Source organism: Electrophorus electricus, chromosome 14 (genome assembly GCF_013358815.1).
Source record: "Electrophorus electricus isolate fEleEle1 chromosome 14, fEleEle1.pri, whole genome shotgun sequence".
In the NCBI taxonomy this organism is placed as follows: domain Eukaryota; kingdom Metazoa; phylum Chordata; class Actinopteri; order Gymnotiformes; family Gymnotidae; genus Electrophorus; species Electrophorus electricus.
In genome coordinates, this window is record NC_049548.1 from 10,520,978 (window position 1) to 10,665,156 (window position 144,179).

At 40.0% G+C, this 144,179-nt stretch overlaps 3 protein-coding genes across 6 annotated transcripts in view; 1 reads left to right on the forward strand and 2 right to left on the reverse strand.

The window, feature by feature from the left end:
- Positions 1-16,670: 16,670 nt before the first annotated feature.
- On the reverse strand, positions 16,671-74,422 carry LOC113581575 (carbohydrate sulfotransferase 15). Of its 3 annotated transcripts, XM_027016803.2 has the most exons (9): positions 73,834-74,422; positions 34,101-34,358; positions 30,847-31,206; positions 29,589-29,928; positions 25,282-25,425; positions 21,689-21,845; positions 20,365-20,521; positions 19,200-19,347; positions 16,671-18,381 (listed from the first exon to the last, which is right to left on the reverse strand). In XM_027016803.2, exons 2-9 carry the CDS (start codon positions 34,167-34,169, stop codon positions 18,179-18,181), a joined length of 1,578 nt encoding a protein of 525 aa, XP_026872604.2. In that variant the 5' UTR covers positions 34,170-34,358; positions 73,834-74,422; the 3' UTR covers positions 16,671-18,178. The 3 variants fall into 3 exon arrangements, with proteins under 3 accessions (XP_026872604.2, XP_026872606.2, XP_026872607.2); XM_027016805.2 differs by lacking the exon at positions 34,101-34,358; XM_027016806.2 differs by lacking the exons at positions 34,101-34,358; positions 73,834-74,422 and adding an exon at positions 32,195-32,289.
- A 44,600-nt stretch (positions 74,423-119,022) lies between these two features.
- Positions 119,023-133,280, reverse strand: oat (ornithine aminotransferase). Its single transcript, XM_027016794.2, has 10 exons — positions 133,209-133,280; positions 128,606-128,830; positions 124,927-125,151; positions 124,671-124,766; positions 124,308-124,435; positions 123,845-123,967; positions 123,443-123,571; positions 121,556-121,669; positions 121,129-121,273; positions 119,023-120,666 (listed from the first exon to the last, which is right to left on the reverse strand). Exons 2-10 carry the CDS (start codon positions 128,820-128,822, stop codon positions 120,506-120,508), a joined length of 1,338 nt encoding a protein of 445 aa, XP_026872595.1. The 5' UTR covers positions 128,823-128,830; positions 133,209-133,280; the 3' UTR covers positions 119,023-120,505.
- Positions 133,281-134,341: 1,061 nt separating this feature from the next.
- Positions 134,342-144,179, forward strand: part of lhpp (phospholysine phosphohistidine inorganic pyrophosphate phosphatase) — a 25,638-nt gene continuing 15,800 nt past the window's right edge. For both annotated transcript variants that reach the window (XM_027016789.2, XM_027016790.2), the window contains exons 1-6: positions 134,342-134,484; positions 135,435-135,622; positions 136,337-136,490; positions 136,782-136,845; positions 137,049-137,141; positions 137,341-137,432. In XM_027016789.2, the coding sequence (XP_026872590.2) occupies positions 134,354-134,484; positions 135,435-135,622; positions 136,337-136,490; positions 136,782-136,845; positions 137,049-137,141; positions 137,341-137,432 (722 nt within the window). In that variant the 5' untranslated portion in view covers positions 134,342-134,353. The remainder of the gene's footprint in view (positions 134,485-135,434; positions 135,623-136,336; positions 136,491-136,781; positions 136,846-137,048; positions 137,142-137,340; positions 137,433-144,179) is intronic.

Here is a 144,179-nt window from a genome sequence, read left to right on the forward strand (position 1 = left end):
AATTCTTCTCATAGTCCTTTGCATTCATACATTTACATTTATAAATAGGTCCTCCACATAAAACTTTAAAAACTGTTTAATGGTGTAAAAATCTTTGTATTTATTAGAGTATCACAAACTAAATTCTAGTAAATATTCTGCAAGCAGAACCATAGTTCACTTTGTTGGCAAATATTTGCTGTTGGAAGTCCTGTGTGTTCCATGCTGATCTCAGGTCTGCCAAAGCACACTGAGCATGGCTGCACCTGTGTTTCCCTGAACACATTCTCGGCTAGAGGATCGGACTAGGGCTGTTCCCATGCCCAGACCAGCCTAGAAAAGGACACAATTTACACATTAGAAGAGTACCAAGTTGTTGTTGTTGGAAGTGGTGGTGGTGGTGGGGTGTGTGTGTGTGTGTGTGTGTGTGTGTGTGTGTGTGTGTGTGTGTGTGTGTGTGTGTGTGTGTGTGTGTGTGTGTGTGTGTGTGTCTTTTTATGTTGTGTTATGCCCAGGCATGCTTACACCCACTTTAGCCCAGTTTCAGAACTCATCACCTAAGCAACTACTGGGGACTCCAATTCCTATGTTACGCATACAGACAGACACACACACACACACACACACACACACACACACACACACACACACACACACACACCACAAACAATCTCAACAACCCCAGTTTACAGTAACTTCAGATTAAATCCATAGGGCTTTCCTGACTTCACCTTGTTGCTGGTGTTGCCTGATGTCCCTGGGGCCATTCCATGGAGACAAATAAGTTTAATTATGGTGCAAAGAAGAGGGAAAAAAGATCCACCAGAGAAACCAAGGTTCAGTCTTCCAATCTTCCCACTGCTGCCATTTACGATGCACAGCAAATGAGAGAGAGAAAGCGAGAGCAAGAGAGAGAGAGAGAGAGAGAGAGAGAGAGAGAGAGAGAGACAAGGAGACAGATAGAGAAAAAGAGATAGCAAGAGAGAGGGAGATGCTGTTCACACAGCCAAAGAGTGCGTCTGATTCTAGCCAGAACAGCATGTTCCATACTCGTATTGAACAATTGAGATTGTGCTTTACTGCGTCTCATTCTAAGAATGTGTGGGCAGAGTACCAGCTCAGTCTTAGTGTATGAGCAGAGCATGTAATACACACATATTCACACATGCATATACACACTTGTGAGTTAGGAAGAAATTGATTTTCCACCCACATCCAGGCAGAGTTCAAAGATGGACAACCACCTACAGAAATGGACAAGGACAAATCAGAGTGAGCAAAAGTCAGGAGAGAGGAGACAAGAAAGAGGAACAAACGGTGAATGCTGGAGGAATTGTATTAGAACTGTATTTCTGCTGATATTATTAATTCAAATGATAGATTCAATCTGGCATAATTACAGAAAAAAATATAAGTACTGATGAGTAGCATATTTGAGAAGTCCTGGATTTGATTGATTTATAAACTGAATTTTTCTATGAGAAACTGTTCATTATTGTGCAGTTATGGGTATGGCCAGGTCAATTAAAATTTGGAGGAGCAATCTTAATTCAATACATCCAAGCATTTTATGACAAATGTTCACAACATAGTGTCAGAATAGGTTTTGACAAAGACAAAGGAAAAGGTTCTGACTCCCACTAGACAAGACATGCTGCAACACAACCAGTGTCCTCTCATATCAGTTGAGCTGAAACACAATGAAGCCACCTTAACTGTTGATACTTACTTCCAGCTTAAATAAAATTGGCAGAGGTGGGAGGGAAATTTTCAGTTGTATATGATAGCCACAGGAGCAGAAGAGGAAGATGTCAAAGTAAAAAATAACCATCTTGCTACACTGAGGAAGCACTAGAGGGGTACAATATACACTTGCCATTTATTTTGCCAATAAGGAGAAGGACAACCCCCCAGGCTAGTTGGTCTCTGACCTAGCCGATGACTGGGGGACTGGCTGGGGTTCCTTCCCCCTTTTCCAGACTGTTAGCCAATCCTTTGTTTGTTGTTCATGTGCCTGTCCCCATCACCATGTCTGTCCCGATTACATTGAATGTACCAATTATTTTGCTCCCCTTTGTGTCTATGCCCATCCCTGTTAGTGTGTACGTCACTGTGTCTGTCATCATTCTGGTCCCTGTCCTTCCCCCCACTGTCCTGCTCATGCTGGCCCGAGGCAGGTTGTCCGGTCCTCTTGCCGTTTGGTGTTGGTCTCGGGGCCAAAGCCCGTTAGGGCTGGGGGGGGCTCTGTCATGGTATGGCCCCTGCCCCACTCAATCATCTCTGTGTGTGTGTGTGTGTGTGTGTGTTTGTCTGTATTGCCTCGCCCTCTCGTGTTTCACACCTTATCCTTGTTGTGTGTCATTGTCGCACGTGTATAAAAGTCTATTGTCTTATTGTGGATGTTGTTGGTGTTTGAAAATATAGCCTGAGTGCTACGTATTGTTGTTAGGTGTGTCAATAAATGTCTGTTTCAATGTGTCTCATCTCCACATCCTGCTTAAACCTCCGACCATCACAGGAGCAGGTTGAGATGTTTCAATCAGTCTTCACTGCGCTGGGTCTCACTCACTCATGGCCAATTTAGAAGAATTAGCTAAAAGTGAAGCCATAGCTGTCAGTGTTCCAATAGAGTGGGTAAACAGTCTGGTCATCACAGAAAAGTGAACTGAATCCCTAGGTGTGTGCTTGAATCCTTGCATGCTTCAAGCCGGGAGGTAAATCCATTTTCAACACTTATCACAGTTGTTCCTCTCTGGCATCACTGTTCCCATCGCGTCCATGACTGTTGTTTTAGTTTTATTTCTGTCTCTGATCCATCTCATGATCTGTTCTCTCCAAAGTTTACTGTCTTCACCTGGTTTTAGTTATCCCTCATTCAACTTTTTGCTAAATCTTGTTAGCTGAAGTGTTGTGTTTTGTCTTTGTGTTTTGTCTTTGTGCTTGTGTTTTGTCTTTTAATCTCTTGAAGGAATGGACCGTGAAGACATGCCACCACTTGATGATAAGAAGGGCTATGTATACTGTTGGCATGACAAGATATTTAGCTCATTACATTCTCAAAAAAGTGAACATAACAACTTCACCCAGCATCTCAGAACCATTAGCACAGTGCCACCTTGGAAAGTCTGAAGACCATACTCACTCACACTCCTGTTTTCAAACTCTATGAGTGTGATAAGCCTCCTCAAGAAAGTAGATGCATCCTTCAGCTGTAGTGCTATGGCTTGACAATTGCATACACACCTGGCAGACACATGAACTGTCACTGTCCCAGACAACAGTGAAGGAGCAGGCCAATGATGTCACCCATAATTTGTCTGAAGAGAAAATAGTGTACGTGCTGGTCCAAAAACACTGAGCAACAGATGCTCTAAGCTCAAACATGTTTAGAGGCTACTGGGTACATCAGAAAATGTAAGCCCAGACAATACCTTGACAGCAACATACACCAATACAGACCAATACGTCATACTGTTAGTGCCAGGAGGCATATTCATAATGGGAGACAGGATAATTATCCATCAAAGACTCATTCTGGAGAACATACAACTGATTCAATAGGTGGGCCAATGTATGAAGGGCCAGGACTAAAAAGTCTTATGCTAGTCAGGAATGGCATGTGTCATAGAGCAGATAGAGGAAAAGAGTGTGACATGTCAGCAGTTCCAACCACAAAACCAAAAGGAATCTCTTAGGTCACAGTGTTACAGAATATCCATACATGGACATTCCTGCTGTCTACTGGTAAAGTACCTTACAAAATATTCAGAGATCCTTGATAAAACAAATCACCCTTACTCAGAAAATCAAATCTGTGCTTGGAGCCATCGTGTGCTGCTTAAAGAAAATTAAACTCACACCTACCAGCTCATATTATCCACAGTCCTTGCTGAACAAACCATAAAGACTAGAATCAGGCTCTTAAGAGGTAACTTGAAACAGGGATAGGCCCATACTTTACTCCTGTGTCATTGAGAAACACACCAGTGACAAGTTTAGATATTTCTCCAGCAGAGATCTTAATGGGATATTACCTGAGGCCATGATCTATTGCAGCATTACAACCGCACACTGCACAGCAAAACTAAGCAATACTACAATGTGAAGACCACACCACCGACTGAGGTTGCACATCCAGACAAGGCAAGGATGTAACCACCCCCTTACCACATTGCTACATTGTGCAAACACCATCTGGACAATTCTTCAGAATGAGAAGGTGCCAGATGAGAGTCACCCAACATGTTCAAGAACACAGTGCCTGAGTCTTGTCAATAGTCTTGATTTTCCATCATATCAGAAACGAAGTGTACTTGTAGCTGCCATGGCAATCCATTCTGACATAGACCTTCATACCACCTGCCTGACCTTTCACAGCCATCGAAGCTGTCATGCCACATCACCAGGGTGGCATGGGGCTGACACCTCTGCTTGACGTGATTAAGCAAATTAGGTTCCTCATGTTTGAATGCATGGAACATCAGCACAGCAAAGAAAGGAAGAATAAAAGTCACCAGCTTGCTGCCATCACTGTGACCTTTCCAGTGCTGCATTTCACCAGTAGAGAGGAATTTACTTCTAACACATTTACTCTTCTCGTTGGCTTATTCTGAACCTTCCAGAGATTCCAATAAAATTGTCACCAGGCGGCCAGTTGCACCACTCCCTTTTCTGTAGACCAGATGTCACCGTGAACTTGAATGGAAGAGAGAGAGGGGGAAAAAAGTATGTAAAGTACTCAAGTCTTGCATCTTCTTTTTTAAAAGGCATAACACATTTGTGTTTTTTGTTTGTTTTCTGGACTTTTGGACTATTTCACCTGTCTCTGGAGTCTGGAGTGCAAAACACAAACCATGACTGATGCAGCCACACACACAGGTGCCTTTTTGAGTATTAGAGCAGACCACTACAGAGAATAGCCCAGTGGAAACATGTACTGCTGCTACACTCTCCACTGATGCTGCAGCCTTTAGATGGCAGCATGGTTGCACAACATACTTTTTCTTTGACATTCCAAATCTTTCACCAAGTTCTAAACACCACGTAGAAGCATACAAAGTGTGCTGTCTCACTGTTCCTGGAAGATTTTATTATAATCTGTATTTGTTCTTAATATACTCTAAAATCACTCTATACACAATCACATTAGTGTTGTTTTTAAAATCCAAGTCATTATTCAAGCTTCTTCAAAGGCCATATTGAAAACTCATACAGTATACTGATAAAAACAAGATACATTTCAAGAAATGTAACACATTTTGAGAAATATTCATATTATGTAGTCACCACAATAGACAAACATTTTTGGGCTGCCATTATAGGCAAGCTCTGCAGTACAAGAATGAATACAGTATGCTGAAAATGGAGGATCAACTCCTGATTTCCTGATGTTTTGACTGAGCTCACAGAAACTATCAAATTAATGTCACGTTACAACACATTGTGGCGTCAAAAATCTTCTGAGGAGACATGCATAGCAAAACTAGAAAGAAGTCAAATATTGTGCATGGCAGCCAAGTCCAATACCTGGTTTTAAACTAAAATACTCAAAAGCAATGCTGAAGGCTTGAGGCCCTGGAGAGTTACCATGGGAATTCCTCCAGTCATAGCCAGCCTTAGTAGATTGCATCATGCCTAATCTTATACCAGGAGTGATGCATGGTGCATAATTTTTTTTTCCCCAAGAACCCTTCATTTAAAATTAACACAGACTTGTTTCCTCAGTCTAGAAGTCTCAGGGCAAGACATTTTAAAAATATAAATGAACTACCACAGAAGATTGGCTCCGAACCTCTCTGCTTTCTGCGTGACAAACCTCAATATGTTCTTGGTTAAGCAAATAAAAATGTAATTGATGGTTACTTGGCTAACAGATTGAAGAAACCCATGAGCTCCAAAGCCTAACTGTTTTACAGTGGAGGAATGTGCTTCATCATGTGCAACTCATTAAATGGATATCCATGTTTGGAGACAAAAGCATGTGTATGAGTTACGTAGCTCTGGTGGGTGAGACAGATCAGCTTTGTCATTCATTTCTATATTATTATTGCCTTCAAGGAACAAGCATTAGAAAACAAGCTCAAGAACATGGAGAGATATTTTCTGTTTTAAGAGAGGCACTAGAACATCCTCATAAAACGTTTTCACCAATGTGTGCAAAAATCAACATTTTTTTTAATTAATAAAATGATAAATATTACTGTCATGTTAATAAAAATTAATAAATTAATTGGGTTATTTGTATTAGACTCTCTGGCTCTAAACTATACTTAAAGGAGAGGTTCAATGTTTGTGTGCCACAGTAGCAGATCTTTTAACTAATCCACAATGTGTATAGGTTTAGACCATTCCCAAAGCTGTGAAATATTCACCTTATTGTTATATTTCTTACTTTTATCTCTTTATAAGCATGTCAGAATCAGAAAGACTTCTTTCACTGTGAAAAAAAACCATCCATAACGCCTCTCGTGCTACATCACCTATTAAAGTTAAGCATGAGTGAACTTGACAAAGAGATGCTTGCAAACACACAGACTGTGTAAAACACTGGCCAGAGCAGTGGCCTGGCCTCACGTGTTCTGCTGGGTGAGAGGCACAGGCAGCCTGTCCTAACCCTCCACCTAGTGTGCATTGCCAAAGAGCTCTGTGCAGTTTCTACCTTTGTGCTCACACAAAGGAAGTTCTGCAACGGCACCTTTCAAAATCAGGCAAGTCAAATGAGCAAAATCAGGACAGTTTCACACAGCCATTTTATATATAGATGTATATTACTGTATTGTAGAAAACATTTAAGGACCATAAGATGATAATAAGATTTTAAAAAAAAACAAGGTGACCATTCTCTTTTACAGCACAGGGACAACAGGTTAACAGTACTTCCTACCCTGATTATGACAAGTCACATAACTTGTCAGAAATATACTATTTCAGAATTAAACAGTGTGAGCAAGGCCAAGAAGAAGATAAAGGTATTATTATACAGAGCTAAGAAATAAACTGTGCTTACTTGTGACAGGGAAAGAACTAGGTATGATTTGAAGCAACTGAAAAAAATCAACTCTAAACTTATGTACTGCAACCCTGCTAGCATTTTCAAATCAGTCCTGCTCCAGTTGCTGTAAAATCTTTATATACGGCAACACTGATGTAACAGAAGAACGTAACAAGAAGACTGATTGTAGTAATTAGATTTTGTGAGAAGAAAAGAAGCAATACAAAGACTTCCTTAAGCTAGGTAAAGCACCATATAAATCTATTCATCAAGACCAGTAGTGGAGGTTATTAGTGACTGTTTTCACCATTATTTTTAATGTACCACACAGGTGGGCCATAAATTATAGCAAATCTGAATCTTTTTTTTTTTTTTTTTTGGCCACGTATGCTGAACACACAAGGAGCATGTTTCTATGTTACAGTTTTTGGCAACATATGCTGAACACATAAGGAGTATGTTTCCATGTTACAATACTCCTTATAGTGCACAAAATATTGTTAAATTGATAATCGACACTGTGTTTACATAAAACAATAGGACAACAGCCATAATTTATACAATTTCCAATCAAAAGAAAGAATTTAAAGCTAAAATATATTTACTAATACCAGTATATAACAACAAAAGCGGGTGCAGCAATACCTGAGAGGAGTGATCAAGGTGCTGAATTTACTACAAGTGTTGAGGTCCAAAAACACTGAGTTAAAGTATTGCCCAAAGTCCCAAAATACAGTCTTGCGCAGGACAGAGTAAGTGGTGTTAGTGATAATCAGTGCACCCAACTACAGTGAGTGTTCATTATCTTAATTGATAATAGAAAGAAACTGTTCTTGTATCTGGATGTTTTGGTGCCAGGTATTCTGGAGGGAGAGCAGGCTGGTGCCAATGATCAGCTCATCTGCAGTGTGGACTTGTCATGCTGAGTGGAAAAGCCAAACCAGACAGAGATGGATGTGCAAATAGATTCAATGATGTCTCTGTAGATCTGACACAGCAGTTCCTTGGGTAGGTTATACTTCCTCAGCTTGTGTAGGAAGTATATCCTCTGCTATGCCTTCTTTGTGATGGAAGTTACATTTGACACCCATCTCAAGTCTTTACATGATAGTGGCTAGGAACTTGAATGATTTTGTGTTTTCTACAGTGCAGTTGTGGCCGCTGTGAGGAGACAGTAGAGGAGGGTTCTTTCTGAAGTCCACCACCATTTCTACTGTCTTGAGGGTGTTTAGCACTAGACTGTTGTTATTACACTAAAGTGTAAGGCTGTCAGCCTCCTGTCCGTATGTAAGATTCATCATTGTCCTGGATGAGGCCAAAGACTGTGATACCATCTGCAAGTTTCAGAAGCTTGACAGAGTACATGGAGGTGAGGTCATTGGTGGAAATGTAGAAGTGGGGAGAGAGTGCACACCCTTGGGGAGTAAAAGTACTAAGAGTACTGGATGTGATTTTACCCAGCCTCACCTGCTTCTTTCTGTCAGTCAGGAAGTTGGTGACCCAATGGCAGGTGGACCTGGGCACAGACAACTGGCTCAATTTATGATGAACAATACTTGGAATGTCAATGTTGAAAACTGAGTAGAAATTCACAAAAATAAACCCTGGCTTAGGGATCTGGGCTGTCAAGGTATGTATGTAGTGCAGACCCATGCTGACAACACAATCCACCGAACTGTTTCCCTTAAACGCAAACTTGTGAGGGTCCAACAGCTGGTCTGTAATGTCCTTCAGGTGGAACAGCACTATTTGTCAAAGGTTTTAATCATCACAGATGTGCTTTTTAAAGTAAGATTGAACAATAGACAACTCAAATGACTTACTGAAAATCTGTGTGAAGATGGGTGCTAACTGGTCAGATGTGATGGATATACCATGTCAAGTCTTGGATCCTTCCTGATCTTTTTTGAATAAGCATTACACTTTCTCGTCACAGATCATTACGGCTGGCTGAAGAACAGGAAAGGTGAATGGGTCTATGGTGGGAGATGATGGCTGGTTATTTGACTTTTCAAACCTGTACTTGTATATGCTAAGGTCCTCAACCATTTTTGATTCTGGTCTGGGAATTGGATGATTTCTTGTAGTTGGTAAGATCTTTATAAATTGTTCACACTGTCTCCAGGTCATTAGCTAGGAATGTGCGCTGGTAATATACAGCTTTTTAGAATAATTCTTTTTAGCTGTCAGTATATTTATGACTCTATTGTACTGGACCCTGTATCCCCCTTATCCTGTCCAAGATGTCAGAATTTTGTTCTGAACCAGTTTGTCATTGTTGAATTTCCTGTGAGTTCTGCTAGGTCTTCTCAGAAGCTAATGTACAACACGACAGCATCTGTGAGCTTGTCCAGATCCACAGCCGCACTCCAGTCAGTCTGCTCAAAGCAGTCCTGTAGCTCTAGCTTGGCGTCCACAGCTTTTCCTAGTGATGACTACTGGCTTAGCAGTCAAGGTTGGACTGGGAAATAAATTCAGCCTAGATCAGCCCACTTCTACCCCAGGTCACCCCCACCCAACCCACACACACACACACACACACACACACACACACACACACACACACACTTTTGCATGTCATGACTCCATTCTTGAATAAGGAGAACAATCTTTAATAAGTTCATAAGGGATTTAATAAGCACTATTCCTAAAGTTTAATCTTATGAATGGAACTCTGTGTTTTTAATTCTATTTTAGAAACAGTTGGGCAATTGACTTTTTCTGAGGAGCAGACTAATGATACGGTGAAGGAACTCATTTGAGAAGGTATGTAGTGCACTATATTGGACAGGAATTGGCAGAAATTCCACCCAAATAGTGCATAATATGTCTAATCTAAAGACATTTATATTCAGGAATAGTTTAGATAACTCCTTATATAACATTCAATAACTGTTAATTGAAATGTTTGGCGATATTGCAGTGGTAGAGAATAGGCTGATAGTCTTTACTCAACCACCAGACTGGACGAACTGGATAACTTATACCATGGATACAGTACTTGACTTTCAAAGCAGTACTGGTCATATGACACAACTTGCTGTCTTGTAATCAGAAATTACCAAGATAGATAACAAAATAAAGGCTCTGAACACTGAATGTACCTTTTCTGTAATGTAACCAATCTTTTCCTTACTCTCACAGCAAAACAAGTGCAGTTTCATGCAATTATCTGCATCTTGTTGAAGTATCTTATTTTATCACGTGCCTTTTCAGCACTTCCTTTGTGCTTTTTTGATGCTTTCTCCATTTTGTATTCATTACTAATGTTTTACCTGTTGTTGTGATTACGGTTTATCTTGGGGGAGGCGGCATTTCCATGAATGGCTGATGGACATACACGAAGGATAATGTGAGCCATTATACACTTCAATATTATACTTAAATCGGGTTCTATTTTCAGCTTTCTCAATGGCCCTGACAAATAGCTGCCCACTGGGAATAGTCCCAGTACTTTGGCTGCTAAGAAGCTTGAAGTGCATCTCACATGCAGGCATGTGGTGGATTGTAAACAATGACCAGGATGAATAAGGTGTTAGAAATTCAACAATGAAGAGACATGATAATTTGAAAATCAATAAAGTATTTATTTATTTTGCACATGTGGAGTATCTTCAGATCAGTTATTCAGCATGAGGGTGCTAGTCTAACATCAGGCAGTCAGTCTAACAACACAGAAGTGAGGTCAGGCTTAAACAGAAGGCGAAATAGAGGAGGAGAGAAGATAGATGGGGGAAGGAGTGGATGGGGTCTCAGAGGCTCAGTTCAGAGCACATTATGACCTTGTAGCCTGCTTTCACAGAGGCACAACTCACAGAAAAGGTCACAGCCAAAGACATTCAAAAGAATCATAAACCTTAACCTTAAAGAATCATAAATCACATAAACCTTAGCTGTAAATCTATCAAATATAATATAAAACTGAATCAGAAACTATCTAGACACAAATCTAGATGGTCAAACCTTCATTCAACATATTATGCTAGGATAGATTACACAAATTTCAGATAATCTTGCTACGAAGACTCGAATCAACAGGATATCATTAGGTGAATAGAGCAGTCTACAGTTAAGAGTCTCCAGGCTGACATATGTAGAAACAAAGGGTTCATTACATACTAATTATCATCTTTAGAAGGATTACATCAGGTGTATTAGACTGGCAAGAACAGTAAACTGTGTACTGCTGTGGCCCCTATTGGACTGGGAAATGCCTATCATAGCAGGATTGCATAATGAACTGTCACTGCATCCTCCCTTAAGCAAAGAGTGAGATCACATTAAAATGAAGGATGAGATTAGAGGTGCTCCTGGTCCTGGTGGAAAATTAAAAACTGAAGGTGTATTGTGCCAAAACTCAGACTTAGCGAGAAACATATGAAAATGTCATTTTTGGAGCCTAAAAAGTCCCCTCCCCACACACGCACACAACAGTGATATCTCTTGTGTGCATGTGTGGGGAGGGGACTTTTTAGGCTCCAAACATTAAATATAAATAAAAGCTTGACTGAATTAGATTTTTTTATTTCCTTGGACCAAGAGCAGTTGAATCCTGTAGCTGTAACTAATTTGCCGTTTCTCCCCCAATTGTCCACTGCAATTGCCAATACAGACCAGCCCTAGACCCTAAGACTACTAGCTAAAATCATCATGTATTATGCGTGCCACTAAATGGTCTTTTGACAGCTGTCGTATTAGGAAGCTGTTGTGGAGCTGCACCAAAACTTTCCTGTAGGCATCCAATGAAAATGGAACCAGAGCCAGAGGTAATTCCAGTAAAGGATGACAAAGTCAATGAAGGGGAACAGTGCTGAATAGCAAAGACACTTCTGTATTTCTAATCAGAAAGAAGGGCTTCCTCTGCTGCTTTCACTATTTACTGTTCACTTCTCTGATCCATTACAGCAGCTAAAGCCATCACAGCTGACAAAATAACACAGATCCCTGTATACAATAGGGTCAGGAGGGGGCACGGATAAATCAGCATAAACAGATAGATCTGTTTGACTACCAACAAATTGTGTTACTGTACCAGCAGAGAACCTGATGAACGGTAAACCCAGGAAAATATAGGTTCTTTACCCAGTCCTCACACTTTGGATATTATTCTTTCCCAGGAACAAGCTCATCTGAGTCATGCTACCATGGGGTGACTGATGTTATCTGCCTACGATGTGCAGCCAGTAGAGCTGTGTAAATACTATGATATATCATTGTATTTATACTTTGAACCCATGTATCAATATTTCTGTATTTATATATTTATTTGTTGTTTATATGTGCATTTAACCACTGCTATAATTCAGTTTATGTGGATAACAAAAATTATGTAAAGTCTACAGTAGCTAGTCTCTACTAGAGCAGTATCATACAAGAACCTATAGAAAAATAATGATCAAACTGCGATGTCGGAATGATATTTAGAAAAGTGACCTAAGTATCATGATGAACATCATATTTTGAGATAGCTGGCAATACCCAGCCATAGCTGAGCTGTAACAGATCAAGCATACAAACTGGCTGGAGATCCTGCCCACACAGACTTTCCACTCAGTCGTATTTTCCGCCTAGACAGGGGAGAGGACACACCAGTCTGCTGGCTGCACAAACTGTTTAATTAATTGCATGTGATTAGAAAAGGGGGGAGGGCAGATTTGGCTCTGGGGATTATTTGAGTCCCTCAGTAATTTTTCTACTTCACACTCCACACTGGACTTAATTCATCAACAAACTTTGAAACCATTCATCCGTTCTATGTGGTATTATAAATGCATGGTCCTCCAGGCCTAACATGACATGGCAGTGCATAGTACAGTCTTGTTGATTCCTGACTGCAGATGTAATGTGCTCCCCTTTCAGACATACCACCTCAGTTCGGCATGAGCATTAGCTTGAATTTTACCTAATACATTAAGGTTTTATTGAAATGGTCTTTTCCACTAAGTATCAATTTGTTCACAGTTATAAAGTATTTATGAGATGACATCTTAATGACATTTTGCAAATCCAGCTGAATTTCATCCAAAGTTCAATAACCTTGTTTTACTTTGTGTCAAAACAAATTGATAAACATGTGATCCAGACATGTGGATCAGACAAAATGCATCACCATCCTTTCTCACCTGAAATGATGCCTAAAAAACGTACATTGATATCATGACCACAGTGTTCCCTGAAGTGTGCTGCAGACATTTGGGCAGCACATTTTCAGCTGTTTTAAGGCCAAATCTGGGAAGCCTGGGATTCCCATTTCCCCACCAGGTTTACAACACAGGAAATCAGTTCAAAGTGGGAGACAGCAAGAGAGAGAGAGAGAGAGAGAGAGAGAGAGAGAGAGAGAGTTCATTTTAAACATCACTAAAAATTTTCCAATTCAATTTCACCATATTTCACTGTAACTATAAAAGAGCGCAAGAGTGGACCTGGTACTATATGCTTTCAAAGAAGTATCATACACACATCTTAACACTATAACCCATGGCTTGCACGTCAAAAGTCCAGGTTTTAGACCAGCAGTGGTCAAATCTAGACCTCACATCCAAATCCATGCCTGGAATTTGTAATCAACTGTAGTTGATGTAACTGGATGGCCACTTTGTAATCACACCTGACTCCTAGATAAAGGGAGGATGGAAAAAGGACTGGGATTTGAATACCGTTTAGACTATAGAAGCCAAGTTTCTGTGCAACACTGGCAACCCAACATACCTGTGCTACCTTTGCACTGCCAAAACTGCTTCCTACCATCTGGCTGTCATTTCTTTAGCAGGCTTTTTCCTTCATTATAACACCTGTGAACAGCAGCTTTGGCCATAATGTTAGCAGAGGCCACACTACCAAAATATATTTTAAAAGGCTCCAGACACACACACACATACCCGACACCCTGCTAATGTGCAACGGAAATCAGGAACAGGTGAACACAATTAATAGATAGGTGAGTGGGAGCGGGGCAGGTGTGTGGTGTGATCCCAAGCAGGAGTGGGTGTGTCCCTCCTGCTGGATGACTGCCCAACCGTGACAAGTATTTATTCTTAAAGTACTTGATTTTATTTGGTCTAAAAAGTCATTTGATTGACTCAATTAATAAAATTAAAATTAAATGTCTAAAATATTACATTTTTATTGATGTGGTCATGATAAAAGTAAGTGGTAAATGCAATTTTATAAATAAATGCATTTTAGAAATGAGGAAGTTCATAATAAACAGTCTAAAACCTACCTTTTTCCTGAACTGAAAGGGCTTACAATAAGTAGCATCACTAGGGCTTTTCATTTGAGGCTTGAGCCCTGATTAATATGAGCTTAGCCCCAAATGTTTTGTTTGGTGAAGTTATTACATTTTTATCTATGCTCACTGTTTAAAAAACTGTTTTATAAAAAAAAAAACAGTAATCAGAAAGTATGGGGTGATCAAACACATCTAGTCAACAACAGTCCAACTTAATTTTATACAGATTTGAAGATTTAACAAGGTGGGCCATTTTCTTAAAGAAAACTAAAACCTGACTATGGAGGGTTTTTATTTCTTCATACCACAGATTAACTTTTTAGAGCTATCTTACTACCCATTATATTATTATGTCACTGAATATGGCTATTCAAACAAATATGACAAATAGTTGAGCTTATGATTATTCTTTAAACCATAATATAAACATTCCAATAATGCAGTGTACCTCTTTAACACAAATGATCTACTATTTATGTTCTGTGCTGCTGTTCTGTGCAAAAAGCTTCTGATTGCCTAACCTATAGTTAGTAATGTATTTAAATGTAGATTATATTAATATAAAGGATTCAATGCCCAAAATGCACATTTTCATAAGATATTATTGTGCAAGATGCTGTTACAAGGAATGATTGTGTTTGTTTGTGGAATGTGAGAATAGTTTTGCCTCAACTGTTTGCCACCCATCCCTGAAAGTAGTGGTTATAAAACACTAAACTGATATCACAATTGAAGTACCTCACACAATGTTTACATAATGGCAACTTACATTTCACTACATGTCAAATTGAATACACTTTGCACATAGAAACGTTTTTACTGTAAATTGACCCCTTACCCTGTAAACTGTACATTTATCCCTAACGTTACTATGTACATACTGAAAATTGTGTTGTTCTTGCATCAAACCTTGTGCACTTATTCCATAGCTGTCAGTAATGTTAGTGCACCCCTGTCCCGTCATGTAAGAGCAGCTTTATCATGTAAATTATTGTATCGGACAAGTACTGGCGAATAAAATTTATTCTAATTAGTATAATTTGTATAATTTGTACAGTACTTGATCTATGCTGCGAAAGGTCTTAAACTTTGATCTTCAAATAGCCTGAAAATTTTTCCAATAAATATCAAAAGATACTTTTTAGAAAACAATTATTTGGGGGGAAGATATCTTTGGACGTCCTTAGTAGAAACAGATGTCCTGTGCTGAGCTCCATATGTTTTCAGATCCTAGAAACGCCCCGGAATTTGATCAGGTTTTCACTTGAAAGCTCGTATAAACTCCCAGACGTAGCCACGTTAGCTGAATGTACAAAAAAGTAAGAAAAATGTTATAAAGTTTCCTCTACAATAACGGCAATTCTTTTGAGTCTCTAAAAAAATTCGAGGTCTGAACGATAATAGCGTCCCCCATTTACAAATAGCCCTGTTTCGAGGGAGGATGCTAATAAAGGACGCTAATGAGGGATGGGAAGATGGCTAATGAATTCACTAAAGGGCATTGTGACGAAAAGTCCGTGAACCGAGTTTTCCCAAAAGAAAATGTTAACGGAAGATTGCATGGAGCCGTCCACGGGCTCGCGGATGATGGCTTTATTTAGCGAGGCTTTGCACATCTTTCATTTCACCTTCGTTGAAAGTTAAATAACCGTGCAAAAAGATGGCAGTGGATTAATCTCTGACTGTACCAAATCGTAGCAAGCAGGGCTACATTGCACAGCGCTTTAAAAAATCATTTCCTGATCCGAGAGCCATCAGGATCAGATCGACGCGAGCCTTCAGGGGCTGTGCGGATTAATGGTGCATTTACTTCGTAACTGTAACCGATACAAAATTTTCAGTTTTAACTATTAGCAATAGGATCGATCATCGCTGTTACGTTGCTAATTAAGTTAGCATGGTTATTGTGTTTTAATCATTAACAACTCTACCAGTTGTTGGTAGATCTTTCTTTTAACTCACCACGATGCAGGGTACTAGTACCATAAGTGTGATCTACCCCCAATTAACCATTTATTACGACTTAGATCTTACTGAGAAAAGATCTACTTGAAACCTAGAGACATGGGTTGTTAGGGAGCTTCTAATTCAGTATAAAGTTGCATAATGCCTTTAGCCCCAGCTAGTAAAGCAAGACACTCAAGCATATGCCTTACAGAATGAAGCGACCTCAGTTGTTAAATCTCTGTCGTCGTCTTTGACTGCAGAGGATTAGTTTTGAAATAATCATAGTGCAAGCCTGTCTCCTAGTGGAAAAATACTAAAATCACACCTGGCTAAATTAAGAAATAATCAATTCGTTACACTTTCCAAAGCCGAAAGTTGCATAATAGTCTACACATGGTATTTATAGCATCCTTAAGGACAGCAAATTACATTCTATGGCAACGCTGTATACGCTTCTTAGTTCTACGTAACACTGAACCTTGTGACTAACACACACCCAAAACAAGAATCTTACCTTCCGTCTGATAGAAAAAGTACATACAATTTAATGGAGATATATAATTCTTAATTTCACAAATCAACTTTAACAATTTGAATTTGTTTCATAACATTTGAATTGATTTTGATTGCTTTGTTTGCGCTAATACAAAATTAACATTTGTATTTGATTATGATTTATCCTCAGTTAAACCCAAGTATCACAGTTATTTTTTTTTCTCTAAAAATTGATTGCATAAATAAATATTTTTTCCATCACCTTTTGCATATGTGAAACATTAGTGAATTTACTGTATAAATGTACTCTATTACAAGCTGATGAGTTTGTCATTACTATAAGTTGGAGCAGACCACATGTGCATACAATGAAAATGCCAGAGAAAGCACCACAAACTTTCTTATTTCATTGTATTATAGGCCATGATTCAACAGGAATTTTGGATAGTTATAAACAATACTGAGTGTTTTTACATGTAAAATTAGCCCATCAATGTCATTTTACATGTAAAATTAGTCCATCAACATTTTTAACAGGACAAAATGTAAAAAATATTTAGATAATAAAATGTATGTTCTAAATGCTGACGATAGTATTGCTGAGTAAATGACTTGGCTGATTTTTACAGGAATGATATTTTTACTGGATATCTAAGTGAATTTTCAGCTTTGAGCATACATGAAATGCACTCAGTAATGTGTCAAGGTCTTCTGTGTGGATAAAACATAGTTCTAGCCTATGAAGAACACAGAGGAATAACTATCCTCAACACAGACAAAAGACAATTCTGTGGTTCTCAGTTCAGAGATGCACTGCTCATTTTGGTGTTCTTTCCCATTCACACCTGATTCAGCTCATCACCTAATTATCAAGTCCTTCAAGAGCTGGGTCCACTGTCCTAGAATGGAGAAAGCACAAAATAGTTCAGGGCATGTCTGAGTGCTAGACTGCAAAGAAACTACATTACTGATCTGATGCAGTGTTTTCTAATCCAGATCTCAGGGGCCTGAGTCAGTTCATGTTTTTGCACTAATCCAGCTCCCATCACACTTGGAGCAAGACAACAAGAACATTGCTTACAGGCAACTGGGAAGTGTATTTTTTATGGGTCCCTGAGAACTGAGTTGCAAAAACACTGTTGATTGTTACCCATTGCCTGTGTCTGGAAGACTAGTACATGCAATACAAGTGGTGAGAAGTGAGCAATCTTCTCACTACCCTTGTGTTTCCCTTTTTTTGTCTCAAATATCATCCAGTAAAAAGGATGTCAAAAAGTGTTTCTTTCACTTATATTCCTTAAATATGCAGGTGTCAAGTGGATATAAAAATCAACCCCATCAAAAAATCTCATAGCAAACACTGAACCTTTGTCTCGGTCAAACCTGCCCCATAACATAAAAAAATAATAATTTTATTTACATTATAAGTTTCCCCTAGGGAATTGACTGTTTCTCAGAGAGGCAGATTTGATTACACTGAAGAGACTTTGTTTGATATTGGAGGCAGTGGTTTTTATGAGGTTATGTCATGTCTATTAAGTGTGTGAAGAATTTTTGTTCCAGAGAAAAGAGTCATCGTGGAGCACAGTTGCGAGTTTCCTGTTGAAAGGGGCATAAAAGTTGGTAAGGATCTCTCGCGTGAGTGGAAGCATTGGGCCCAGATTCTTATCTGCTAGCTTCCGTGTGTTAGATGCTGGACGCTTAGTGATTTCAGCCTCTTTCTGCTCTGATAGAGGCCCTGTGAGAGAGAAACACACACACACACACACACACACTTATGGTGAACACTATGGTAAGGCTGTGCTGTCCCCTATTGGTTGAAGTGTGTAAATACACAAAAATTAAGGGGGAAATATACAGTACCTCTAGTACGATCAATAACAAAAAGGCTTTGTGTGTGAGTAAGTGATGGGAATTCCAGCTCTTTTTAGTAAGACAATTTGGCTTACCTCAGCAAAAATAGCCAGCTCTTTTGACTCCCAAACAGCTATTAATTTAATACTACTTCTGCTATTCATTTAATACTACTATTTTGTATTTCAGCCACAATTAGCAGTGGTTTGACCAATTTGCTGTGATTAGTATAATTACATTGAATAAATATATGCAAACACTATAATTTCCATTATTCCATAATTTCCAACATAATATCATAACTTTGTTTGCTAGAAAAACATTAATGTAAAAACACAAATACACATGTATAATGGACATTTTGCGACTATCATTCATCTTGTTTTCTGCTGTTTGTGTGCTCCTCATTTCTGGAGATAGTCAACCCCCCATTAACCTGATGGTATGATCCCTGTTTGTCATCACCTGTGATTGGTTGCCCAACACACATTAACACAACATTCAGTCATTGCACAAAGTGCCTGTAGCTAAGAAAACAAATCTCAGGATCTGCCTCCCATTGTTCACATAAAGGAGCTGGCTCATGAACCCAATTGTTCTCCATCAACACATCTCGTGTGTGTGTGTGTGTGTGTGTGTGTGTGTGTGTGTGTGTGTGTGTGTGTGCACATGTATGCCAGTGCATGTAATTGAGCTCCATACCCAAATGAAGGAACTGAAAGACTTTGTGCATGGAGACTTTCCTGTCTGCAGCATGGTCTTCTAGTCTGAGAACAAGGAGCTGATCCCTACCAAACACGGACAACCAATCCAGGATGTACATGATATACAGCCCCACCTGCAGCCGTACCTATGAGAGAGAGAGGATGAGCAAGCCATCATACACTTAGCATTGGTATGTCACACACAAAGTGTGATGCACACCCTTACGCAAGTTTTTAGGCTATTTGCTTTCTTAAATCCATAACCCACAGATGAGTATTATTGGATGTACACCCATCAGGTTCTTCCCAACACCTCTATATTGCACAATAACATTTTAATACCTGCAATCTACAGTCTGTAGATTTCCAAGTAATACACCCATTTCTGTACAATAATTACCCATTGATTTCCAGCCACTTTGACACTGCAACCCGGCTGGCAGACTCCGCCTCTCTGACCAGGACTCTGAAGTCCCCTGGCTGTTCAGTTACATGCACAACCGTGCAAAAACAAGTCAGCCTTAAGTAACACTTCACCCATCCAGACTAGTCAGTTTTTCCAGTTTTCCAATTACTTGAAAGCTCTCCACTAATGCATTTCACTGATCGATGCTTTAGCTCCCCAAGATCAATAACAAACTACACTATATTAGCCATCATTATGTGAGCTGTTGTGTTAAATGTGGAGAAAAATATGGTTGTCAGCTCAAAGGAGTTTCTTTTTTATAACTATAACAAGTCTATTATTTATTTTTGGACTGTGCATTTTATGAGTCATTTTTAGGCAGAGTGAACAGAGATTTCCTTAAGAGAATGTGATTCATATTAAGACCAAAGCCCAGGGCAGAGCTTCTCAAGGAGGCCACAAGGACCCAATAGTCCTTCCAGCTCAGGAGCTGAGCGATTCACCAGGGTGTTTATTGTGAGCTCAACGGCTGGATCCTGGGCATATTCCATTCTTTTTTTCTTTCTCTTTTCCTAACACACACACAAGATTCATTCTCTGTCATTCTCTGTCTCATCATTGAGGTTGCATTTATGACGCTAATTACTGAATCCTTTTGACCTGTCAAAACATTTCTCCTTGATGTTTCCCCTTGTCTGTCACTGCAGATCTGTGTGTGTGTCAGTGTGTGTGGCTGTGTGTGTCATGTGCTACTCACAGGCATAGCGTTGTTGAATGTGCTGTTATAGACACATGCCCGAATGCTGAAATCCTGCAGACATGCATCAAACAGCTGCAGTGATTCCCACACCTTCTCATGGAAATCCTCTGAAGACTTGTTGGACATCCCAAAGTAGAGATAATCAGAGTACAATCTGTAAAAAAAAAAAAAAAAAAAAAAAAAAAGTTAAAAAGACTACATTTTTCTTTTTACATATATTCTTATTCTACTTTACATACATAACACTTTTTATTGGAAACATCTTTGCACATAGACTCTTTTGTCACTTTATGCACTGGCCACTGGCTGGTGTGTGATCCAGACTCAGTCTTGGATTAAACCACACTGTTAGGGGTTCACGACTAATGCATCCACTCCAAGTACTGAACAGCAGAACGCCAAATAAAGTACCAACTCTCTAAGAAGAATCTGACATGCTTGATTGTGCCCTTTTTACAAACTGCTATACACTATTATGACTTGCAAGAATAATTTGTACATTAAAAAACTATAAGTAAACTAAGGTGGTACCAGATGTTTTAATAGTTAGCTATAGCAGGGTATTCCACTCGAGTTTGTCATCACACAAGATTATCTTCAGGTCAGTTTTCTAACATAAGGATACTAGACTAACACTGGTGAGTCTAACTACACTGGAGAGAGGTCAGACTTGAAGAGAGAGGAGGAGAAGGAGAGAAGGAGAGAAGGGAGATGGATAGGGAATGAGTGGATGAGATCTCAGAGGCTTCAGCTCAGGGAATGTTATTATCTCTTAACCTTAGCGTGTTCTTCAATAGAGACACATGGCACCATGGCACAGATCATTTAAGAAATAATTAAGGAATAATAATAAATGAACATAAGAATATTGTGTACTTAGAATGCGCATATGAATTCCTTCACTGGAATCCCACTGCCCTGCACAGTTTAAAGTTTTGCCTGCTTTAGTACACCTATTCCAGGACACCATTTCATCATCAAGCCTATCATGAGCTGGACCAAATGTACTCATGCAGGGAAAACCTGAAACTGTGCAGGGCACAGGGACCTCAGAATTGGAGGTAAAAATCCTGATCTATACAAACATTATTTATAGAACTGCTTTGCTGCTAATTAGCAGCTCAGTTTCTCAAAGGGTCATTTTAGCTCACACTCACTTGAGTGTGTTTCCTCCAAAGCACAGCAGCATGACAGCTGAAGGTCCTGAGTCTGCCTGGGACCATACCATCGCACTCCTGCCACTACCTGCATTACAATGGTTTTGTCCTGCCAAATTTTTCTACACTGAATTAGGAGCTTCATTTAACATTTGACCTCTGACCTTTCAACAGGGTCTCTCAGAATGGCGATGAACTGTGCTTCTGGCTGGAGCGCGTGAATGAAATCCTGGATCAGAAAGGGAGGCTCTGCCTCTGTGGAGTTGTCATAGAAATAGGCCCATGCGTTGTTGTCCCACATAGTGGATGCACTAGCCTCACCTGCCAATTATAGAAAGTCATTAAAAGGAGAACTAAAGTGATTCAGTCTAATAACACAGATCTCATACATATCTACATGTACATATTTGATCTGTAAACATGTACAAATGATTTAATACATAATATATACTTTTAGGGATTCAATGCTAGAAAATCTTGTTTCAATATATTTTTTAGTGACTTGAAGTGACTTGTGATAAAGTTTCTATCTTCACACAAAAATGCATGACTGTGACACATGCACAATTTCAGACTGTTAACCACTTATCACTGGGTTCATCTCTATCTTGCACACAACTCAGCAGTTAGATATTATCATGTCAAAACAAGGTTGTTTGTGAACGGCTCTGAGCCAGAAGCTAAATAACACATTCTTTTTTTCAGAAGGTGAATCATACTAGAGATGTTTCCAGCTCTACACAGCACAGTATCATATAATAAATGTTATACATCCAAATTCATTATTAATAAGGCATCCTCTATTTTCCTAAACATTCTTTCTACGTTAATTGCTTAATTTACATCAAATGAAAACAATTCGGCATTTGTAATATATGTAATCCTAATCAGTAGTCACATAGGGAGATGCTGACACATCCAGGACCATCATAATATTGTGAGATAAAATAAAGCTGATCTAGGATCAGGTTCCCAAAAGACTGAAAATTAAAAAAATTAAAGCTCTTCCCCAGGATTTTATTCCAGCAACTGGCTTTGTCCATTAGTTCAGCATTAGCTAGTATTAGAATGAATGAATGAAAGTGAAAAAAGTGAAGTACCTCTCACTACTTTTTTACTTTTATGTTTAAAACCAAAACTTTTAAACCTGAGAATCTTACTGATAATATTTGCACAACACAAGTGCTAGCACTTCAGTGCCACAAGCTCTGTGGTTTCTGTGATGACTAGGTTCAAAAGTCAGGAAGTTTGGTGTGTGCATGTGCTACATCATGATCAATAAGAGAGAGGAACTACAGTAGGTTATCCACAGACCACTACAGGCCAGGGGTGACCAACTCTGGTTTTGGAAGACCAGAATCAATCTTAGTTTGGAAATTCCCCTCCTCAAACTTACTGAATTTGATACGGCTAAGTTAAACTGCTACAGAAAGGATATTGCTGTGAAAACACTGAGAACAAGCAATCTCATCACACACTTGTTCTCACAAGAGTGCCTTTAGTTCTCTCCCAGGCTGCCCCACATCCCCAGTGATGCATGTTTCTTGTTTCCTCAGTCATTACTACCCATAACCACTTCCTGTTTTGTGTTTCCTAAAAAATAAAATTAAAAAAAAAAGAACACATGCTGCATATTAATACACCCTAACGTTCCTCTTCCTGACAGCTGTCTTTCAGGAGGAGGATACACAGGTATGATATGGAGAGTCACTGCAGAGTCACAAGGAGGTGCAGGAGGGTAAACAGGAACAGGAAATTGGGATTTTTAACTCAACCCAAACAGATACTCTCTGTCAGTGTAACATAGAAACCCTGCCATGAGATATATATATATATATATATATATATATATATATATATATATATATATATATATATATATATATATATATATATGGGATATTATGTTCCCTGACTGAAAATACAATTTTTAGCAGAAGCTCTTTAACTATTCAGTAACTTTTGAGTCTTTCTCCATTATTAGTTACATCTCTATGTTAATTCTACTATAGTCTCTAAAAGTGTAAATGTGGAATAATTATTAAATTACTATATTGTTCCATTGCTATTCACAAGTACCATATATAATTCACATCCTTTATGTAACATTACCTTATACAGCAAGTTGTTTTCAGCTGAATTGTAACATTCTGTTTGTAACAAGTAATTCTCACTGTAACACGGTCATGAGACAATGACACTAATACAAAACATACTGCCCACAGGAGTCTCCACCCTGCTCTTGTCTAAACTTAGCTCCGCCCACACTCTGCCACTCCGCTCACACCAGGCTCAACTGCTCCTGCCCCATTGACCTGGCCACATGCTCTATGTCTATCCCTGGCTCGCTCCTGTTGTGAAGGCTGGGACTGTGGTTGTGCACATTTCTTAGCCTCTTTCCATAGTTCTCAGAGTCATCTCCTTTTCTGGCTTCATGTTTACCTTAGAGCTGCTGTAATCCTTCTAGTCCCCTGGGCTCCCCTAGCATAACTGGCCTTCCTGTCTCTCCACTCTGTGCTTCAATTTTCTCCCACTTTTGTGCAGAACCTTTAGCACCTACAGACACTAATGTCTTTATTGGGTAGATCCATTTTTATTTTACAATCCTATAGTTACATGCTGTATCTTATAGTAATACTGTATACCCAGTTTAATAGCAGCTACCCCATTGATCAGAGTTCAGTTTTTGACCATCAGACTATAGGACCACCACACGCCTGCCTTTCTCAGCCAAGCATTAGCACTGATATAGTGGCATTGCTGTGATGTCAGACACAGCATGGCTAACATGAATTATTCATGGGAACAGATGAACTACTCATAACTTTACTCATACAAGTGGTATCTACAGAATTAGAATCTATAGAAAGGTTTCTAAAAAAGTGTCTAGTATGCACAAAATACTATCAATAGAGATAAAAAGCAAGGAGTGTTACTAGTTTTACAGTCTGTTCATATTTGAATATCATTCTACTTTGACAAAGCATAGCAAACATTAAAAAGGAAAGTCAGTCATCACTACACCGGTTCTGAAACTCTATTAATGGTTTTAGTAGTTGAAAACAGAAATTGATTTATAACTGAAATACATAACGCAAACAACTCAAACTCAGAAGTGTAACAAACAGTATGTGAATTTCTGTTAGTGGTGTGCCTATCCTAATAGTTTTCTATTCTATTTAATAGTCACTGCTGTTTCAGGTATGTTAGGGAAAATGGTGCAGAATGTTGCAAGAGAAACCATGCTAAGAAAAGAAGAAAGGCATTACCCTGTACTCATGATGACACCCATGGAGCATAGAGGTCAGATTATATCAGTAATCATACAAGATACAATCAAATTCACAGGATGCTGTTGAGAAACAGTTCACTCAAAACACACTGGCTGACAACCAAATTCTAATTTAATATCTGATTAGAAGATAAAGCTTTGCAATTTGCATTAAAGTACAATTCAGACAGCGCAATTCAAAATCATTCTAGTGAACACATCATGATTAGAAAAATCTTGTGTAGAAGAGTCAGAAGATTGTAAGATTTTACTGCACATCAACACACTTTCTTTGAGATAAAAAATACTCTTCTGTAGTAGTTATATCTAACCTGGCCTAAAATATAAGGAAATAAAGGCCAGGTGTTCAGCAGAGGTGCTTTTTCACAATTAAAGTGCCTTTTACATGAGCTGTTGACCAGACTGAGTCGGCTGTCTGCTAGATGTAGTGATGGGAGATGGTCTAACAGAGCAGAGATGTGTTACCAATAATGATAGTAGACTGAGCAGAGCCTCCAGTGATGTTTGCCAACAGCTGGTCCTGAATCTGATGGGCAGGTAGGTCAAAAAGGTCCAGGTAGTCTTCCACTGGATAGCGGGCATGAAGACCCTCACTGGGGCGAATTATACCTGGGGTGGAGAGAGCAGAGAGAGCAGTGTGTGAGAGGTGAAGATCTTAGAACCCTGCACACATTATCATTGCATGTATGTAAAATAACAGAAGAGGTTATTTTGTCATTTAGAAAATGTTCAGTCCTTAGTTTTTTTTCTCAAATCACATTTATAAGTATTTCCTTTGCTCTTGTGGGAGAGTTTCTCCTGAGAGGATGAGAACTTTCCATTAAAACTATTCCATTGGACATTCAGTAAACTAAACAAGCGAAAGAACAAAAAACTAAAAATACAGAAAAGTCAGGAAATCAGAAAAAAAATGTTTTCAGATAGGTAAGAGGTTTGCCAGTATTTTGGGATTATAGGATTTATTCATTTAAATTCCTTCCATCTGAAATTTTTCCCTTAAATTCTCATTCTGTTCCTTCTTTTTCCAACTAATTTTTCTTTCTGACTCTTTCATATCTAATATCTTGCCTCTCTGTCTGACTCAACTTTCGATGCATACACTTCTGGACAAAGTGTTGATTTTAGAAAAGAAGAAACCAGGAGGAACAAGGCTCTCCCACAATGTTTGTCTTATACCTAAATGTGTGTGTGTGTGTGTGTGTGTGTGTGTGTGTGTGTGTGTGGTTTACAGACTTAGCTAATCTCTCACATTTGATATCAGACATCTGATCAAAGACTTACTGAGACTACGCAGTAGACATTTATGCTTTATAAACTGACTGGCAAACAACCATTGTCATTAACACCAGTTCAGAAAATATAGTACCAAATACCTAACCTTATCCATTACAAGAAATGTACCCTGTGTCACACTGAGGAAGACACTGGTCTATCTGGGACACTCTCTCCTAGATTGATTAGTGCCTACATCCACCCACATATTCCAGCATAACTACTTCCATACACACACCTTCACAAATACGCAAATAAGCAGCAACTGTTCACACACACATAGAATAGAAAAAAACAAACATAAAAGACAAGAAGTCAAAGACTTCAAAAATAGAAAAAAGAAAATCCACCAAAAGGGACTGAGGGAATGGAATGTGTACTACATTCTACATTCCACATAATAAGACTGTGTGTACACAATGTGTGTGTGTTATGTCTGCTCACTGTGTGTGTTATGGGTGCTCAGATAAAGCATTTGTGTGTGTATGTCTTTACATATGTGTGTGTTTGCACGTGTGTGCACTCACAGTGTGTATGCTTCTCTGCCTACACTATCTCAAAAAGGCACAGTGGTCTCTTTCCAGACTTTGGCTAGCTGCATACACTCAGTGTAGTAGAACATAAACAGACAACTCCAGCGGTGGTGGCAGCTTGGCAGTGGCACAGGTGGGTGGGTGCTGCAGGTGGTGCGGGATAGTCTCTTGTGTGCAGTAGCTGCTCCTCCACACTGCTAGGTTAGTAAGCTGCGGTGTGCATGAGCACTGCAGGGGGCTGGCAACCTAGTGCTGATGACTCAAGCGCTGCATGGCCAGATGGCAAATTGCTGTGAATTTGGACACAGGTGCGTAATTTCCTCACACACCCAGACACAAACACACACCCCCCCTTTCTTTTCCACTCTTTGTCACTTACTGTCTCACTCACTCAATCATTCTCTCCTTTGCTACAATGAATAAATATGAATGAAGCTATTTAGAACTGATTTTGTGGGATAGTGGATGGGAAAAGGAAAGCAGTGAGTAGTATCTTCTGCCAGAAGAGGCGTGCTGGAGCAGGAAGCGCTGTCAGCAGGGTGCAGGGCTAAAGCCAGGGACTCGATCTGTCCATTATGACTGGGGATCTGTAATCACTTTTAACAACACATAAAAGAGATGCAGAGAGTGCAAGAGAGAGAGACAGAGAGAAAGGCAGACAGAAAAGAGGGAGGGGTGTGTATGTAATATAGAGAAGGACAAGAGAGGTAGACAAGAGAGTGATATAAATGCAACATCAGACAGTGAGGGATGAAAAGGTAGAAATAACAAGAAATCGAAAAAATTTAAAGTTCAATATGATGGAGTGATGAGAACATTGGAGAATGAGAAATTGGAAAGAAAGAGTAGGAAGAGAGATAGAAGACTGGATGTTAGGAGATAGAGAGACAGAAATAGACAGAGACAGAAAGAGAAAAGACTGGATGTTATTGGAAATGGACAGAGACAAAATATTGGATGCTGCAAGACAGAGACAGAGAGATTGAAAAGACTGGGTGTTTAGGGAGAGAAATTGAGAAACTGGACGTTTTGGGAGAGAGAAACAGAGAAATATAGAAAAACCTGGATGTTTGGGGTGGGAGACAGACAAGGAAAAACAAAAAGAGACAGAAAATATTTTATGTTGTTGGGAGACAGCCAGAGAGAGAGAGAAAAGACTGGATGTTATTTGGAAGACAGACGGAGGGAGATATAAAACAATGGATTTTGTTTGGAGACAGAGAGAGACAGAAAAGAGTAAACGTTTTTGGGAGGCAGCCAGACACCAAAGGACCTGTTGGCGCCTTCATGTCACTTTGTCAGATATGAACGCTGCTAGCAAAATCCCTCACAAAGTCCAGCATCATTCCATCCATTACATCACTCCACATCTGAACATCCATCCAAATAAATCACTGTATTACGCCATCAATTATAAGTTTTGTTTATTTGTTTTATAAATAATGTTCAGAAGTTTTGTTTCTCAGCTTTTTCCATGGTTTTAAATACATTTATGCAATGGAATATGAACTCATTAAAGTTGAAAGTTTTAAAAATTGAACAAATTAAAGTTGCATTTTTCTTTTTGGCCTTCATTTCCTCTTTATGTAATTGTTTGGTTCATTCGTGTCTTTAAAGAAAAACAGAATACATTGACTAGTTTAGTCCAAGTTTTTGAATCCTATATTTATTCTTGGAAATACAATAGAGGAACTTGTGACAATTGTGGGCTTCCAAAGATACATGCTTTGAATCCAAGAAATTAAAATTAGACGCAATCAGGACGTTTTCCTAAGATGTAACAGTTTCCAATTAAGTTAAATTATACTGTTAAAGAGCACTTTGAAAGAGTTTGTGAGCCAATAAATATCAGTTTTACAGTGCATGGCATGTTACCATAAATCAGTGGTCCCACATTTCGCTGTGACCGCATGCACTCTCACACTCTTGCTCTCTTTGCTTAACTTCAGAAAGATCAAACTCTTTACTAGGAATTTAAGAAAGCCTTGAGGAAAGGAGAAATGATCAGAGAGAGAAAGGGAAAGGAAGACAGAGAGAGGTGATGCTCAGGACATAGCAGATGGATTCTGATCAGAACCAATCTGAATGATCGGGCTAAGGGATCCTGCGGAGCAGAGGTGAACTCACCGACTGTGACATCAGATGCGAATCAGATGTGAAAAGCCTAAAAAACAGTGGCATGGCTTAATCCCATGAGCAGCCCCAACGAGCACACCCATTTAATCCCATGAGCAGCCCCACTGAGCACACCCATTTAATTCCATGAGCAGCCCCACTGAGCACACCCATTTAATCCCATGAGCAGCCCCACTGAGCACACCCATTTAATCCCATGAGCAGCCCCACTGAGCACACCCATTTAATCCCATGAGCAGCCCCACTGAGCACACCCATTTAATCCCATGAGCAGCCCCACTGAGCACACCCATTTAATCCCATGAGCAGCCCCACTGAGCACACCCATTTAATCCCATGAGCAGCCCCACTGAGCACACCCATTTAATCCCATGAGCAGCCCCACTGAGCACACCCATTTAATCCCATGAACAGCCCCAATAAGCACACCCAACTCTACATGACAACTTTTAATGATCCAAAAGCAAAAGCCTAGCCTTTCACAAGCAGTCCATCTATCATTCTGTAAAGTATACATCCCACACAGTAAATTGCATGACTGAAGTCTGCTAATAAATGTTTAAATATTTTATATTATATATAGACAAAATGAATAGGTAGACAAAGCAGACAAAAAATAAGAAAATTTAAAGCAAAAAGGAGGCATACGATAAGAGAAAACGAGTTGTGTATCGGGTTTTTGCTTGTATTATTTTTCTTCTCTTTCACCTTCAGTTAATCCATCTGCCTTTTCATTCTGTCTGTATATGATGCAAAATAATCTATTCTGTAATATTCTGAAAGAGTGCTCTATGATATAATACAAAGTTAAGACAAGTTATCCTCCCTCACCAAATCTCTTACGGGTCCACCAGTGTGGCTCCTTAAGTGTTGTGACCCGCACATCTGGGTGCAGCCGAAGCCGGTCGTACAGGTCAGTAGTGCCACATTTTGGCTGCCCGATGATATAGAAGTATGGCAGGCAGCGGATCCGGTAGAACTTCCCCTTGTGCAACTGCAGGTGTTTCCGGAATGACCGCCTCAGGAAATCAAAGACAGCGTGTGACTGTCGTGAATAGCGGGCGTATAGGTTCTTCTGGTACGGATTGGCACTAACATTCCCCTGCAGCTGCTCATACCAGCAGGGGTTCTTAAGACCTGGTAGGAAGTGTCGCGGGATCACAGAGAACAACTGTGATGGGGAGAGAACAGCAAGAGAGTGGTAGTAATGTTATCATGATGAGCTAATAATGATAAGCCATGTTTTGTTATACATATTCGTCATATTTTACAAATATTATATTTATGCATAAAATATCTTAAATTATCTAATCATTCAAAATACTGTAAAATACTAAAAATCTAAAGACAATATGGTGAGAACTCCATTGTGACATCATTAAAATAAGATGGAAAGTCTAAAAGTAATATGATCATATTTGTAAAACAATTTTCCAAAATTTGAAATCAAAGAAATGCCTGTAGGCAATTTATTTCCCACTCTGCATGTGTGTGTTGTGTGAGATTCTTAGGTAGGAAGGTGTAAAGTGCCAACTTTCACTACAGCATTTCCTCTCCCCTTTGTCTGACATAAAATCCCGTGTGATTGTGTTGTGTGAGTGTGCCAGAGGACATGCATCACCACCCCACTCTGATTAAACCAGACCCAATTAATCCGAGTCTTATGCTCCACTGACATATTGATTACATTGGAAGCCATTTCCTCCTTCATCAGCCAATCAGGAGGGATGAGAACAGTCACTGCAAGTCTGTTTTTTTAACAGGCTAACTGAAATGGGCTTCAACATGAGGAGAGGAGAAAAGAAATTAGGTAAGGTGTCAAGATGAGGTGAGACGGGAACAAAGGAGAAAATGACAGATTTAGTCCCGGCTTCAAATCATGTTCAGAAAGCCATTAGAAAGGGGTTTTATAATTAGCCTGTATCTCAATGACACGACCCTGAAAAGTCTGGTGCAAATAGATCCCCAGCCATGGCTTGCTGCTTTAACAACCAGCACTCAATCATTCACTACATGCCACAACAGATAGAACTAGATGCACAAAACCATATCAAGAAATAAAACAGCCCTTGTAAAATTGTGTACTCACATGTGGTTCGTTATGCACCAGGTTATCCAGTTCTGGTAATTTTCTGTGACTAAATTCCACCTTGGACACGATTTGGTGCACCACCTGTCTGATGTGGGCGTAATCTCTAATAGAAGAGAGATTGAATGGGAGGGTGGCAGGGATCACGAACGGATCGTCACGGTATGGAGACGGTGTGAGGAGCAGCCCCTTCCTCTCACTGCTTAGGAAGTAGGAGGCCATTATGAGGAAGACGACAGTGAAGCCAAAGAGAAAGCTGTACAGTTTGGGACGTCGGGGGCAGGAGAGGAAGGCCCAGGGCTGCTGAGCATCCCTCTGCACCTCCAAAACAGCAGACACACCCATGGGAGCATAGACCATCTGAAAGAGAGGGGACAGGATATGAGTGTCACAGCAATAGCATGTTTACACACACCTTTAGTTACTGCAGAGTCTTATGTAGCATGTAGTAAAATATGCTTGGATTTCTGTGTGTTTGTGTGTGTCTGCATGCATATACAGTCATTTGCAAAACAAAGTATACCCTCTTTGAGTTCTATGGTTTTATGTATCAGGACATGAAGAATCTGATCCTGAGCAAGTCTTAAAATTAGGTAAATATAACCTCAGATGATCAACAACACATGACAATTTATACTGTGTTATTATTTATTTTAAAAAAAACCTGCATTCAAAAAAATGCAGAAGCAGTGTGTGAAAAATTACGCTTACTAAAAAGTATAAGTACACCCCTGCTGTTTCCATAGGAATGAAGAGGGTAAATAGCAGCCATGTCCTGGTAATCAAATGATTACCTGATCATCAGAAAGTGTGTCCATCTCTAAAAAGTTTTGGTAGTTTGCTGGAGCATTCAGATGTGTTAACACAATGCCAAGGAGAAAAGACATCAGCAATGGGCTAAAAGAAGCGAATGTTGCTGCCTGCCAATCTGGAAAGGGTTATTAGGCCATTTCCCAACAATTTGAACTCCATCATTCCACAGTGAGAAAGATTATTCACAAGTGGAAAACATTCAAGACAGTCGTCAATCTTCCCCGAGTGGACATTCAAGCAAATTCACCTCAAGGTCAGACTATACAATGCTCAGAGAAATTGCAAAACACCCAGGAGGTCGTCTCAGACTCTACGAACGTGTCACGACTGCTCCTCTCCCCACTAGTTACGTGGTTCGGCCCGTCACGTGCAGTGGGAAGTCATTGTTATTGTCTTGTTTGTAGCCAGGCCCTCCTTATTAGCACACACCTGCACATGGTTTAGTGTTGTTTGTCTATATGTATTTAAACCCCTGCTGGTGTATGCGGTGTTGTCAGTTATTGATCATGCTAATCGTATGTGTCTTCGTGTTTACCGTTTGTTATATGTGAGTGCCTTTGTCTTCCGTATTTTTCGATAAATGTCCGTCTCCGTCGAGGGAGTCTGTACGTCCTGCTCCTTGGCCTGTGGCACTCGGGCTGTTACAGATGGCATGATATCGTAGCATAGCTTAACTTTTGCTAAGTTGCATCGGAACAAACCACAAGGCGTGTGTCCATTGGACAGATAAGACCAAAGAGGAGATGTCTGGCCATAATTCACAGTGCCATGTTTGGTGAAAACCAAATACAGCATATAAGAACACCTCTTGCCAACTCTCAATCATACTGATGGAGGGGTGAATTGGGCTTGTTTTGCAGCCACCAAGGGCACCTTGCAGTCATTGAGTTGACAATGATCTCCTTTGTATATCAAAGTATTCTAGTGTCGGATGTGGGGCCATCTATCTGAGAGCTAAAGCTTGACCAAAATAGGGTCATGCAACAGGACAATGATTACAAGCACACCAGCAAATCTACAACAGAATGACTGAAAAACAGGACAGTGCCCCTCCGAGACAGTTCCACATGGTCGAACACCAAAGTGTCATAAGAACTGGCATTTCCTTTTTTACGTTACCAGTTGGTATCAATAGTAATGTTTTTGTTTACACATCAAATTAGCTCAGTTAACTCTTTCCACTCACCTGTGATACAGCCTCCTCAATTATATAATATAATCCTATAATTAGTCCCCCCTCTGAAAGGTTTTTCTTTTTCTCATGATTTTTCCATTACACTTTAGGTATGCTTTCATCACATATTTTGCATGATTAATAAGTCTCCTTTGTTGGTTGATAAGTAGATTACCCTGTTTATCATCCCTATATGTTGCTTAAATGGTACTCTTCATTTTTCTCTTTTCATCTTTAGCCAATTTAGCTACCTTTATCCACCACAAATCATTTGTGTTAATGTTCGCTTGGTTGCATTATGATTATTATAGTGATGCTAGTCAACTCAATCCTCCTGGTCATTAGAAGAATCTTAGTTATTGTTGTGTATGTTTTTCCTGTATATGCCTATTCCATAAGTGACCCTTAGTTATTATGTCTGCGAGTTAAGAGTGATATTCTAATGTTTGGTAGATGAGAAATAATCATGTATCGAATTGGTGACTTTCATGAGTTGAGACTTAATCATTAATAAATTAAAATTAATACATTTTAATTGGGGTGGTGCCCCAATTAAACTTATCATCTGTAATTGACAGTTTATTAAAGGTACTGCTACAGGTTCTATGAGCTATTGATTCATGGGGTATACGTTTTTGTGTAGTGGACTGTAGTTTTTCCCATTTTGGCTTTCCCATGTTGCATTTACCTAATTTTAAGACCTAGTAAGGACCAGGTGATTTGTTCTGGTGCACTGTCACAGTTAGTCCCTCCCAGCTTCCATGGTCTCCCTGTCATATGTATTATTTTTGTTCCATTCCTTAGTTTCGTTTTCTCCACCCCTCGTTTGGTTTTCCACGCCCATCATTACTTTCACCTGTTCCTCATTTCTAGCCATGTTAAGTTCATGTATTTAAACCCTGTCTGATTGCCTGTGTGTTAGCTATTCATTGAATGGTTGTCAGAATGTCTGTATCTGCCTGTGTCTAAGTTTGTACTCCTTGCCTTTGTTTTTCTCCTAACCTTCATGTTTGTTAACCTCTGAGTTCATCATAGCATCTGTTGCAGCCTGCTTCCCCTGTTTGCCTTCATGTGTTTATCATGTATCCCCTGTACTCTACATATTGGCTCAATGACCCTGGACTACTCTGACAACTACGACTCTGGATTTGCCCCTAATAAATCTTGTTCTTCTCCCCACCTGCGTCCGCCTCCTTACCGCTCACCGTTATATGCACTAAACCACAAAATTCAAAGAAGGTATACTTTGTTATTTTGTTTCATATACCTGCAAAGGCAGCAGTCTCTTATGATACTCCTCTGCTGCTGGGCTAAGCAGGCTGTACTTGCAGTGCATGTGGGCCACTGCACTTCCAGATCCACGCAGACTGGGCCCACCCTCACAGCCAGAGAGAAGGGGTTTGGGGGAGGGACAGGGTCAGACAGTGGAGGGGTGGCTGCGGGTCAGCTCCTTCATCCATGGAGTGTAAGGAGAGTGTTCTTTGTACCAACTTTCCTACATGATATCAGGAGCAAGTGTTTCTGCCTGTAAGAAAATAAAATAAAACACAGCTAATGAAATAAGACATACTTTACAAGTATAGTTGAGCACATAACTATCACCTGTAGAAGTTTGTTGGCTGTCCCATTCCAAAACCTCGGATGATAATATACATTCCCCCTCCAAGCTATAACAGCTTCCACTCTTCTAGGACGATTTTAGTGTATGAATTTAGGAATCTGTGCCCTTTCAATCTATAAAGTTTTTGGGAGGTCAGACATTGATGTTGTATAAGAAGGCCTGGCTCACAGTTGGTCATCGCAAAGGTGTTTAGTGGGGTTTAGGTCAGGGCTCTGTGCAGGATGTTGGGGTTTGTCATGAATTCATGACTTTATGGATTTCAGTTTGTGCACTTGGGTACAGTCATACTAGAACAGAAAATTATACATTTATGGAAATGGAATTTATCAGATTGTCTTATCCATCTTACACAAACTGTCTACTCAGAAAAGTATTCTTAGCTAGTACATATAGAGTCCAAAAAACCTTAACCAAGCCTTACCCAATCTGTTGTGCTGGAAAAGGAAAGGACCAACCCCAAATTGTTGCCACAAAGTTGGCAGCATACCATTGTTTAAAATATTTTTTTATATTGTAATGTTAACTGGAACTAAAGTACTTAGTCCAAACCCTGAAAAAATGTAGGATGCTCCTACTAATGTAGGATGCTTGGCATTGTACATGGCGTAGATATGTTGTTGCTCCTAGGTGTTGTTGGTCCAATCCACAATAACAGCACTATCAGTTGACCAGGGCAGATTTTGCAGAACAGAAATTTCTTGAACAGACTTGTAAGATTCAATGAAAGCATTACATTTAAAGACACTGAACTCTTCAGTACAGCTGATTTTACTGCCAATGATTGTTTGTGAAGATTGCATGGCTATGGGAAAGATTTTATATACATGTTAACCATGGGTGTGGCTGAAACAACTGATCCTAATAATTAGGAGGGGTGTCCGCATACTAAATTAGTAAAGAAATGCTGTAACATATTGATGAAGGCGAGAGGCAGCATGTAAGTGCCAGGAGGAACCTTTAATAACTAAAAGCATGTACAAACAAAAGCAAAGAATGCAAACCAAACATGGGGCAACACGAAACACTTGGGAAGGTACACTAGAAAACTTAAGCATAAACAAAATCGAAACCAGGGCGAATAAATAACAAACAAGAAACAATGAAGATCACAAAACGTATACCAAAGATACTGAATGTTCAAAGAACATCGAACATGCAAAATAACAAACAACATGCATAAAAAAAAACACAGGGCATAAATACTCTAACTATCTAGGCCTAACAAGACACAGGTGAATACAATAAGAGGCAGTGAACTAAACAAGGAAGAGGAGAAAATCTAAACCAAAACAAGGAAGCACATGTAAAAAAGATCAGGAAGAAAACAAAATAGAAGGTGTGTCCATGGTAACCGTGATGCCAGGGAGGGGGCAATTGTGACAAATGTAACTCACATTTGGATATAATCTTCTCTGCCCTTTTGCTCAGACTGCTTGACAACATCATCCACTCACCTGTATCTCATGGACTTCTGAGATTTTGGGTGCTAGTCCGGTATTCACTGACAGCCACAATAAGAGTGCATTGAGGGCACTCATGAGCACTCTTTTGATTAGCAGATTCAGTAATTGCATGCACATGGATTTGTGAACTGCAGGACGAAGAGTTCGGCACTGTTCTAGCTGTCCTAGTCCGACCCTGTTGACTACCTCCACAACCCACACAACCACCCATTTCTATGACGACTCCGTTCCCTCCCCTACCAGAACATTGAGAAGCCATTGACAAGAGTGGAATCCACTAGGTATCAGTAAGCTGTTCCTGAGTTGCTCCTGTGTCAGATAGGTTTCAAACACACATACACTCATTGAACCAAGACTAGGATGTCTAGGAACCCAGAATTGACATCTATTACTTATTTTGCTTTTGTTGTGCTGTCTATTGCAATATAAATAAATTTGACTTGACACTGCACATTGCTCAAAATACATCATATGAACATATGGCATAAAAAACAAAAGCAAATTCATCCTCAAACTTGAGTAAACGTTACATAAACCTTAAAAGATTATACCATTTTTTGTTGATATATATTATTTTTAAAATAATGCCTTTATTGAAGAGCATTTTTTTGAATGCTGGTCTTTCATGTGTAATAGGGTAATATTTTATTAAATTACTTTTACTCAGGTAAAGGATTTGTGTATTTCCGCCATGCCTCAAATAAGGTATGTACACAAATTATTTAGAAAGAAAGATATTCTGAACTAACTTCACTTTTGTTTCAAGTGACAGAGAAGGATATTTGCAAATTTACTTTTGTAAACATTTCTATTCCTTTTCAGTCTTGGCCAGTTTCTGACATGTAAGCCAGCCCAGCCACACCGCATCCTATGCAGTGTAAAACTGCCAAAGTAGCTTTACAAAAATTCACTTATAAAGCATCACTACAAGCCTCAGCACACTCAGAGGAGACCACTAAACCATAGAGACACATGATTGGCCAGTATGTGCATCAGACATGGGCCAACAGAATTCCAACCCTTCTAACATTTATTGCTCTCAATGCCCCAAGATGTAATAAACACAAACTTGGGACTGTAGCTCTAACCTGTCCCATTGGTTTTGTTGTCTTAAAAAGCTAATTCTGTTTAAACAAATTATGTTGCTGTTGTTTTGAGAAAACATGGCACGATGTATATTTCTCTTTAAAAAGCTTAAATAACCACATGTAAAAAAAAAAAATTCTAAAATTGAGTAATTTATAATTCACAGATAAAAAGCTACTTACCTCAACTGCTATTAAACAAAAATGTTGAATTACTGATTCAATTTCTCTGATGTATATAATGCTGCCTGTACTCCAAGTTCCAAAACTTTCAAAAGCATATATCAAACTTAATGCATGAGAAATTTACTCTGGCTTTTAAACGGGAAACGAAGCATGCATAATGCACTCTATTTCTGTCTCTCGAGAATCACATTATAAATTGTGAGAAGAGATGAGTCATTAGGTTAGAGGTGAGTGTTGCGCAACCAGATGAGCTGTTGTCGCACATATCCGGACAAAAGTGCTGAGGTTGGGAAAATGGTGGGCCTCTGCATTTAGCATCAGCATGGGGCCAAGGTTCAGTAAGGAATCACCCGCCATCAAAACTATTAAAAACTTAAGACACACATACGCGCCTATACAAACAAACCTACGCAAACATACAGCACACAAACACTATACACAGTTTAAAGTATAGCCCTCTACAGACATGCTATTACTCCATGGTTTAAATAAACACAGAATGGCTGCTTGCCCTTGCTGAGATAGTCAATCATCTGCCTTCATTAGCATGACCTCATGACTGAGTCTGAAACCAGACATCCCACATCCACATCCAGAGTAAATAACAAGCTAGAGAGAGGCTCAGTATCTAATTCACCAACACACCTACTTCAGTTCTTACAGATCCATTTTCAATAACAAAACAGACATTCTACTGTTCAGTTCTTCCACAGCAGTGATGTCATCTTTGGTTTTACCTCACCCTTCCTGAGCAGTATTTTGTCTCTCCTCATGCTGGACATCAGTTGAGGTCTAGGTCACCACTGGCTTGTCTAATTTTTATAAACAAGGTGAGTGAAGCAGTTTGATTGGTAGCCAATCTGGGCTTTCTTTTATTCATCATTTCACACTCACATTCATGATATTATGTGTGAAACCAAATGTTGGAGCCAGTCCCTGAGCCCATCCACAGCATTGGCTGATGGGTCACACCTGTGTTTGTGAATCCAACTGTTGATGATAAACAAAACCAGACCTCCAACTTGTGCCAAACAAGACACATCTAAGTCTTTTCTGATGTGTGCAAATGAGCTGCACAATGTATTGTTTCATTATTGCAATATTGGCCTTCACAATGCTGATTTTGTAGATTATGTAACTGATCTCTATAACAAATTTTGACACAAAAAATTAAGATCTTCCAGATTAGTGCAGGTGTATATTTGTATTCAGTATTCACATGGCCCAACAAAAATGATTTTAGTCAAAATGATGTGGACCATCATTTAACCACATCAAGGGTTCTCCGGTGTTCATATAGGATTTATGAGTGATTAAGGTATCACAATTTCAAATTGTTCTTATCTTTATCATATACTCACCTGCTGCCTCTTCTGTTGCTTTGCTAGTCCTAATTCTAATCCTAATCCAAGATTATTGTAATGTAGAGTTCAAGATGCTTCTTTTTGTGGTTTATGTGTAAAACACAAACACACACCTCATCCTCATACATTGTGGGTTTTCACAAATAAAACACTGAAACTGCACATTAATTTCAACCCAAATAAACAAACAAAAAAAACCCCCAAAGCAACAGTACCAGTACCTGTTCTTGTGAGTACTGGGAGCTGCAGGGGCAGCAGGTACTCTGTGCTAATACAGCGAACCGACTATCAGAAAATGACATTTCTCACACAGACTCTCAGCAAGGCACAGATGGAGATAACAAGTGCAAAAGCATGGAGCGGTGCATGTCTGGACTGCAGCCTTGTCTCCGTTTCTCTCCAGCAGAGATTCAGTGGCACCTGCAGTCATGGGGTTTAGGAGATGGCAACCACAGAGAAACTATGGAAGGTGCTTGGAGCTGCTAGCAAAACCATAAAAAAAGAAATCCCAGACTGAATTGTTTCCATTTAGTATAATAATAATGCTACATAAATTATCATTTTAATCTGTACTGGCTAATTTAAATCAATGCAGCCTGGCCTCCATCTTATTTGTTACGTATAGTTCATCAGTCTGGGAGAGAGATGAATCAAATTGGCATCCAAGGGTTTTCAATAACATTGTACATGACTGCAATATAAAGCTCACCTTTTGCATCCAGTTTCCAACCCTGTCTATGAGCATCTTGACTATCAGATAACATGTTCAACTGTGTTCGCACACATATGCATGTGAACGAGGGCATACGGAAATTATACCAGATTATAACACATAATAACACATAATAATGCATCTTCCCCTTTCTAGCAGGTGATGGGATTGGGTTAGTAGTGGTGATAGCATCTCTTCATACCTTGTCACTGATGATTATGGCTGTGTGCAAGAATAAATCCTCGCCTGCTTTCTGCAGCTTCCACAGTGCTACGTCACTATCTCTCCATTGGAAAAGGGCACATAATCACCTGCCTCGCAGCGCAAAACTAAAAGCCACTTACACCTCAATCTGGGGGAAGGCAACCTTCAACCATTGTTATTTCAACCAATTTCATTTCCACAATCAAATGGCAAATTGTGTCCACTCTCCTGCAAGTCCAAACCATAATCAACTTCCACTATCTGCCATTCTTTTTTTTCCCTTTTTGTTGAATTAACATTAAAATAAGCAAAACTGCACTGAATCTTTAAGGTGCTGTCCAAAGAGAACTTTTTCAGCAAAGGAATCACACAGGTCACATATATTTGATTTATTTTTATTTTTCAAAGATGTTTAAGTGTAGGTGTTTACTGGTTTTGTGTGTGTGTGTGTGTGTGTGTGTGTGTGTGTGTGTGTGTGTGTTTGCTGTGCTGCCAGTTTTATTTGGTCTTAATCCCAGAGCATGTGACAGACAACAGAGTCTGCAGAGCCTCAAGATGTAATAGAACAGTTTCACCAGTCCACCTTTTTGTATCTGAGTGATCATCAGTGCCCAGAAAATAAAACAGTAGAACAGATTTTGGTAATATAGTAAAAATGTGACACATAAATGCAAAAGAAAAGAATTACCAACTTAACTAGAACAGTCTGCCATCTAGGATTGGGAATGAATCACATTGATTCATGTCAAGAGTTACTGACACAGAAAGAAAAACACATGTGACACTATATGATGCTAGAGCATTTGGAAATCTTAATATGAGGAAACTAAAAATTGCCAGAACTTCCTTTGAGCCATATTTCTGAAAAGCATGACAGCAGTACATTTCATCTTTTCTGTGTAACAACCCATTGATTCTCATACTCATTCTACACTAAACTCGTTATGACTAAAAACGCAAATAAACATGGTAATATGAGCAAATGTACAAAGAACAGATGCAATTATTACAGATGGACATGAAGTCTTACCAAAGTGAAACTTACATATCAAAGTGAGATATATATTTTTTCTCCGAGTCATGGTGATCTGCTTGTGTCAAAGAGAATTGCACAAGGGCAGGTGTCATTGCCATAATTTAACACAGCTAAAGTGTTCTATCCAGGCTATTCTTACTGAACTCCATTCTGGCAATGTTCTATTTATAGTTTTTGCAAACTTGAGGACACGGAGTCTGCTCTGTTATACTTCCACACTCCCCTGGTGCTTTAATCCCAAAGAATGGCAAAAGATCCAGCCATGTCGGGGTTTTGTGTGTGTGTGTGTCTCAATTCTTTGTTCCTTTATCAAATGCGCCAAGCACATCTTTCATATGGATAATGGTACACAATAGACTCACTGTGTCAGAAGGAAGCACATATCACTGCGCTTCATTAATCCTGGTTGTCTCCCAGTCGCCCCTGAGACCCATGGCCCATGGCTCCGGTCTTTTACGTGTCCAGAGCATTTATGCTGCTGAGTTTAGTCCTCTGATTCTTATCACACCTTGCATCAGTGTCAGAGAGCACAGCAAAGATTTATCTGCTTCTGCTAACAATTCTTTAACACTGTCATGTCTGGATAGACTCACAAGATTAGAACAGTTTGTTGTTAATTAATCAATCAACCGTGTTAATAGAACAGGAGGCTTTAAACCCCTGATGCCAGTTAGGATGTCAACCAGGATTCAATATCAGTAAAGGGAAACTTACTCACAGAAAACTATAAAGAAGTAAACAAGAACTAAACTGAACTAATCAATAACATGGGGACAGTATTAGAAACCCAGTGGAAGTGAATAAGCCTATAGAAATGAACACAGAATTGCATTGCAATAAATGTAATTTTGTGATTACTTGTGATTGCTCCCATGTTAAATAAATTCTAAATGATCCCTAAAAGCATGTTTAAGTCTCGCCTTTAGAGTCGACGTCCTGTATGAGTGCCCATGTCTTTGGCATGGCATTTGCTTTGGTGACAGAATGCTGCTCAGTGTGTGTCTACATGAATAGGAGAAAAATTAATCTATCACACGCTGACCAGTTCTGGCAATCGGGAATACAGGCTAAATTCATCACACAGAGACCTGTCACAGCCTAATCTATGACACTGATACACAGAAAGCAGAATTTTTTTTAAATGTCATATGTCTTGGAGCACAACTTTTAACTGACAAAGCATGAGTCATGCAGACCACCACAGTGACTCAAGAAATCATTTGTCCAGCATCACAGTGGTGCTTTATCTAGATAATGCTGTAACCATAAAATCAGGACCATGCAGCAGAGACCAGCCAAGGCAAATAGAAAGTTGTGTGATTTTTATTTGAAACCACATATGGGGATACAATTCTGAATTTACTGCAAAGATTTTACTTGTAGCATTTAGATGGAACCAACCAAATTTAAATAGGAAAGTTACACTATTGTCACGGTACAGCCCCTCCTCCCAAGTGTCTCCCTCTGTGTGTGTGTGTGTGTGTGTGTGTGTGTGTGTGTGTGTGTGTGTGTGTGTGTGTGTGTGTGTGTGTGTTCGTCCGTGTGGCCACACCCCCATGTGTCACACCTGTTTGTCATTGCTTGTCATTTACGTGCGTATATAAACCCCTATGGTTCTGTTGTCTGTGTTTGATGTTATGCTAGTTTAATTGATAGGTAGTCTTCACTGATGTTCAACGTAACTCGTCCCCTCATACTGCTTAGCCTCCGTACGTTACAATTGTAAAACACGCCAAACTGATTCAATTTTCTAATGAAAATTTCATTTTTCTAATGAAAACAATCCCATACAAATATTAAAATATATCTGTGTAAAAGACACAAATTATTTCAGTGTTTGCCAGCAGTAAGACTAGGGACACAACAAACTGACACTGAAGAAGTAACGCCAATGGTGAGTAACTGATGATCGCTTTATGTCAGCTCACTTGCACCCATTGTCACCTGTGTTTACATTTGAACACAGCAGACTACAACACACATGTACATTCTCTGCACCTGCACAAAAGAAATATCCCCCAAAGGTAATGCTACCTAAAGGTGCAAGCTTTGTATAGTGAATATACTGAGTTCTGAGTGACTCCCACCTCTTTTTGAGTTCCTTCCTTCCATAAAATTGCATACAGCAATAGCAAGGTAATGTTCGACCTGTTCTCTAGATAGTTAGCATAACATAACTACTTTCCATGTAGCAAAATATAATGTTAGCCCACCATACTGCCTGGGTTAATCAAGCCACTGTGTGACAAAAAAAAAAAAAATCCTGATGATATTTATGTCTATCTTATCTAATTTTGAGTCAAATTTAGACTGAACATCAAATCAGAACTCTCCCTCACAGCCTGTCGCAGAAGCCTTCCAGCACCCTGGAGCCATCTGATGGCCAATATTGAGGTCAGTGTATCCTCTAGCAGGAAAATCCATCCAGACAAAGTACAGTTCGCATTCACTCCACTTTCACCACCAAACCATGACTCTGCCAGATGGTTTGCCACACCAGTCTATAGCATCAGATCACACAGTAAAATACATACAGGTGTCAAACTGTGAAAAGCAGAGAATTTAAAATGTGCAGAACACAAGGGCTGAAGGTTGAATCTTTGCATTCGGGCTCAATATCCAAAAATCTGTTTAGATGTTTGCAAGGAAAGTAACACTACAAGCAAATTGCATATTTCTTCGGGGCAGTGGATGATCTTAAATTTTATTGATTTATACATTGTAATATATATCTTATTTTGATTTATTATTAAAAGGTGCTTTTTCAGGTCACCAGTGAAGTTTGATCTCAGAAGCATTCATTATTCTTTACTGAACACTTTAACTAGTGTAAGGGGAATGATTATGTTTTCTCACATATCTACAGTCTTCAGTCTGAGAACTGTGACATTGCATATGGGAAGCGACTCCTCTCAGTTTCTCTAGAACTGAGAGGATCTTGCTAACTAATTCACGATCGTGCTTTTCTATCCCCTCAACCACAGAGACGAGAGCAAGAAGGCATCTGTAGTTCATTTCCTCTCAAGGGCAATTTCACCAAAATGAAACAACATACAGAATCTGGCAGGTCAGAGAGATACTGTGGCTCAGTGTGCTGAAACAAATTCAGGGCCTTGCTGGAGTCTCTATGAGGCCAGTAGGCAAGCTGAGACAATACATATTGCAGTTTGTCTGACGACCTCTAGCATGAAAACAACACTTTGAGCCACATGAGAAATCTGTGAGGTGGCAGGATGTTCGGTGTACAGAAAGAGAGGAAATCAGACATCTGATAAAAACAGAAGAAGAGAACTAGAGACAGAAAGTGAGAGAGACGAATGAAAGAGAACAGGGCAGTAAACGGATAGACTGTGTAAGCGTTAGAGACAGAGAGGGCGGGAGAATGGGAGAGAGATGGGGGAGGGGGAATGAAAGTGTGTATATGTTTGCCTGAGAGGCAGAGAGAATAATAGTGTGTGTTGAATTTGTGTATGTGAAAAAGAGTAAGGGACAAAAAGAGATGAAAAGTATGTATATAAAGTAGCATGGTGGAGAGAGAGAGAGAGTGAGATTGTGTTCAGGGAGGCAAGCAAGAGAAAAATAGGAGAGGCAAAGTGTGTGGTTGAGAGACACAGAGAGAGAGGAGACTGTGTGTGTCAAAAAGAGAGAGTGAGAGATACTGTGACTAGCAGCGCTAGGGTCCTGCTGAACACTTCCATACTCTTGCTTTCTCTCTGTTTATCTATCTCCCCAACCCTGCTTTTCATGCTTTCGCTCTTCTTTTTCTCTTGTGCAATTTCTGTCAGTCTCTCACTCACTCTCATTTGCTGCTCATTAGTTCTTCTGAGCTCACCATATCTGCTAATTCTGTTTTATGAAGGTAGTGATCTTAGAATAAAATTAACAATTCAGGTGCCTGTAACCGGTCCGGAAACTGGGAGCATGGCAGGAGATACATCCACTTCCAGAGAGAGATGCAGGGCCAAACCCGAGCACCCGCATCAAAGACATGCCACCATCCCTCCAGTTTGCAGAGATAATGAGTGTGGATAGTTTCAGCTAAATGCCTATTCAGAAGCAATCACAATTCACATCACACCTCCTCTGCTCTGCAGCATTCAACATCATCCTTTCATTTAAGCTGTAATGCCATCAGAGTGCATCATATGGCATTCAATTCACATTATTACACTGCAATGATGGGTTTTTTAGGGGGGGAATAATGAATTATGCATGATCAGTAAATTACTCAAATCAGTGTTTTTTCCAGCTACTAGTTTAAGGGGGCCATAAACTAGAAGCTCAGACCTAAGAGGTCATAACCTCATTATATTGTATAGTATTATATATTTCATAACAGGTCTAAGAAAAATGCTGGAAAAGAAATAAAGTTGACCTCAAAATGAGTGTGGAATACAACACACATCGATAAACAACAGAGCATGAGTGTGCTTTAGAATTACAATTTTAGATCCCCTGGATTTTCTTCTGTGGCCACGCAATGACTCTGACAGCAAGTCCACAGAATACAATGACCTTTGACCTTGAAATGAACTGAAAAGAGGTATGAATGGATTTCCTTTTCCTGATGGCTTTTATAACCACAGTTAAACCCCAACCAGACAGAGGGCCAGTTTGCCAGGGTTGAAATCATGTCTTCTATATGATGGTGTGATTTTCCAAGCAGACTTCATTTTCCCTCATGTTCAAGCAAGAGGAATAAGTGAAGGAACAGTAAGTTCACATGATGGGATTTCAAACTGTAAAAGGAAAACAAGCAGTTAACTGCTGAATTATTGAACAGTGGAATGGAAACCTGGCATGCTGTGAGGCCCTGTGGACTAGCCCACACCAAACCACAACAAACACCCACTACACAGAGGATGCAATGACCTCTTTGAGAGGCGAGGACTGTTAGCAGTATGAGTGAGGCTTACTGGATGTGAAACTTGTCCTCTATAATCTCAATCTTATAAACAAATGTTTAATATGTAAATTAAAGTGGAAAAAAAATAGAACATAGCTCTGTCCTTGGGTCTAAATGTGATATCCTCCAGGGGCTTTGTCAGGTTAAGTGAAGGCCTGTTGATGGACCTCTCACTCTCTGCAGTCCAGTACTGGACATATAAAGGTTCTCACTATACATTCTACAGCTGCAGTCTGACAAGCTGGCCTGAGACTGACCCTCCTCTTCTCCAGCTCCATCCATTACTATTCTTGGCTGAAGAATTTCAGCTCTGAGTTAACTCTGCAATTAATATAATTAATACTCTTGAGCAAGAAGTTCTAGCTCAAGTATAGGTGTACAGGTGATTAATACTTTTGAGTGAAGCAGTTTAGCTCCTGTACCTGGAACTGAAAAGAGCAGCAAGGGGCCTTCTGCCTGCCAACTCTGACTCAGCTCTTTCTGCTGTGAGAGCACAGTTGTGCTGACTAAGCATTTATGAAAGGCAGCAGGGCAGGTAATGTATTAGAAGGCAGAATGTATGTATTTATTTATTTATTAATTATTTAAAGACCTTTCTGAATCCAAAATGTTTTTGTTGGGAGGATGATTATGATGCGCATGGGTGTTCTGGGTTTGCGAGTTGTGGAATCTGGTAGCTAGCTTCCATCCATAAGAGCTTGGTTTTGATTTCCTGGCTGAAGTCACTCTCATCTGCCCTCATACCCTGAATTTCTGCTTTGGTGTCATCTTAGCCAGCCATCTGCCATGCTGTGAATACAAACCTCACTAAACACATCAGCCTCTGCTTCAACCAAAGATAACACCCTCCCCACTTAAGCTGGTATGCACAAGCCAAACAAAGTGAATGCAATGACTAATTCATCTAATCTGTTTACTGCTCCACAGAAAGATTTATGGCAGCAAGCCAGAACAGCATTTTTGAAAAAATAAAAATGTTGCATAAAAGCAGAAGAAAATAAATATAGTTAAAGGACTGCACAGAATGTCCAGAGGAACCTCTCTAGATGACTGTTCATATTGCTCTGTGACAGTGGTGCAACTGTTCAGACGGGAGCTCTTTTTATGCTGCCTGTTATGGCGAACCTAAATGGATCCAGAGCTTCCGAAACTACTATTTGTTTCCATTTCGTTCATCACTCATGAAGGCTGTGACATTTCTGACACATCTGTAAAAGTTTAGTTTAGATTTGTATCCCACAATCCCTTTCAGTGCAAACATCAACAAAGCTTAGAGGGGAAACAGCGACATAGCTGCCTGGCATTTTTTTCCCCGCACTTCAGCAAATAAATACCCTATTTCAATCCAAAGGGTAAAAACAGATCAGCTGTACGTAAGAAACAAATAACTCCAGCCTATTCTCTTTGGTCTATAACTCTAAATCATAACTCTAAATCATGCCTTAGTACATCCAGTGTTTTTCTATATAATCCCTGTTTAAAGTCAGAGAAAAGGGTTGAAAACCCTTTTCAGGTAAGATGTATCATATAAAAATAAATCCATGGTATTCTTACAAAAGTCAGGAGCTGGAACTGCCTTTATTATGTACTGCTCATTGAATTTTTAATTAAGAAATGCCATAGGGTTCTGTCACTTTACCAGCCATCTCTTCTTTTCTATCCAGGACACAGCCCTCCAATACCATTTCCAGATTCCTGTCAATAAACCTCCTTACCAGAGTAAGCGAGAGATAACACCCAGCGAGGAGCTAACAGTGGCGCAGTATCTTTAAAAGGGCTAACACTGTCTCTTGATAAATGGTCAAAATAACCCCATTACTTTCAGAAAGAGATGAGATCCCACTTGCCAAGATTTAGCCTCTACCCAGCTCTCAGGAAAGCATTATAGCTGCACAATTTCCTGCATGTCATTTTTAAAGTGTATGTCAGGGAAGGCTAATGGCATCAGTCTGACTCCTGTGAAGCCGGAAAACAGGTTGACAAACATAAAAATACAATTTAATTTACTTCAGATTCAACTCAGGCAAAGTCAGGACAAACAGGATAAAATTTCTTTATCTTTTCTCTGGAAATGGTTCTGGTATTTCCTGTGTTGAAAAACAAATTATATCCTCATTCAGTTGAGGGAAAAACACATGAAGAAGAAGAGTAGATGACCCATTACAGACACTAGCTTCAGACTGTCACACTGTCCAAAAAGCAGTAAAGCTCTCTTCCTCTCGCTCTCTCTCTCTCTCTCTCTCTCTGTCTCTCTCTCTCTCTCTCTCTCTCTCTGTGTGTGTGTGTTTGTGTGTGTGTGTGTGTGTGTGTGTGTGTGTGTGTGTGTGTGTGTGTGTGTGTGTGTGTTTGATGTTTGCAAGGGTGATACAAGGGACTCCTGGAGACAAGGAAGAAGTCTGAATTTCCAGAAGTCTGAGCAGTCTTGACGTTCAGCTCTGAAATGTTTGACCTGTCTGAGGGTTTGACATTTGACTTTTCCTTAACACAGTGCCATTGCCTCATCTGAAAAAGAGAAGTAGTCTGGTCAAATATATGATGAACAGAAAGAGCTGAGCTATGACCAAATTCAGTTCTAGTTCAAACCAGTTGTGCTCCAGTGACTGTAACATTTTCCACGGTGACTGTAACATTTTGCCTTACAGTATCAAACTGATTAGAAAACTCTAAAAATGTGTGACCACATTTTTAAAAAAAAGAAATCTGAGCACAAAATCAATGTTCAATTTTCAAATATGACAAATATAAAACAATATACACTCATCTTTACTGGAAAAACCCTGCAGCCACTCTCACTGTCCACATTGTTATGACCATTATTACCCTATAGGCGAATTTGACTGCAGCCCAGGTTGGACTGCCTGGTATTTAAGGGGTGCAAAGGCACAACCACTTCAAATAAATCACTAATTCAAACAACAGCATGGCTGTTTACCAGTACCAGTACCATTAATTGCTCATCTTCATCATGAAGTTGTGTAGCAATTAATTAAGCCCAGAACAAACAGCACCAGCCTCACCTATAAACTAAGCGCAGATGAGACAGTAGTGGCAGGCCTCCACCCACCCTCCAACCACTATTCCCACTGCAGGAGAGCCAGCAATCTTGGTGATAAAGAGCCTGCACAGGTGTGTCTAGTTTCAGGATCTCCAGCCTTCCCCCTAGAGAGCTACTTTACTGTCAAGTTTAGCTCCAACATACATCTAACACCGAAAGAAAGAGCTATGAGTGCATTATTTAGCTGAATCTGGTGAGTAAGGTTTGGACTGAAGCTGAACTCCACAGAAAGTTAGGAAGAAGAGCCCTGGTCTTGATAAATATCCAAGTCATTTATACATGTGATTGAGCTTTCCCTTTGTAGCTCCTGGTGTTTGAAAAGTAGGCTAGCTTGAGTATTCATGAAAAATTATTCAGTATTTTGCAATGCATGCTGGAAATCTGGTAACTATAATTATAACAGGAAATTAATAGATGAACAGAAATTCCCAACGGACTTGAAGCTGAGGGAAAGGACTTTTAAAGGGCCCATGTTGAAACTTAGTCCTAGTTGCTAAACTGAACAATACGAACCTTAAACTTTAGATAGTTTTTACCACTCCAGTGAAAATGCATATGAAATTTAATGATGAATAAATTGTAATTCCACAGCACAATGAAATCTGCACTGGAGGATAGGATCTTCTCTTTGATCTTTCCTAATCTATAATAAATAAATAATAAAGTACTAATAAATAAATAAATAATAAAGACCTCCCCTGCTCTCCAGTAGTGGTTGGTTTGTATAGGCATGAAGTGTATATTGTGCTTTGCACTGATGGGTACAACCCCAACTGATTTTTAATGTCGCCTCAGTGTTTCTGATTTGGAACCGGGCCTTCTGTAAGCCATCTGTTGTAATGCCTAATTAGTTTGCCACCCTCTATATCATTCATCCCTAGTCTGCTTCTGATTACAGGACCACTGTGGTGTGGTAGTCAGTGATGCACTGGTATAAGATACACAGGCACTGCAGTGTTGCTGTGATTTGTACACGTGTCAGTGCCACTGCTGTTTGAGGAGTCATCCGTCATGTAGAAATCTCCAGCCCAAGGTAGTCATGCACCAAAGTTCACACAAAATGTGCACAAAAGCAGGTTTTTATCAATCTGGTACATTTACTTAATTGTATCTGGTATTCATCTAAAGTTTTTCTCTTTCAAGAAAGAAAAGTACTTCAAACAAGGCTTAAGATAAAAGACAGCCAAGCCCTGCCCGAAGGAAAGGTTGGGTCTTGTATGTCAAGTGGACAATTGTTTAATTAATTACTTTACAGTAGCTAGAGAAACAGGATTATGAAATATAGCATATTTAAGTGCCTCGTCTCAATCCAATAGGCAATATGTCCTACAACTGTGCCCTGAATTACATTTCATGATGCCCAAACTAAACAAGTAGGGGGGAAATTATCTAGGTCATTTCAATTTGTAATGTTTTTGGAACATTCCAAATGTAATTAATATAACATAGCATAATTATTAAAGTATATTATATACATACTACAGAAATTACTAAATATAGAACTTTGTTCTTTCTATAAGAGCACAAGTCTTTTATTAGTATATTTCTGTATTTCTAAAGTTTTTATAAATATTTTCTCTATTGTGTATCTGGGGAAAACACTGTAAAATAAGCAATACATTATAAATTCATTTATTAACATAGGCTAATATGTTTCTCGTACTAAATTCTCAGTTCTGGTCACTTTATCTCATTAATATTCTCATTCATTATTGTTTAATACTGCTTTTCCTAGGAGTTTTAGGCGAAACACATGTAATAAAGGTGATATTTAAACGAGATGTAAATTAGATTTCATTTCTAATAAATGTAGGTAATGCAGGTGAATGTATAAATAATGTAAGTAGATATATAAAGAAACACTCAAATGCACTATTTATGAATTATATATATATATATATAAATTGTGGCGGGGGGGATTCACATGTTTCAGTTGTCATTCACAGAGTAATAAATTCAAAATGTGCTCCTATGTAATATTTGGTTGCATTGTGTGTTTGTCTCTTATTCCAACTGCCGAATACAAGCCTTATCTAAACGAGGCCACAAACAGCACTGTCCGCTATAACTGAGTGGCCGGATGGAGAGTGAATAGGGTGAATAGCCCACCCACACACACACGAACATCCACACACGCACATGCACACACTCCTGCCTACACTTGGATGGAGAGAATAATAAACAGCTGTTGATTTCTCTCCGAGTCATTAGTGCAGTCAATGACCCTGGAATCTGGGGGTTTGCAGACAGCATCTGTGAATTGCACAGTCTTTTACTTTAGTCAGCAAACCTGTCTGTTCCTGTGAGCTGAGTGCTTTTCCTTAATGCAACAAGGGATAAACACTCCTGCTCAAAAAGTTTATGTCCAACGACTTTAAATAAAATGGTTAATCTCTATGAATCCCATCATGAATAGACATCTAAGAAGCATAGCTCACAAATATTTGTATAACAGCTATCTGCAGATACCATGACAAAATCAGAAGATCTTTGTGCTTATATTTTGTCACACAATACCACGATAATAAATTCTGCACAACTGATATTTCATGAAAATATGATAAAATGATTAAATAAATACTTTTTTTAGCAAGATAAATAATTGTACTGCAAATGTATTTTAAATCATAGTCCTATTTCTTGTAGCTTTTTTGTTCATCACCGACAGGCTTGACAAACATGGGCATAAAACTACTCGTGAACCTCTTCCTTCCAGGATGGTATGCTGCCTCCAGGTATGGGGTGACTCCCCCAAGAGGATGAGTTTAAGTATCTCAGGGTCTTGTTCACAAGTGATGAGAAGAGGTATTGCGAGCTCAACCATTGTTTAGGTGCAGCGACAGCAGTAATGCAGTCATTGTACCAGAGTGCAGTGGTGAAGAGGGAACTCAGCTATAAAGTGAAGCTCTCAATTTAGCATTCAATCTACATACCCAACCTCACCTATGGTCATGAACCAGAAGAACCAGATCACAGATACAATCAGGCAAAATGAGCTTTCTCCACTAGATAGCGAGGCTCGATCCATGACAGGGTGAGAAGCTCGGCTATCCAAGGAGCTAGTTGAGGTGGTTCAGGCATCTGATATGGATTCTCCCTGGTTGCCTCCCACTAGAGGTATACCAGGCACAGTCAACTGGGAGGAAGCCTCAGGGTAGATCCAGGACTTGCTAGAGGGACGACATCTCCCTGCTTGCCTGGGGCTCCCCCAGGAGGAGCTGGAGGAAGTGGCTGAGCACTGAGACACCACGGCTTCTCTACTCACCCTACTGCCATCGCAACCCTGTAATGAACTGTGTGAAGAAAATGAGATGAGATGAAACAAGATGAAATGAGTCACACAGATGTTCAGATGTTATGAAGTAGAAGTTTGAGGCAGTGGTAGCTCAGTGGTTAAGGTACTTGATTTGTAATTGGAAGGTTGCTGGTTCAAGCCCCACTGCTGCCAAGTTGACACTGTTGGGTCCCTGAGCAAGACTCTTAACTCTAAATTGCTCAAGCAGTAGTTGTAAATTGTGTTGGATAAAAGTGTCATCTTAAGGACATGTGAATAACATGTTGCTTATGCCTGTTGTATGAGGCTAACCAGTTGGGTGGAATGACCATGACAGCTGGGGTTTAACAAACAGCACCACCAACACAACCAACTTTGCTGTGTAACAGCCTGAAGCTGAGCAAAGTTCCCTGGGTGCCACATAGAGGGAAAGGTAATCAGAGAACAGGAAACTGTATGGTACAGCCCCTCCCCCTGAATGTGTATGAGTGTTCTTCAATGTGACCGCACCCTATATCCTGAGTGCTACGTCGTGAGTGTTATATGCCCAAATAAAACGTGTGTACTTGTTTATGCGACTCGTCCCCGCATCCTGCTTAACCTCCTCGTCACAGAAACACCGACCGAGGAAGGATGCCTGGGAGAGAAAGGACATAAACGCCCTCGCAGGGAAGCCCTCCACATTCCTGGGCACACTCCTGACTCCCACAGCAGGCGAACGTGCGACTGGGGGAGTTGCGGGGGATCCTGGGTGTGGTCCAGGTGCGGACTCAGTGGAGTCATACAGATCCACGTTGCACTACCGGGACTGGTACAATGACGTCCAGTACTTGAAGTCGGACTCCATAGGGTCCTACTACCCCGCAGAAAGATCCTCCCTTATCCTGGCCTCACTCCATAAGTCCACAAACAGGGGAGGAGGCCCACTGGACGATTTTGGGGGGGGCTGGGTATGGGCCATGGTCGGACTCTGCAAGGTCCCACAGAGTGCAGCCAGACTATGAGGATCGACAAGGAAGTGGACTCTGCTGGGTCCTACATGGACTATTATGAGGGCTACGCTGAGTAAGTAGAGAGAGAGGGGAGTACAGCAACAGCAGTCTGCAGTCAGACTTGGGGTCCGATTATGTGGAGGATCCACCAATGGAGGTGGAGGAGGTCCTCTATGGGGATTCTCTCGCTGACAGTGACATTCAGTTTGTCGTCTCCGGGAACGATGAACCCCCAGCACCTACAATACCGCTCAAGGCTCCGCCCAGGAAGTATTGCCTAGGCGCAAGCAAGTCAGCCCACGTGAAATATCTAGAGGTGACCTCGTTCGAGGAGGAAACTCCCTTCGCTAGGGCACACAGCCCCGGAACTTGTGCGCCTGTACCGAAGCCTAGTAAAGGCAGGAAGGAGGCGCCACCAGTGCCCACCCCAGAGATGGGCAAGGTGGCTGGTGCGCCTCCTGAGGCAGAACAGCAAAGGTTGCCGCCCCCCAAATTGGCGTGGGCTGATTCCCCACAGGGGGGTTGAACTGTGGCCCAGCCGACAACTGAGGAACAGCCCGAGGATCTTGCCAGCTTACGTGGACTGGTTAATATGTTGAGTAATATTGTACCCATCCCAGTCACTGTGTCTGTCCCTGTCACATTGTTTGTACCAGTCGTTTTGTGCCTGTGCCAGTTAGTGTGTCCATCCCTGTAACTGTTGTTGTTTTGGTCCCTGTCCTTCTCCCCTATCTTGCTCACGCTGGCTGCGCGGGTTGTTCGGTCCTCTGGCCTAGCCATTTGGCATTGGTCTCAGGGCCACAGCCTGATAAGCTGGCACACCAGGAGTCATGCTGTTAGGGAGTGGCTCTGTACTGAAAAAGGACAAAGCCTTGGGAGAGAGAAAAAAGGAGAGAAGTTCCTGAGCGGTCTTGTCTACCGAAACTGTTAGGAATGCACAGTGGGGTTCAGCTTGGATCGATCGATGAGTCAAGAACATTCCAGCCATCACGCTACATGACTGGACTTCCACCTACACTTGGCAATCTTGCCACGACAGAGAGTTGAGGCAGTTCTGGTAGCAGCCACATGTCAGGTGGTATGATCTCCTTATTCCCTCACCTTGTTACAGGTCATCCTTTCTCTAATCTATCTTTAAGACTTTAACCAAGAACTTTGTGTAGCATGCCATCTTTTCTGATCACATCGTCAATGTTCCAGTACACTCATATGTCATTATGTATAGTATGGAAAAGCAGTACCAAGGAAACAATCAAATTCAGCATAATATATAACATTATATATAACATTTATATTATATATAACATTTTCTTTTGGTAAGCAAAAGGTTTTGCTGCCCAGTGTAATCAATGTTTCATTTCAAATTCATAGTGCTGCAGGAAGGAGCTAAAACAGCAAAAACTTCCATCCACCCATTTACAAACTGCACTGTGGGGGTAATGATCTGAAGTGCGGTGGGTGTGTGTGAGCACTGCTGAGCACACACAAATGAAGAGAGAACAGAAAGGCAACGACAGGAGAAAGAGAGATCTGAGTTTTTAAAATAATTTATTAATCTATAATTTAATCATGCAGGCACACATCTGCTGAGATAATTTAGGCAGCCCATCTGCTGAGACAGTCCATCATGACCCACGGACAACCATCTCCTGCAGTAGCCAGTACAGGGAAGTGTAAGTCACAAAGTGCTTTACAAACTCCGATTACAGAAAGACAGTAAAACCACAAGTAGGACAAACGATAAGATATAACAATAAACCACAATACAGCAGTAAAGCAGCAAATATTAATAAACATACAACCCCGGTGCAATAGAGTTGCTCAAAGACTTGTTTAAAAATATGCATCTTTGGCTGCTCTTTAAAAGAATCAACAGAGACTGGAAACCTCATAGAAGTAGGAAAAGCATTCCACAGTTTAGGTGCTACCACTACAAATGCTCGATCTCCATCAGTCTTTAGACGAGTACGTGGAACATATAAGAGACCTAGCACACCTGATTTAAGAAAGCGAGATGGTACATGAGCAAAGAGTCTGACAATAGACAAAGGCTTGACCATGTAATGTACCATATGTAATAGTAAGAATCTTAAATTGGAATCTACCAAAAAAGGAAGCCAGTGGAGTGATTTCAGTAAAGGTCTAATGTGTGATTGTCTCTTTGACCTAGTGAGCAGTTTGTTGCCATTCCTTCAGCACATGGGGAAAGTTCATTTATGTTCAGTTTGCCACGGTAGCCCTGATCTATGTGTAGACTTACTGACCTCTGGTTCTTCAAATCAGTGAGGTCTCCTTTTTTGGGCAATATGGTAAGAACTGCTCTCCGGCAGCTCATTAGTAGTTATCCTCAGGCAAGATGTCACGATCAGTCCTTTCCATGTTCCGTGTTTTCCATGTCTTTGTGTTTTGTTCCGTTCCATAGTTTCGTTTTGTCCTCACATTGTTTGATTGCGTACACCTGTCCCTCCTTTCTAGTTCATGTATTTAAACCCTGCTGTGTGCCTTTGTTGTTGTGGTTCATTGTTTGCAGGTTTGATGGTTGGTTCTTTGTATTCTGTGCCTTTGTGTTCCCTAGTCCTGAGTGTTCCCTTGCCTTAGTTATAGCCTGGTTTGCCTTCATGTGTTTTTGTTTTGTAATGTTTCCTCGTACTCACTGTGTTGGCTCTGTGACCCTGGACTGTATAAATGACTCTGATTTTGGGTTTGTCCCTAATAAATCTTGCTCCTCTCAGCACGTGTGTCTGCGAGACTCTGGGAGGTGGTTTCGCTGGGGCGAAACTCCAGCTGTTTCTACATAGTCTGAGTTTGTTGCGTCTTGCCGCCAAACCCGAGATGGCAAATCCCCTGGTGCTGTGGGTACACGGTCATCTTGTTGTTCCTGGAAAAAGCAGGATCATGTTTATTTTGATGAGATCCAAGGTAAGTGCCAAGAGTCTACCCATCTTGACCAATGCTGCAGGGAGGAGTGGCCTGCAGCGCAAGATGTGAGTAGGCAAAGTGAATGCGCAGATTACCAACCGAGTGCCTAGAAATGGGTTCTCAAGCGCAAATGTGAGCTCCCCATAGCCTGTGCGTGCTCTGGGAGCCACTGAGAGGGTTTTGTATCCGTGTTTTCCTCCAGGGTCACCCCACCAGTATCTGTGGCTATCCCGCAAGCCACCCAGCTTGGTCCTGTTCCCAGTGTGAGACGCCACGCGTCCTGATCTGGTTCCTGTTCCCGGCATAGTGGATGCCACCAGTTCCGTCCCTGTTCCCGGTCTAGTTGATGCTGTCCGACCTGTTACCAGGTCTGTTCCTGCAGCCTCGCCTCTGGACCCCTGAGACCCGCTGCCATTGACTTCCTCTGCCGCAGCTCCAGACCTGCCGCCACCGCTGATGGCCGCAGCCCTGCCTCTGGAACCCCCAGACCTGCCGCTGCTGATCATCGCAGCCGCACCCTTGGACCCACCAGTTCCTGTTCTGGAAGAAACCACTCCACAAGTCCCCGTGCCTCCTGCCAGGCCTGTACCCCTGGTCACTCCTCAAAGCTCTCCTGTGGCTCCTACTGCCCCATTTGTTTTTGCCTTCTCTGTTGCCTGGTTTTGTTTTGGTTCCTGTTGTGTTCTGTGCCTGTTTCAGTGACCATTCCAGTTCCTGTGTCTCCCTTTTTCTGTTCCTGTCCCTAGCCTGGTCTGTTTTGTGCTTGTAATCCTCGTCCTCCCTCCCGGCACTTCTTTCGTCCTCAGTCTGGTTCTGTTTCCATGTCCGTTCCTGCTTCTTTGCCTGTCACTCCTGTTTCCCCGGTTTCTGTGTCTGGTTCTTCTCCTGTTGCCCCAGTTTCTGTCTGCTGTTCCGGTGCCGCCTCCTTACCGCTCAATGTTACACAAGACCTAGATACTACTAGTAAGTCCACCCTAACTAAAAGACTTGCAAGGGCCTACAGGCAGTACCATCAGTGCCTGTAACCTTCCCATTTGCCATGCTTTACAATGCCTCATGTAACCCAAGCATGTTTTCTGTTCCAGTTCCTCATTCACCTCAGGAGGCACCTGAAGCAAGCCTGTTCAATCTCACTAGTGCAGAGCCCTGAAAATGACTCCACTGACCTTCTCCTGAAAGCTGACCAATCCCTGAGCTCCTAAACTTCAGATGAGCAAAGATGAGTGAATTATTATTTATTTTTTTTATTTTATTTTTTTTTGGGGTAGTCTTTAATCAAAGGTATCAAACTTTAATGGTGCACTTCCTTCAGACAAAAATCTAAAGGCTTGATCTCATCACAGCCACCTTGTGTCCTCAGCCCCAATAAATGTGCTAATCCCACATCCTTAGTTATGAGTGCATGGACCTGGTCCTGATCTCCTGTGGACCCCACTGAACTTCCTTTTAGTTTCAAGTTTTTTAGATGTCTGAGTAATGCCCTTTTGAAATTGGGAGTGTACTGAATCCAACACTTTCATTTTTGTACCTTTCCCACTACTGCTACAGAGATTCAAATTTGATTTTTTTGGATCTCAACTTCTCACTAATAACTAAAACATGTAAAATGGATGTAATTAATCAATCTGAGATTAAAATGCCAATATGTAGTCTTTTGTTTAATGGAATTAATAAAACCCACTCCTACTACTCAGCAGTCAAAAATCCTCCTGGTATAACTGAGCAGGACCTCAATGACTGTAAATGATGCTTACAATAATAAAATACAAAATCTATTTAACCTTGCCATTGTGATATACTCATCTTGAGAATGTGCCCATGTAGATCACCTAGAATTGCCATGTCTGACTCTACATATAAGCCATTTCCTGAGTCTCTAAGAGCTTATTTAGAACAGACAGAGAGAGAGGAGTGGAAAGAAGAAAAGGAGACAGAGTGGTCTGGGACAGTGCTGTGTGACATGTCTGACTTCAGCATGCCTTGCTGCTTAAATTCTGACACCCTTTATTAAAACACACACACACAGGTTCTGCTCCATAATACAACACAATATAGTAAACAGAGAGAAAGTGATGATGAAGCACTGAATGGTCTATTAAAGAAGCAGGACAGTGTCAGTAGTGTGCAGACTACATCAGAGTAGGACAGTGACCCTCACTAGAATGGGGAGGGTTGCCAAAACCTGCTGGTCTCCACCATCTTCATACCAAACACTTAAAACAAATCATGGGATGAGTTAAAAGAAAGACCAAGTTATAGTCATCGCAGTTTCCCATTAATGGAATGCAGTCTAAAAATCCAGATTATCAGAGCAAGAGATGGAATTTGACCTCTGTGCACTGCAACACAATGGCAAGCACTAAGCCTAATACTCAAATAATCTAATACTATACTTCTGAAATAAGAAAGCTCTTTTTAAAATCTGAGGTCAATATTTCTGTCTGCATATCACAAAATATAGATCCAACATAAAATCTGAATTCAGGGACCACACTATGGTGAAACCAAAATATTACAATGATCTAAAACTGAAAAGCATACTCAAGTTAACACCAAAGCTACATGATCACATTTATTCACTATATGAATAAAAATGTTTTGCTCAATTTCTTGCTATCTGACAACAGATTCAGAATTTCAGCATCTTACTGTGAATAAAGATAAAAGAATGACATTTGGATCTACTCATATAGGTTAAATAAATGCAGTCCCACGTTATGCCAACATGTCTGCATCCATAACATATCGCTAATGGAATCACATAAATTGATTCCTTTGTCCTTTACGTTATTTGTTCCAACATGACTGCTTTTAATCTTGGCAGGGACACCTTCAGCCTTATTGGCTGGGAGATGTAAGTGCAGTAAGAAATTGTCATTGGTGTTTAATGACCCAATGTGTTGTAGCTGGCTACATGCGATTTTTGATATCAGCTAATTATTGCACATGTATGTGTAACAAATCACTTTGTGATTAGCATAAATTGGGGGAATAACTTGGAGTTGCTCAAGGTAATTAGACATTTTACTTTTCATGATATTTACATTGAAATTGGGTGAATGGTTAGTGAGACCGGCTGGACACATTGCTTATCTAAGCAACAGCACCTGTAGGAGGTTGAAAGAATTGTCAATTTATACAGTCATTAACAAAGCTTAAACATTATAACAGCAGAAAATGTCTCTTGAAAGATTCCCTCAGCATGAAGCATACTGAATGTCATGACTTTGTTCAGCTGCTGCATTTGTTACTTTTTGTTGTATGTATTAAGTTTATATATAGCTAGCTAGCCACTGTTTATCTATCAGACACATATACTAAGTTTAAGTATAGCTCGCTAGCCATTGTTTATCTATCAGAATATCAACAACATCATTGGATTACAACATATTACTACTGATGACATAACTGGATCATATTTTACTATACATTTAGCTAGCTCGCCATTGTTTATCCATCAGAATACTGATGACATAATTGGATTCATGATTAACTGATTTCATTAATAACTTTAAGGAAAATACAGCTATTTTTCATCAATTTTATCTTTCATCCCATGCGGAAAATCTTTTCCATTCACTGTTTGCTGCTGGTCTGTTATCCAGTTGGCTTACTTACTCAAGCAATGCAGTGACACTCAGGGGTAATCTTTAGGGATCACTTAACAGTCCAATTTATGAGGACACCAGGAGTTCAAAAATGCATAAAATGTGTGTTGAATTAAATTTGATGTAACTGAAGGAAAAGTAGATGAATATAAGAATGCAAACGATTCACTTTGATTCATTTTGATGTGCTATTTATCCATGTAGGTCTGATTTGAAACCAGTACAAATACACAGTGGATTTTGCATGGAAGATCTCTTATAAGGAATATCTGTTAGCATAGCAGCACTCCTCTAAACAAAATGTAGAGAAAGGGAAACCTAACCAGTGGTGCAGTTTGGAAAGCTGCAGTGCAAATGTACTCAAGTAAGAGTATAAAGAACCATCTTTTAAAATAACACTTAAAAGTACAGTTTGTTCAGAATGTTACGTAAGCAAATGCAACAGAGTAAATATAGCGTGTTGTTATTTACCTCTGGTGATGTGAGATTTTGAGAGCTACACTTTCTGTCAAATTTGAGCAATTCTTTAGGTCAACTGTAACCAGATCTTGTGACATGATGCCTCTTTAGGGAAGCAATACTTTGCGTTCCTAAAAAAATGAAGTAATGATTAATGATTAATAATTAAACTGTTTGATCTTATTTGTTTTCAAAGATTTGTAGCAAAAAAAAAGTATGTACACAAACACACACACACCTCTCTGTAGTGGTATACAGTCCTGTATCTCCCACACACACATTCCCTACATACACAAGCATACTACCTTCACAAGGAAAGTCAGTCCTCTAACTAGTTCTCTGCTAACTTAGCAATAAACAAAATATAAACAACCATATAATTCTCAACAATAATCTGTTATAATAATCTTTACCAAAATCCTGACTATGTTAAAAGTGGGCCTACTATTTTCACAATACAAAAGATTGTAAAATACTTTTGATACTTCTATACCAAGTCCAAAATTCTGAAAACAAGATGGTACTCCTTTCCCATGGCACCAAAGGAACCAAAAGTACCGTAGCCATCATAAGTTCTGGAGATTGCGATTTCTCTGGATCTGGTAAGGACAGCATAATAACCCTACTAGTGTAGTCTAACATCAAATGCAATGGGATGAAGGAGGAAGGTAACAATTTAACAAACATGTAGAAATATGTGTCAGCAAGGGTAGGTGGAGCAATAAGTGTGCTGCAAATTGTGGAAAAAAACACACCCCAAATTTTGTTTATGGACATATTTTGTGCTTGACTAGGGACCAATTACTAACAAGCAAAGGCCAGTATGCAAACAGTGTCCCAGAACATTTTGAAAAAAAAGAAGAAACACCTCAAACTTATCAAGGACAGGCATTGAGATCTATACACAGAGTTTATGGTGAACAAGTAACAGTAGTAAATTTATATTAACATGTCATCAAAAACCGTCATATCTTGAAATGTTACTGTTATTTGTGAATTGTGACAGCTGCATCTGTTATAGCAATTCTCCACACTCAACATTCACAAAGGCAACATTAGCTTGTTTAGACTAACATAGTTATAGCTAATAACATGAGATTGTTATTATCATAGCCTAACATTAGTAGGCTACTGACATTACCACTCAGCTTATCAATATATAGTGGTGTGTTCATTCATGTTAGCTTACTGGGTGTGCTGCAGTCTCTTTGGTTTTCTTTGAGCTATACATAACAACTGAAATCTCCTAATTGTCTTTTCACAGTATCAGCCTGAGGATGCTGAGGAGGAGAGACGAGCACAAAGTAGACAACACACACACACAGCCAACCATATCTGAAGCTTTTCAGAGGCACAGAAAATATGACAACTCACATGAAGCAAGGAAACTGGATAGGACAGTTGCTGAATTTATATGCATGGATCAGGTTTCCATTTACACTGTGGGAAAAAATGAATTCAAATGCTTGAATAATTCAACCCCAGATAGTAGAAATTATTTTATGTACATAGAGATCTCCAAAACCTACAATGAAACTAGAGAACACATAACCTGGCATTTCAGAGAGAAACCATTCTATGCCTGCACAACTGATCTGTGAACAAGCAGAGATGCAGACACCTTCATGTTTATTATTATGCAGTACATAACTAAGTCAAGGGAGATGCACTCATGACATTTGGGGTGTTTGAGAACACACAACTTACTGAGGCTTTTAATGAGAAGACTGAATATGAATGGAATTTGACATTTCAATAATAACAGGCATCACAACAGACAGTGCTCCCAGTAATAAAAAAGCTTTCAAAGGATACCTACACATGGATTCAAAGATGAATACATATTATATCAATAATATTGGTATTTTGACCACAATCTGCACCTTGCAGTCAACAAAGCTATCAGGACTGGCGACACATCTGCAACACTGTGAAGGCTTAGTAAAAACATATCTGCCTTCACCAGATTGCCAAATCTTTACCAAATCAGGTGTTTATTGTTACCTCAAAATGGTTGAGATTAACCCTAGACAACACTGATAAGTTAGTGCTATTTACAGAAACTTAAGTTGGCAAAGAAAGTTTTTTTTTAAGTTATATGTCAATGCTGGATACTAGGAACTGGGTCAGTGGTCTTCTTATTCTAATCAAACTGTTTACCTGTTTATTTTTAGTGTCATGACCAGATACCACAGTTGAAATGCTGTGCAATAACAGGTTTGAATGAGTTTTTAATTGTTTTTTATTTAAGCATGGTATTGTTCCTTTTTAATACTTGAAGGCTACATGCCACTGGGTTTTTATTAACCTACACCTACACTATTTATATTTATTTGCATTTTTTTCAGATTTCAGACAGCTGGGGACTGCAGTAGAAATGCTACAAAACCATAAAAAAATACCTTGGTCTTATTATTGTTTTGTTTTAAATAACAGTAGTCTTTTTTTACTTGAAGGTTCTGTCCCACTTTTTTAACTAAAATGTTCTGGGTTGTTTTTTTAAGGGGTTCATGTTGAAATACATTCATTTTATTGGTTTGCAGTTTGTCATGGTATTGAAATTAGTATCAAGAACCACAGAATTTCAACAGTATTGGTACTGACTACCAGATCTCTGGTATTGTGATATCCATTGTCACATAAGATCTTTTCAGTGCCCACATTAGAATATTTCATGTCAGGTCTTTACATGTTAAACATAGGTTAGCATCATGGCCAAACCTGCCACCGATGTGACCAAGATTGGATCTCTGCATTTTTTCCGAGGTGTATATAAAAAAAAAGTTAATTGTTAATTCTACTGATAAATCATAAAATGAAAATGATTATTTGTAAAGCTTACCTGTTGTCCAAATGACCAATCAATACAAAATTGAGAACACTAGATGGGACATAATCGCTTATGTGTGCTTACATGCACCTAACCACGTACTACTTCTAACTCCTCCCCTGCCCTGGAGATGTTAACCATGACATGTCATCAACCAGTTATGAAAGCAATTCAGATATTTGGAAACCTTCAGTTCAAGTTGATGTCAATTCAGGAATAGTCTGCATATTTGGAGGTAAAAATAAACATTTAAAGTTTCATCAGCCGGCATTGAGGTGAGGACAGGAAGGAAATGGCAGGCTGAAAAGGAAGTGGAGGTGGCAGAGTCTCGCGTCAGACAAAATGCACTGGTTGGTAGTTTGGCGATGGGCAGAGCGGGCTTGGGTTATTTCCCAAAGACCCAGGTCAGCAAAGCCCAGGGCAAGGAGAGACACCATCTACTCCAGGAAGAGATCCGAGCAGGTGTGGAGGAAGAGCGAGTCAGCAGGGCAGTGGGATTCCGGCAACAGAGAGCATGGACTAGGTGGGAGAGCACACTGCAGCGCAGGATTTCCTGGTCAAACATCATGCAGGCAGACTTCCATCATGACTGGTTCCTAGTGCAGGTGGTTTACGATGCTCTGCCAAGTTGCTGAGAGCATAGCCCTAGCCATCAGCACCAGCAAACACAATCACACCCAAAAGAAGATAATCACCTTTATCAAAGCGGGAGATAAACCTCAGGCATGACCCAGAACAACAACAGGCCTCCTCCATATAGCCTCTGACTGGCAACTCCAGGTTGATCTGGGAAGGGAGCTGAAGTTCCCTCAGCACATAGCTGAAACATCACTCCGCCCAGACATGATCATCACCTCTGCAGCTTTGAAACAACTGATCATGGTGGAACTTACAGTGTCCTGGGAAGAGCGCAAGGAGGAAGCCAACGAGAGGAAACGTGCCAAGTATCATGTACTGTTGGAGATGTGCAGAGGCAGAAGCTGGAGGACAGGTTATGAGCCCACAGAAGTGGGCTATGGAGACTTTGCAGGTTGCTCCCTCTGCAGAGCTCTCAGTTGAGTGGGCATCTTAGGAATGGCTAAGAAGAGGGCCATACAATCTGCAACTGAACCGCAGAGAAAGCCACAAGATGGCTTTGGCACAAAAGGGCTGATCCATGGGTAGCTGCTGGGATGCAAGTTGGGGCTTAATCAACCCTGGCTGGGTCCCCTGGGCGAGGGTTTCTGATGTTGAGAGACCCAAAACATCCGACAACTCCAGGTTACATCATTGATGATGCGTCCCAGTGCATCCATGAGATGTTTCTTACATAATTTAGCTTTACAAAGAAAAACCTTATGTCTTTTCACCTTCAATCACAAGGTTGGGCAAGAAGTATTGCTTTCAAACAAAATGGGCAAATTAAGTCAATACATATTAGAACCATTATAATTAAAACCAGAAAAACTTGATGGGATGGGAATGAATGAAGAAAATGCTTAAATTATCTCTGATAGAAATGAATAATGCATGCTATGTATCTTAATAACTGTAGATAACTTTAGAAACCTTTGATTCCCTTTACCAACTGGTAGGCGTGGTTTTTCTTTTTTTTATTGTTTGTTTGGCATAAAGGATTATAAGTGGTGTAATTTGTTATTGTTAAGCATTTTACCCTCATTGGTAGAACACTAGTAAATGAACACATATCACATACAATCTTTGCAAGTCCCTAAAAATTAATAATAAGTAGTATGAAATGTTTTGGGACAGTTCCCCAGTTTGATAATGGATACCAATAAAAAGGTGTATATATGCATACAGTCACTTCATTAGAAAAGATATAGTATCCTGTCAAAATCTTTGGAGTCAGGTGTCATTCTAAATGGCAGTAAAGCTGCCATAACAGGAGACCCTAGACTATTCAGCAACTATCACCTAAGCAGTTCTACCAGAGTTTTCAAAATGTCTTGAGAAGACTATAACAAAACACTTAATCATGTAAACAAGCTAAAAATCCTGTCTGAACAAGAGTTTGGTTTTCTTAAAGCTGCACTATGTCATATTTGGTTGTTTAAAATTGAAAACAGGTTGCCTTACTGAGTGATAAGGGAAAAATATCTGTCCTTTTGCTGCTGCAAGTTACCCTGTAAAGCATGAAATATTTATTCAAAAGTCAGAGCTGTCATGTCAGATTTGGTAGCTTTTCCCACGCATCTTTACATGTTGTTGGCACATGCACAAGCTTGAAAAGAATGCCCGGCTTGATAGGCTGGTTACCTGAGTAAGATTAATGGGGGCTCACAGTGCTTAAAGTTAGTGACTGAAAGCAATTTTGCTGAATATGGAGAGCCAGTTGTCTTCTGCGGCTTCACCCGTGATCAAAGCAAAGAAATGTAGAACTAAAGTAAGCCAGCAAGGGAGAGTGACAAAGCTGGAGCTAAGACTAGAATAAACACTGGTGTCACTTTTCAGAGTTGCTGACAGGTCCTTGACCTGAAGGCATTCACTAACATTGGCCAATTATTTTGCTGAGTTTTTCCCAGAATTTGTGTCCTTGTTTGATCATGACTGTGAGATCACTTCCACTGTTAGCGTTGGTGTTATTGTGCATTCTCATCACACTATCTTCCCAGCCTCAAGTTTATGCTACACTATCTTCCCAGCCTCAAGTTTATGACTTGAACCTGAATTAAAATGTCTAGAGAGCACACGGTTAGTGATGACTAGCTTGCTAAACTAACCTAAGACAAGCAAATAAGGATGAATGCTTTACCAAGTTTAATGGATAACACGGAGAATGGACAAGCAGTAAAACCTACAGAAACAAAAGAGAGAACACAGTTAACTAGAACATGAATGCAAAACGAAAGTATACAAAAAAGACACCGCGTGGCTAACTAGCCATAAAAGAGTACTAAAACACTAAATACATGTACCCCACAATGAAACGCAGAAATAGGAATTAACCAGATTGCAGAATGATAAAACAATGGCGCAAGAGCATGTGGCGAAGTGCAGTGTTGCAGGATAAGATGATGGACTGATAAATAACTAACAGCTGAGGAACAGATAATGAGAGCCAAGTGTTGGTGTACTTAGGTCAGTTGGAGCGTTGTGCTCGTACTGCTGAAGGTGTGGGGCTAGTAGAGAAGGACTGCTTTGCTTGTATACCCAGTGGAGCCTGGGTATAATTCCATACTGAAAGCTCCACACTTTGAATCTCCCCAGGAGTTGGCTGTTGTTGATTGCCTTTAACATCTTGTATGATACAACAGACTTTCAGTAAGCTCCCCCAGGCATCTGATTGATTTATCTTGGATAATGAGAATCTGGTCATTCTAGATAACAAATATGTTCTTTATTAGTTTCCCCTTTTGGATGTATAAACCCCTTGATTTTCTAATGTTAGATTTCATCCTTGCCAAATTAGTCATGCACTCCAAAGCGATCAGATCCCATTGGGTCCCTGCAATGGATAATGTCATTACAACCATATCATCCATGAAGTCCCTACATGCTGGATGCCTTGCATCATCCTTTGGGCCCCTGCATGCCATCTCCCTTGCTTTCAGTAACAGATTCATAGTAGTTGTAAAAAGGGACATAGGCATTGTGCATCCAGCCATGATGCCTTTTTCCAGTTTCTGCCACCTTTTGGAAAAATTTTAACAGTAAAAGGCATCTTCAGCATCTCCATGTGGTGCATTACCAGGTTCACATCATATAGCACTTGATAGTACTTTAGTGCCTTTTTGATGAGATTTATGAGAAACAATGGGATAAGCCTTGGTGAGGTCCAGCGAAACTATTGATAGTGAGTTGTTGTTCTTTCTGGTTTCCTTAATTAGTGCTCAGGAATCCTGCTCTTTTGAATGCTGAGATCAATAATCTTGGTGGTAATGCTAATCTTCTAGCAGTAATGGCCCAATATATTTTCAGCATATTTTATAGCAGCACTGTCCAATCATGGGTGTCCAATCCTCTGAGCATGTTAATCCAACCCCTTATGTTGAATGAGCTGCATCTTGGGGAAAGATGTGGCATGTGACAGCCCTTGCCCTCCCTGGTTCGCAGCTGTGTGACAGGGGAGACTTACCTGATGGGTGGGAAATGGATATGACCAAAATTGGTGGAAAAATCCACTCCCCCTCACTTGTCATCACCATTTAAAGTTGGCTAGCTAATGTACCATAATATGTTACATAGTGACATTTTACTAATAATGCATAGACCCTTCTTCAGAACTCTTAAAGGAACAGGCTGATATAGGCCTGTCCCCATAGTGAAAATCATCAATATCATTGTTCAGATTTCCTGTCATTTTGCTAATAGACTTGTATTACAGAAACCTTCAAAATATCACCAGAACGGGCATATGGGCCCATTTCCAACCACCAGAGGGAGGCCTTGAGTCAGGCACACCACTAATCAGGCTTGATGCCCAACAGCTAGGCTAGCTCTATATAAGCCCATTTTGATCTCCAGCTCCTGCTCGAGAACCACCTCTTCATCAAGCTGGAGAAGTCCACATTCCATGTGCAAACCATCTTTTTGGGATTTGTTGTCTCCCACAATGCATTATGCCTGGACCCTGCCAAAGTACAGGCTGTGGAGAACTGGCCTAGACCCACCTCGCTGCGTCTGGTCCAAACTTTTACCATAGGTTCGTGAAGAACTTTAGCATGGTTGCAGCCCCACCCACTGACCACGTTGACCAGGAAGATGTCTGGTCGGTTCTGCTGGTCCACCGAAGCCCAGCAGGCATTCGAAGAACTAAAGCGCCATGTAAACACGGCTCCTATTCTTTGGCTCCCTGATACAGAGCTTCCATTTATCATTGAGGTGGACACATCTGAGGTGGGTGTTGGTGAAGTTCTGTCCCAGCGATGCAGCGAGGACAAAAAACTGCATCCCTGCACCTACTTCTCTCGGCTTTGGTCCCCGGCAGAAAGCAACTACAACGTGGTGACAATGAATTCCTGGTGGTCAAGCTTGCGCTCAAGGAGCAGAGGCACTGGCTGTAGGGGGCAAAACACCTCTTCCTGGTCTGGACGGACCACAAGAACTTGGCTTACATACAGCAGGCCAAGCGACTTAATCTGTGCCAGGCCAGATGGGGACTGTTCTTTGCCCAGTTTGATTATACATTATCATACCGGCTGGGCACTGAGAACATTAAACCAGATGCCCTCTCCTGCCAGTGGGAATCCTTGTCTTCTTCTGCTCCGCCCTTGACCTTTATTCCCAGGGCCCACATCATAGCGCCAATCCAGTGGGGGGTTGAGAAGGCAGTACGTCAGGCCCTTCTTGCTGAACCACACCCAGGTGGAGGCCCTCTGGGGCGGTTGTATGTACCTAAGGCAGTTAGAGCTCAGGTCCTCAAATGGGGACCTGCATCCCCCTTTTCGGCGCACCCAGGAGTCACACGGACGCTTGAGTTTTTCCATCAGCGGTTATGGTGGCCCTGCATGGAACCCGACGTCCGAGCATTTGTGAACTCCTGTCGCACCTGTGCTCAGTTCAAGGACCCCAGGACAAGGCCCGCTGGTCTGTTGCACCCCCTGGCTGTGCCTTCACGCCCTTGGTCTCACCTGTCACTCAACTTTATTACAGGGCTGCCCCCATCAAGGGGCAACACAGTGATTTTGGTGGTTGTGGACAGGTTCTTCAAGGCTGGCCAATCCTTTGCACTGCCAAAACTGCCATCTGCGAAGGAGACAGCTAAATTATTGCTTACACAGGTGGTCCGTCTTCTTGGGCTGCCTTGCAACATCGTGTCAGACCGTGGGCCTCAATTCACTAGTCGGTTTTGGGAGGCCTTCTGTCAGTTGTTAGGCACAGAAGCCAGCTTGTCCTCTGGCTTCCATCCCCAATCAGATGGCCAGACTGAAAGGGTTAACCAGTACTTCGAGCGCACTCGCCGCTGTCTGGCCTCTTCTTGTCCATTGTCTTGGTCTGAGCACCTATTATGGGCAGAGTTTGCCCACAACACCCCGTGGCACTCCTCCTTAAGCATGTAATCATTTTAGTGCCAGTTTGGGTGTGCTCCACCTATGGTTCCCAACCAAGAAGCCAACGTGGGTGTTTGGTCTGCTGAGCAGACAGTCAGGCACTGCCGCTTAGCCTGGCGAAGGGCACACTGGGCTCTTTTATCTGTTGCTGCTGCTGCTGCTTAAAAACATGCCGACAATAGATGGCAACCAGTGCCGACTTATCGGTCTGGACAGCGTGTTTGGCTATCGGCCAACGACCTGCCTTTGTGTGGGAAGCCCCGCAAACTTGCTCCTCGCTACATCAGGCCATTCAAGGTCCTTTGCCGCATAAACCCTGTTTCTTATCGCCTTGCCCTTCCCCCGTTATTGCAGATCCACCCCACTTTCAACGTGTCTCGCCTTAAGCCCGTATTGTGTTCGGTGGGCCGCTCCAACCTGCCGGGTCCGTGCATAGTGGACGGTGCACTGGCGTACACGGTCAAGCGTCTCTTGGACGTCCGGCAGGTTCATGGTGGTGTCCAGTATTTGTGTGGACTGGGAGGGATGCGGGCCCGAGCAACAATCCTCAGTCCCCTCCCGTCACATGCTGGACCGTGAACTTATTCAGGCTTTTTGGAGGGATCATGTGACTGGCCTTGGGATGCTCCCTAACCCTAGTGTTGTGGAAGACACATGTTAACCTAACTCCAATTACCTTCTGACAAGTCTCTTTCTTTGTTCCAACTCTAACCTAACTAGCAAGGTGAGAACTGCAGTTCATGTACAACTGCCTGTACAATTTGCTTCTCTGATATAGAACATCTCCATTTCAGACATGTACCAAAAGGTGAAAGTTTAAATGGGTTTTTGTGTTCCTTTTCTCCTTTCTTGGATCCACTTTCCAACTTCTGCCTCCAGACAGGAACATATGAAGTCCACCCAATTAAGTCCACCCATGAATGTACCTTTTCTCTGCATAATCACCAGTCATTAGCTGTGCCAGCTCATACAAATGTACTTGTAATTGTACATCCTTCAGTAGGGTGATTTGTCTCACCCGACTGTGATTTCTGGTGGCAGAGGTGGTGGAGGCATTAGACATGTTTCTGGTTTCCAACTCATCAGAGGTTGTGGATTTGTGTGACTATCCTACTTTTTAGCTGAACGTCTCTCCTCATAAGTCAATCAACCGTTGTTTATCCCAATTCCTGCATTTCTAGTTTCAACTGTATACCACAGTCTCTTTCCAGTTTGTCCACTTTTTGTTCCATAAATTGAACCTTCTTTTCGATCTCAGTCAAGCCATCACTCGTTGACTGCATGTGAAGTTTCCTGTTCCAGCTATTAAGCTCTTATCCAGAGAGTGCAATTTATCCAGTGTGAGAGAAAAAGCATGTCTGTTTGTTTATATATTGCATTAAGGTCAGTTTTCCTCTTGTTCATGATCATTTTGAAACAGCTTTTGAGCTCTCCTTATCTAATTCCAGAGTTGGTCGAGTGTGTCTCTTCGGGTTACAAATGGACCCGCTGAGAAGTCGGGACTGAGGCTGACCTCCCACATTGTCTCTGACTCATTTCTCTATAAAGCCATTTTAAGCAAGCCACTACAAACCACTCGAATGAGGAAAGCAGATACACCAGGAGTAACAGGAATGTAGCTAATACTGTCTCAAAAAAAGTTATGTTCTAATTATATAACCCTTCATGCCCTATTTTGGCCAAAATAAATAAAAAGTGAGGAATAAGGACTTTCTAAACAGGAATAAGATAAAATGGCACCTAGAAATTAAATGTGGCACCTCTATTACACACCAACACCCAAGCCATATGGAAATACATGTCCATATTGACCTTTTATATACAAAAATAGAATATACAAAAGAGTACATGTATGCAAAACTCTTCAAGGTGTTGTGTGTGAGTATGTGCGTATGTGCATGAGTTAAAGTGTTGATAGGTGGAACACTGTCTTCAATTGTGTCTGCATATGTGTCCTCTTTCTGTGTTTCCCCTCATGGTTACAGAGTCACACTTATGAGCTTGTTGCATATCCCATTGCAAAGCGATGGGAATTAATAAGGAGTTGCATCCTGTTTGCAGCTATACGTCTCCACTCTTCTGGGAAGGCTTTGCATAAGATGTTGGGAGTGTCTCTGAGGCCTAGTCCACACTAATAGGAGTAAATTGAAAAACACTGTTTTTGTGTGTTGGCTACACTAGCATTTTCAGTCCATTTTCCAGACGTTCCCCATCTACAATCAAACTTAAAAACAATGGAAATGGTGATTGGTGAGCATGCGCGTGTGCCTCACTGTCATGCTCCCCTCCACAACTTATCCATCCATGTGATGGACTGTCCACATGGTATTTTGTTTGTGCTTTGTTCTGTTTTACGTGTCTCCATGTACTTGTGTTGCTTCCATGTTTCCCACATTTCGTCACCACGTTAACCACCTTCCTCACTACACCTGTTTCTTGTTTCTTACCCATTTGACTCCTTTTATAAATATCCTTTTGTTTGGCTCCCTAGTTGTCCTTGTTAGAAATCATTTAATGTAGTATCTGTGTTGCCGTTCAGGCATATATTCGTGACGTTTGTTCCTTGTTCGTATTTATGTCTCTTGTTCTCATTTTTGCTTTTGTTTTTATTAAATGTTTTTTGTTTAAACATGATCTTGACTCGCACTTGCAACCTGCCTCTTTCTTGTCACACAGACCTATGACTTATATTTCTTTTTAGCTACTTTACTTTGTTTACAAAGTCACGTGCAACACAGCAGGAAACATTTAGACAAAATGGTGAGGAAAGATAACTTCTTTTCCTGGACAGATAAAGTCAATCAGCTAAACACGAAATTAAAATACCTATTGCAGCAAGCATGACAACAGGTTCCACCATTTTGGAACTGTGGAGGTCAGATAGCAACTTTGTCAGTGTTTTCTAGAAGATACATTTTCCCTTATCCACACTGAAATTCCCAAGCTCTATTTTCAGAATCACAGACTTTTTAGTGCGTATTTGAAAAGATGGTGGTGGTGAAAACATTTTAATGTGGATTCATGGGCAAAACCCATGAAGACAGATGTAATTTCCAATCTACCTATGTTAGTGTGAACTATGCCTGAGGAATTGGGCCCATTCAGTCATAAGAGCATTTGTGGAACTCCTGACTCACAACTGACATTTCAATTCATGCCAAAGGTGTTCAGTAAGACTGAAGCCATGGCTTTGTGCAAGCCTTTGGAGATCCACCACATTAGACTTCTTAAACCATGTCTTTATGGACTTCGTTTTGTGGGCAGGGGCACAGTAATGCTGGAAGAGGAAAAGACCTTCCCCAAACTATTGCCCCAAAGTTGAAAGCATAAAATTGTCAAAAATGCCTTCATATGCTGAAGGACTAACATTACCCTTCACTGGAACTAAAGTGTAGTTCAAACCTTAAAAAATAGACCATTATCCCACAAAATTTTACTGTTGGTACTATGCATTCCAGTAGGTAGCATTCTCATGGCATCCACCAGCATGATTCATCATTCCAGTTTCAATTGCTTCAGAGTGCAGTGGCGGCATGCTTTACACCAATCCAGCCAACACTTGGCATTGCAAATGCTACATGACGCAGCACTCTGCGGCCCACTCACTTCTTACAACCACAGCCCTGCTAAACACACTTCTCACAACCACAGTTCTCCTAAACACACTTCCAACAATTACAGTCCTCCTGAACACATTTCTCACAACCACAGTCCTGCTAAACATACTTTTCACAACCACGGTGCTCCTAAACAAAAACACTTCTCACAACCCCCAGACAAGCACCACATGCACCACATACCCTTTCAGAACTTTATTGCACATATTCACTGGATTTGCACTATTGCTAATTTAACTGCTGTAATGTACATAATGTTCTGTATTTATATGTACCACGTTTAAAATCAATGAGCTCTTCACTATGGGTAATTCCACTGTAAATGTTTGCCTATAGAGATATATAATGTATATTGTGTAATTTCTGGTGTCACAATCAAGCCCTGGTGGACCATTGTACTACAAGGTTTAGTCTTTTCTCTTTAACACAACTTATAGGTCATTTTTAAACATTTAATGGGTAAAATAAGGTGTGTTGGCTCACAGAAAACACAAGCATGGGCAATGTATGGTATCCAATTTAGGACCTAACATATCTAGTTCATTTCATGTAGAGCTTGGTAAGAAATTGGAAGTTCATTCGTTTGTGCTGGACTAGGTGGAAGTGTAGAGCTGGTATAAAACACAAAGTTGGATGGGACAGAGTTTGTCAGCATCAAAACCTAATGAGGAACTGCTTTAATTGGCAAGTCATTGCAAAACACTTCAAGAGCATGCGCTATCTAATAGGGTATGGGGGGGGGTTGCAGCAAATGCGCAGACACAATATTTGTTTTCCATATGTACAGGCAGCAGGGGCCGTTTTAACGAAATTCTTCATTTACAGTTTTAAAGCTGTCAACACTCAGCTCATTTTTTTCTTTGTTTGATTTTCCCCATTTCGAGTATTAATCTCTAGACTGTAAGTTAGGTGACTTAAATATTGAATAGGTGATACTTTTGCCTAATCCAAAAGTGTATAGCTGCACATCCAAAATATTACAAACCTTACCTTTATAAAACGTACATATACTTACTAAGTAAACAGGCTGCACAGTAACTTTACAGAGGCACCATCACAGCATGTACTCATGGCATGAAAATACGTGATAGAATGTATATAAGAAAAAACGTAATATAATAAAAACTGGAGCCTGTGTTCGCGCTTAAATTTAACTTTTGTCAGCGCGTGCCTAATAAGCACAGCAGAGTTGCCCGTACTGTATATGCCCTCACAGATAAACTGAAACAACTTCAGACTTGTAGATCAAAATAACAAGAGATTATATGTCTTGATCAAAATTCTGCTTTATTAAACGTTTAAAACTCCCTTGTGTAGTCTTTTTGATAAACGAAACAGTACAGTAGTCTATGACTCGGTAAGCAGTTTCGCAATAGGTTAACGGCAAAAAAGCGGCTTTACGCTGGATGACCACTTACGCCTTTTAGGATACAATGCATTGGAAAGTGGCGAGTACAAGAGTGGACGGGAATATCTGAATGCATAGTATTGCCATTCAAACCGGCAGCAGAACCTTTCACCTCAAAGCGGTCGTTATAGAGGCAAACCCAGGGTTAAACCTCGGGAATAGACAGATAATCGGATGCAGACTAGTAGCTGTTAAATGGAAATACAATGGAAACCGTAAGTCATCGTGAAACAGTAGATCGTAGAAATATATGGCAGATGCAGCTTACCATGAACTGATGAAGTCTTAATTGTCCAAAGGGAGTCAGTACGAACTTCCATTTACAAGTCTTCCCCTGAATTGATTTTCGATCCTGTTGGAGAACTGGTACTAGCTGGAAGATTGTCGACCGAGAAAATCCACTCCACGCAATCAGTTATTAGAATGCCGGTACAGCGCGAGAAGTGAAACGTTCAGTAACATTTGCGTCTTTGCGCGAACGTTATGACAACGCTGCCTTGTTTCCGTCCGAGGGTCTCCTGTGATGGGTCGTTCGCGAACGATTGGCTCTTTCTAAACCGCTTCAGTTATACTTAGGAAATTATTCGACTTCAAAAGATTTATCTATTGCTATTTTATAGCTACGATTTCCTTACGAGTCCACCTTCGTTTTGAAGATCTCGATGTTTTCTTTTAACTGCAAGTTTCGCTTTCGTGAAAAAGTACCTTGAGGACTTGAGTTGGTATAGCCAAAAGAAATCAATGTCTAGGTAGGGTTATTTATGGAAACAAAACAGCGCGAAGAGAAAAGCCTTCGAAGGCCCGTCAATTGTATTTAACGTGATTTAACAACTCGAAACAGCGAGCTTACAGGAGGGGGTGGCGGCAGGGGGGATGTGCAGATGACAATACAGATAGTTACGCACATTGCTGTTTTTTCTCTGCCAGGACGTTCACACCCTACTCTATAAATCCGCGTTTCCTTTACAAACACATTCACACATTTAATTTGGCGAGAAAAAACGAATAGAAAAGTATTAATATCAATATTTTGAGCACGATCATATACCCTACACCGTTTTAAATGTGACTGTCGTTACGTTATTATCTTATTAACTTAGAAATAACCTGCATGGAATGTTCTGTACAGACGGTGAACGATTATTAGAGTCAAAATTTGTGAATGCAGGTTTGATTCAAGCAAAGATAATTTTACTTCGTTTCACATCCTCCCTCTTACTCATTTCTCAAGCGGCGCCTGATCCAAAAGGCTAAATGTAAAAGTAATGTCACATATACTCTTTCCTCTTAGTAGCAGTAAACCCACATAGTCTAACAGAAGAAAATCAGCAATGTCCCTGCGACTAACTGCCTCCTGTAAGTCATATGGCTAATATGTAGGCAACGATGATACGAAAGTGAGAACTTCGCAGTAGTGCATTAGTAAACCTGATAATAAAGAGGTTTAAATTTTGTCTTGTTTTACACACACACACACACACACACACACACACACACACACACACACACACAAAAGAACACGGAATCAGAAGGTCGGTGATATTACTTGACAACAATTTCCTCTACCCAGTCTCACAGTAGAATTCTCTCTGGGACAGTGGTTCTACGACATGATTAGATAAAAGTCCAAACTGCAGTATAGGACGTTTTAGGTTTAAATTTCACAAAATGTCGCTTAAATAGGACAGTTGCAAAACAATCTGAAATTAAAGCTGACTTCTCAGTTATTTTGTTATTTTATTTCAGATCAGAACAACAAAATCTGTGTCAATGCCCGAATATTTACAGAATGCACTGAAGGAATATAGTGACAGTGAGAGAATCGTTGACTCCCTAGATTGTTTTCCAACTCTGCAGTGACTATCTTCCAAAGAGACCATGCCACACATTTAATCAAAACCAACATTTCAGAAAAATGTTCACCTTTTGATAAAGGCATGAGAGAGTCCCAATTTTAGTTTGCATTTCGCTTCATTTCAGCTGTACGACAGCATGGGTATCTGAATAGGACCATGATGAATAATCTTGCAACAACCATAGTTTGTTAAATGCATAAGCACTGACTGAAGTAGAGCTAACAGAAGCAGCACTGACTGACTGAAACAGAGGCAGGATCGTTAAGCATAGACCAGCTGAAGTAATAGATTGCAGAAGCTGACATGGCACTGATTATAGCAGCACAGGCCACGAAGATGCTATGATGCTAGGGCTCTGCTTCACTGTGAAGTGCATCATATGCAAGTATCACATAAGGAAATCTTGCCAAAAACACTTGCTCCTTTTTATCAAAGGCCCAGTTCAGGGGCAAAACCAGAATAAAAAAGTTCTTCTGCCGAAAAAGACATCTTTTTATTTCCAATATAAACGGAACTATAAAGTATCTCCACATTTCAGCATGACCAATAAATCATGAGTGTTTAACTCTCAACCATGTCCTACGGCTCCACTATGTATTCACCGAGTCATTAATTAAGTTTGTGAGCAGTGAAGCCATAAACTGAAAATCAATACTCATTTGAGCTTTTCTGGATTTCTTAGCTTCACGGGACTCCATAATGCACAATAAAGGACACTGCATGCAATAACACTGCTGAAACATAATGAAAGTAAGTAGGACCTGTTATCATTGGGAGAATAAGATCAGTCTCATAAAGCTTAAATAAAGTCTCATAAAGCTGGATGGAGAGTTAGACTGGGACATTTTAGATATTTAACCATGAGTCTGAGTGTGTTTGAATGTAACTGTTTTATCTAATGTTTATTTATTTATGTCTTGAGACCATTGAAATTCAGGGCTTTGTGTTCTTGGACAAGAATAAATAAAATAAGTAACAGGATTGCCTCAGATCAATTATCGCAGTATAATAAGTTCTGTAGGCTTCAAGTGAGGGTATTTTTTTAATAGAAAGATGTTCTTAACTCAAGGTCTATAGTAACAACATCTTTAACAACATCTTAGGTACAATGCCAATGGCACTGTGTTTACCTGCTGGTTACCAAGTCAAATATAAATAGTAAAAAATCAGTCCTGCACTATTACTTCTCACCTGCCTGCCTGTAAGGGACTTGTTTGAGACACTAAGGCACTGTGTGGACAGTAGTCATGGACATATAACATAAACATAAACAAACCTCTACTGTAGTTGGCATAGAGGGGAATTAAAAATGTGTGGCAAATTTTGTAAGTGTGCAAGAGCGTGTGTGTGTGTGTGTTCTTTTTGGCTCATTTCTCATCATTCGGAACATGCTTTCTCTTTACACCAGCTGCTCCTCCTCTCAGCCAACATTCTACTCTCGCCATCTGAGTCTTTTAACAAGCAGACCAAGGCTGGAGGCACTCGCTATGGGCCCTTAAAGAAGACCTGTGTGGGAATGCTTTGGTAACCCACTGCAGAAACACAAACCCACAAGATATTAAGAATAGTTCACAATAACACTATACCTAAACTCCACTACAGTACATTGGATTTGAATGCTGTATCTAAGGAATTCTGCCCCTGTATCTACCCTCTTCTCTTTCTTATATACAAGTCTTCTGTTCTGACCAGAGGCAGCACCTAACGTGTGCAGAATACCTGGGATGTTTCCATGGGAACAGAGTGACTTACTCGCCTAGGTGTTGGAACGCAGTATGGGGTGAAAACTTGCGTGGATGTCTAATGAGCTGCAAGCCACCCCCTGCAGTTGCACTCCCCTGGCCTGATGAGGCTGTCTTGCCTCCAGCTGCCCTCATGCATGTCTGGAGCAGCGTGTCCTAATGATGTCTCCCTTAGACATATTACTTTTATGAGTGTGCTAGGTTAAACAAATCATTTTACTCTTAACCTTGTAGGATCACTTTTTTTAAATAAAACATACACTCACCAGCCACTTTATTAGGTTTAACTGCTCATTAACATAAATATCTAATCAGCCAATCCCAAGACAGCAACTCGATGCATGTAGACATTATCAAGCTGTAGACATTGTCAAGATGATCTGCTGTTCAAACTGGGCATCAGAAGAGGGAGAGAATGTTATTTAAGTGACTTAGTCTGGAGAATGCCCAGACTGGTTCGTTGGCCAGACTGGTTTGAGTTGATAGACAGGCCACAGTAACTCAAATGATCACTCGTTACAACCAAGGTATGCCAAAAGCATTGCTGAATGCACAACATGTCAAACTTTGAAGTAGATGGACTACAGCAACTAAAGACCACACCGGGTGCCAGCTAAGAACAGGCAACTGAAGCTACAGTTTGCATGGGCTCACTAAAATTGTATAATGGAAGATTGTCAAAACATTGCCTGGTCTGACGAATCTCAATTTCTGATGTGTCATTTGGATGAAAGCATGGATCCATCCTGCCATGTATCTATGGTTCAGGCTGTTACATATGGCTCAGGTAATAATGGTGTGGGGGCATATTTTCTTGGCACACTTTGGGCCTCTTAATGGCGTTTGTTTAAATGGACTTTGTTTATTTTCCACAGCCTACCTGAGTATTGTTGCTGACCATGCCCATCCCTTTATGACCACAGTGTACCCATCTTCTGATGGCACGATAACGCGCCATATCTGGTTTCTTGAACATGACAATGAGTTCACTGTACTCAAATGACCTCCACAGTCTCCAGATCTCAATCCAAAAGAGTACCTTGGTGGAATGGGAGATTCACATTATGTATGTGCAGCCAACAAATTTGCAGCAACTGCATAATGCTGTCATGTCAGTATGGACCAGTATATTTCCAGTACCATGTTACCATGAAGAATTAAGGCAGTTCTGAAGGCAAAAGTCCAAACCCATACTAGTAAGATGTACCCAATAAAGTGGCTGGTGAGTGTATACTTACTGAGAAATCAAGGACATCATTATGTATTTATAAACACAGGCTGCATAAAAGCACAAATTTGCAAAATCTCAATGCCTGCGAAGAAATATGGGAACATCTTAATGTAAAAATGCTTTCTTTGTTCTTTATCTTTTGCTGAATGACTCATTCCTTGTCCAGCAACAAGCTATGATTTCATTAAAACTTTAATCTCATTAGAGTGTGTTTGGCCACATTAAGAGGGTTAGGTAGAGGTGAATGTTGTGAAATGGTTCTGCTGGCAGCTGAAGACACAACTGGCTCCTGTTTTGGGCTGCTTTTTTTCTCTCACTCGTCTGCCGAATGCCTTGCGACAACACGAGTGCTGTTTGCACAGAAACCGCAGGCCTTTTCTCCTCCACCCGGCTCTCTTCTGCTAGGCTTAGACTGGCATGCCTGCAACCCCACTTCAGCTCTGGGGGACATGGTTCTTAAAATATGTTTGCTTGTCTCTCCTCCAGTGCGGTGCTAAAATTCTCCATGCAGGAAGGCTCTGGAACTGTTTCACCTGCATTTACTTTGCTGAAACAATTGCACTTGCATTTCAGAGCCTCCCATTAGAATCACTTTCTGTTGATAAAAGCATAATTAAAAGTAACTGTTAAAAATACTTTAAATCAACATCTTAAATGTTAAATCTGAGATGTGCAGTCACCACAATGAAAAATCTAATGTAAAAAAAAATAAAAAATCATAGCTTATATTTAATTTCAATGTGATGCAAATTAGCATCGGAATTTCAATATCTTATTAGACTAATCTATGGCAATCAGCACCAATTTACATGCAGTTATGTTTCATCAGTGTCAATTTTTTCCGGCATGCTCACTCGGCGTGTTCCATGTCGCAGATGAAATACAAATAACTGCAGTGTGGGATGTAATATTCATGCCATGCAGATTCACTGATGAAAAACCAACAAGAACACTGCAGAACCCAAAGTGGTTTTCTGAGTGTATGACATTCATCTAACCTTTTGTGTTATGTTAAATATAAAATGAGTGAATTCCTCCTCTACTGCTCAGCACAGAATGGAAATCAGTGTAAATTAAGCAAGTCTCAAACAGAGTAGCAGTGATATGCAAGAAGCGTGACACATGTGACAGATGTTTGTAGATCACACTGCAGAAGAAGGCACCTGGTTGGTCTATAATAAATTTGGACTTTAATCTAAACATACTTTGCAGAAATCCAGAAAATCTGTGACTCAGCAATGGCTAATTGAAAATGCCTCCTGTAGCCAAAACCCAAAAGAAGCAAGGCTGTCCGGGAGCCAGGTAATTCGAGCTCCGCCAACTAGACCCTTTAGCATGGTGAGGAAGAAAGAGTGCTCTTGTTAAGCAAGTAGACTTTGGGAAAATCCAAAAGCATAAATACCTAGCACCCCATTCTTGGCAAAGCAGCCTCAGGTCAGCAAATCAGCTGAATGAATTGCAGTGCATAAAGGTGTGCTGTGGGTACTAACCTTTTCCACCCTGCCAATACTGGAGTATTCCCCACTGATAAAGGAGGATTTGTGCTTTGTCCTGATGAGTGAGAACAGTACCAGAGCTTTAAAATATGTCACTTACAATTTTTGGGTTTCTTGAGTAAGTCTTTGGTCAGCAATGAATTCCCCAAAATGTTTACAGAATTCGGCAGATGCTCTTTTCTAGAGCAACTTATATATGTACCACAGTGACAGCATGTTTGCTGCTCCTTAGAGAATCATACCCATGACCTTGGTGTTGCTAATATGGTCCTCCTACCACATAAGGTACAGGTCTTCTAACAAGGAGTGGCCAGAGACACTTATATATAACTAAAGGAACTATTTACTATTTTTTTCCAAACACACAATGCTGTTAATAAATTTTAGAACAATTATGTTAAAATACACAAAGAGCCAAAAAATCAACTGAGCAACCAATTACTTTTGATCACCTAAAATAAAGGAAGACTGTGCCTATTCAAAAAAGTCTTGCATAGTTCTCTCACTATGGATGTGCAGACCCTGAAATTACAACAGTGTATTTTGATGTGGTGTTTGAAGTACACAGTACACAGCCAAAACAAGTCTTATTAATTTCCACAGTTATGAAGTGCACTTTATGTTTACTTGCTCTGAATTCTGATCAGAAGGAAACTTGTGTAATTATTGTTGTGTAATTATTATTTAAAAAGTGTAAGATGAGGTTTAAAAACAACAAAGCCAGGTCACTCCCATTAGAGGAGAAATGAATCACTACGCTAAAACCTCCGAAACAAAGCATAATCATCGGTTGATCGCCTACACTGAGAGACTGGGAACATTCTGGTGCAAGTTTGCAAAATGTGTGAATCTAAAAACAGATAAGATCATTTTAACATGGGTTTTGAGAGAATCAATAGATTATTTAAGAGTTTGCCTTAATATGCTGACAGACATGTATGGCTGCTCCAGCTAGACTCAGGCTTGGATCTGCAAAGGGGAAAGTGGCTGAAGAAAAGAGAGAAAACCTATTCTGTCTTCCTGCAGAACACACAGGACAGGGAAATGGGAGGGGAGAGAGAGGAATGAATGGATAAAACAAAGGCTGCAGCAAAGAGAGGAAGGAAAGGATACAATGCAGTGCTACTGCAGATGTTGATTCACAGGGCATCTGAAAGACATCAGAGTTTATTTATATTTTAGACTTCAAATGTTTTCCCAGTCCTTGCAATAAAGTGCCCTCAAGCTGCACATATGAGTGATTTCCCTTCTCTTAATGCGTCACACCACACATCATCTAATTATTATGCTCTTCATATAGTTCATCTAAAAATGCAGTGCAAGAGTAGTCCAAGACATGGCCTAGAAAACTGAGGCCTATAGAAATTTTAACCAATTTAGTTCCCTTTTATTTATACAGTTTTAACACTACCATAAAACAGAATAATAAAAGATGAAAACTGTACATTTGGTCTGCACTATGATCCCAGAGCTGAGTAAAAATGTCAAAGAATGACCCCATATGGCGTAATGTGACCACTGACTAGAATCAATGATTAAAGGAACCTTAAAACCTTGAAGTGTCAGGGGAAAGCGCTACTGCTCAAGGGACCATCTGACAAGTCAGGGCAATGTGCAAAAAATACTTCAGGGTGCTCTCTCTCTCTCTCTCTCTCTCTCTCTCTCTCTCTCTCTCTCTCTCTCTCTCTCTCTCTCTCTCTGTGTGTGTGTGTGTGTGTGTGTGTGCTTGCATGTGGTGTGTATGTGAACAGATGATGTTGAGAACTGTGCATGAGATTTTAATGAGGCGATCACCCAGGTTTAACTGACAGTGCTGGACCTGTGTGTGTGTGTGTGTGTGTGTTTGTGCATGTGTGTGTGTGTGTGTGTGTGAACAGCTGATGTTGAGAACAGTGCGTGAGATTTTAATGAGGCGATAACCCAGGTTTAACTGACAGTGCTGGACCTGCGTGTGTGTGTGTGTGTGTGTGTGTGTGTGTGTGTGTGTGTGTGTGTGTGTGTGTGTGTGTGTGTGTGAACAGCTGATGTTGACAACAGTGCGTGAGATTTTAATGAGGCGATAACCCAGGTTTAACTGACAGTGCTGGACCTGCGTGTGTGTGTGTGTGTGTGTGTGTGTGTGTGAACAGCTGATGTTGAGAACAGTGCGTGAGATTTTAATGAGGCGATAACCCAGGTTTAACTGACAGTGCTGGACCTGCGTGTGTGTGTGTGTGTGTGTGTGTGTGTGTGTGTGTGTGTGTGTGTGTGTGTGTGTGTGAACAGCTGATGTTGAGAACAGTGCGTGAGATTTTAATGAGGCGATAACCCAGGTTTAACTGACAGTGCTGGACCTGCGTGTGTGTGTGTGTGTGTGTGTGTGTGTGTGTGTGTGTGTGAACAGCTGATGTTGAGAACAGTGCGTGAGATTTTAATGAGGCTATCACCCAGGTTTAACTGACAGTGCTGGACCTGCGTGTGTGTGTGTGTGTGTGTGTGTGTGTGTGTGTGTGTGTGTGTGTGTGTGTGTGTGTGTGTGAACAGCTGATGTTGAGAACAGTGCGTGAGATTTTAATGAGGCTATCACCCAGGTTTAACTGACACTCTGCTGCACCTTTCTGACACTTTTTGCTTGCCATTCCAGCATCTCTTTCAGCTCTCAGTAATTTCATTTTGACAGTCTCTGTGCACTCTAGAGTTTCAGTATTATTCCCTTCAGAATGTAGTGAACTCTGTGAACAGTATCTTGTGCTCAAAACAATTGTTTTCTTTCTTTGGCCATAAAAATAATTTAATGCCCTGTGCAATCAAAATAGACATTTTAGAAAGCCTACCTTTTATTATGTTGAGTTATCTTTTATTTTTCTCAGTTTATACAAAAACTAAATTGTAAGTAGGCCAGAGGTTTGCACACCACATTCTGCTTTGTGGAAGCTACACAGTCTAAATGCTGTGGTAGCTCCCAGACAAAGCAGTGCTTGAGCAGGCTGAGGAGAAAAGGTTGTACAGCTCTGTAAAGGCCCACTTTACTTCTGCATTTTGTCACTGTGAAGCTGTGGATCATACCATATCCATACCAGCAGCCTTCCTGGAGGAAAACAGACCTGGCTCGAGTTTCAAAGACAGCAGAGGCTGCTCATCTTTAATAGAGGGGAATGTATTATGCTTCTGTTCCTCAGCTCTGGTCATGTTTGTCTATACAGACACATGCATGGCCATTTAAACACAAACACAAACACACACTCAAACAAAGGCTCTGTATCCTGATTCCAAATTCCCAGCTCAGTGTATGCCAGGCACTTGTGCAATATTGCTGAGTGACACTCATTTTTACTCTGAGTACTTCTTATAATCTTGCAATCTAATAACCCAGGTCATTTCTAACTAAACCAATTTACACTTATAAGCACTGACAGTGACAGTCCTCACTGGATTGGAACATCAGACAGATTAGGAAGTGGCAACCTGTCAGGATGTTAAAAAAAAAAAAGTTGCCCCACAACCTTTCCCATATTAAGATAGTTTAAGAATATTTTAGGAGAAGGCATGTGCAGATGCTTTGAGCATTATTACTCTAGGAGGTTACTGGTTGAGTTTGGCCATGGGATAATTTTGTTACAGTTTGGAAATAAGCAGAAACTTTTAACTATCCTTTTAACTATTGTTTTAACTCTATGTTCCCAATGGCTGGCCAGAAACAAGAAAGAATGTGCATATATGGGTTATATATAGTATGAGTGAGTGTGAGTTACATGTACTCATAACATAATGAATATAGGACTGGAGTGATTGACACATTCCAATATGATCACACTAACTAATAATTACTTAATTATGGTGTATTTCCTTCCAAATTCCTTCCAAATTTGCAATAATATTCCATAAAGTATTTGCGCACTGTTTGAATTGCATTTATAGATTAGTATTCTCATACACAAAATTTCTCATTAACACTAATTCACAAAATTAGCACAGTTACAAGTTTTTGTCTAAAAAACTCAAAAGTCTTTCAAGTTCTGACCACAGCTGCACTTCCTTGTCCTATTTCACCACTAGCTTATGGGCAGTGGTATCTCAGTAGTTGAGGTACTAGTCATCGGAAGGTTACCAGTTCAAGCCCCACCACTGCCAAGTTGCCACTGTTTGGATCCTGAGCAAGGCCCTTAACCCTCAAAAGTTATATCCAGTCATAATTGTAAGTTGCGTTGGATAAAAGTGTCTGCAAAATGCTGTAAATGTAGTTTCTACCTTCTGCAACAACTCCCACAATATAAAGGGACATTTAATTCCAGTGGATTCTGACAAGATGACCTGCTCTGGTACACCTTATGTGGAGTATCAGAATGAAATCTCATAAAGTCACCAATATTCTTTTACCTCCTACAGAGTTGAACTAAATCAAATCATATTCAGGCAAAATACAAGCATAACTCTATGGGGTATAACACAGGTAGTTCTGTTCAGAAACAGCAACAGGGGAGGGTGCTGGAATAATTTAATAAAACCAGCCGGTACTTTTCTCCCATACTAAACAAATCCATCCTTTTTTTCCAGAAAAAAAAAATTGCTTGGGCCTTAAATTCACAGTTCAATTTCAATGACATTTTTATGCACTTAGTGTTATACAATTACATCTCAGAAAAAAACTAATTTATGGATTGGGAATATTTCAGAGAGCAAAATATGGAAAGAACAAGTAGTTGGGTTTGGAAAAGTTTTGTCTATGCTGCAACGATGGCCTTTACAGATGCCAAATTGCCCGAGCCTGAAAACTCTCTCTGCACTGACTGGTTTCTCCACATCCAGCTATATAACAGGTAAATGCAGACCACAGAGGAGCCATTATGGCTCCAGCCTGGCTACCTATGAAAGATGTACACCCTAGAGAGTGAGACAACGAGTGAGAGGCAGGTGTTGAGTTCTGGGTTGTAATGAAACGTTCCATTTCTTGAGTATTGTTCACCAACTTCTCCTTCACTCTTTCCGGAAACAAATAGCGTCAGAGTCATGCCGGACACCAAGAGCCACTTCACGTCCTTTCTGAATATTAACACTTGAATCAAATCTATGCCAACATGTCAGAGTAGCACCTGGCTGTCTGGAACACCCTCAAAGACTATGTGTTGTTCCGGAGGCCTAATGGGAGATAGACTGAGCAAACAGAAGCCTTTTGGATAATGAAAGGCAAGTACAGAACTGTGGCTGGAGAGGTTTAATAGGCAAGCAGATTAAGTTATGCTAGTGCGAGCTAAGTCAGTCCATAATGGAGGCATCCATAAAGAACACAGAATAAAACAAACATGACAAAAAGATTGCTTAAATCAACTTTGTATAGCCCATTGTACATCTTTTATTCCATTGGTTCACCATTGGTTCCATCTATTCATTGGTTCAGTATAATATACTTGCCCATTGGTGTAGTGGAGATGTTGAGTAGATGTGCACAGGTACCTGTGGGGCTTTGTTTCAGAGATTTCCAGTTACTTTAGACATGCAATTTGAGGGACATGGTGCCAATTACTAAAGGAACTGAAAGAACCAGTAACAACAGTACGATCAGATAACACACTCATTTCAAATTGGCACTGGCTCATGAATATTTACAACCGCTTAGCTAGGCTAATTATGGATAATCTTAACATGTATAGAGACTATTTAATATATTTCGCGTAGGAGGTGTCTCATGGGCCAAAAAGACAGTAGACTATCATCTGTCATTCACACACTTCCTGTGTCTGTATAACTGCTTTAATCAAATAAATTAATTTGATAATGACTGACTAAAAATGTTAAACAAGCTTTTCCTCTTCTGCCATTGAGCAACTCAGAAACGCATGATGAAAAGAGTGCTCTTCTGGTTAAGTTTAATAAGCACAACATTTACATGCTATATCACTAATAATGCATACAGCATTTTTGCTCTCTTTTATTTTGCTGACAATTTTCTGAAATCTAAACAGTATGTTTAATCATTTCAGGCTCCTTAGGTCAGACAGCATTGGGCTTATGCCTACATAAAGATAATTCAGTGTCTTGCCCAGTGGGGAACCATCATGGCCTTTTATGCGCTCAGAGAAGGACTAAGGTATTCAAAAAATAATATTTTAAAAGTCCTCAGTTCTAATTTCAGTTTATCTATTCTATCACTTGACAATTATCATCCAAAGAAACACAAATTTAAACAAATAAACATTTAATAACCCATCTTTTCAATCTATGTTCAAATTAGAAGGGTTAAATGAAAGCAGCCCCGTTGTCTGTTTACCAGACTTTTTCCTGCTTCTGCAGTTGCTGAAACATTGTTATAATAATAATAATAATAATAATAGTAAACTTTATTTGTATAGCACTTTTTAAAAAAATAGAGATTACAAAGTGCTTTACAAAAAAATATATGGAGTAATAATAAAGCTGGCATGCTGAGATTTATCACCTGATGATGATATTTGCCAAAATTAAAAAGAAATTTAAAGAATACAATGAAAAATTAAAATACATTAAAGGAATTCATAATTTAAAGTAAAACACAATTTAAATTATGAAGCTATGAATAAAGTTAAAAAAAACCTTTTTTTAAAAAACTTTTTTAAAAACATTTTTTTTAATTAATTCAATTATTAATTATTTTTAATGGATCTTAATTATTTTAAGTAAAACTGCAGCTGCATTGAAAACCAAAGTGCATAGTTAAAAATAAAAACATTAATTTTGAAAATATGTAGGTTAAAACAATATTGTAAAAATGGTACAGTGCAGGCAGAGCAGCTTAATTAAAGGCCTTATCAAACAGAAAGGTTTTAACTTTCTTCTTGAAAGTGTTTAAGCTGTCAGGAGCTCTTAGGTCATCTGGGATAGAATTCCAGAATTTGGGGCCATGCCAACAAAAGGCAGCCTCAGAACTCTTTAGTTGGGTGATGGGCACCATTACCAAGTTTTTATAAGTTGATCTGAAAGCCGTTGAGGGTCCCTGATCATACTGCTGAGAGACAGAGTGGCAAGACCATGTAGACACTTGAAAGGAAGCAGTAGTATTTTAAAGTAAATTGTGGATGACACAGTTAGCCAGTGCATTCAATAGACAAGTGGCTATGGACATATCATCTGCATACTGTTAAAACAAGTTATTGATTAATGGTCCAACTATAAATTTACAGAGGGCCGAGCAATAGTAATTCAATGAGAGACTGATTTCAAATGACAGTAAAAAATAAATAAAAATCATATCTTCCCTCTAAATGAGTAGGCTTCATTAGCTCTGGTTATCTCTAACTTTATGATAAGTTACTGCCTACTATGGGGGACATGAATCACAAACTAGAGGAAAAAGATTGACTAGCTTGTTGGTTTATGATGCAAGTGAGTAAAATTATGTTACGTAATGTACATTCATACATTACTACTATTGAGGAAAACTATTATCCTCCCATTTTCTAGATTAACTTTTAATGAAAAATTGATAATTATGCATAATGGCCATTTTCCTGAATAAACCATAATATATATATTTAATAAGCCATTATGTCAGTCTAATAGCTTATTTATTAACAATACTGCTTGCTTGTGGTAGTGGATTCCATTCACTGTCCATGGTTCCATCCCTAAATAGCTGCTTGGCTGTGTGTATGCTATCATGATGTAAATGGGCTTAGGCCTATATGAAACTTTGTTGGTTTTATGTCAGAGGAGGTGGTGGCTGTCATGCGTTTTGCACACTGTCCCGTTGTCTCTATATTCCACTGAAGTGTAAACACAGCTTGTGAGATAATGTGATTTTTTTGTAAGGAGGATTTGAATTTTGCTTAGGAAATTAGCTGATTTTTGTTTTGGTGATAACTCTTGCCCGCTCTGTGCTGTTTGCTCATTGCATAGCTGAGCATCTTGTTCCGGAGCTGGAATACAGTTTTTTTCTCTCTCTTCTTAGACAAGGGAAGAGGGGTCAGAGGGCCAAGGTTTAAAAGTCATGGTTACCTACTGGTCTTGCCATGTGCAAATAACATGCTGATTAACATTTTAATATTTGCTTTAGTATTTACATAAAACGTGGAGGAGAGGCCAGGCATCTGCAAGACGGAGTGACAGCCCTAGTGAACCAGCAGGTAATTTAAATTTGGCTGCGCCTGTGCATGGTGAATGCCAACCTAATTTTATGCCAATTTCTCTTACAAAAGGTTGCCAAAGCCAGATAAAGAGAGATATTCCAGACACAAAGCCAAGTCACTGACAGAGTAGCAAAGATTCTTTTGAATTTTTTGTGCTTCTATAATGGAATATTAAAACAAGCTCTGTGTCTTCTCTGCCTCCTAGGTCCTGTTTACCTGCTGAGACTAGAAATCACAAGAAACATCACAGAAACACATCACAGCTGGTTTGGCACCCATGCAGGACACCGCCAGGTTTCTGTTGATGAAAATGAGTTTCAACCCCCAGCATTTGCCACTGGTGGTGTTTTTTCTCTAATGTGCTGAATAAAGATGTTCAGAGTCACCTGTGTTCTTCCTGACTCTGAACCTTATGATTCCTATTGCTCTAAAAGATTGCCAGTGTGTAGCCATTGTATCATCCAAAACTGAATCAAGGTCAAAATCAAATGTATTTAGTGTTTTTTTTGGTTTTTTTTTACAAAAACATGTTGTCCGTAATTAAATGTGGAAGGTTATTCCATAACAGTAGAGCATTATAAGAGATTATAAGAGAAGGCCCTTCCCTCAGCTGTAATCTTATTAATTTTCAGGACTAACAGAAACCCTGCATTTCATTACAGGGCCAAGTACCTTCAGTTTAGGCATGCATGCAAGATTAAACTCCAATAGCATTTACATGAAATCTTCCATATGTGATGTTAGGATACAAATTCTTCATAAATCCTGCATGTATAACCAAACAAAGTTTTCATCTTAATGTGTCAAAGTGTGTTAGCTCGTCAGTGTCTATGAATGATACACAGGTGGTGTTTCTTTAAATAAGAAAACATTCCTCAGTTAGAGATGTTTGGTCCCCTTCCTTTCCACTAATATGCATTAATGCTTAATATAATGAGTGTGTATCACTCCTCAGTCTTGTGTAGTACTGTATAAACTATAACAACATGAGGTAATTAGATTTAGTTTCCCTGGCAAAATTCAGATACAGTTAATCTGCCTTAACATGCCTAATTCCCGAAACTAGTATCTGAACTATCAAAACACATCTTATAAGACAATACATAAATAAAGATTTGCTGATCATACTGTAGTAAAATGAATGTAGCAATTTAGAATGCTTTTTGGGAAGCATGATGATAAGGGTCATTAGAACAATAAAAAAAACAATATTGCAGTAAATATTTTGTATCTAAAGTCCAGTGTCCCATTTACAGTTATGTGATGCTGCTTCACACAGCTATGAGTGGCAGGTGCTGTGCAGTCTCTCTGGTAGATCTGTTATTTAAGATGAGGTTAAATCCATGCTCTTTTTTCAGTGTTAGCACTATGTCAAAGTGAAGAGCGAAGCATTCACATTCTCTATCTGATGGAAAAGCTGAGGCTCTGGGAGAAAGCTGATAGGATCTAAACATACATCTTTGAACAAAGACACTACAAGACTGTTATGAGAGTTAAGACAGTGCTTTCTGTAGGAGGTGACGTTTTATTTGTAACCTAACAAAATCCATTTCCTAATCTCATCATAATTCTAACGATGAAAATCGTGATCTCAGGTAAGTATTAAAAGACCAACTGTCAACAACACCCAAATGACTGCATGAAGGGTAGGCTTGAGTTTTGGATCCATCCCACCAGTTCTGAAATTTAAAAAACAGACCTGAAATCTGAAATGTAAAAAAAAAAAAAAAAGTTGTGTGTGTGTGCGTGCGTGCGTGCGTGCGTGCGTGCGTGCGTGCGTGTGTGTGTGTGTGTGTGTGTGTGTGCGTGTGTGAGTTTGATATTGGGCTCTTGTAGAGGCTGTAGAGACATGTCTCCTCAGTGGTCATTGTCTCCACTGTTCAACCCTGTCAGTCAAACCATTTTTATGCAGACACTGGACAGGCTGCTGTCATGTGTGTGTTTCCATGGTGAAAGCAGGTACCAAAGAAGCCAAGTCAAGGAGAGTATTAAACTTTAATGCTGCTGTTTCAAAGTGTCAGTCTCAACTGAATCTTTGTGTCTCTCACAATTTGGAATGTCCAAAATGCGCTAAGCTCAAAGCTGACAGTAATGACATGCGAGATAAAGGGGTTTGGGGGGGTGACCACTAGGCTCACTCGTTATACTTTCACTCGATGGTGACTGGAAATCCCTTCTTCTACTGTGTTAAATAATTCATAGAAATATACTACAGTCCAACAGCGTGAGTCTCCTCAGAAATGGGGGATTTGGATCTAGGTATAGTTTTTCACCATTCAGGAAAACAATTTCACCTCAGACTGATTCAATAAACTCCTCTGACATTGTTACAAACAGCTTTAAATAACTTTGTACAAAAGTCCATTTTCAAAGCACCAAGAATAGTGCTGCGATGCAGTAGAGCAACAGTAACACTCAGTGCGTCTAGTGCAGCAGCAAGTAAACAATGCACAGCATTGTTAACATTCCTCTGGGCTTAAACAGAGGGGCTGGGGAGGCAAAGAAGCGACATGTGCAGGTAATCAATAATCAGGAGATTGGGAACAGGGAAGGTGTGAAGTGTATGGTTGGGTGGGGGGCAGTGGGCGTGTCCCTCAGGCTGGGTGCCTGGCACAGAAGGCCAAAGGAAAAAGAGTAGGCCAAGGTGAGCAGATGAGAGCTGAGAATTCAATGACCTTTTATGTTGTGGGGAAGCATTCCACAAATGAGGTGCCATGCACCTGAGAGCTCAGCCAACAGAGGTGAGTGATGGGGAGACAAAGTGGAGGTAGGGTGACAGGATAGGAGGTCTGAAAGGTACTAGGTGGCCAATCCTTGAGGTGCTTTGAAAGAGAGGAGGAGAATATTAGTCTGAACAAGTCATTTATACAGAGCCAGTGAACATTATTTAGAACAGGGACAATATGATCACACATGAGGTAGGGGTGATTAGACAAGCAGCAGAATTCTGTACTAACTGCAGTTGGAGGGAAGACCAGAGAGGACAAAATTGCAGTAGTCAAAGCAAGAAGTAACCAGAGCATGAACAAGTAGTTCAATACTGCAACAGAGAGGGACAAAATCTGGAGATGTCTGCATGAAAAAAGGCAGCACTGATGGAGTTGAAACTCAAATGACAGGGTATCAAAAATCAATACTGAGATTTCTTACAGTGGAGGAGAAGGAACCTATTGTGTTATATATTGTAATATTGGGGGCAATAATTTAGGTCATTATGAATTTAGTATCAAGGAGTGAAATTTCTTATTTCCATTAAGTTTGAGTTATGGGTTTTCAATGTCCAGGAACTGAGATTATAGGGAGGTTTGGTAACATATGGTCAAGTGGAGATATGGAGATGCATCTCATCAATGTTAACAGTGAACATTAATGTGATGGTGTCTCATGAGGCACCCAAAAGAAAGGAGGTAGATAATAAATAGATGAAGACCCAGAACTGTCCCTGGGGGACACTGTCATTGAGAGGGGAAAAGCAGGACTGAGTACGCTTAAGGAAAATTAATTGTTCTCTATTAGAGATGTAAATTGAGCCAATGAAATATAGTGCTTGTGATTCATATAGAAGGCATTCTTTCCAAGGCAGTTTCAGTGCTAGGGAAAGCGCAAAAACCATAATGAAAAGGATTGAGGACAGTGTTAAGATAAGATTGATGTTGGGCCAAGTCATCACATGTTCCAGTTATTTGGAGAAGAATGGGAGATTGGAAATATTACTTAAATTGTCATAATCCAAATCAGATTTCTTAAAACTACAGTATGTAAGATTCCTTTGTTAAAATTGAAAGAGTCAAGAGGAAAAAATATCTGTTAAAATGAATTGTCCTGCTTCTCTGAATCACTGTGTTAAGCATGCAAGGTTCATTTAAAGGTCAGAGCTGTTGGGTTGGATTTGGTGGCAGTTTTTCTGACCATGTCAGATGCCTTTACATGTTAACATCACATGCACAAACTCAAAAAGAAGGCCCGGCTCAATGGGCTGACTACCTGAGTAATATGAGTGGTAGCGTGGCTCATTAGGGGTCACCTGATTATTTGGTGATCAATTAATCAGGCCAATTAAATGCCATTTTAAGATAATCAGTATTGTCTGAAGTTTGTTTCTTTAAAAACAAAGTTTACATTCTTGTTTGCCTGTGGAGATTTATTTAGATAAGACAGATTGTAGAGCTACATAAGAAAACAAAGACAATGTAGACATTGTTAAATAAATGTTAAAACAGTGTTAAATGTTAAGTTTGGCAATTTTTCAGCACATTTGTTAAATAAAACAATGCCATTTTGCAATATACCACCTCATAATTGTAGAACTGTAGAATTTTCCATATATCCAAAAATTTTAATTGAATCTAACATTTTTTTCAAGGTGAGATACCCAAAGCATAATAAAACAAACAGCATCAGCAGGTGACAAGTCCACTATGAATTATTTCTCTAAAGTCCATTTTGCACCTGAAATAGTGTAGCAGGGGTGGTGGCCTAGTCCCAGAGGTACAGTAATAAAATATCTGATAAAAACTTTGTGCTTTTCTTGCCTGGATTAATCTAAACCTTTTCTGATGAGTTTGGTCATAGTTTTCCTTCAAAAAGTTCAAATACTGTAAAAATGTAAGAACATTTGTAGTCTCTATCTTTCTTGAGGTTTTAATGCTGCAGAGTAAAAATATTTTCTGTTTGGATTATGTGCCTAGATTGCAAGATATTGCAAGATATAATAATATGTCATTTTCAAAGACTACATTTTCTAGGCAAAAATTGTTAGTTTGCCATGCATGGCAAGCATAAAAATAGACCCAAAGCATGCTTTTGTGCTTGCCATGAACATTACCGTTGCGGTACTGAGTGCCACAACGCTGCTGTTAAAGATGACATTGATTAACATATGTTACAACCCTGGGTAGGTTTTTTGTGTTTTGTGTTTGTGTTACAGACTCTGTAACTCAGGGATAGCCAATCAGGGAGAGACATAGTCCTCCTGCAGTCATATCGCTCCACATCCAGTGTCACTGGCATCTTAAAAGGTCTGGTAAAATCGGAGGCTGATAGAACTGGAGAAGTGTACAACAAGCCTTTAATTGCATCAAACACGCACTGACACACCTGGGACCAAATGAAAGGGTTGGATTTGCGAAGGAGGTTTATGAGAGGGAGGACCATGTCTGAGAAGGCTATAATACAAAGGCTATAATACCCTGTCATTTCAAGGAAGCGTCTAAGATCTCTCTTCGTTTTGGGGGCAGGGAAAGCAGGTCCTTTACCCACCTGCTTGCCGAGGTAGGTCACTGTGGCATGGCCATACTCAAATTTGGCCAGATTTGGAGTCAACCTGGATGCACAAAACTATGAGAACACCAAATCCAAAGTGCGTCCATGGTCTCTTCATGTACTTGTATACACCACAACATCACTAAGTTAAGTATCAGAACCTTCCACATTGGCAGAAACTATATTCATGAGATGCTAGGACATTGTTGGTGAATTTTCTTAAAAATCCAAACTTTTTATATTGCAGAAACACATCAGAGGTATAAAAGCAGAAAGGACTGCTTGCGTCAAGCAGTGTGGTCACTGCGTCTGTGGTAAAATTGGCTTGTACAGTTCAAATGTTTTGCAAACCTTGATGTTATAGGGAGAATGCGCCTAGACTGATTAGAATCTAGATTTTAGTCAAAAGTGCCATTTGCAGGCTTTTCCAGTGGGCCTGAAGCAGGAACTAAATATAGGCCTGTCTGTTAGTTTGTTACTGTAGAGCTGGAGGAGTCTGTGAACACTCACAGCTCTGTGCAACCACACCGCAGGAATTTATTATGGTGTAATATGAAAACCAAGGCCCCAGTTTGACCAACATACCCTTTCTGTCTTAATGCAGACAGACAGAAAGACACAGTCAGAGAGCATTACAAATATAAACATTTCACCCTTACATTGCATCTGTATAATGTGAGAGATGTGGAAACAGGCTCTAGAGCTACAGAACACAAACTGCAGGCAGATGACAATTTCCAGAATGGTGGCTGTCTGGCTGATGGGAAAGAACCAATTAGATGAAATAAGACAGAATTCTGACTTGTTGCTTGTGAGCGTTCATTGGGGTTGGTTCAAACCTCATTTAGTACTAAGTCAAACATTACAAGAAAATGATAGTAGAACACATGGATTTATGAAATTCCCATTCATGTACTCAGGGGGTTGGGGATTCTGGAATTTAGATCCTTCTAGAGTTGTCATGGACTAAATTCTTCTTCAGAAACCTGCCCTAGTTCATACAGGTAAACCACAGGCGAGGAATCAGACCAAGGCAAAGTCACTTTAAAAAAAAGGTTGATTGGGAGCCTTATTTCACAAAAAATAAACCAGTTTTAAAAATGAACATGTAACCCACTGTGACTAGTTGCTTTTTTGCTTTGACTGGAACCATGCAGCACCATTGCAAACTGTTTGTTTGTTTGCTACACTTACAACAGGCAGCCCAACATGTTAGTCTGTGTAGAGTTCATTCATTGCTTGTTTCTCTGGAGCTATTAACATACTGTCAGTTTGAATGGGAATGTGAGAGGATTCAGCTCCATTCTGTTCAGTTGGAAAGTAGTCTCTCACTCACGTGCCAGTCTGTGCTTTATATTTCTACCCTTTTGGTTTATTTAGGGTTAGGAGTTTGTTATCAACATTTTTCTTTGTTATTAAGAACCATGTCTTTAGGGAAGAAAATAGAATTAACATTCTATTTTTGATGCCAAGTTTGTTTTAAAGAACGTAATCCATACCAGACTCTGGAAGTTGTGCAGAAACTGGCAATCCTACAGACAGAAAAAAACATGCAAGAACTGTAGAGTAAGACTACCTGTCGAGACTGAGCAGACAATTCACACACATCATAATCCCTGTGTTTCTGTTCATCATACTATCATACTCTGTTTTTCACACACATACTCCCATGCACACACTTCCCCTGCTCTTGATCCTTTGAACAGCTGCGTTAGAGAACTAACAGATAGGTGCAAGTCAGATCAGAGACTGTGAGGAATATGATGGCTCCATCAAAACTCAAAGGTACAGGAAACAGAATCAGGTCATGCAGTGCGCTTCTACCAAACACCAAATCATCAAAACTTTGAACCATTTCCCCTGACCCAGATTAAGCCCAATGGGGCATTCATTTGACACCCACAAAATGTCACGTTTGTTATCGTTTACTTTGTTTCATTTTCTTTTGATGTATTTTAATCTTCTGCCAGAGTCATTTAGAACCTTCCAGATTCATGTTAGGGTATCACCAGTAGGAGGTGCTGTGTGACAGTGCACTGCACTCAGGATAACTAGCTACCATAGCTGTAGTGAACTGTATCTGAAAGGTAACTGAAAGCCAAATCCACACGCTTTTGTCTCATCCTTGTGGCCTTTTTCAGGTAAATAATCTGTCTACACTGGCCTTGAGCCCAGGGAGTGTAGCATTTACACTGCAGCAAAGAAAGGTGATTTTCACTTCACCTCTTATTCATTTCAATGGAGTATGGAGTCAATCGGGAGTTGGGAATGGTGGGAACAAGGGCAGCATGATGTAGGCAAAGAGAAAGATAAAAAAAAAAATTAACCATATGCAAATGAGAATTTAATTTCAGTGTCAGCCAATTAGTGCCATGCAGAAAGCAATTTGTCTTATGTCACACCCATTGCCAAGCTACAAGATGAAAACCACATCGTGACAAGATGGAGGAGATTATCTTTACTGTCATATTTTCTTTTATTTTTCAACACAACAAAAACTTCCTTTGAAAATGAGATAATTACTCTGGCTGAACATTGTAAATGGCAAGGCTTGGTGTCAAAGTGTCATTGGGACACATGAAGTGCCTACAGTGCAGCTCTGTGCACACTTGCTTTGGACAGACATGCCCCCAAAATGGCCACCAAATGACAAACAAGCGTTTCACTTCAGTGCAGTGTAAATGCACTGTAAATCTATACTAAGGCACTGCAATTTAGGTCAATACAAGGTGTAATCCATGTCCAAAAATCTACTCTATAGAGTATCATTCACTTATACTCAACACACCATTACCACACACAGTTATAGGTAATTTAACATGTTTGATACAGTGCTATTCTGTTTCAAGATTCAGTATACTCACCCAACATTCCCCAAGAAACACAAACCAACCCAAACATTGGTTTAGCTTGCTGCACATGTGTGTCAATGCTGGAAGATTATAGAATGTTCTTGTACAGATACACCATATCATTTGGCTTGTTGGCTCTTTTTGCCAATGTTCTAAAGACTTTAAAACATAATTTATGATGAATAACCATCATTTGTAACTGAACTGTAACTGAACTGTAAATATCATTCTGTAACACAGGGTCCACTGAAGTCTTAGGCCACTCTTAGACTAGTTCTTAGACTAGAATACTAGAAAAACATGTGCAACATGTACAGCATAACTTCATATGATTACATGCTACACACCACTAGAGTAAATAAAAAAATCTAGTAGCCAAAGCTAAGTAGGACACCCACTAGCACAGCATCACCACATACTGTTACAAATAATTAAAATACTCAATATAGTGCCACTCTGCTAGAAGACTCACAGCATACTAACCCAGTATTCCCCAAAGTTTTGTGTGCTGCATCTGTGTGTGACTTTTGGAAATATATAGAATATTCTGAGGCCAGTGGTAACATTAGAACACTGTTTTGTACACAAAAATGCTAAATGATGGCCCAATTCAGCACACACAGTACAGTATCATCCTATAATGTGACTTTAATGATAAAACACATGATTTTGTGCTTTTGTTTTGTTATGACAGTCCTATACTGCTCTATCTAAGTATTTAAACAGTTTCATACATCGGCTTTTCCCACATGTTCTTCTTGTATTTACAGAATCACTAGTTATGCAATAATTATTTTGCATACATAAGCCCTTAGATTGGCATACTATAAAACTAGTAAAACATGTGCAGTAAGTTGCACAATTACACAAAACACACCAGTTAAGTAAAGACAAAATGCAGAAGCCAAAACTAAGCAGTCCCCCACCCACCCTCCATTTCATTATGACCAGCTACCAGCATCACTACCAACTGTTAATAGCTGTGACTTTGTGAGTGGGTTGCATTAGTCTTGTATTGATGGGGGATGAGTGAGTGCCTTAAACAGCAGAAACAAGTGGCTAATTCAGCTGCAGCCATGCCTGGGTTTTTCCGCTGGGTCTCCAGTGCCAGAAGCGTTGTGTCTGGGTCAGCATGCACCATCTGAAGGGCCCACAGTGGTACAGAATTTTGTGTGCCACACACACACACACACACACACACACACAAATAAGCTTAGTAAAGTGTGCATGCACACAGTTATCCACCCCCATGCAACCTTACATATTTTCCTCAGTGCTTAAATCCTCATTTAAAAAGCTCTTGTTCAAATTTGCCAATTTGTTTCTCAATTTGTGAGAATTTGGTCATGCTTTTCTATAGTTTCTGATGGGCTGTCTGAACTGAAAGAGAACCCACTGTAAGAAGCACTGCCCAGCAACTATGAATACAGTATACATACATACATACATATATACATACATACAGACAGACACACACACACACACACACACACACACACACACACACACACACACACACACACACACATATATATACACACACACACACACACACTTTACACCTTACTTAGGTAAACAGAGAATGGAAACAGTACCCAGAACTTGAGGACTGTGGTTTGAATACCTCTTGACACATATTGTCCATTTCATTCACCTTAAAAGGCATAATAAAGTAGGCTTAATTCAGATGCTCCCTGAACAGAACTTCTACACTGGGCTATAGATTTATAACAGATCACCAGATGACATTTACACTGCACAGTGCTGTCACATTGCCTGGACATTTTAAGCAAATTTCCACTGAATTCCCAAAGCTAGAATCTTGGTATGTAGGCAACTCACACGAACAAGTCAGTGTGAAAAGGTCTTTGCTGTCCAGAAACCAGCAACCGGTTGGAAAAACAGAACACCACATGGAAACCAGAAACCAGAAACCGATTGGAAAAACAGAACACCACATGGAAGCTACAGAACTCTAATAAAATGCAGCAGACCACTAACTGTGTATATGTACAGCAATTTATAGATATTAGTCTTATTAAGGCTACCGAGATTTGATCATGTAATCAGAACAGTGTGATTGTCATGGTCCAACTATACATATAAACACTAAGATTTCTCCACATGTATGATGTTATGACACCAAAACTAACTGGAGTGACAACAGGTCAGGCACATTTTGGAGAACAAGAAACTTCCTTCATGATTTCCTGTCTCCATGATTGCACTTCAAAGCAAGAGCCATTGTCCATTTTTTGTGGGTAAATGTATGAGTGTTATGAAGGAAGCATTCCAAGTTGAAGTATGCTAGAGTGCATGTAAATGAGTCTATGAAATCAGCTCCTAGTTATTGGCTTAGAACATACGTAGTGACAAATTCAGTTCAGAAAGAGAGGTTCAGGGTGAAGCTTGTTAGGAGCTCAGGATGACCTATGGAAATGTTTTTATTTTAATTATGTTTTATAATGAACCTGTTAAAATTAGAGTTATAGTGAAGGAAACAGATTGATGGGGTGTGTGGAGGAGAAAATTGTTCGTATTTGAGCCTGCCAAATGCCTTTGCCTGGAGTTATGCAAGTCACTTTGCATTTGTATGCTTATGTGACTATTTGATTTGATTATGTATGCAGGTAACGTTATGTATCCACTTGCCTTTGTTATACAGATTTTCACTACTAATACATACATATTTTGAATGTTCTGTTCTCTAATACCACCCATCTTTTCACATAAATACAAACAAACAGCTCTTGTTGCAAGAAATCATTTATCACTCTCATTAACTCTTGGTTCTATTAACAGACTGAGGTCTTGAGGAGGTTTTTCAATCTCCTGTAATATTCTCCTGTAACAACTATAAAATTAAACCTAATATTAAACTCCACATGCCACAACAGTTCATTTTAAGCCAAAACCACAACAACCTGCTGATCTGCTATAGACCTCCCTATCATTCAAAGAAACAGATAACCCACTATAGAAACACTAAAGATCCTCATATCTCACCAAGACATCAGACCACATGTCTATGGAGCTAAGCACAATCAAATACCTGAGCAGATCACCAATGCCTGACAACTGAGACTGATTTATTATTAGTCAAAAGTATTTTTATGTATGTATTCATTGAAAATAATTGCATAAAAATAAGGAAATTGCACTCACCTCCAGTGTTTTTCTATATAATTTATAATATAGACAAATGGGAGAACACCAGCATCAACAGGACCAAACAAGCTAACTGTAAGTGAAACTTTCTGAATTATGTTGATTTTAACTATTCGGTTAAAATAAGCAAAACACCAGACCAATGGTTGTGCTACAGTCCAGGTGAGCACTTTGGGTTTCCCCTACTCAAATACACCTGCTTCTACTACTCAGGTAATTACCAAGCTTTTTATAAGTGGGGTAAACACAATGCATGCACTGCAGTGGGATTAAATACTACAGTATTGGACATGCCAAGGCTTCTGGAGAACTGGGATTCAATGTCATTTGCAGACATTAATGTATCAGTGAAGCAGATAGAGTCAAGATACCAAACCAGTCTGTTCCCAGAGCTATTTCACATCTGTTTCCAAAAAAGCCACATACAGTAATCTCAAACGTTTCTCCCTGATGGCTTGTGATATTTTTGTGACATCTTCCCTTTCATCAGTGGTTCTGTTTTCAGTGCTGAACTAAGGAAGCAGGTGAGGCCACTGTTTCATTTAAAGAGCTGAGGTTTGCCAGTGGAGTGTCATTGCACATAATAAGGACAGAGATGGCAGTGGCCAGCTGGTGTGCTGGCCCAAGCCTGATTCCCAAATGCCATTCAGAGGAGGAGTAAGATAGGCAGCCCCCGTGTGAGCACTTAATGTCTCATTCTTACAGATAATGGCCCCTCCTGCAGACAGGAAAGCTTACCCCAACCTCATCCAGGCAGAGCCAGTGAACAATAATGAGTCTGTTCTGCATCCACTCAGAGTCCCCCTCCCCCGAGCTGGACATGCACAGACATGGTGGTCAAACAAAATCCAAACAGAAGTGAATTCCCTATTCTCTTGGGTTATTAAGCAGGATGTATCAAACAGGCTGAGGAAATCTAGAGGAGCTCGTTAGCACTAATGTGCTAATGGATTAGCTCTCCATGACTGAGTAGGCTTATTATAATAAAGCAAAAAGATTAATAATACACTATCAGAGTCAGCAGTCAGAGCCTGAATGAAATATAGCACATTGCAGTTAGTCCAGTTGGTTAAATAGCACATCTTTTAATTGTTAGGTTTTAGAAGTTTTTAGAGTTTGTTGTCATTGCTAATGTCATGTGATTTCTTGCACACTGAAATTCTTAGTACATTTACTGAAATACAGAAAATGTTAAATCATTATACAATCTATACTAATATCGACAATAAAGGATTTTTGTAGAACCAGCTGGAGATGACCACAAAAAATATTGCAATATTGCAGTGTAAAATAATCATAATATATTCTGTCCATATCATGCATCTTCAATGTTTATAAAGGTTCACTATGCCTCCATAATGCCTTTGTTATGTACTGTTTAATAAGCATGAAACCCATGATTTGTTAGCATTCATTGTGTTAGTACACTCATTTAAAACTAAAGATGACAATGCTTCCAGAATTAATGACTGGGACATTAGGGCTGACAGCTTGAGAAAGTGACAGACAGAGGGAGGGGTAAGAGAGAGAGTTAGACTGAGAGAAGGGGGAGAGAAGGAGGGAGAGAGAGAGGTAGAGAGAGAGAGAGTCTGAAAAGAACACAGAGTAGATTTTCTTACTTGGCATCCTTGGACTCTCACTAATTGAAGCAGCTGTCATGGCTGACTGGACTCTCTGCTTTTGGTCTTCATAATGCAGCCCAAATGCAACTTCAGATCCTATCTTCCTCCATCTGCCTTACAAACTCTCTTTCTCCCACTCATGCCCGACCTCTTCTGATAATGCAACCCAAATGGCATGGCTGCTGCTCGGTCCAAATTCTACACATATCCATAAGATAATTAATAGTGAAGATGAAGAGTAAAGTGGTGTGGGTTCCCCTGTTCTCACCTTAGCTTTGAAGATGGGACTGATTACCTGCTCCCAAACCCCAGCACACCCCACCTCACACCTGAGGGGCTAGTCTTGTCTATGGAAATGTTTGGAAATGTACTGTAAATGTCATAAGACAGAGCACGCAATCTGAAAAGAATGCAAAGTTGATGTTGGTTGGCATCTTCCATCTCTCCTTAATTAAAGCAGCTGTCATGGGCAAGTGGGCTACAGGCAAATAACTATCTGCTTCCTTTCATCAGATTACAGCTCAGATACAATGTTCTACCTTAATGCAATATTCTAATTTATAGAAAAGATCTTCTTATTAAACATAATAAGAATATTTTAATATGTGACAAGAAAGTCTTTAAAATTTGTGGTTCCACCGCCAACATTGAGGGATTACACTAAAGGCTGGAATATACGTACCAGTCCTACAAGCAGAATTCCTTCTATTCCTACTAGAAATGACCATCACAGTGCAGGGGTCACAAAATGATGTCATAGCCCTCAGAAAATGTTCTGTGTTCTGTGTTTCTGCTGTGTTGAGAATGTGTCTGTCACCCAAATAATGTCAGCAGTGGTTGTGTGATCAAATATTGAGCAGTAAATGGCCACAGAATATCTAAAAATTGCAACAATTGCACAATGCAACAATGCACCTCGTCTGTAATTATATATGTCTAAACTGTCGCAATAACACAAGTGTATCTTATAATGTGACCAATGATTCTAGGTGTTTGTTATATTGTAAGTGTTTTCCAATAACTTTGGAGATGTGTTTAATTATCAACACCCTTTACTGACTACATCAGATGTGCAGGAACACAGGAGACTGATGGTGCAATGGCGATACAACTGGAACAAAAGAGCAACTACTGTTTGCAAAGCACCAGTAGTCTGTCTGGTTTTTTTGAGGGGTTTTTTTTGTGGTTACATAAGGCACAACACTTTAGCAGAGAGAGTGTTATGATCTTCCGTCTTGCAGTATGAGAGTCTTGAGAATATTTTATCCAACAGTCAGTCTGTGTGGCAGCCTCCACTGTCTGAGGTACAGCAATCTACCCTCCAGATGCTCCAAGTCACACAGATATTGTATTCTCTTTTGCTCTCTCTCTCACACACACACACACACACACACACACACACACACACACACACACACACACACACACAAATAGATAAGCCTCAAGTCCTTTTCTTTACACATTATTTGTTATTGTATTTCTTGTTTATTTTCTGTGTTTCCAGTTGCAAGAGTCAACACAGATAATAAATCAAGCTAATCTACTGTATTTAACTTATTTGCATCCTTATGAAAACATCTAGGCAGGTAGAAAGAATTTCAGAGCTGATGAAGGGTAGGACACTACAGCAGTCAGAATTCTGTCCAAGGGATCTTTTATCCTTCAGAATGACTATCACTTCATCATGATGCCTCTGGTTATTACGCTCTGGTATTTGTGAACATCTGCTGTCTCTCTGAGGGAAGGAGGCAGTTGTTGAATCATTGAAGGGGTGAAGAACAGAAAATCACAGAGAAGAGCTCACAAACCATTCTCTCTGCATATGTTCTTCTCTATTTGTTAAATGTGTTTGTTGCAAGTTGCATTTCAATGTGTAAATATGATTTTAAATATTTGTGGTTGTTTCATAATGCATGTAGCTTTTTCTGCAAATTTTCATCCAAATCAACTAAAGGCATGACATCTAGGCTTCAGTTAAAGGCTGAGCACATGGGCTTCAATTAGAGCATGTCACGATAAGGCCCTTCCGTTCTCCTCAAACATCTCTGTGCGTGTGTTCATTAGTCTGTAGTGCCACGCCCTCTTGTGTCATCCACCTGATCCTTGTTGTGTGTAATCATTGAGTGTGTACATATATGTCTCATATGTTGTCATGTTTGTCGGTGTTTGATGTAATATAGCATGTGTGCTAAGTGTAGGTGTTTTGTGTTATTAAAACAATGGTTTCAACGTGCCTCGTCCCCGCATCCTGCTTAAGCCTCGTAGCGTCACAGAGACATGACACCTGGATTTCAACTGCTGAGGCAAATAAAGTATTGTTCTTCTGCACTCAAAAGGTAAAACACACATTTCCAAAATTATGCTGTGATAATAACCACCATAACATGAATTAACTCTTGCAGGATTGCATTAGCATGCACCACTCTTTTTTTTTTTTTGCAGACCAAAAAAAAAAAAAAAGAGAGAGCGAGAGAGAGAGAGAGAGAGAGAGAGAGAGAGAAAAGCACAACAATGTCATATTCCAAAAATAAGCCCTAAGATGAGGCAGGGTCCCATGGCTTGTCTCCCCAACTCCTTAAAGCATTCAACCATCATCTATCTTAACACAGTCAACCATCATCTATCTCTGCTCAAAGCTATCCCTTTCCATCATTGCCCCATTCTTCTTGTTCTCTCTTACCATGTGTGTGACAGATTGGGGCTGAGGTTCTGATTTGATTTGAGGATATCTGGCCCATATTCTAATCACAGGCTCTGTTCACGCCAGGTTCCATCTATTCTGCGGGTAATTTGCAGAGGATGTTTTCATTTGATGGATTGTCCTGATTATGACATCAGCCGCTTTCCGAGAACACTGCTGTTTCTGCCATTCTCCCCAAACCATATCATACTTCACAAAGCCACACAAATTAGATTGGCAAAGATAGTATCTTTTATGTATTCATGGACCATGTAGAACCATGCAGGGCCTTTGAGTCAAAGGTAACATGAAAAATAATACATAACATGGGATTGGTGAAAACATTGACTCAATGTATCATTTTGAGAAAATGTGACATAATGTAAATAATGTGCCGTTCACCAGGCTTGATTTACCTACACAGCATTTCCAAACAATTACATTTACATCTCTATTAGAGGATATGCCTACATTTATTCGTATAGATGATCCCATCTAATGGGCCAACAGCTCAAAGCAATTTATTAGGATCATCACTTTGTTCTAAAATCAATAAACATATTTTTGTTAAATTCAACCACTCTATCCAAATACTCAAAAAGTACATGGGTATCTAAGTGGAGATAACATCACTTCCTCATTCCCATTAGTGCAGGAGGGTCTCCAGCCTAGCAGGGGGCAAGAAAATAAAAATGTCCAGGTTGTGTGGGGAAAAAAAGACAGTGAGGGCATTGTGCAGCATGACATGAGTGTATTCATATACCTAGGATCTTTGGAGAACTTTGAAATGATTTATCCAGCTTTAAAATGCAAACTGTGTATAGCTGGAGATAATACAAAAACAGGAAAAACTTTGTTCTAAGAGTGGGTGACACTGGCTAATGAACTAATTATCATGATCAGTCCCTCCCGGGTTCTGTGTTCCGTGTTTTCCCTGTCTTGTGTTATTGAATTCCATGCCATAGTTTTGTTTTCTCCGCCCCTTGTTTGATTTTCGTGGCAGAACAGAAGTACGACTCCTCTCAGGATTGTGTTCTTCCTGGCTGATGGCTGGCCAACCATGACAATATACTGCGTAATGCTGTTTTTATCCCGTGTATAATTACCCAAGTCATCGTCACAAAAATTTGAGTTCCCCTATTCTTTGCTTTTTAGTTAAAATATGACTATTTTCTTTCTCTGTAATGTATATTTACATAGCATAACTCCACTATCATCTGGGGATAGAACCAGAGAGGAAGGTGGTGTGAAGTTGTGTAAGTCTTTAAGTTAACAGTCATATCTCACCATCATGACAGACTTCACAGCTAGGTGTGTCTTCCTCTAGTCTTTTCAAGAGGAAGCATGTGAACTAAAACCATGTTTGTCTTTTTAACTTATATATATTCAAATCAATGATAAGATGTTGGACAGGTTCCACTATTAAATAAAGATGAGAGGGCTTGCTGATTGATCTGATGTGTGCCATATCCCTGCTGCAGAGTAACTGAGACTCAAGAGGCTGGATCAGTATCTAATTACAAAACCACTACAGGGAATGATGTAGTTAATTAATTTTGGTATGTAGCATGATGAGCAAAAAATCTCTCTTGACATTGGTCAACATGTTTGGAAGATTTATTCTCAGGTGAGTAACTCAGTGTCACGGTACAGCCCCTCCCCCCTCAAATGTGTGCGTGTGCGTCTGTGTGTTCATATTGCCACGCCCTCTTGTGTTGTGCACCTGATCCTTGTTGTGTGTAATTGTCATGAGTGTATATAAGTCTCGTGTCGTATCGTCACGGTTGTCGTTGTATGACCCATGTAGTGTGTTTGTGTGTGTTGAGTTGTTCTTATGATTAAAACGTATGTTCTGTTTAACGTGCCTCGTCCCTGCATCCTCCTTAACCTGTTAAACGTCACACTCAGGAATGAAGGAATTGATGGATAAATGGGTAGAAAGATGGAATGTAAGTTAATGATGGATGAATACCAAATACCTAAGCAATGCCCACCATTTAAATATAAACATGAATACTGCCTAGTAGCAATGCTTGGCTCAGGGCTATAAGAACATGACCATTGTTGTTCAGTGTTTTTAGGGGAACAGGCCAAACAGAAAGAACAGAAAGCTGCAAAATCAGCAAACTGTCAGTGAAGGTGAATTACGCCCAAACTTTTGACCTGGTTGAAGGCACAGAAAATGTACTTTTATGTCAAATGGGTGCTGATCAATATTACCTTATTTATTGTATTCTAATGAATACAAGTTTAGGGACAGGGCACAGCTGGTGTGTGTTTATCATTCATATTTTGTGACATTTGATGTATGGACCCATATCAAGTGTGTGTGTGTGTGTGTGTGTGTGTGTGTGGTTGTGTGTTTGTATTTGTATTCTCTTGTTCAATATTGTCAGTGTCAGTACCAAACAATAAAGAGAGCCCACTCTCTGCGGTCCCTCTGGCTAACACTGGCTAACACTGGCAGCTTCTATGGGAGGCACGGTATAAAATTAACATGACCCAGTGGACATTACACACACCCCTAACCACACAATGATGGTGCACTCTGTTTGAATTCCTTTTAGTGGGACAGAACTATCAGAGCCTAAAAGGGTGTGTTACTGTAATGTGTTGACAGACAAGGACAAAGCAGGATGAAAATATGAGATTATTGAAGTCCATCATGAAAAAAAAATACAGGGAGACTGAGACCAAGGCAAAAGTGAACTAGGAAACAAAAACTCTGAAACAAAACTCAAAACTTAATAAGAGGAGTACAAAAAGAGAAGTACATTCAAACATATGAAAAAAAATGAGGTAGAGCACAGACTATAAAACAACTATCACACTAATGCAAGACACTGGGGTGGTGTTCCAGAAAGTGGGTTTAACAAACTTTAAACTTAACTGTGAACTCTGAGTTGACCTAAATTGATCTGACGTACTCCCACTTACCAGTTCCAGAAATGCTGGTTAAAATTTCATTGATCGAAGTCATTCAACTCAGAGTAGACCAAATTTAACTATTCATGGTTAATTTCGAAAGGGGAGATTATTCACCTGACATGAAACAAATTTGAAAACTTTGTCAAAAAAAGTATCTACTGCCTTTTTCAAACATACATGCAAGGGGATGATGATGGTTTTGAACATTTAATAAGAAGTAATTTTATGCCAGTGGTGTCTCATCTCTACCACAGTGGCGGTTCCTCCTCTGGGTCACTGTGTGGTATGGCAGGGTGTCTGTAGTACCAGACAAGCCATGCTAAAGTCTCATGCCTTCTCAGGGGCATGTCTTGGCCTATGGTTCTGTCTCAGTCCTGGATCTAGTACTGCAGTGGGCAAGACTGTAGAAGGGTGAGGATGTGGTGCCATAAGAGACAGCAGGCAGCGGTACCTTACCCTCTGTACCCTCTTACCCAAGAAGGAAAGCAACTGTTTTAATCACATGGGAGGCAAAATGTGATTATAACACAATGCCATGAAGTGACATGCCTTGTGTGCAATTGTTGTAGCCCACAGTGTACCATCACACAAGCAATTATTAATAGGCTATTAACGACTATTATATTATTTATAACTATTATTAAATATTATTGCTAGTGGAAAAAAGCAAATCTATTTAAAATAAAGTCTTGAATTTTAAAAAGGTGTTTTGTCATTGCCTGCACAGAATAGAAAGATTTCTATTCATATACAACGACTACTGAAGGATCAGTTATAGGAATGTGGGTCTATGTGGGCTATAAGAAATGTAAGATTCATGGTATAATTCAAATCAAATCAAATCAAATCAAATCAAAATTAATTTATATAGCACTTTTTACAACAGATGTTGTCACAAAGCAGCTCTACAAATGTCCAAGTCCAAGCCCACACTGAGCAAGCCAAGGGTGACAGTGGCAAGGAAAAACTCCCTAGAGCATGAGGAAGAAATCTTGAGAGGAACCAAGACTCCAAGGGGGGGGCATCCTCTGGCCGACAACAGTCACCACAACAATAACAATTTAATAGAAAAATAAATTTTAAAAAATTAAAAATCAAGCAATTAATGTCTAGTCCAACTTTCCAGAGGTCCTATTGTTGTCCTGATGGTGTGCATGTGTCCAAAACCCATCCCGCAAGAGAACGTCCATTAATTCATATTGTTAAACTGGCCAAGCCACATATCATTTAAAAAGTCTAATTTAAATACTTAATATTCTATGGATATCCTGTTGACTTTCACAGATTTATTCCCAGAGTTCTACGTTTGAATAATAAGATGAATACACTACTTTTTGAGTACACCAACACACAATGGTCAAAAGAACAGGCCCTGTGTTATGTTCGTCACTCTCTGTTAAAACCTTAAGGGAGGGTTAAGGGAGTGGTTAAATAGAATACCAATGCATTCAGTTTGTAATTAAACCAAGGACGAATCTGGGATCCTATAATCCATCATGTGAAATGCGATGGTGAAGAATGTTCAAAAGATTAAGTCAGATGAAGTTAGTAAAGAAAGTCATAAAAATATTTAAAGAAAGTCTAATCCCTTCTTGCAATCAATAATATGTGCCACAACATAAATTTAATAATCTAGGAATAGAATTAGGAATGTTCACACTGCAGAATCGGCTGTGCTCTGACGATTAACTCTGGTTTATATCCAGTAAACCTGATAGAAAGCAGGTTTGCTTTGGAGCATATGTTGCCATAGCAACTAACCTACACTACACGGGCCGGTTTTTGGAATGGAAAATCCTCATTATCCACGAACTCCAAGTTAACAGAGCTGAGCCATTTGCTAAACCCACTTTCTGGAATAAGTCAAACAAGGGTTACTATACAATGAACACTAAACTAGAGACACCTAAAACCTAAACAGAAAGTGCATGTGAAGGGATTAGAAGATGACCAAAACAAGTCAGGAAAACTGCGCACAAGGCAGGGAAAACAATGGAGCACAAGATCAAGGAAAATACAAGGGAAGGTAAACAAGGGATCAGAACAGAAATCACACACAAGGTGGGACAAATCATGACAGTTACAAAGCTCACCATTAACATCTTTTTTGGCAGACTCACAGTAAATTAAACGAATGAGATCTTCAGTGGGACACATTTAAATTGAAATGTGTGTGGTGAAATGGTGTTATGAAAACCTACGTGAATAAAAATATTCAGGTCAAAAGAAACAACACCCAATTTTCTACAAAAACATCACAATCCCCATATTAATCCTTATAATTATACTCTCTACATCACTGTAAAATCTCCAAGAGCATGGCTTATACTGATTACAGTCTGAGAATTATACTATTCTGTAAAACATGCAAAGATTTTAGATTTAACTATATATGAAGAATCTCAAAAGCATATCCAACCCATATCTGTCACCTCTAACTCCATGTGTTTCTTTGATGAAGTTGAGCGCCTTCATTCCAAACCTCCCCAGGCCAAGTCAGTCCAACTGCACTGGGTAATTCTGAGTTTGCTACTCACTGTGTGTGTGCGTGTGTGTGTGTGTGTGTGTGTGTGTGTGTGTGTGTGTGTGTGTGTTCATCTATGTGTATGAGATTGAGGCTATTTGATTTGCTTGTATGGCTGCAATTTATACTGAATGCTTCTCTTTTTGGAGTGAGTGGGTGTTTTCATCTGTGTATATGTCAGATTGGGAGATGCTTGCCTGCACAACTGTAGCCAAGACGTGTGTTGGTCTTTTTGTGTGTGTGTGTGTGTGTGTGTGTGTGTGTGTGTGTGTGTGTGTGTGTGTGAGAGGCTTCTCATTATTCAGGCTGTTGTGATAGTGACTGGTGGCTCTCCAATTACCGACTGTGCTCTGCACTGGTTGTCTGTGTGGAATGATGGGGCACGCTCTCTGCCACATTAGCTGCTAATTCCATTCCCACATGCATCCACTTCCTCTGTTTCAGGGGAAGAAATGGGCAGCCATGAACCTAACCCCTGGTTTCAGGAACATGGTTCTTACCAAATCAACGTTAAGCCATGAGAGAACACTTGAAGTTATGGTTCAAGTTGAATTTATTAGTCAAAGCTAAAGCAATTTCCTTAAAGTATCACAAAGATAACATCACCATAAAATTGTACAGGATTATTTAATCTCTACAGACAAAGAAAAACTAAAATTATGTTGTGCTGGGAAACCTCATACCCGATGATATGTTTATAAGAATTATAAAGTTTAGACCTTTACATAAAACCTGGCCTTCTCTCAATTCCTTAGCCAATGGAAATTTGGTCAATATTTTAAAAGTTCAGATCACTGCTAAACCACTAGCAAGACTCTTTGATAATCAATTGGGTGAGAGGTTCTTTTCCAGTGAGTCTGGGGCATCTGGTACAGCAGGAGAGGGTGCTCGGGAGGCACCACAGTGTTTACCGCTGAGTGCCAGACCGAAAGCAGTCTCTGAAAATACAGTACAACATGCTAGCACACCAATCATCCATTAACCCAGAAGAACATAGCTTCACCAGACTATGTTTAGAATTCCTTAGCAGGCTCCAGTTGCTCTTGAGGGCAAAACCCATCTGCACTGTTCATCCTGCATGTCCTCTGGTGCCGGAAGAGAGGGACGAAGAGGAAGAATTCCTCAGAGACCTTGGCCTAAGAACACCATTCATCTGAGGTTGGTGTGACAACTAAGGTGATGGGGAAAAAAACTGCCAGCATGGTCCTCAAGTGCCCACTAAAAGGCCACCAGCATCAATAACCTTTATGGGGAACACAGTGACAGCATATGGACTGAAGTTTTACAGGAATTGCAATCGTATATACTGTAATATAATAGTGGGGAACAGCTAGTAAAGTATATTACACAGTATTCTAAAACAATACAAAATATTTTAACATTTTATTTATATTTTTATATTATATACAAATGAGAAATACAGAAGAGGAGAAAATTTAAAATTAGTTATATTAATTTACATTAAGTATACATCTTAAATTGAATTAATTTACATGCTGCAGTTTTTTGTGTGGAAAGGTTTCAAATAAAAGCCTAAGATAAAGGAAGTCCAGTCTTCACATCTAGTTCATATTAGACAAATCTACCTCATTCCATTTCATTCCTTATTTATTTGTGTAGTTTGGTATTTTTTATAATGGACACAAAGCAGCTTCATAGAAATCCTTGTCCAGCCCCATAATGAGCAAGCTGAGAGTGAATGTGGCAAGAGGAAACTTCATCGAAACCACAGGAGGAAAAAAACTTGAGAAAAGATAACATTCAAAAAGGCAAACTGCCCTTCTCTAGGCAGTACTGAGAGACATGGATTAAATTTACCTAAGCATTAGTCAAAAGAAATGAAGCCATTACGATGATACAGCGAAAGGATCTATGAGATAAATCAATAGGTAAAATTAGTTAAATCTGACGATAAACCAAGTTAAGGCAGAGTTGATCATATAGGCCATGAATACATAGCAGGTTAGGAGCCCCAAAAGAAGATGGGAACATGAGGGAATAGTAAATTGATTTTTAACTTCATTACATGGATTAAGCCTAGTCTTGGATTAAATTCTAGTGCCAATGGTGAATCACTAGTAGACCTTCTTCTAAGTCTAGTGTTAAGATTAGTATGGCTTTGGGAAACTTGCCCTGTGTGTTCTACACTCACGAAACACTAAAGCTCAAGCAAAATTTAGAAAGTCTACAATACAGCTAAGAGTCACAAAGCTTTGAATTTGTGCAAAATCCTTTAGTTTTTCCCTGGTTCATTCTCATAATTTAATTACAGTTTCACTGTGCTCTTGTATTTTTACCAGCCCCAATGCCCCAGACAAGATTATGGAAATGAAAGATTATGGTGATAAGGACAAAACAACCATGAATGTAATGAGACCCAGAGTTGAGCTGGGTCTGTGTTCTGATAAAGGCTTTCTGGGTTTAAGGGAGGACATAATACAGGATATTAGAAAAGACATTAGAAACTCTGCAATTTGCATGTTTTGACACTGTTTGTACAGGTAGAGAAATGGGAAGCCTGGTTCATGTCTGTCTAAGAGTCTTCATGTTTATTTTAATCTCTCTCGTAATCTCAGATGCCCTCAGTTTATGTTCCTCCTTCTCTTTTACACACACACACACACACACACACACACACACACACACACACACACACACACACACACACACACACACGGTCTCTATTTACCTCTATTTATGTTTATTATTAGCAGGAACACTGCTTAAAGAAAGAGTCCTGAAAGCTCATACAGACAGCAACAATCTTGGCAGTCCTGGACATTACATGTTCCTTTAATGTGCAGAACTAGAACATCACAAAAAACAGGGAAAAGCACATTTTACATGCCATAAGCCATGCCAGAGAGGCAGGAAAAAGAGCAGATCTGAGACATGCTGGTCAGAATACTTTCTCCTTTCACTTCAACAAAGCAGCAGTTTGATATAGAGAGTGAGACACAGGGAAAGCAATGTAGTGCATAACTGTTTCCCAACATCATTCCGGTCCTTTGGGACCCCCAGACAGACCAGGTGTTCTGTTCCAGCTCCTTATACATAGGAACCATGTGATCAAAGACCTCTTCATTACCTGGTAACATGTGCAATGCTGGAAGAGTAATGAGCACTGAGAACCTCTGGCCTGAAGAATACAATTTTATTCTGGAATATAACTCTAAATAAGCATTGTTTTTCTGACATGTCTTGTACACTAAGGGATCACTTCATTAGGTACACTTACTGTATAACTATACCTTGATTGACTGTATTTGAGTATTGCATCCTGTTTAATTGTGTCAATCTTCATTAGTCACTTTCATGCAACCTGCTTTTGATCAAACAGAAGGTTTTAGCTGAGTGCATATTGCCAAATGGTGTATATGGCCAAAAGTATGTAGCCTCCTGACCATTACATCTAATTTCAATTTATCCCAAAGATGATTAATGGGTTTGAGGTCAGGGCTCTGTGCAGGCCACTACCAGAGTCCTGAAGTTCCTTCACATCAAACTTTGCTTTGTTCACATGTGCACATTCATGCTGGAACAAGAAATGGCCTTCCACACTCTGTTGCCAAAAAACTGGAAGATTATATTTTTGTATACTGTAGCATTAACATTAGTTTTTACTGTATCTAAGGGGACTAGACCAACACCTGAAAAACAGCCCCAGGCCATAATCACTGCTCCACGAAACCTTACTGTTGGCACTAAGTATTCAAGTAAGTAGCGTTCTCCTAGTATCAGCCAAACCCAGGTTCATTTATCAAACTGTCAAAATGTGCTTCATCACTCCAGAGAACACATTTCCATTGCGACTGACTACAGGGGTGGTGTTCTTTACACCACTCCAGCCAATTCTTGACATTACACATGGAGATCGTAGGCTTGTCTGTAGCTGCTTGAACATGGAAAACCATTTCATGAAGCTCCCAGTGCACAGTTCTTGTACTGATGTTGCTTCCAGAGCCAGTTTGGTGAGTCTGCATGTTCTACCTCTTTATGGCTGAGCTGTTGTTGTTCTTATATACTTACATTTGCACTTGCAATTGACTGGGCATATGTAGCAAAAATTTCACAAACTCACTTGTGGACAACAAGGCATCACTGTGTCATATTAGCTCTTCAGTATGCCCCTTTTACTGCAAAGGTTTGCTTATGGAGATTGCATGTGCTTGATTTTATACACCTGCTAGCAATGGGTGTAGCTGAAAGGCCTAAACTTAGTAAATATAAGGTGTGTCTACATAACTTTGGCCTTATAGTGTACATTTACCGCAAATATGCTTGTAAATTGTTTGTGAATACAACATAGCATATAGATGCATTTCCATGCATTTGTCATTTTATAAGGAATGCCACTCTAGTACTGAGTATAACCCCAGTTGCTCTCACATCATTGTTCATTCTTTGTGGCATGGATTCCACAAGGTGTTGGAAGCATTCCTTTGAGATTTTGATCCATGCTGGCATGATGGCATCATTTATTTGCTAATTATATATCAACTATACATTCATGCTTTAAATCTTCAGTTTAACCACATCCCAAAGATGTTCTGTTGGATTCAGATCTGGTGACTGGGAAAACCACTGAAGAACACTAAACCCATGTTCAGAGTTATGGAACCAGTTTGTTGTCACTTTTGCTTGATGAAATGGCCTATTTTTTATGCTGAAAGTAGCAATTATAAGATTATAAATTCTGATAAAGAAGGGATGTACATGGTCAAGAGCAACATTCAGATATGATGTGGAATTCAAATTGGATGCTGGATTGGTATTAAGGAGCCCATTGGGTGCCTGAACTGTTCTTATAAGGCAGGATGGATCCACTGACCATCTGTATGTCACAGCAGAAATTGAGGTTCATCAGACAAGGCAACATTTTTCCAGGCTTGAACTAAACAGATTCAGTGAACCTGTACACACTGTAGCCTCAGATTCCTGTTCTTAGTCTGGATTGGAATCTGATGTGCTCTTCAACTGTTGTAGCCTATACACCTCGAGGCTCCATGAACTGTACATTCTGAGATGCTTTCCTGCTCACCACAGTTGAGTTACCATAGCCTTCCTGTGTGACCTTTCTCATCAACAAGGAGTTTCTGCCCACAGAACTGCTGCTAACTGGATATTTTTTGTTTTTTGCACCACTCTATGTAAACTCTAGACTGCTGGGTATGAAAGTACCAAAAGATCAGCAGTTTCTGGAATACTCACACCAGCCCATCTGACACCAAAAACCCTGCCACAGTCCAAAGCTCTCACATCACATTTTTCCTATCATGGTACACCAGGCATCCAGCATGAGGGACACACTCACTCACTCACACACACACACACACACACACACACACACACACACACACACACACACACACACACTCGCACCTGCACCACTCCTAACCACCTGATTGCTAAACGTGAACACCTGTGCCTTCTTTTCACTCCTTATATAAAGCCCACAGGTCCTTTGCTGAGCATTGCTCATCCAGAGCACCTGAGAAGATATCACCACAGAGTCACCTGCTCTCTCACATCGCCAAAATACGAGCCTTACTGCCAGCAAACTTGTTTCATTTTTTGTTAACTAGTTTTTCCAGCTTGATGCTGTACCCTTTCATTTATCTTTGTTATGGAGAATAAAGACAACTCCTCAACTGACCATGCATCTTGCTCCATCCCTGCCACTGTCACAATGAACTGAAGTTCTTAAACAGTGTTTGCAGGATTTTATGCATAGTACTGCTGCCACAACTGACTAATTGGATAATTACATGATAATTACATGTGTATAGGCGATCCTACAAAAATGGCTGGTGATTAGTGATTGTATATATGCATATCCAAAATAACCAGATAGCACATGCTTCTTTCTTTTAAAGGTCATACATGGAAGTAGCCACAGGAAACATGCCACAAGCATGCAAAGAACAAAAAATGTTGCTGTAAATCAGTTAACCAGAGTATAAAGTATAAAGGCTAACTACACACACACACACACACACACACACACACACACACACACACACACACACACACACACACACACACACACAAACACATACACACTTACTCTAAAAGATGTAGGAGTGTTGTCTGCTGACCAGGTCAAATTGTAAATCATTGTAAAAATATATCCATTAGAGACAAGAAGTTATATGATTCTAGACAGACTCTCCCAGCTGCCCAGATTTACTCAGCTAGTGTTCACCTCAGGATCTCAGGATCTGTGTGGATGTGTTTACCAGATAAGTCGACGATTGACATTTATGAGCATATAATCATGCTAGATTTGTATATCTGCAAGTCAAGTCAACTAGGTACTAGGTACTATTCAAAAGGTATGGCATGTAATTTATGGGGTAATATTTAAGTCCTCATACTAGATTTGATACTTTTTCTTGCAAGAGGTAATATTTTTTGTGACCAAATCTCTCTTTTTATCTCTCTTTTTGCTCCATACTATCTCTGAAAAGCTCCTGCCTAAGGATCACAACAAAAGAGCAGACATAGCTTAGTACTTAACTAATGTTTACCAAATGGCTATTTCTATTTTCACTTTGATCCATGCTATCCCAATTAATTACACTCTTATGATTACCAGTAATAAATGTAATATGTCCTGAATCTAAGTTTAACGTCATACTGTATTTAACGTCATACCCCAGCATGCAGCAGTGTTGAGGTGGTGACATCTAGTGGAAAATGTGTGCAATCAAAAGGCACTACAAATGATAAGGGTAGGCTGGACTTTAAGAGTCAAATTACGTTACTATCCAATGGATACTGCAGTTTTAATTGAAAAATGAAGTCTCTGAAACAACATCTATCCAAATTACCATCTGGTTTGCTGCATCTGAAATGTATGCAGGTATCTGTACTTAATCAAACTCAGACTGACTGCACAGCACAAGACGAGGAAAAGCTGCGTTTTAACATGGCTTCACAAGCACATTCCATACTTGGCAACTTCTTCAACTAGAACTAGCTTGTAAACAGCAACCCTCTGTCTGGGAAGACCAGAGGAAGTGAACTGTGCGTCTGGGAACAAAGGTTTGTGCATGAACGCATCTGTCGTTTGTAGCTACAGCTCTGCAGCAGTAGAATAGACAAAAAAAATGACACCCCCATTTCCACCACAGGGAATTTTGGGCCATCTACATAATTAGTTTACACAGTACCAAATGCTATTGCCAAGGACACACTGGAGGCAGTATATGACACAGCCAGCTTACTGCAGAACAAACACTCGGAGCAATTCATTGTTGTTTTATTTCAACCATATGTATCTGAAAAACATTCTCAAATTTTACAAACATTTCATCCCAACAACACTGGCTCATGTTTACATGAACACAAAAAGCACACACAGGACTGTCCTCTGCCTCCAGCTCAGACTCTGTACTGCTGATGCCTCACAACAACCACTGCTGAAACTGGGAAAAACAAACAGTCAGAAAACCCATAAATGTGAGGACAGAAGGAGCCGTTTCAGCTCTGCAGCACTGTTTCAGCTGCACTGCATGCAGCAGATTTAAAAATGCTGCTTCATATGAGGATCACACAGAGCTGGAAGAATAGGCATTACCTGTCACTTGCTGCATAATAAGAGTGTGGACAATGTAGTGATCACTCAAACAGTCTCTGCACAACCAAACCAGACGCCCTGCCTATATCCCGAGGTCTGTTCACTACTAAAGGACAGCCAGGAACACACTCAATCACCAATATCAGTAAAGCCAAGCTATGCAAATAAAATTAATGGTCATTTCACAAACAACGCATGCGGCAGGGTGTTCCAACTGGCAGTAAATACAGGAGGAATAATGACCTCATCTACACCAGTGGCAGCACCTTTCCAGATGCTCTGAAAAACCTTACGCAGCAGAGAGGATCACACATCCCATTGGAGACCAGGTGTTGTCTATGACTATGGCTGATGTAAGCAGGACACACTGGGGGTGAAACCACCCAAAGCTGCTGGACCCAACAGCATTCTGGGTCACATGTTCCAGGAGTGCGTCCCCCAGCTAGCTGATGTCTTCAGGGACATTTTCATCATCTTCCTGGAGCAGACTGCTGTCCTTACTTGCTCAAATGAGGAACCATCATTCTGGTTACAATGAAGCCCTTGGTCATGTGCCTTAATAACAATCGCACTCCCTCCAACTGTCAAGCAAAACCACTTCACAGAGGCTGCCATCCACATGACTTTATGCCACTGTGACAGCATGGACACATTAGAATGCTGTTCATATACTTTAGCTCAGCATTCAACACCATCATACCTCAAAAATCAGTAAACTGAACTCGGAGTGAGCTCTTCACTCTGCTACTGGGTTCTTGATGTGTGAGCAACAGAGGCTGCTCACACATCAAGAACCCAGTAGCAGAGTGAAGAGCTCAGGGTAGTTCTGATTCAGAGATGGTTCCATCACTCTAAAGACCGGAGCCCCCCTGGGCCATGTGCAGAGTCCTCTGCTGCAGTGTCTGTTGAGTCATGACTGCATCGCCCAACATAACAGCAATACTTTATTGGTTTCATATTTGTGCTGTAGCTCCTAATACTCAAAGGATTTTTTTAAATATTTAAAGTTTAAATATTTAAATCAACATGATACATCACGTTGAATCAAATGCCCATTTACAAACACACTTTGCATACTGTTGTTGATACGAGAAAACGATTAAAGTATAACAGCAAAATTATAGAAAAAATTGTGCGCTTTAGTTTTATTTATATTATTTACTTTCAGGACTTGAATTGGGGTGCAAAGGCTTTTTTCTAAGGTTCTAGCTGCCCAAACGGCCCAAAGTCATTGTCTGGTACAGAAACTTCGCTTCAGACAGGAAAGCATTGTAGAGGGTTGCTCAAAAGGTGGCGCATTACTGGGTCAAGTTTTCCTACTATTTACACCGAGTGGTGTATAAGGAAGGCCTGGCGCGTCAGGAAGAACCTCGCTTCCTGATCATACAGACCGTTTACAACACTCCCAGCGGGACCGAGGCTATGGAACACCCATGTCCTTATGGTTTTTGAACAAAATCAACCAAATGGACTCCTGCACATTCTGACTGAAATCCTAACTTGTAAGGGTTGGTGCCAGGCCGAGGTCCCCTCCGGCCACCAGAGGGAGGCCTCGAGTCAGGCACACCACTAATCAGGCTTAACACCCAACAGCTGGGCTAGACCTTATATAAGCCCAGTGACAGTCATTCGGTGCTGGGTCTTTGCTAGTTTTAAGTCAAGCTCCTAGCTGGTAACTTTGGGCATCAAGCCCTTGTGCTACACCACTTTTCTGCTCTGCGAGGGTGTCTGTTTTAACATGTACCCTCCCTTCTCGAGTTTGTCTCTCTCCTGAGGCTTCCCTTAGCCATTCAAGTTCCTCCGTTTTCTGGTTTTATTTGGGAAGTTTTAGTTTGTTTTTCCCCAGTACATCGGGGTTGCCATTTCTTCCTGTGGTATCCTTTGTTCTCCCTTTTTCCAAGCTTAGTGTGGTTTAGTTTTTTCCTTTAGGTTTACTTGATCCAAGCTCTAACTGTTCTGCACACAGGCCCACCATTGTTGGGCCGTGGTTGCTCACGTGGTGTCATCACCTAGCTGACCTGGGTTCAAGCCCACCTTAAATAACTCAGCCCAATTTTCATTTCTATTGCACCACCTATTTCATTTAGTCACTTTTCTCACTTAATCTGTAGATTGTCATCTGCACATTGACTGAAATTACCTCTAAAACAGTACCACCAATGACCTATTATCCATTCTCTTGTTTTGTGTTTAATGATTGTTTAAAACTGCATATAGTGATCTGTACAGTGGCACTGTGGTTGGTGTTGATCAGATTTCTTGTCTGTATGCACTGCATCTGCTGCTCTCATGTCAGATGTAGCACTACATCCTGGGGAATCTTTATTCCATTCTTTACTCATTGTTTGTTGCAAATCTAGGAAGATATTTGACAAAATTACAAATCTAGGAAAAAACTGTAAACAAAACATTTAAGAACAACAATTAGCCACCACACTGATTCATCAGCCATTTATTTTAAGAATAATGAAACAAGTTTAACCAGGACATCATCTTTGAATCCGTATGCACGCTGTTTAGTTAACAATCGATCATTAAAATTTTAACAACATTCTGTACAGATAAATAAGTTTAGTCTCACAGGCTTAAGCCAAGATGAAAGTGTCCCAGTCTATGCAAGTGCAAACACACAGACACACACTTCTGGAGAGCAGAATACATTTCTTGATAAACAAATTAGTCCAGTCTCTAAATACACAGAAATTGGTTTGTGTGACCCAAAAGGTTATGTTTTGCTTAGCCAGACTGACTTGCTTTGCTTTACAGTGTATTCAGACTGGGACCTTGGAACAAAAGCATTCTGGATTTTTTGGTTGTTTTGTTGTTTTCTTTATTGCTGTAAAAGTCCTAGTCAAAAGGTTTGGTCCTCCAACAGCATCATGGTACCAATATAATTATTTCAAATAGGGCAGAGGTTAAATCAACACTGCAGCAGATAAGACCTTACCAGAATGTTTTAACACTTGTAATGCGTACTTACAGAAGCTGTTCCATCTGGCAAGCGCACAAGAAAATTTTACATATGTCCTACATGAATGTCACTTTCAGTAGAAAATCAGCTTTTGTAACATTTCAGTTGACATGTTAAAATGTTTCCTGTTTTTCAATGACCATTTTTGATATCTCAATGCAGCATTTTTTGTTGCATTAAAATAGCCAACTTTTTTTTTTTTAACGAAAAATGTGTGCAATAAGATGTATGATAAAAAATACATCTATAGCTTTTTAATTTGTATACTTAGACTGGCTAAGTCAAGTTTTTTCCCTCGAATAATTTTCAGTTTGATGATTTTATCAGAAATACACAGCATTCATCAAACAAAACAAATAAAAAGGAACAGCTAAGAGGCACTGAGTCCAAGTCCTGGACACCCTATATACACTGAATGTTATCCAAAACTAAGCTTAGACTCAGCATCAGTCAGCAGACTGGTGCATAGATGTGGCTAATGATGCTCTCTCTGACCCCAACACACCGGGATTCAATTGCAAAATGCTTGCTAATCACCTGAGGACCTGAACCAGGTGTGCTAGAACTGGGAACACACAGTGATGCAGGGTGTCCAGGCCTGGGACTGAGAGACACTTGAAAACTAGCAGCATCTATGAGACTCACAGTCCAGTACTGTTCAGGGTCCTCTTCACCCAGAATTACACAACCCTTCATATTCCTTGCATCGTAACAGAAACCGTCATAAAACTAAAAACTGCATGGAGAAACACTAAAAGTCAAGGATATTTTTAAAAAGTATGTGATTCCATTTAAAACCAAAACCAATCTTCATAAGTACCCAAATATATTTCAAAATTATATTTTAATATATGTACTCATAGGGTTGACATTCTACCTGCAGTTCAGAGATTTTGAGATGGATAGATAGATGGAGAGAGATTGAGGTTTATTTTAGGGTTCTTCAATTTAGAATGAGAGGATGGTTCTCTGGATGATATCAGCACATTCTCTGACCTGGTCTTCTTTAATGATGAGGGGTGGGGCCAGTCTAATGATGTCACCATGAGTTGGCTTGGCAAGGAGCCCATTGTCACGGAGACGCAAGCACACTCGCCAGGCATCGTAGTCTAAAAGAACAAGCAGACACAGTCTCTGTTAAGGACAGATTAGCCTAAGCTCATAGCTATAGCAAGATCATATCAGCAGCATCTGAGGCACAGACTTTGAACAAATACACTGAACCAAGGAGTATAACTTCAGATAGCAGTGTTCAGATTTCTCAACACAACACTGCCCCAATGCTGTATCCATAACAAAAAAACAAAAACCAAAACATAAGCTCAGTAATTGGCATGTCTACTTTCTGTGTTGCAGAATCTGGATAAGACTTAAAGAACTTTTGTCTGCCGTGAAGACTTGCGTTTTCACATTAAGCCATATAGACTGGACCATGTGAAATGCAGCTCATCCTCTAGAGGAGGAGCAGAGGATGCATTAAGCACCTGATGATGTGAGACTAACTCTCTGTTTGTAGACTAGCCCTAGAATACTATTTGAGCAGTTGCCCTGTATATTAAACTGAGTCATACCTTCAGTCTCTTTGATGACTATGGCATTGAGGAGGCCCTTCCCCCGCACCACTGTCACAATCTCTTTGGGCAGCTTGCTAAGCTCCGCCCTCAGAATGCGACCCATTCTCTCAGCATTTTGTGCCAGCTTCTCCTCTTCTAAGACCTGATCAGATGAGAAGAAACAAAAGCACCATTACCAGTCAATGAACTGAGAAATGGACAAAAGTAGTTGGAATCAGGAACTAATCAGAACTTGAATCAAAGGGTTAAAAGTCATTAGATGAGGTACGGAAAATAACTCTTCATAGAGGTATATAGAACAAGAAGCCAGGTTTCACAGTCAAGCAATGCCTAAACATCACGCAATGCTCCATACAAATGCAAAATGGCTACATGTGTGGGTGGGTGGAAGACGAGATAAGGAGTCGGGTGGGTGGAAACAGACCTGGAGGGCAGCGATGGCAACTCTGCAAGCGAGTGGATTTCCTCCATAGGTGGAGCCGTGCTCACCTGGTTTGATAGTCAGCATCACCTCATCATCACATAGCACCGCAGACACCTGGAACAAAAACAGTAGTTACACCACTGACTCAACTAAGACACAGACCCGCAACACAGTGCCCAGATCTACCCTAGACCTTTCTCAACCAGCAATGCAGGAGCACAGCACTACACATTCAAATGTTTCTCATGCTCTAAACACATCACTTCTAGACTCATGAAAGACACTTTGAGCTGCTTAGTAAAGGCATGTGTTGGGAGGTTAAAAAGATCCTCAAATGTGCAGTGCAGCAGAACTCAAAGGCCAGGATTGCAGAATTGTGGCTTACACTCCTCCACTAAAGCGGAAAATGTCATTCTTTTCCCATTCCCCTGCTAAGTCATATTACTGTCTGTGTTAGTCAAAAGTCCGCTCACAAGACTGTTAATCACAACAAAGGGTGCATTCCTTTCCCAGCCCTGTTAAAGTGGTGTTTATCATCATTCAGATCTCATTGTGTGTATCACATTGCAGTGTCTTCCATTTTAACATGCATCGTTGTTAGATTTAAGACCCAAATGTTTATCCTCAACCTGTGTCTTGGTGGTTTAAACATTGTCGCAAAGACTACTCAGGAAAAACACGCAGAACAACTCGTATGTGGAGAATTTTAAAACATACAAAATCAAAACAGGAATAAGGAAGACATTCCTAGCAGCATTCCCATAACTAATAAACCAGGAATCTGAAGAACAGTATACATTTATTGTGAAATGAGTTTTCTTTTACCGAGAATATAGAAATAACACAAAGTAATGAACACAGTCAAAAAGAGAAGTGACTAAGGCAGCTTAAACACAGGTCATTCAACTCATGACAAATAAGACATTACCAAGCTTCGATGCAAGCTGGGCAGCAGCGCTCCATTATCAAACCATATACAGCTGTGCCCCCTAGTGGTAGTCCCTGAGCAAAATGGTACATACTTGACTCTGCAACTGAAGCACATGATCAAACATGCAAATTGTAACCCAGCTAATAAATCACAAAAATATGACCACACCCAGAAGTGGAAAAGGACCATCCTAGCTCAATGCCTCATTGTTTAAGACACATTTAAACCCGTTAGGACTGGGCCTACACAGTGAAAGACTTACCATGCCCCACACCCTTTCTGACACTGGGTTTTGGATTACTGCCACAATTATTTGTCCTTGCTAAAAGAATGTCATTGCTGGCATGCACAGCTGTTGTGGTGGGGGTGTTTGGGTTTTAATTGCAGGTGTCCCTGTAGTAGCAAGCAACTGGATGAGCCTGCTTTAAGTTATCACGACAAACAAGTAAAAGCCTCTTCACTTCCTGCTTTCTGAGGAATGTGCCAAGATCATATTACAGTGTGTTGCACCACTGTTAATATTGTATTATTATAATTATATTAATATAAATCAATCACAATGGGATTGATTTGTTTATTTAGCAGGGGTAGCTCAGTGGTTAAGGTACTTGACAAGTAATCAGAAGATCACTGCCAAGTTTCCAGTGTTGCGCCCTTGAGCAAGGCCCTTAACCATCAATTGCTCAAGTTGTGTTCAATTAGAAGTCACTTTGAATAAAAGCATCAAATAAATATTGTAAACATAAATTTGTTTATTTATTTATATTGTTATAGCTTTTTCTAACACCACAGTACATAAACACCTTCTTGCACTCACCAGTTGTTCCTAGAACCCATAGTGTTTGTGTGGATATGTTTGTCTGTTCCAGCAAGGGCATACCTGTAGACCTTTCCAAGAAATACCAGGTGTGTTTGTATATGTTTATAAAAGTGTGTTGTGTGTTCTAGCCACTCACAGGATACACGCCCCCGGAGAGAGCTTTGCCTAGCACCACCAGGTCTGGCCGCACAGCCTCGTGGTCCACAGCCAGCCGGCGGCCTGTACGTGCCAAACCCGTCTGGACCTCATCCGCAATAAACAGGACCTATGGTGCGCGTACACACACACGCGCCCGCACACACACAAAAGCTTAAAAGCAAAAAACTGCATTTAATTCTGATGTGTGTTGTGGCAGTTATACATTAATTCACAAACTGCAATACTCAATGAATTCATATTCCCACTCCCCCCCTCTATTTTAAAACAAGGAGTGGGGGCATTGCACTGCTTCATGACGGGGGCTCATAAAGCACGTCATGTCATTGCTAAAGTGATGTGTGCAGATGGAGCCACAGTTGTGGGTAGGTTTGTTACTCACATTGTATTTTGTGCAGAGCTCACGCACTTTGGTTAGGTAGCCTGGGTCTGGGACTACTACTCCAGCCTCACCCTGTATGGGCTCCACCATGAACCCAGCCACTCTGGAATCCTGCAGGGCTTTCTACACACACACAGACACCAAGAACCCAGAAGCACAGAGTTTAAAATGTGATTATGTTTCAGTGGTGTAGTTTTTTGGATGTAAATGTTTGGGTGTCTGAGCAAATCATAACTGAGCTGCATGATCAACCAAGCAAACCTGAGTCGCTGCTGTGCTTCAGACCAAAAAACTGCAAAACTACAGTTTCCTATACATGTAGGCTGCTGTGGACAAATTACTTTTATGACTTGGATTCAAAAATAAAAATTATCTGAAACAAGGAAAGGCAATGAAAAAGTAAACACTGAAAGGCAAAGCCAGTGGAGAAGAGATGAAGCCTCCAGCAGAGCAGGGGCAGTACCTCCAGTGCAGGGATGTTGTTATAAGGCACAAGCTCAAAGCCAGGCATAAACGGTCCGAAGCCATCGTAACTGCTGGGGTCCGTCGAGCTTGAGATGGCAGCCATAGTGCGGCCCCAGAAATTACCCTCTATTGAAAGAGATAGGCAGAAATTAATCTTCTAGAACATCACATTACAAACAGTGACTACTGAGCCATGTGGCTTGACATTAAGTCCAAGTCAAATATTGTAGCTCCAAATACTGTAGCTGTTTATAGCTGAAAAGTAAAGCTCTCTTATACTGTTAACATTAAGGGAAACACAAATACAGAAAGTTAAAAATAAATCAACATTTACAGATATTCAACTCCTCTAAGGACTTACTTGCAAACAAGATCTTTGCCTCATATTTAGGAACAGCCTTCACACTGTAGGCCCATTTACGCGCCAGTTTACAGGCTGTCTCTCCACCCTCCACACCTTAACCATTCAACACAACAGCAAAAAGTAAGTACCACCACTGTAACAAACATAGGTACACAGTCAAGCAAAAGATTAGTCCTGTGGTGTGTTACAGAAGTGACTGAGTTCTGTGAGATTCTGTAAAAGAAAAACTCAAAACAGAAGAATACTAAATAACCTGTGTTCATAGGCAGGACTTTGTCATATCCAAACAAGGTTGTGATGTACTCCTCGTAGGTGCCCAGAACATCGTTGTAGAATGCTCTAGAAGTGAGCGTGAGCCGAGAGGCCTGGGTGTTCAAGGCAGCAATGATTTTCGGGTGGCAGTGGCCCTGGTTAACTGCGCTGTAAGCACTCAGGAAGTCATAGTAACGACGGCCCTCTACATCCCACACGTAAATTCCTGAAATGGACATGAAGCAGACAATAAACACTGCCTACTTCAATTCATCATGAACAGGCATACACCAGCCAACAAATTTGTGTCAGTCAATGCACTCAAAATTTGGCACACATAGAATGAGAATGGCTCCATGATTAAGCGCAATCCTAAGATGAACTGGCTCTAAGAGAAAGCGCTGTGAATTCAGGTAACAGTTTACATTTAATTTTTTCTTTTCTTAGGCACATGTATCCCTAGCCACTTGCAATAAATTCAATAAAATACAAACATACAGCAGATACAGGATTTGTTCACTACTCCTGTTCTAAAATTAGCTTTTTAATAACTGCTTAGATACAACCATAAGACAATAGTGCAGCTAAACCAAAAGAGTCTTTGAATTCTAAGAAGGGCTTAATTGACAGCTTGAACAAGACAGCTTGTTCATCATACCTACAGCCATCTGATACAGGAATGGGAGCCACCCAGTATAATTCTCCATTCTGTCAGTTTTTGTTTTTCTCCCTCCCCCAGTTTTAGGGTTCACATACTATCTAGATTTTCTATGATCGTGGCATAAGCACCCTGGTCAAAACCTCCGTTACTGTATAGCAGATCAGCTGATTTCCAAAAGGCATAAAAGTTAAACGTACACTTCACATTTTATGCAAATATTTATCCTTAAAAAAGGAGAAGGGCCTGAAGCAAATGTTTGGGCTTCTGCATAGTACTTTAACAGCCCTTGAACAAGCATCATGGCTTCTAAATGCTTTTTGTACCAAGCAGTCTCTCAGTTCTTGACTGAAAGGAAGCATGGCTGAAAATCCTTCAAAGGGTGAGATTCTTGGGCTGGGTTTTTCATGCACTGCTTTTTTTGAGGTCGATATACAGATTTTCAAATGTTTGTCAGGGGACGGTGAAAGCCATGAGATCAAACACTTGGGGAGATATACTTTTCATTAAATTTTGCATCCTTTCTCCAAGCATACCTTTGCTCAGTGCAGCAAATGTTCCATTTGCAGGAAAGATTTTCTTCTGATGACTCTTCAATGAAGGTCATATTTGTCCAGGTGTCACTGAACAGTAGAACAGTGCACCACCACTCCAGAGTCTGAACAGTCTTCCTGAAGGTTTTTTCCCCCCTCCAGTCAAACATGGGTTAGGATTTGCATTTGTAGTAATTCTACAAGCAGTTCTCTTGGAACTTTCTTAGTCTTCCCAACGTCAGCATGACTGCGCCATTCCTGTTAACTGTCATTTAATTACATCATGATCTGCAGACAGCGCTATATGAAAACACTTTCCTATCCTCTTAAAGCCTCCTGTTTTGTGGGCATCAATTATTTTCCCCTTTCAGAGCATGAAGCAGCTGCTTAAAGTAGACCATTGGTGCTGTCAACACAAGGTTTGAGGAATCCAAGCATTTATAAAGCTTTGAAAATTGGCACCACCTAGCCATTCCTAAAAATGACTGAACAAGTCATAGTCCTAACAGTCTAAGGTCTGAGATCTTGGTAAAAGTTATCCAACAGCTCAAAACTCAAAGGGCAACCCAAACTCCTTTACTCCCCCCCCACCCTAAAATTGTACAAAACAAAAATACACTAATCTTAATTTTGAAAAAAGACCACCTTTAATTTTATGCATTTTCATCATCTACTCACTCAACTATTCAGCATCACAAATTTTGACCAGGGGCACACAAACTTTTGCATGGCGGTGTATATGGAAGGTCTTATTAAAATGATCTGCATAGCAGATAGGGCTAAGAGTAGCTAGAGCATACAAAACTAAATGACTTGTTCCTTTAAATATTACTTTTTGGATGCAGAGATCTTCTCAGTTACCCTTAATGATGGACATATCCAAATTGCATTTCAAAGTTGCAAAATGGTAATTTCTATTAATTTGGATATTTCTATTCAAACACAGTGTTTAAATTAAAATATTTACTAAAGAATTTGAAGTCCAACTTCTAATATTAGCATTTATTCTGTAGTTAATTTACCTGCCACAATGGTTGCATTCTTACTAACTATATAGGGTAAGTAACCTATGCTTTTCCATGTTCCTTGCCAAGAGAAATACTTAATACACATTTTATTCCCAACTACACATGCCTTATGTGAATGCACAAATATGTAAAAAAAAAAAAAAAAAAAAAAAAAAAAAAACAATTAACTTCATGGCCCCTGAAGGCCATGATGTGCTGAAGAGATGGATCAGGTACAGTGTCCACCCTAGGCCAGCAGATCAGTTTCTCACCCCTTGTATATTTTAACAGGCCCAGGGAAAAAAAAAAAAAAAAAAAAAAGTTCAAAACACACTTTTCCATAAAACTATCAATTTATTAATTGCATATACAATAAACAAATTGAGGTCGTGTTTATTGCTGGAAGTCCTATGATCAATACATTACAGTAGTCATGGGGGGGAGCACAGATCAATTTATTAGCATCTTGCAGATGGAGAAAGGGTCTCACTCATGCAATAATTTTTCAAAACAATAGAATGCAGTAATATTACGTGGTTTAAAATAAGAGTCTAGACATGCCACTCAAATTCACTCATGTAATCACTTTGAAATTTGATTATCCTTGAAATGCAGGAAAATTGGAGGAAAAAACACCTGGACAGAATTAAGTGACTGACCTTCATGTTTTTCTGTTGCTGTTACGACATGTCAAATGAGAATATCACATTTCTCTGCATTTTATACCTGCATGAGTTCACCTTCTGATTTGAATTTGAATGTAATAAACACTGACATTCCTGTTTTTGATCATTTCAAGCATCACTGTTACATTTTGGAAGTAATTTGAGGCTCCACAATCTTGCTAAACATTAGTACAGTCCTGCCTATTCTTGATATGAAGAGAGAACTGTGTCACGTATTTTCAACTCACTGAGAGAATGAATCTTAACACTGTGTCAATGTTCAGTGCTGAGGATTAAGGTAGGCTATTATCTTAACATTGCATGCTAACCTGGCGAGGCAAGTTATTATTCTAGCTAGCCATATATTTAATACTGCTAGCTAGCTCTAGTATCTGTGATTAGAGGAAACACTGTCAGCAAATGACCAATCAACCTGCCTAACATACTTCAAACAGTCAAACACTGAGGTGTGCTAGATTAGGCACTATATGGAACAGCAGTGGGGCCCCAGGACTTCAGTGGGAAACCCAAGCTATAAGTGGCAACACGGTGACCTATTGGTTTGTTTTTTGAGTAGCTATGGGTTCCTGGAAGTCAACATGGTAATGAAATAGTGCCCTTAAAAATAAGGAACCCTTTAACCAACCAAGATCCTAAGCTTGCAACATACAAAAACAATTCCTGACTCCTTAAGGAATCATTTGCATATTACAAATATTATTATGCAAATAACAGATATTATCAAACATGCAAATGAGAAAATATAAATAGCCATTCCACAACAGCAGTGTGACTGTTGCCTGTAGGTCTTACTCACCCTCTCCTCTCTCCAGGGCGACAGGGAGAGGATGGTAATTGTGTGCTCCATAACGCTCCTCGCGACTGTACACTTCTTCAGAAGTGAGCTGCCGCTCCTCATGCTTGGCTTGGGATGCTACTGATGAGACTGCCCGTGTCCCAGAATGCACTGTGCAGCTGAGGGCAGGACAGGCCCTGCCCACAGCCCTTGTCAGATGGGTCAACATGGACTTCATTATGATTCCTGCAGAAACAGAGAAGAAAGTACACAAACAGAACTCAAATTAAAAACCTCCAAGGTCAAACAATTTCTCTCCAACTTAGAACTTATGTTGATTTGCTTAATTTGTGGTCATATATTTGTTCTGTATGCATCATTACACTACTAGTGCTTTAGCTTAAGAAATATTCAGTTGTTTTTTTAAATTATATCTTTGCTTTGCAGTAATCAAGGCATTTCTGTCGAGCAAGTTGTAGCATTAGCAAGAGAGCATCTGACAACAGTGAGAAGAGAGTTGGAAATCTGTCTCTGCCTTACTAAAAACAAAGCAAATCGGTTTTGACATATTTTGGTTTATTGCTCTTATACTAAAAACATTAGGAATGATGGCATGACACATGGTAACAAAGAGAGGGCTCTCAGCTAATGTTGATTACAGTAAAGTTTATTTTTAAACAGTGACAATGCTCAGGGCAAAGAACTGGTGTCTGCACTTTTGCAGAACATTACCCATTTTTGGTAGTGAGCAATAACTCCATCTTTGGTATATTCAGATATATCACAAAATATGATATTTAACTATACATTGTTAGTTATTGAAACCATGACAAGATTCATGACTAATCTGATCAATTTTGTCATAGTTTAAGCAGTTTTTGAAGCAAAAGAACCAGTCAATATTTTAAAATCTAAACCAGGCCCAAATTGTTGCATTTTGTTATGCACACATCTACTAGCACTTTATTACAACAGTGCAAATTGTTATTTTAACCATTATGCTGTGTACTTACATGATTGAATGTGCATTTTAAGATTAGCTTGCTAGATAGCTATGCAGTCACTTTTCAGTCTAGTGAAAAGATAGCTAGCAAGCAGTGAGGGAGACCAGGTACATTTGGTGATGAGCATGTTCAGTACTTCTTGTATTCATTTTCAAACTAGTGGATATCCAAGCTATTTGTGAGTAGTTGCAGAGATGGTATTTAGGTGAGCTCAAGTTCTCATCTTTTCTCATCAAGTAAAGAGCTCATCTTTACTTGAAACATGGTCAAAATATTATAAAGTAGTTCAAAGATTTACTGTGTATTTATAGCTATATAGGTCTAGTGGTCATATTTATCTTGACTGGTAAACTGTTCCACTGTTACATTTGTTCCATAAAACCAAGCAGTAAGTGACTGCACATGTATCGCTTGGGTCTGTTCCTAAGAGCCTATATCCGTGTACTTTAACAATAACTGCAGCGATGAGAGGTTAGCTTGCCAAAATTGTGTTGTTTCAAAATAAAGCATTTCATAGTCTTATGTAAATTTCTGGGTTACCTGTTCCAAGATAGGTGAAATAATTCTGGCCTTTAAGCAAGGTCACATGAAATGATGTATGCAACAAACCAGTTTCCCCATTTTTGCCACAGCACCTAAACTACAACACATGAAACTAATACCAATGCACAGCAGACGAAATGCCACAAAGCACTATGCATCCTACCAAAATAAGCATCCTGCATACCAGCACCCTTCTTGTACACCCACAACTGGGATTTTCATGATGCCTGAACCAGACTACTTGTATGCATAATCCCCAACCTGTTAGCACACACTGCCATTTTGTTGAGTATCTGGTTGCAGAAACAGCAGCTCAAAGTGCCCAGACAATGCCATTAATGACTCGTGCAAACAAACCGGAAAGGTGAGGCAATACTGATAAATTTAATCAGAAAACAAGAACTGACAAAACACCTAGAACTAGGTCCACATAAAATTTACCTTACTCTTTAAAGAGACTACATTTTTATTTTTATTTTTTAAGATTTGTACCAAGTAACTTGCAAGTTCCCCCCCACCCTCTCTTATTCAACTTTAGCCCATTCTGAGGAGCAAACAACCATTTTGTATTTTCAGAGTCGCATGTCTTTTCTTTTTGGTCTTTTTCTAAGCTTCGGCATGGATTTCTGGACTCAAATCAATACTTGGAATCATTTTAGGGACAGCTGTTCAGAAAGCTCCAGAGCAGCAATGCTAGGATCAGGTCCTGAAGGGCAAAGTCCAACAGTTTGATGTCCCTGCCCAAACACACCTCCTAAAACTGGATATTACATTGGGAGTTGAATCAGGCATTTCAAGTAATTAAATTACCAAAAATGTTCTGGCCTGTGGACCTCCAGGTGCAGAGGTATGCACAACTGGGCTTTATTTAGATACAAAGGTTATCTGAGATTATGTTTGTGTTAAAAAAAATGGCTTCATATGGTGAGATGGTGGCCATTGAAATAGTCTTTATTAGCATTGCTGCTGTATACAGATGCCATATTTGCAGCAAAATTTAAATTTGCTGCATTTGAAATCTATTCAGAATAGGCCATTTCCACTTCAATGTTTCTATACCAACCCCACTAATTTCAGTTAAATCCAGACCTTTCATGTCATGTAACATTTTTAAAATAAAGATTCAGAATTCAACTTCAATATTTAAAGCTATATAAAAGGCAAACTGATAAGTGTTTTGGTCTATTGTTTTTTTTCCAAAATTGTGATGAGGTTAACCAACATCTCAATCTGTCACCATATTTAACTGAGTTAACTTTCCCATTTCAAAAACTAACTGAATTAATGCAGTACTACAATAAGTGTAACTTCTGCTTTGACATGTATTCAACTGTTTAAAGTCCAAACCCAAGATAATTCTCCTGGTTTTAGAATCAAAATAGTTAATATGTGATTTACATAGTTGAACAATCCAGGCATAATGCGAATGTCTGCATGATTCATTTTAATTCCTTATTTCATTCGTTAATTATTTTTTAATGATTTTCACTCGTGCCTCATCAGGCGAGGAGAATGATATTCTGCTTCTTGAGAAGTAGTTAAAAAAGGGGGGAATATTACAGAAACCTGTAACCGTGAGATTTTATAACATGTGCGCTTCGACCTCACCAAGGACAGTGACCCCATCAAGGGAAAAGAGTTGCGTTTGTTTTGCCTGTCAAAATTGGTCACTGGAAGGCGATAGGCTGCAGCGCGACACCCTCTCACACACACCCACTACTAGGCTGCTGCTAAATTAAGAAAAGCATGTGCGCGCAAACACGCGCGATCTTCTAATCCGCATGAAGCAGTAAACCAAGCATGAAACCAAAACGCACGTTTTTAAAACAGTTGAAGTGAATGTACAATCTCTCACTCCCTCTGGTTTACTAAATGAATGACTGAGACAGCTGCTGAGAGCAGACTGATTTATTTATTTTTTTTTTTTACATGTACTTACGTTAAAGCAAAATATCCCGAAAATATGATTTGTTAACTAGTTAACCGTTTGAATTTACCTAGGAAAGCGTTTCTACGACTATTTGAGTAAACGTGCATGCGTGCAGACTGGAAATGCCATATCGTGGGTTAGATCAAATTTGAAACCACACCGAATATTGAAAAAGGACTAGCCAAGTAGCTAGCTAAACTGGTTTAATACAAGCCTATACATGTTTTACCATGCGCAACACATTAGCATAATGCAAACTTGTTTTGTCAACGTTACTTATAAATTAATTAGCTAGTTAACTAGTAACGCTAGCTAGCCTTTTTGTGTATGACGAACAGTAAGATAGCTACTTAGCTAACTGAAGTTTAATGATGTAATTTTCCAGATATTTATAAAATGCACTCCAAAAATTGGGAAAGGTGTTGTATCATTAACTATCCTACGTAGCCAACTAGCAAACTTAACCACTAGCATCGATACCTGGATACGTGTAATTTACAGGCAACGCTGCTGTCCAGCCTCAGCTATCTTTCTAGCGTTAACGTTGGTTATTTATAGCTAGCTAGCCAAGACTGGTAACTAGCCAGTGAATTCAGTATCTCGAAATCTGGATCTTGCCTAGCTAGTTAAGGACTAACGAATCCGGTTATTCCGGTCACGGTCCACAGCACATCACAGGTACCGAGGCTCCTTTTCTGCATCCCGTCACCTCATCAACTTCGTGGAAAATTACCGACTAGCTCGCTAGCCGGCTTAGCTAGGTTAACCTACTTACCTAGCAATTCCGCAACCACCAAACAGCTGGTACGTTTAACATTAACCGTCACATGGATAACTAACCAATACGTCGATAAAGAAATAAGCCCAAATAAGAGTTTTCTATACGTTAAAATTAAATCATACACGACCCGCCTTTTTCCACAGGTGATGGAGCCCGCACTAGACGAACATCCATGCGGGAGAAAGCTAACGTTAGCCAAACGTTCTCGTCTGGTTAAGTGAATGATGGTAGCCTAAGTAAACTGAATTATGCCACCTAGACGCGTTCACCTAATATGGATGTAATGAACTCACTCAAACCATGTACCAAGCCACAGTGTTACCTTTTCTAAAACAGTCAACGACAGAATGTGTTTAATTACGTTACCGTTATTGTACTCTGAATTCTTGATATTGTCCTGGAGCGTCGACGTATGCCCTACAACCGCGGTCACCGGTGGGCGTGTTAGGCGTTCAACGCGCCTTTATATGTCAGGACTCATGACGCACACGCTTCGCTTGCATCATTTTATGAAACTCAGCATAATACTGCACAAACATTAATAGCCTAGACGAGATAGAGAAATGTGAATTCAGTATAGTCGGGGTATAAATGTAGCATTTTGCGATAATTTATCATGGATTTATTACAAAATGTTCGACATCAAATTCAAGCGAGTTCACAGAATCATTGGTATGTATTGTGTAGACAAAATTAATTGATTATCTGCTAATCTGATCACACGAGTTAATTTAATCACACTGACATGTTAAGACTTGCTTAAAATGAGCTGTACAACAAAATACAAATACGCTTTGTAGTTTTTAGTATTTAATTTCCGAGGAATCCATATGATCATATAATAGCTGGAAATTTGAATTGATTTTACATGATAGTAAAATACTGCTTATTTGAAATTATGTTAACCTACAGTAAGACACCGGCACCCTAACCAGTCATATCGTTTTCTACTATATAAAAATAGCATCATTTTTATGCGCAGCACTGGACAGCATGATATAACTTATTCCAACTCAACTAATGAACTACGTTTTATTCATTCCATCAAACGAATTAATTCGCCTCGCATGAAACCCCAATATTTTACACGGAAAAACAACACGGCCCTTGAGCGGAGTACTCTGCCGTCTCAGCCTGGAGAAAGGCCTACTGGCGCGTTTCCTTCACCTTAACATCACATTTCATCACATAATGTTTTAGGGGCAAGTGATACATCAGTATAATACTTTGAAAGTGTCCAAACGTCTATGGTGCTGAACGGACAGCGCCAGAAAACAGATTGACACTTGAATTGTAGGTTGAATTTTTCAAAGGGTTCATTGTTCATTCAGTCGTTCGATATAATGCTAAAGGGGATACATATAAATTATTGTTGTTGACTGCTGCTAGCCCAAAGCCAATGAAAAAGAGTTGAAATTGAAATTAGTTCCGTGACGCTTCTGCTGATAAGAATAAACTACGTTTCCCAGAAAGCTCAGTCAGCACAGGCGCAGATTACAGTAGATATCACTATGGCCGACGATAAGTGGACGGATTGTGTGAACAATCTGAAAGGAGTTATTTTAGATATGTGTGGCGTCTTATATGACAGTGGAGAAGGTGGAGGATTTCCGATTGAAGGTTCTGTGGAAGCTGTGAAAAGGTCCATTTATTCTGTTGCTTCTAAGCGATTTCCGGACAGTTTAAATAACGTGTACTGAGTGAGACGTACTATTTTGTTCCATTTGAATATGAATCCCAGTTTCACTCGAATAGAATATCAGATTTAACACGGAATCGGTTGTTTGTGTGATTAGGTGCACATTTAATGTGTTATCTACATGGGTCCACGCGGTAACGTCGCCATAAGGCATATTTTGCCTCGCGCATGCGTTCAGAGACCTGCCAAAACTAATACTAGCTAGGCCTAATTTTAGAGCGATACCTAAGGTAGGCCTACCATTAAGCAGTGCTTTTAAAATGTTATTTATTTATTTAGATGCTGTGCGTTAATGGAATTCATATTTGTATAAAAACAGTAAATCAACTCAGACCTATATTTTATTTTCATACAATATTATCAAATATCAAGCTGTTGGACATTGTATTTGGATAGTCACAACACTGCACAGTTCAGTGTTTCCCCTGGTCCAACACACCTTATTACATTTTAGGTCTGTGCTATCATTTAAAAAATTGCAAGAAAAAAACAAAACAAAAAAAACAAACAAAAAACAAGCAACAACACAAAGTTAATTATGCAGTGTTGTTATTTTGTCATGGTTTCTGCTTCTGAGCCCTGGTTCCTCTCAAGGTTTTATCCTCTAACTCTTAGGGAATTTTCCTCTTGAGTTTTCCGTTATCTTCACTTGAATTTGCTGTAAATCAGGTTTCTGTAAAGCTGCTTTGTAACAGCATCTGTTGTAAAAAGCACTACACAATTGGAATTGAATTAAAAATGATCTGAGTGGGAGTCAGGTGAACCACTAAACTGTGCTGTCAGTGGCTCTTCAAGTTTCACATTTCCTGAAGGCTTGTAGTGATTATATTGTAACAGTATTCATGAAAATAGTGTCTCTGTACTACCTTACTAACTCATCATCTTTGGTGCAGGCTAAAGGCTTCCGACCTGCAGGTTCGTTTTTGCACCAATGAGACGCAAGCAACCCGGGAGAAGTTTGTCGCGAAGCTCCGTCGTATGGGCTTCGAGATCGACATCACTGAAGTGTTCTCACCTGCCCCCGCAGTAGTGGCTGTCCTAAAGGAGCGCGGTCTCCGACCCCACCTGCTGGTGCACGATGGTATGACAAGCACATTGTCCAAACATTTATCCGGGGATCTATCACACTGATCACATTTACATTTGCATTTAGCAGACATTCTTATCCAGAGCGTCTAACAAAAGTGATTTGTCATTTACTCATAGAATACATCCAATATACCAATGATCTAGAATACTGTAGAAATACAAGGATCACTGATGATGCCTAGAAGTACAAAATGCACAGGGTCTATCTTAAACAATGATAAGTGTAATAAATAATAAGTGCTAGAGTTTGTTAAACAACATCAGTGTAATAAACAATACCCTGCAATAAGTACTAATTTAGTCAGTCAATACAGATCACTGACTTCTCTGAGATTTGCTCACATTAGTTTCACCAAACAAAAGTCATGTTAGACTCGTGTATTTAGAGGAACAAAAGGAAAGAGTGAAAGAAAAGTACTGAACTTCAGTTGTACTCTGTGGATGGTGTGTACAAGACTTGCTAGTATTAGGTTTAGATGTGTATGATTACATCTTACATAATGAATGCCACATTAAACTTTATTCTTTTATTAATAAATGTGCAATAGGTGTTCTTTACACCTTTCATAAGGTAATACAGTTAATGTTCCAATCACTTTTGTAAAAATTAAACACTTAGTAGCATCATTATTTATGGTTACAACATGCTAGGTATTCAGTGGATTGTTGAGAAGAAAGTGTGTGTGTGTGTTTTACATCATTGCAGATGTGGTACCAGAGTTTGACAGTGTGGACAAGAACAATCCAAACTGCGTGGTTATCGGGGATGCTGCAGACTATTTCTCCTATCAGAACATGAATGCTGCATTCCGTGTTCTGATTGGACTGAAGAAGCCAGTGCTCTTCTCAATGGGCAGAGGGTACGTCATTCACAGTCACAGTGTACTGCATTGCTGAATTTTGTCTAATGGCTAAATTCAGGCTCATGTATTTTATGGAAAGTGATTGGTTGGAGTTCTTGTTTTCTCTTTACCTTAGCTTTGGTGTTTTTATAGTCTGTTATTGGGACTGTAAGTGAAAAGTTCTTAGAATGAAAAATTAAATCATGGCATTACCCCTGTCACATGCTTATTATCTGTGTCATAACCTTAAGAGCCTCAGAAAATCCTAGAAAACTCCTGACTGATCTTTAAACCACAATTCTTTTCTAGTCGTTACTATAAGGAGACGGACGGGCTAAAGCTGGATGTTGGAGTGTATATGAAAGCTCTGGAGGTGACTATGATCATTGTGAATCTACTCCAGTATACACAGTAGTCTCCATCTACTGTGAAAGCCTTACTGGGTATATTTTATCATACTTCTGAGCTCAGGAGCATTGTGCAGGACTTCACTTTTGCATAATTTACACTATAGGTTTATACTGAGCAAAAGTGAGAGACTACATTATGAATTTTGGGTGTGTTTGTGTGTTACAGTACGCATGTGATTTAGAGGCAGAGGTTGTGGGGAAACCTGCCCCCATGTTCTTTGAAGGTGTTCTGACAGACATGGGCATCCAGCCTCATGAGGTAAGACAGACACACTCATACACGCAGCAGAGTTACAGAATGACCAAAACAGTGAAATACACTAATCTTAAATGTTTGCTGTGATAATGCACTTCCTACATGTACAGACACCATATATAACGTTACATTCCTCCTTATAGGTCTTATCCTCTCTCTCTTGTCCTTTCACCCTCTCACTGTCCCTCTCTCTGGCTCTCAGGTAATAATGATTGGTGATGATCTTATGAATGATGTTGGCGGTGCTCAGCAGTGCGGCATGAAGGGGCTTCAGGTCAGGACAGGAAAATACAGGTTTGTATTCATACTGAGAGGCTCACTTGCCGTATCCTATCTGCAGGCCTAAACAGCCACATATGACACCTTAGCTATTTGCTTATTCTAACATACCTGGTGAGCAGTGCAGTACTGGGGCTCCCAGAAACACTTGGGAGACTGCACCATTTGAACCACTAGAGGGCACCAAAGCCCAGCACTTGAACATGGTGTGAGAACCAGTACAGATATTTGCGATTAGAGCTCTCTTGGGTTCAGTTTAACTGCAGAACCATATGGCTACCCATTCAAGCAGAGAGAAAGGGGAAGGAGGGTGAGAGTGCATGTGGGAGAGGAAGAGCACCTGGTGAATGTGTCAGTCTGGTCTCTTTGTTATTTTTTTTTGTTTAATCCCTAAAGAGTAAGTGTGTGCATGCATATATGTACGACAGTGAGAGAATGTGTTGAATGTGCGAGCCTTGAACACTGTTCTGTAATCCAAAGGAACTAGGCCTGTGTAATGGAACACTATGACATACACAGATGTGGGGTGTGTGTGTGTGTGTGTGTGTGTGTGTGTGTGTGTACGTGTGCTGCAGAGGTGTTTTTAGGTTTGATATGCTATATTTACCACTTTTATTTAAGGACTTTGTTAAGGGAATGTTCACAAAATTATAACTTCAGCTGTAGAATAGACAGACACACAGACACACATTCACAGTGCTTGAGTCAGTATCACATGCATCCTCTTATTCATTTACATATTCCCTGAATTATCTCCATTGTCAGCTCTTAGATTTTTTTTTTCATGGTCAACAACATTTGACCACGATAGACACTAACAAAATGTAACCTAAAAAATGGGGGGGGGGAGGGCCCAGACTGGTCTTTGTTCATCTGGGCTTTTTGGCGGGTTTAAGAGCCATCTGGAAATAAGCCTATTGTGTCATCCACCCCCTGACCAATCCCATCACTCCTGAAGTTTTCCACCAATCATATCCCTTCAGGGTCTTTTAGATGTAAAAAAAGTCTGTACAATTGACTTTGCAAAACCATCATATAGAAATATGTTTAAAATGTACATATTAGATTGTAATCTATTCAAAAGAGATGGTGGCTCACTTTATTATGTAATCTGGTTCACTTCTTGCCTGTCACTTGGATTTTACTTGAATGTTTATGCCCAGACAATGTTTAACTGCCTACTTTCACACTGTCTGCATATATCTAGGCATCAATGTGGTTTACAACACCCTTCAGTCAGTCAGCATTGGTAAAATCCCACATCTATTAGTGACTGGGATTATCTTTAATAAAATGTCAGTTCACACTAACAAGTGACCGAGTTGGAATTTCCTAATAAAATCAAGCAGTGCCAGAATCCAGCCAGAGCCTAGCTCCACAGGAAGTGCTGACATTCACCTTTCATAAGATGTCTATGTGTTCCATCAATTTCACACATGTCCAAACATTTGGAAAGCAGTTCACACACTTAATCTTGAGCGATAGAGATAAAAAAAGAGAGAGAGAGAGAGGCGGAGAGAGGGTGTGGACATCGTGCTAGGCCTGTATATATGGGGATATAAAGGCTCATAAATACTGGTGATTTATGGGGTGTGCCTGACAGACAGTGAGTAACATTTGGGGTCTGCACTGTGCATTTGATTCACTATCTTATGTTCGCCTTTCTTCATGGACACATTAATTTCCACACACACAAACATACACACACATACTGTACACACAAAATAATGCATGTGATGGTGAAATGACCAACACATGGATGCAAATATTTTGCATATATATCCACACTCGCATGTCTGACTTTCTGTCTCTTTCCTTCTCTCACACACACTGTGGTTGTTTGAAAGGTTCACTGGCGTCAGAACTGGCCCCATGTGTGCACTCTTGTGTGAGTGTGTATTGCTGGAGAGAATGGCTAGTCTGTGTAAATGCATCCATGTGTTTTACGAGGAACCACAAATGCTGCGTATCACGAGTGAACTGAGATTTTCTAACGTGAGCAAGCGCAGGGGAATGGACACCAAAGCCCTGCACTGCGTGATGTCATCGCCCTATGAGCAGCACCAGTGCCCTTTGGCTGTGAAACGAGGGAAGTAAAGTCCCTCGATGCTGGCATACACTCCTGATTTACTGCAGTATTTACAGGGTGAGGTTTTCAGAAATGTTTAAGCAGTCTGTCTAGTCGTTGACTTGTGCTAGATGATGTCTGTTTTACTTAATTTGAAAATCTTAACACTCTTTGTCTCCCGTTGTTTCTAATTTTTTTCTTTTACTTATTTGGCTTTTTTATGGTTCTGAGTGGGCTGTCAGCATTTGTGCTCATGAAGCTGCTTTTGTCATATAAACTGCAGATTCCATTCCTCTTCATGAAGCTATGCAAGAGTTTAAGACATTTGACCTGTAAATACCAGGATGTTAATACTAATTTAGTCTGATGCTGGAGTGTTCTAATTGGGGGGCTTTACAATGTATAAGGTGATAATGTGACACAGGCTGCCTGTTTTTTGCCCAGTACAAATTTAATGGAGCAAACATATTTTCTGTATGTTTCACTGAGTTTTAAAACAATAACAGTAGAAGAATGCTTCTAAAATAGGATGCAGAGCAAAATGAGCTCCCACAGGGCATAGAACAGGGAATAGTTCAAAATTTTCTAGTACAAGCGCAAGCTTAACCTTTGACCCTAAGTCACTAACAGTCCTTACTCCATTTGTACCTCTGTCAACACGAGTTGGTGTGGACATGGCTTGTACAGTTTCACTTACATACACCACACAGTCTGTCCCTGCTAATATAAATATGGAGGACATGGTGTTTGTGTGATGCTTTAAACCATTTGAGAGATTTAGAGCTGTGCTAGTTCAGTGAATCTGGCCATGACAAGAAGCAATGACTGCCTCCGTGGGATATTTGGATAAGAAACACAGCTGTTGCCACGGCAGCCAAATGCTGACCAGGCCTGGCTGTCCAAGAGACCCACTGGGGTTTTGCTTCAAAGAGCACAGAGGGCAAGAATAGAAACCCGGGCTTTTTTTTCTTTCAGTCAAGATTGTATGGTGAGCCAAGGTCAGACAAACTTTCTCACACACACACACACAAAAAAACAAAATCATCCTGAGACTGAAGATGTTATACTGAAAAATGTTCATACTGAAAATTGTACATTTTGGCCACCAAAATTAATAATTATGTAAAATGAATAAATCTTTCAGTTTGCATGTTTAAAATGGAACATTAAGGACTCTAGTCTGTAGATTAAAACACAAGATATTCAAAATCATAAATATTAATAAGACGGGTCATAAAATCTCATTACATAGTCAATGCCTTAGTCAGCATCTGCAATTTTAGCAAGTGTTGTCATTATAAGTGTATATCAAGACATCTGCCTCAACTAGACTAGCTGGTCAGACTACACTAGTCTTGTTTTTGTCTTTTCTTTCAAAGAAAAACAATAACTCTACAAAATATGACTGTCAAGGCAAGAAGAATTCAAACGATTAGGCAACTCCATTTTTTATGTTGTATAGCAGTACTGTCTTGTCGTGGTATTTTACCCATTAAGTCATTCCTTCCCATTTACACCTATGGGTGTGTGCACGCATGTGCGTGCACGTGTTTATGACCTGCATAATGTGTGCACTTAAACCCTGTTCTGATGGCTCTTTGAGATTATGCTTACTCTGAGAACAAAAGCAACTTGGGGCTAATCGCTAACTGCGAATCACTGTAATGCAACTACAGAATCTTGAAGGCTCTCTCCTGCAATGCAGAGATGAGGGAGATTTGCCTCCAAACGAGAATCCACTTTCCCATAGCGAGCTTTAACAAGCTCCCCCATTAAATCAGACATCCCTTGGGACTCTTAATGCTTAAGGGATTTCTAAAGTGAGCTAAACGAAGACAAGACTGCTTTAAGATAAATACTTGAATCTGGGCCCATGTTTAACCACCATTTCCTGGTCTGAGATCAGGTCCCCCTCTTTCCAAATAATTTAACCCATTAGGATGTGAACAGTGGAAAGTGATCCTACATTAGCTCTCTTGAAACCTTCATTAACTCGGGATCTTGATTTGTGATTGTTGCTGATAAGTGTTGATATGGTGTCTGGTGCTGAATGTTGATGTTGGCGCTGCTGAGTTTGGGTTAGGTCCTACCTGTGGTGTGTGGAGCTGAATGTTGATGTTGACATTGCTGATTTCGGATTAGGTCCTACCTGTTGTGCAGGGGGCAATGCCAGAGTTTTTTTTAAAAATGGCCTTCCATGTGGCTATGTTATACATTTGGAGTTTGTTTTCCTATGCAATGGCTGATTTATGCCATCCTTGCTACCTGACGCTCAGAGCGTTTTTTTCTTTTCTGGTTTTCAGTTCAGACATGGGAGAACGGGTTGTTTTAGTTATCAAATTAGCACTTTTAATGAGCGTCTGTTTGAAGCCTGTTGCACCACTGCAAATGAGGGATCCAGTATCCCCCCACTGGCCCAGTCCTCTTATCTTCAAGAGCGTGCCTCAGCACAGCAGTACACACACAGGATGCCACGCTTTGAAGCACTGTTGGGGAAAGTCCTCCTCACGCTCTGATCTTAGAACAGCCAGAAGGTCCCTCGCTTAACTGGAAAGGGCAGGGCTGCATTTGGAAATGGCTGACCTAGGATCCATGTAAGGTTCTCCTCAGAGCCTTTGAAGCCCTGAGAGAACAGCTTGGAAAGGCCTCTTTGGGAGGTGAACTTTGTTTACGTGTAATGATGGTAGTGGTGACTGCTTCATGAAAGAATCTAAGATAGTAACAGCATGCTACATGCTATTACCTTCTACAAACAATTTCTTCACTGACTGGAAAAAGGAAATGGTGGGTAGCCTCCTGGAGTGCTTGGTTGCTCTGTATTCTGTTGGGTCACACACTCCCATGACCACATGTCTTTTGTTTCAAAGAGACGGAGAGAGAAGTACACACATATTACAACAGAAGCTGTTCATCAGGTAACATCACAGTGGCATCCAAAGAAAGTGTCTGAAAAGAAACAATTGCGGCTTAGGAAATCTGAGAATTTGCTCTTTCAGTCCAAGCTGACATCTTACGACCATAAACTATGGTTCTAGATTAAAGTTGGACCCTGGTCATTTCCAGTCTTTTAGCGTTGTTTTAATGAAGCGGTCATGTTAAGACCTCAAGCCCTGATCCACCCAGCCTACATTTGCCCAGTGCTTACCCATTTGTAACCTCTATCTAGTCTTCAGTGACTAGCCTGGGAATGGTTTGTGGGCATGTTCCAAGGCCCTCTGTACGTACTAATCCTCTTCTCTCATTTTTTACCTTTTCTTGTACCTTTCTTCAACATACCTTATCCATCTCTACCAGCCCTCTGGACTCTCTTGCTATTCTGCCAAAGAAAACAAGAACTACCTGCAGCTCTGGCTCGAGGGCACCATAGCAGTACCAAGAACTACTGCTGATATGTTCTGCCCCAACAGCTGCCAGCTGAGAGAGAGAGGAAGAGAAAAATACATGAAGAAAGAATGGCCCTTGTAGTATCTTTAGTGTGTGAGAACAATCTGATATAACCACCAGTAACAGAACTGTTGATGGTTCCCTTTTCTCTGTTTCTCCAAGCTGAGGAAGATCACTTTGTCCTTTGTAATTTACACCAGCACGCAAAGTAAAATCCTTTCTTCCGAGCCACCACAACCTGCATTCTATCCCACTTTGTATGAAGAATTCCTTCTCGTGTACACCTGTAATTACTTTCCAGCACAGCTCAGCTGTGTGTATAATGGTGAGCTGCAGTGGGGTTTGAGCTGCTTCATAGAGAAGTAAAGCATATTCACAGTAAGCTGTACTTGCAGCTGAATGCTGTCTGATTACAGTCTCTCTCTGAATGTTAACACTCAACATTAGGCCTCAGTCTTGCCTTTGCATACGTCTCCCCCCTGACACTCAATAGCTTTCTGCTTTAGTCACACTAAGACTCCCAGTTATCATTTAATGGCTTGAAGCCTTGGACTGAATTTCATTTACATATACTTGTGTTTGGAAAATAGGTAGTGGCTTTACCGGTGTCCTCTGGCTCTAAGTGGGACACACAATCCTGAGAAGAGGCTGGGGACCTCCCATGACCTCCCCCGGGTCCTAGTCAGTATCACCACTGATAAATCCAAAATCCATGTGCACACCGACTTCCTCTCACATCGATGAATGTGAACCTGGTGCAGCAGGTGCATCATGCACATACACTCACACAAACATCCATGATAGGTGAACAAGATGGCTGCCTCTACATTGCTCAGCTCTGCTCTTTCTCTCTGTTAAGCAGGTCTGGCTAGGTGATAAAAGTCCCATGCTCCCCAGGCAGGGGCTGTGCAGACTAAACACTCCCTGGAGCTCTCTTGTCGAGGGAAAGACGAGCCTTGCCTGTCTTGTTTGCCCACTCTCTCAGACAGTTCAGCCTGAAGCTAGGTTCTAGGCCTCCACCCCCCACCCCCCTTGTCTATACCTGATCCTGACACACAGAGTAAGAAATGGTCATGTCAACAAAAAGAGGAAAGAAAAAGGACTGAAAGGTGATGGGACAGAAAGAGCACTGGGACATGTGTAAACAGTTTGAGGTATAACGTTTGCCTTCCTTTCCAGATGTAGCTATATAAGTACATTTTTATTGTGCAGTACCATATAAATGGTTTTGAGCTTGAGTTCCTCTTGAAGTCATTGTTCAAATGTAGAGAGCTCTGGACTTTGCAAATGTACTGTTACTGTAGGCAACA

Excerpts from the sequence above, each read along its gene's own strand:
- LOC113581575 (XM_027016803.2), bottom strand. The coding sequence starts at position 34,169 with ATGCACTGCAAGTACAGCCTGCTTAGCCCAGCAGCAGAGGAGTATCAT. Across the intron at positions 29,929-30,846 it reads TGGTGCATAACGAACCACAT|TTGTTCTCTGTGATCCCGCG; the intron begins GTGAGTACACAA and ends TCCCCATCACAG. Across the intron at positions 18,382-19,199 it reads CTTTCAGTTCCTTCATTTGG|GGCCTCTATCAGAGCAGAAA; the intron begins GTATGGAGCTCA and ends TCTCTCTCACAG.
- oat (XM_027016794.2), bottom strand. The coding sequence starts at position 128,822 with ATGAAGTCCATGTTGACCCATCTGACAAGGGCTGTGGGCAGGGCCTGT. Across the intron at positions 123,572-123,844 it reads AGCTCTGCACAAAATACAAT|GTCCTGTTTATTGCGGATGA; the intron begins GTGAGTAACAAA and ends CGCGCACCATAG. Across the intron at positions 120,667-121,128 it reads AGTCATCAAAGAGACTGAAG|ACTACGATGCCTGGCGAGTG; the intron begins GTATGACTCAGT and ends TTGTTCTTTTAG.